The sequence below is a fragment of the Anomaloglossus baeobatrachus genome, chromosome 1, assembly GCF_048569485.1.
Source record: "Anomaloglossus baeobatrachus isolate aAnoBae1 chromosome 1, aAnoBae1.hap1, whole genome shotgun sequence".
In the NCBI taxonomy this organism is placed as follows: domain Eukaryota; kingdom Metazoa; phylum Chordata; class Amphibia; order Anura; family Aromobatidae; genus Anomaloglossus; species Anomaloglossus baeobatrachus.
The window spans coordinates 895683648-895808796 of NC_134353.1; the positions used below are offsets into that span (position 1 = coordinate 895683648).

Consider the following 125149-nt stretch of genomic DNA (forward strand, 5'->3'; position numbering starts at 1 on the left):
AACCGCATCTGCTGCTTCTTCCTCCCCCTGCGTCACTGTCAAAACTATTCTCACACAGGTCTCTGACCGCAGAACCTACCGTTTATCTGCTACAGTGGGGGTAAGTGGGAGCCCATCAGCTGTTACGGAAGTGTCCATGCCTGGTGTTTTTGACCCATGTGAGGCACCGAACACACCACATATTTCTCAATCCAGCATTAAATCTCAGCCTACACCTCCCTCACAGTGCACCAGTCGGTCATGCACACCTTACTTCACCTTCTCTCAGCACAGCGGCCAGCCCTTAGTCCCGTAGTTTTGGTCACATAAAAGATCATTTCCTCCTACACACTTTTCAAGGCCACCTTCACACGCACGTGCCTCTGGTACGTGTTAGGTCTGTTCCAGCACGTATCGGAGACACAGGCACACGTACTCCAATATAAATCAATGCATTGAGTTACACATTCGTTTTTCAATACGGTGCGTGTGTCCATGTGTGTGATACGTTTGTTGGTGCGTTAAAAACGGAAGCATGTCCGTTTTTCTCCGGCATCACGGGTGTGACACGGAACGCAAACGGACCACACGGAGGTGTTCGGTGTGACACGCGCCGGAGAAAACATACGTGTCTGAGGAAAAAAAAACCTTTACTCACCTTCTCCAGCCCTACTGTCTCTGCTGCTGCTGTTGTGCCGCCCCCGTGCTGCGCCTTACTAAGTTCGTGACGCCACCCACGGTATGTGGTAAGGTTGGACACCACCGCTGCAGTGACGGGGCACCCGGGGGAGATGTTATGCAGCAAGTTGTTAACTCCTCCGTGGGCAGGGATGATGGCCCCAGGACCCCTTGGGGGTTTTTGGTGCAGGGAGATGGGCGACCGCAGGGTGCTGGTGTACTCACTATTGAAGGAAACACACAAGTCTCTGGTAAACCAAGGTGATGGTGGTCGGTGCCCGCAGCCGGCTGCGTTCTGGTTCCCCCACTCGGCTGGTGGTCTCTGTCTTTCTCCTGCACCTTTTGTAGAACGGTGGACTACCTGTGCTTGCAACTTCAGGAGTCCGCTCCCAGCTGGATGTGGCCTAAGGAACCCTTGCCCGCAGACACTGGCCCATGGGATCTCTGAGCCCTGGCGGTGGCCTTTTATCCCCCTCGGTGGGCTGTTGTTTTCTATCGGGACTTTGGGTGGGACAGGACCTCTAGTCCTGGCCTCAATCGGTTAATTAACCAGTTCCAGTAGCTTCTGGACTTGGTTTCAGGGTCCGAGTACCCCCCCCCCCCCCGTGTGCTCCGGTTTCCAAGTCGGTTCCCCGGGTCGGTACCGGCGGGCTACAACCCTGTCCCGGTCCACCTCGGTTCCACCGAGCCGTCTTCCCTTCTTCTGCAGACGGAGACTGCCGTCTGCCTCCTAGCCAAAGGTACCAGGGCTCCTACCCTGATACTTGTCAGGTTGCTTCAGGCCTGACACACAGGCCTGACCTCCACTCTACTTGAACTCTCAAACTCAACTCTGTGAACTGAACTGTTGTTCTCCCCGCACCGGGCTGTCTAAACTCCTCGGTGGGCGTCTCCCAACTGCCTGGTTCTGCCCCCTGGTGTGTCCATCGAGCCCTAAGGGGGGGTGACTAGGTTTTGAAGGTCGGCTGATGTCACCTGTGAGAAAAAGGTATTGTGTGGAGGCCTATTTAGTGACTACCTGGCCTGGCCAGGGCGTCACACTCCCCCTTGGTTAAACACAGATCGTCCGCGGGCTGTCCAACCACCACCAGTTTATTTTGTTTAACCCCTTCACGACCACGGGCAGTAAAATTACGTCCTATTTTAACGTGACTTAACGACCAGGGACGTAATTTTACTGCCTAAAGTTCATTTGATTGCCGTGGCCATAGCAACGGCTTTCAAATGATGTCCCCTGCTGTTTCTTACAGCAGGGGACCTTTGCTTGACCCCAGGGGGGGTGGCATCGCCAACCCCCATCGACAATCGATGTGATTGGCTGTTCAAATCTGAACCGCCAACCACATCATTCACACTGATTTCGGCAAAAATAATGCCCGAATTAGTGCAATACTATGAGATCCTGCTATGAGATGCCGTAGCAGCTACAGCAGATCATAGGTGGATCTCAAACATGCCACCCCCAGCCCCTGCAGCACTGATTGGAGCGATCGTGCTATGACGCGCAATCGCTCCAATCAGTGTGCAGTGGGGCGGTCTGATCTGCAGGTGGCCGCCCTCCCCAGGCCTGTGCTGGTCTGGGGAGCCTCCCCCAACATGTCTGCAGTGTGGTGTGGCTGGTACTTGTGGTACCACGCCACCGCTGCCGCCGCTAATGTCACCGCTTCTGCGCCTGCTCCACGTGAGTATTCCACTCTTCTTGCAGCCCGTGCGCGCTCTCCTTATGGCCCCTGCGCGCTCCCGTTATGGCCCCTGCGCGCTCCCGTTATGGCCCCTGCCCGTGCCCCCCGCGGTCTGCCCCCCGCGGTCTGCCCCCCACGCCCCGATCTGCCCCCCGACATCCCGATCTGCTCCCCCTGCGATCTGCCTGCCTCCTCTGTCATCTCTATTCTGCTTCCTTCCTTCCTTCTTTGCTTCTCCGGTATCCCCCTCTGCTCTCCCGCCCCCCCTCTGCTCTCCCGCGCCCCCCTCTGCTCTCCCCCTCCCCTCTCCCCTTGACGTCCTCTTACCTGCCTTCACTGGGTCGTCCGATTTCTTCACTGGCCCGATCACATCTGCCTCCATCTCTGGGTTCTTCCTGGGTCTTCTGCTGATCTGTCCAACGTCCTGCCTGCGGCTCCTGTACAGCTGTCTATCTCACTTGCCCTCTGTTCCTCCTGCTACTCCTCTGGGTACTGTGAGTATAACTTTTTTTTTTTTTTTACCCTGTATCCTGTCCATTTTTACACCTCATCTGTCCGTGCGTCCCGCCGAGCACTGATCACGGATGCAGATAACGGATCTGCTTCCCTGCTCAATTTTTGGCATGACTTTTTTCCGTATCCCCGACGCTTTTTGTATCGCATCCATCCGTGCGTCCCGCCGAGTGCTGATCAGGGATGCACATAACGGATCTGCATCCCTGCTCAATTTTTGGCGTGACTTTTTTCCGTATCCACGACGCTTTTTGTATCGCATCTGCCCGTGCGTCCCACCGAGCGCTGATCAGGGATGCACATAACGGATCGGCATCCCTGCTCAATTTTTGGCGTGACTTTTTTCCATATCCCCGACGCTTTTTGTATCGCATCCATCCATGTGTCTCGCCAAGCGCTGATCAGGGATGCACATAACAAATCTGCATCCCTGCTCAATTTTTGGCGTGACTTTTTTCCATATCCCCAACGCTTTCTGTATCGCATCCGTCCGTGCGTCCCGCCGAGCGCTGATCAGGGATGCAGATAACGGATCTGCATCCCTGCTCAATTTTTGGCGTGAATTTTTTCCATATCCGCGACGCTTTTTGTATCGCATCTGTCCGTGCGTCCCGCCGAGCGCTGATCAGGGATGCACATAACGGATCGGCATCCCTGCTCAATTTTTGGCATGACTTTTTCTTTTTTTCCGTATCACCGACGCTTTTTGTATCCCATCCGAATATGCGTCCTGCAGCGGTCGATCAGTGCACCGCGGCTGTGCGTTTGAAAAGTCAAATGGCGTTCGTTCTCTTCTGAGCCCCACTATGCGCCCAAACAATTTATTTCTACCACATATGAGGTATCTGCGTACTCAGGAAAAATTGCACAATACGTTTTATGGTGCAGTTTTTCCTGATACCCTCGTAAAAAAAAAAAAGCTACCTGATTGATGCAAAAATTTTGTGGTAAAAAAAAAAATTCACGGTTCAATGTTATCAACTTCTGTGGAGCCCCTGGGGGTGCAAGGGGCTCACCAAACATCTAGATAATTTCCTTGAGGGGATGGGGTCACTTGTGAGGGAGCTCCACTGTTTAGGCACCATAGGGGGTCTCCAAACATGACATGGCGTCCGCTAATGATTCCAACCAATTTTGCTGTCAAATGGTGTGCTTTCTCTTCTGAGCCCTGCCATGCGCCCAAACAATTACTTTCCACCACATATGAGGTATCATCGTACTCAGGAGAAATTGCACAATACGTTTTATGGTACATTTTTTCCTGATACCCTTGTGAAAAAAAAAACTGTGTGGTTCAAGTAACAGTTTTGTGGTGAAAAAAAAAAATTGTATTCATGGCTCAACATTATCAACTTGTGTGGAGCCCTTTGGGGCTCGCTAAACATCTAGATAAATTCCTTGAGGCGTCTAGTTTCCAAAATGGGGTCACTTGTGGGGGAGCTCCATTGTTTAGGCACCTCAGGGGGTCTCCAAATGCAACATTACGTCAGCTAATGATTCCAACCAATTTTGCTGTCAAATGGTGCTCTTTCTCTTCTGAGCCCCGCCATGCGCACAAACAATTACTTTCCACCACATATGAGGTATCTGCGTACTCAGGAGAAAATGCACAATACATTTTATGGTGCATTTTTTACTGATACCCTTGTGAAAAAAAAGCTACCTAGTTGAAGCAACAGTTTTGTGGTAAAAAAAATGTTTTTTCTTTTCACGGCTCAATGTTATAAACTTCTGTGAAACCCCTCAGGGACATCAGATTGAATAATGACACACCGTTAGCTAGACATATTAATAATATGCACGGTGGGGATCCTTCTGCTGTTGGATTTCAAGGCATTGATCATGTCAGACCACCTCCCAGAGGGGGTGACTGGGATAAGAGATTATTACAACAAGAATCCAGATGGATATTTTGGCTAAAGACACTCTATCCCAACGGGTTGAATGAGGAACTCTCTTTTGCACCCTTTGTCTAGTGGTGGGTAGTTCTATCTTATGGCGCCGACCCCCACATGATAAGTAGGGCCAGTACTTAGTGGAAGTAAGTGGAGGTTTAGTGTTAGTTCTTTGTGGGTTTCACCTCTATCCCTCTGGCTCTCTAACCTGACCTGAAGAATATTGCCCCAAATGTTTGATTACTAATGGGGGGTGGTCTCCTGTGATCAATGTTTTTCCACAGTTACAGTTTTTTTCTGGTGCTTATTGGTAAGCTATGGTATTACACTTTCTAATCCAGGTTTGGAATATCAAATAATTTCTAAGCAGAAGTTTTTTTTCTGAGATACCTTTCGTAATGTGGCCTTTATGAGTAGAGAAATGGGTAGTGGAACCTCCATGTTTTTATCTGGATGACATGCTGTGGTATATAAAAAATGGAGTTTATAAGTCTCCATCTGCATGTTTTTGTTTGAATGGGTTATTTGGTGAGATTCTGGTGATACAGTTTGGCTTCACCTTCCCCCTTTCTTTTCTGATTATGAAAGATATTGGATCAACCGTTTTTCTTTGCGGATATAACTTCCAGATCATAATCAATAGGGTAGGTACACGTGTTGTTACCTTAACCTTTAATATAGTGTGGTATCAGTTCTGAAACGATTATGAAGTACTGCATAAATGACATAAATAATGACTTCTTCCTGACGTTTCTCTCTGGTGACGTGACGCATTGTCATATGAGTTTGCTATGGTGCTAATGATTCACTCGTCCTTTGAATATCACATGACCGAATAGGAGGAGAAAATCGCTATGAGAACTGAAGCGTATGATGATAGGGCACCTTGGGCCATGTGACCGGATGGGCGGTGTGTGAGGAAAGACGGTGTATATCACCATGACAACTAAATAAACAACATTGCGCGCCATTTCCGGTCATCTGATAGTCATGTGTCCGATTTGTTATGGTGACCGCATGGTATTCTGGTGCGGCACCCTGGGTCATGTGATTAAATGGGCGATGAGGAGAGAAGGCATACGTTACCATAGCGACAGCATAACATCGCTCGTCACATCCGGTCACCTGACTGTCATGTGTTTGAGAATAGGGAAATGACGTCACACGCTGGGACAGGGAGGGAGTATTTAAACTCCATTGTTAGCAACAGCTGACTGATAGGGCGAGAAGCACAGGCGTCCGTACCATGTGGTGAGTTCCCAGAGATTTGGATAAATGGATTAAGATAAATAACCGCTGAGTTTGCTGATAGGAATCTCTTGTGCATTTGTTTCAGCATGCTTGTAGAGGTGACAGGCTCTCTATAATTAGTACCTGTGTTGGAATCACCGCAATTTTATTGAACAAAGTTATAAAATGGTGAGTTGTCCTATACAGGGATGTTAAATTGTTGGATTGCTGACATGCTGATTTTTTCCATCTATGCATTTGTTACAGCATATTATATGAATGCAAGGTCCATGTCTTTATGGGACCTAAGATGCATTTAATACTCCCCTGAAGAGTTGATTGAAACGCGTCGGGAGATACTTCAGATCCATTGTTTTGGGGTTCTACTAATGAATGGACCCTATAAACTTCATTGAAAAGAAAAAGTTGGTGAGACAAATCCAATTTCTACTTGCGGTGTGTTAATTGGGCCATTATAGGAAGGGCCAAAATTATTTTAATTCATGTTGGTTGTTTGTTTGTCTTGTAATTGTGATTCTGACCACATTTTAGTGATTGAAGTAAAAGTTTAATTTTATGACTATTTTTTGCAGTGTTGATATGCTGTCTTGAAACATTGCTGATTGTAATTGATATATATATAACTATTTTTCCAGTGGCTATTCTTATACAGCTAATTTTGCAGTCAAAAATTCAAATGGTGCTCCTTGCCTTCCAAGCCCTGCCGTGTGCCCAAACATTTGATTTCCACCACATATGGGGTATCTGCGTACTCAGGAGAAAATGCACAATACATTTTATGGTGCATTTTTTCCTAAAACCCTTGTGAAAAAAAAGCTACCTACCGTAGTTGAAGTTTTGTGGTAAAAAAATTTTTTTTTCTTTTCACGGCTCAACGTTATAAACTTCTGTGAAGCCCCCAGGGGTTCAAAGTGCTCACCAAACATCTAGAAAAATTATTTGAGGGCTCTAGTTTCCAAAATGGGGTCACTTGTGGGGTAGCTCCATTGTTTAGGCACCTCAGAAGGTCTTCAAACCCAACATGGTGTCCGCTAATGAGTGCAGCTAATTTTGCAGTCAAAAATTAAAATGGCGCTCCTTCCATTTCAAACTCTGCCGTGCGCCCAAACAATTGATTTTTACCACATATGGGGTATCAGCGTACTCAGGAGAAAATGTACAATAAATTGTAGGGTGCACTTTCTCTTTTCTCCCTTGTAAAAATTAAAATTTTATGGCTAAAGTAACATTTTTGTGTTTAAAAAGTAAAATTTTCATTTTTTCCTTCCACATTGCTTTCTTTGCTGTGAAGCACCTAAATGGTTAATAAACTTCTTGGATGTGGTTTTGAGCAGAGTGAGGGGTGCAGATTTTAGAATGAGGTCACCTTTGGGTATTTTCTGTCACCTCGGCCTCTCAAAGTCACCTCAAATGTGATGTGGTCCCTCAAAAAGATTCTTTTGTAAATTTTGTTGGAAAAATGAGAAATTGCTGATGACCTTTGACCCCTTCTAACTTTCTAACGAAAAAAATTATGTTTCGAAAATTGAGCTGATGTAAAGTAGACATGTGGGAAATGTTATTTAGTAACTATTTTGTGTGACATATTTCTCAGATTTATAGGCATAAATTTTCAAAGTTTGAAAATTGCGAAATTTTCAAAAAATTTTTTTGCATAATTTCCTACATTTTCACAAATAAACGCAAAAAATATCGGCCTAAATTTACCACTGTCAGGAAGTACAATATGTCACAAAAAAACAATCTCAGAATCGCCAGGATCCGTTGAAGCGTTCCAGAGTTATAACCTGTCAAAGTGACACTGGCCAGAATTGCAAAAAATGGCCCGGTCATTAGGGTGTTTTAGTGGCCGGGGGTGAAGGGGTTAACTGAAAAAGATAAAAGATTTTGAAAAACATATACAAGTATAATAACATATTTACATAGTACGGATATTTTGGTTTTCTTCCCTTATTGGGAGGCATTTTACTTAATTGTTGCATATAAAACATTTTTAATAACCGGGACGGGACCGGGTCCTTTTCACCTTAGCCCACCGAAACAAACCTATCCCTGGTGCTACCTCTAAAACTAGGTCGGCACCCCTTTTCCCCAGTTCAGGAAATGGGTTCGGGTCCGGGTGGTGCCTTTACCCGGCAGTCTCTCTCAGAGGCCCCACTTCCAGGGGACCCCTGACCCGGAGGGCAGTCACCGGCTTCCGTGGTGACGGGACCTCGGCCTATTCTGCCGCAGGCCCTTCCTCCAACCAGCCTCTCCGGAGACTGCGGTATGATGAAAAGGGTGGTCCGTTAAAACATTTAACTTAACTGCCGGTACAGCTTCATCTGGCAACTGTCCCACAGACCACCACAGGGCAGCACGGGTCCCCAATGCCACCATCATTCACGGGTGACACTGTCCATAAAGACCCCGTCTTCTACTGCCTGCAGTGCGGGTACGATTGCTCCTCCAAACCGGACTCGTGCCGCCCCTGTGCCAGCAGCCTGCCGCTGCTCGGGTCCGGACCTTCCGGTGGGTGGCTGGGGGGTCTCCGGACCCGGGGGAACCCGTGGACACTCCGAATGAAAAGGGTAGGGGGTGGTGGATGTAGTACGTATATGTACGAGCTGAGCTGTACTAAGTTCGTGACGCCACCCACGGCATGTGGTGAGGTTGGACACCACCGCTGCAGTGATGGGGCACCCGGGGGAGACTGCCGTCTGCCTCCTAGCCAAAGGTACTAGGGCTCCTACCCTGATACTTGTCAGTTTGTTTCAGGCCTGACACACAGGCCTGACCTCCACTCTCCTTGAACTCTCAAACTCAACTCTGCGAACTGAACTGTTGTTTTCCCCGCCCCGGGCTGTCTAAACTCCTCGTTGGGCGTCTCCCAACCACCTGGTTCCGCCCCCTGGTGTGTCCATCGAGCCCTAAGGGGGGTGACTAGGTTTTGAAGGTCGGCTGATGTCACCTGTTAGGGAAAGGTGTTGTGTTTTGGCCTATTTAGTGACTACCTGGCCTGGCCAGGGCGTCACACTGTCACTTGCTGCCGACCGCCGCTCATTATGCTCATTGAATATTCACTTCACTGCGGCCGGAAGCAGCAGCAGCGGGGAGTCGGCAGGGCTGGAGATGGAAGATCAGAACCACGGACAGCGACGCCAGGGACAGGTGAGTAGAAAGTTCCTGTTCTGATAACACACGGAGAACACACGTAGCCCATAAACACGGGTCACGGAGGGCAAAACGCACCTCTGACACATCCGTGAAAAACATGCGTGGTTTTTCACGGACGTGTGAAGGGGGGCCAAAGCAAAGAGCTTGAACTTCACCATATCCAAACTGTTGGCCACGGAAATGCTGCCTTTCTGCCTGGTGGATACAGACGGTTTTCTTAACCCTATGGCCATTGCAGTCCCCCAGTACCAGATGCTCAGTTGCCATTACTTCTCTAATAAGCTGTGCCTGCGCTACACCATCATGTCGCAAACAACATTACCTTTTCCTTGAAAAACTGCCCAGTGTGCCTTTCACCACTGACACCTGGACGAGTAAGCATGGCAAGGGGCGTTACATCTCGCTGACTGGGTACGGGTTACTCTCTTGGCTGCAGGGGCAGGTGGGGAAGAGGCTGCTTCTCAAATCTTTAAATCACCAAGGCTTGCTGGACAAACTTCTGGATCTACCGCTTCCTCCTCTAGGACCTGCGACCTCAAGCTCTTCCTTAATGTAACACATGTTCCAAAAGTGCAGAGAGAATCCTCTCACCTCCGTACAGCTCAGCCAGGGCTCAGCGCAATTGTGACACCCCTGGAATATTCAGGTCGTCACAGGTTACTGTACACTCTTTATTCTTAGTGCAGGACTCCACCCCCCTTGGTTCTGGGTTCCGAACCTGCAGCACTGCCTCCATCAGCATCCAACATCCCAACTACACCTCAAACCACACCCTGTCAGACACACCAGTGGGCTGCTGAGCTGGAATCGGGCCGCCCACCTAGGGGTCAGGCAGGGAAGTGGGAGGGAGGAAGTGAGTCAGAGCAGAGTTTAAAGTCAGTACAGAAGTAGCCCTCGAGTAGTGAGGAACTGTGGGAGTTTGTGGCTCCCTGGGAGTGGAAGGTTGGGTTACAGATGGTGGTCTGTGCCCGGAGGAGTCGGAGGCCCGGTCGCAGGGTATTGGGACTGGGTGCCTGGACCTAGTCTTGGAGGATGGTCAGCAGCTCGAGTTCAATAACCAGTCCGGGACTGAAAGCACGGCAGGGTACTGGACCCTAGGTTGGGGAGTAGCTTCAGGTAACCCTGCAATTAACCTGTTGTGATGCCTGCCTGGTTCAACAGACTTAGGTGGGATGTAATGGACAGACTAGAGGGAAGCCACTCACCAAGCAGGACCCCCAGAACCCTGAAACCCTTTAACCCCTATACAGGGATTTGGAATTACACAGGGCCCTGGAGATCACTACCTGTGGAAGGCTGCAGTCCGATGAGAGTAGTCGTCAGGCAGGGTCACACCAGGAATAGCAGAACAGGGACAAAATCGGCAGACTAGGATGTAATCAGAAAACGTAGCAGAGGTCAAATCCGGATCGGGCAGCGAGGTACAAAAACAGCAGGCAGAAGGGTAGTCAGAAAACACGCAGAAGTCAGCACACATGAATCACAAAATAGAATAGGGCAGACCAGGAGCCAGGAAATCAGAACTATCTCTGGCAGAGGTCAGCAGACAGGAGGGGAACTAAGAAGGGTGTGGTGTCTTCCCATTGGCTGTAGCTGAACTCTGGTAACTTCAGCTGGGAGACACACGCCACCCACAGTCAGCCAGTGCTACTGCAGATCCCAAGATAACCCAACCCAGTGGATGATCGGAGCCTGCGCCCACCGGTGCCGCTGGCATCGACTCCTCTCCCGTCACCAGCACCATCCACGGTAGGAACACGGCGTCGCCTGGCGATCGGAGCAGAAGTCGCTGGAACAGACTCCGGTGGTCACGTAACACCTGTGGAGGATAGTGACTTTATGGACTGTCCCCAAGAAGCTCAGAGATCAGGGGCACTAGCGCAACGAGGGGGATAGGGCTTTCCAACCCAAGCAGCCCACAGAAATCCCACGTGTGAGCCTTTGAGAGCACAGCTCCTTTATCCCAAAAAGGAGGAAGCGCGGCCTGGACAGCTTTATGCCTACGGGCCACACGGACACTTAACAATTTGTGCACGGAGGCAGGCACCGGACCACCAGGTAGTACTGCAGGGGACGGATACCCGGACAGGCTCCCCCAAGAGGGCAGCGGCACCCAGAGACTTGGTTCACCTTGTTGTCAGTGTCTTCTTTGCGGCTGCACCATCACCAAAGTTGCCTGAGTGAGTACATGGACCTCCCCTGCTTCCAGCTGGCCCTGCGCACCCCCGCTCCACCATCACACAGCGTCCCGGGGTCTCCCCTACCCGTGGAGGGAACGTCATCTAGCTGCCTCACTCCATCTCCCCTGGGTACTCCCATCGGCAGCGGCGGTACTCCCTTACCGCGAACCACGGGTGGCATCACAAACTCTTATCCCCTGTAAATAGCCCCCTTTACATTTGAGTTGCCGCAAGCCCCCGGGTCCGGAGACCCTCAAACCACAGCAACCCCGGATCCGAGCGGTTCGACTGCTGCAGGGGCGGCACACAATCAGGCAGTGCTCAAATTAATATGCATTGGAGAAGCAAGTCATACAGCAGAAGAGTTGTGGACAGCTATCTAGGCCAAGTTTGATAAATGGCTGTCTCAACTGAACCTGTAGCCAGGGAAGAGCATGTGCGATAATGATAATGGTGCAATCCTGTTGGTGGCCCTATGCCTGGGCCAAATCACACATGTGCTTTGCATGGCTCATGTTTTCAACCTGGTTGTACAGAAATTTCTAGCCCACTATCCCGACCTGTATGCACAGCTGTAGAAGGCACGGTCGCTGTTTGCCCGACCCTGCCATTCACACCCAGCTGCTACTAGGCTTGCACTGCTACAAAAGTCTTTCGGTCTACTGGTTAACCGGTTGATATGCGATGTGCCGACATGGTGGAAATTCACTCTACACATGTTGCAGCAACTGTGGCAGCAGCAGCAAGCCCTCGTGCACTATATCATGAGGCATAGCCTGAGACTATGCAGTGCGGATGTGGGGCAAATCACGATTGCAGAGTGGGCACACTCTCCTGCAGAGTTTTGAAATGGGTACAAAGATAATTAGCGCTGATGATGCCATCATCAGCATCACTATTCCACTTTTATATGTTGGAGCACACTTTGAAAAGTCTGCGGGAGGAGGTGGGGGTCCCAGAGGAAGAGGAGGAAGCAGAAGAGGATGAGGAAGGGATACCATTTCCTGTAAGTGTCGCGGGCGGGGAGGAGGGTGTCAGCACACCGCGCTCACCCCTTCTGCTCGGGTCCGGCAGTTGCTCCTGGTGGCTCGAGCTGCGGGCCGGATCCCGGGGTGTCTCGAGCGACGCTCCTCGCCCGTGAGTGAAAGGGGGGTGTTTGTTGGGATTATAGTTCGTGACGCCACCCACGGTTGCGGTGATGGCACCACCGCTGCTCAGTGTGGGGGTCCCGGGGATGGTGATTGGAGCAGCCAGGTGTTGTGTTGCCCCTCCGTGGGTAGGGGTTGGTGATCCCGGGGCCCGGTGAAGAGATGTGAAGTGTAGGGCCTGGAGGGCGCAGGGACGCGGGGGCAGCGCTGTGCCTTGCGGCACTGTGGTACTCACTCAGCCTGAGACACGGACACAGTTTGTACGGTAAACCAACGGCTGGTAGGACGGTCCCACAGACGGCTGCACCTGCACTCCCGGTAGGTGACGGTGACGTCTCTCTTCCTTGCACCTGTTTGACTGATGGTAGCGGTGGATTCCCTCCGGTTACCCGCTCCCCGACTGCAATCTGGGCCGGAGGAGCTCTACACTTTGCCCGCAGGCGCTGGCCCTGGGGAAACTGGTGCCTTGGCGGTGGCGGTGTCTCCCCGGTAATGGTCGGGCTGTTGCCGTCAATCGGGACTTTGTTGCTGGGGGATCTGCGTCCCCTTCACTGACGGATTCGGCAAATTGGGCGACTCCTAGCCTTGCCGGGGTCCGAGAGGCCCCTGCCCTGGTGCTGACTGTCCTTCGGAACACTGCTCCAGACCACCGGGCACACAGCCAACGGGGTCCTTCCAGGAACTTCCAAACGGTCCCCCTCCGGACAGTCACCGCCGTCGCTGACCTTGCTGTTCTAGCCCTACACACAGCTGGGCTCTCAGGCTCTGCGCACTCTCTGCGCTCTCTCCACTTCTTGCTTTCCTCCTTTTCCACTTTCCTCTCCTTCACTTTCACTTCTGGTTGTTTCCTCTAGCCCCTGCCTGGGCTACTCCTCACTCCTTCCACTTCCTCCTCCCTGACAGTTCTGCTCTCTTGCCCTGCCCGGGCTAATCTCGATGTTTACTCAAGCCCTGCCTGGGCTAATCTGCCTGGTAACTTCCTGCCTCCAGAGTTGTGAGCTCCTTGGTGGGCGGAGCCAACCGCCTGGCCCACCCCCTGGTGTGCATCAACAGACTCTTGGAGGAAGGCAACAAGGGTTTCTGGTTAGCAGGTGTGCCTACCTGGAGTGTGGGGTGTAGTGGTGTTGTTATCTGTGTCCCCTGGCTTGCCCAGGGCGACACATTCCCCCTTAGCAAAATGCAGACCGTCCGCGGGCTGCCGTCCTACACCGGTTTTATTTTTCTGTAAAATGGGGATAACAGGGTTAAACAAACATGCATTTCAATAACTCTTCCCAAGACGGGAGGCACATTTTACTTTTAACGTTTCAACGGTGTACGGTCACGGTTTCCGCTCTCTCCCACCCAAGCAACCTGGCCCTGATGCTGCCCCTAAAACCCAGGCAGCACCCCTTGACCCACAGTCCAGCACAAGTCACCCGAGCGGGATCTGTCCTTCCCTCCAGAGGGTAGCCACCGGTCCCTTTGGTGGCTGGGCCCTGGCCTGCTCTGCTCAGGGCCCTCCCTCCAACCTGCCTCTCCGGAGGCGGCATTGCGGAAACGGTAACGGTACCCAACATATTTACAAGCCACTAACGTTTGTGGTTGCCCTGCAGAGTTCACGGGCTTGTCCATAGCTAGTTCCCATGCATTTTTAAACTTTAAACGGTCCCCACGGGGACAACGGTGCCGGCTCCAGCCGGTTGCAAATCACACGGTGAATCAGGTGAAAACTCGGTTCAATCAGTGTTTTTCCATTTTTCAAAACTTTCAACTTTTAACTTTTTCAAACAAACTCACAACACTCTTTTACATTTGCGGGCCCCTCTTACTCATAGAACGGTCTCCCTGTACCTAAGTGGGGGTCTACCTAGGTTGGAACGGGTGGACCTCCGGGGCCCGGTGTCAGTGGTGCTAGACAGTGGGGTAGAGGGAACAATCGGTTCCTCCTCCCTGCTAGAGTGTGGGGCAGGCGGAGGTGCAGGGGGGCTGGGTACAGGTTCATCCCTGGGCACTGGCACTGGTTCTGGCTCACGGTTAACCGCTTCCACTACTTTTTCATCCACGGGTTGTGGGAACAGTGTCACTGGAAGTATCACCGCGCCGTTCTGTGTAGGCCAGTTTGCTGGGAAGTCACCCATGACAGTGTGGATCACCTCTGCTGCCTTTTCCACCGGTGGAGGAATCGGTACTTCAGCCTCTGTTTTCAACGCTGGGGGGCATTTTTTTAGATGGTCCCGAGATACTGTGGCCAGGGTGCCCCCTTGGTCACGGCTGATCTGGTAGGTCTTCCCATTGTCCCACTCGGTGGGTTGTACAACATAAGGGACCTGCTCCCACTGATCATCCAGTTTGTGGGCTTTTCTCTTCCGTTTCAGCACCACATCTCCTGGCTGGAAAGGACCTGCAGGCGCCTTCTGGTTGAACCGGTGCTCTTGCTGTTCTCGACTTCGACTGAGGTTTTTCTCTACATACTCCTGGATTTGCCGGTACTGGGCCCTCCTCCGACTTTCCCACTCTGCCGTTGAAGGGAGTGCTTCCGGAGCCTCCAACCCCATCTCCAGATCCACCGGTAGGCGGCCAGGCCGGGCCCTCATCAGATACGCTGGGGTGCACTTCGTCGAGCTGGATGGGATATTATTGTACATGTCGACCAAGTCGGGTAACTTTTCCGGCCACATGTTCCGTTCTTCCAGCGGTAGCGTCTTGAGGAGCCCCAGGACCAAGTGATTCATTTTCTCGCACATGCCGTTGGTCTGGGCGTGGTACGGAGTGGTCCGGATCTTCTTGCAGCCGTACAACTGGCAGAATTCGTGAAACACTTCTGCTTCAAAAGCCGGGCCTTGGTCAGTCAGCACCTTCTCGGGGTACCCATGGGGTCGGCAGAAGTAGGCCTGGAACGCTCGGGCAGCGGTTCGACCAGTCAGGTCCTTAACGGGGACTACCACCATAAATCTTGAGTAGTGGTCTACCATGGTCAATGCGTAGGTGTACCCACTTCGGCTAGGGGTGAGTTTGACATGGTCCAGGGCGACCAGCTCCAGCGGCTGATGGGTGACTATGGGATGTAACGGTGCCCTCTGGCTAGTCTCGTCCTTTCTCCTCAGTGTACAAGGACCGCACTCTCGGCACCAGGCTTCCACTGATTCACGCATCCCACTCCAATAGAACCGCTCCCTCAACAGCATCTCCAGCTTCTTCCACCCGAAGTGGCCAGCACCATCATGGTATGCCCGCAGGACAGTAGCAACCTCGGCCTGAGGAACGATCAACTGGCATATTTTCTCATGGGTCTTTGGGTTGACCAGCTCACGGTACAGCCTCCCTTGGTGTAGGTAGAGCCGTTTCCGTTCTTTCCACAAGCGTTGGGCTTCGGCTGGAGCGGCAGGGTCTATTCCCATAGCACCCTGTTCTACCAGGGCCTTGACAAGGCGGACAGCCGGCGCTTGGTCCTGGGCGTCCTGCCACTCTTGACTGGGCCGCGGGTCCAGATCCACCCGTTGCTGACATACTTGCACTCTCTCAGTAGGCGGCTGGTGAAACGCAGGCAACTCAATCTCCTCGAGGTCGTCATCCTCACACCCCTCTTCCGACAAATGGGGCATCCGGGAGAGTGCATCTGCATTGATGTTGACACGACCAGCTCGGTACTTTATGGTGAAATCATAGTTGGCTAACCGGGCTACCCACCGCTGCTCCAGCGCGCCCAACTTGGCCGTGTTCAGGTGAGTTAGCGGATTGTTGTCCGTAAACGCGGTGAATTTTGCCGCCGCCAGGTAGTGGCGGAACCGCTCTGTGATAGCCCACACCAACGCCAATAGCTCGAGCTTGAAGGAGCTATAGTTCTCAGGGTTCCTTTCGGTCGGCCGGAGTTTTCGGCTGGCGTAGGCAATCACCTTCTCCTTTCCATCCTGGACCTTGGACAAGACCGCTCCCAGCCCCACGTTACTGGCGTCCGTGTGGAGGATAAACGGGCGCCCATAGTCAGGGTACGCCAAGACCTCTTCTCCGGTCAAGGCCGCCTTCAACTGGCCAAAGGACTCCTCCTGCTTGTCCTCCCACAACAGTGGGGCTCCAATGGGTCTACCGCCCTTGGTCTGTCCCACGAGGAGATCTTGCATGGGGGCAGCCATCTTCGTGTACCCCTTTATAAAGCGCCGATAGTACCCCACCAGACCCAGGAACTGCCTTACTTCCCTCACTGTGGTTGGTTTCGGCCAGCTCTGAATGGCAGTGATCTTCTCAGGGTCGGGGGCGACGCCATCCGCACTCACCACATGTCCCAGATACTGCACCCTGGGTTTCAGCAGATGGCACTTCGAGGGCTTCAACTTCATCCCGAACTTGGCAAGGGACGCGAACACCTCGGCCAGGTGTTCCAGATGGGCCTCATACGTCTGGGAATAAACAATCACATCATCCAAATACAGCAGGACGGTCTCGAAGTTTAAATGTCCCAGACAGCATTCCATCAACCGTTGGAAGGTCCCGGGGGCATTGCACAGCCCAAACGGCATGCTATTGAATTCGCAGAGCCCCATCGGGGTGGTGAAGGCGGTCTTCTCCCGGTCCTCGGGGGCCACGGCCACTTGCCAGTATCCGCTGGTGAGGTCAAGGGTCGAGAAGTAGTTTGCAGTTCTCAGTGCAGCCAAAGATTCTTCAATACGAGGCAATGGATATGCATCCTTATGGGTTATCTGGTTGATCTTCCGGTAGTCCACACACATCCGCATGGTACCATCCTTCTTCTTGACCAGTACCAACGGAGCGGCCCAGGGACTACAACTGTCCCGAATAACCCCTGCCTCCTTCATATTCTTCAACATATCTTTGGCACACTGGTAATGTGCAGGGGGAATAGGTCTATACCTCTCTTTGATAGGGGGATGTTCACCTGTGGGAATGTGGTGTTGGACCCCCCTGATCTGCCCAAAGTCTAGGGGGTGCTTACTGAAAACCTGCTCGTATTCCTGCACTACCCTGTGTACCCCTGCCCTGTGATGTGTAGGGGTATCATCAGTGCCCACATGTAGCTGTTGGTGCCACTCCTTGGTGTCCCCCTGGGTTGGGGAAGTGCTGGTGGTAGGGGGGAGTGTGGATGGACGGGCTTCCTGGATAGTGTGAGGGTCTAGGGTGAGCAGTTTGGCAATGGTGGCATACCGGGGAAGCCTAACCTCCTCTTCCCCACAGTTTAACACTCTCACAGGCACTCTCCCTTTCTTCACATCTACCACCCCTCGGGCGGCCACTACAGTGGGCCAGTGCTCAGAAGGCATGGGCTCCATCATTGCAGGGTAGTCACGCCCCTGAGGCCCTACTGCTGCCCTACACCAGATCATCATCTCACTTCTAGGGGGCACAGTCAATGGAGCAACATCCATCACTCGCACTCCACCAATCTCCCCTCCGGTTGAGCTTACATGCTGGCGGTACATCAGGGCGCGGATCTCACGTTGCACAGCCCTCTGCCGGCTCCCCGCCGCCGTGGCGGCTAGCTGCTGCAAAAGGTTCAGCACATCAGCCATGCAGTGTTCCATCACATTGGTCCCCAACACTATTTTCGGGTTATGATCACTAGGCTCATTCATGATCACAATCATACCCTGGTGTTGCAGTTCAGCTTGCCCCACTGTCATAGCCACCTCTTTATACCCCACCTGGGTCAATGGAAGTCCATTAGCGGCAATCAAATTTATACTATTGTCTGGAGGCGCTAGCTCGTCTGTGGCCCAATATCGCTGATACAATGTGTACGGTATGGTAGTTACCTGTGATCCAGTGTCCAAGAGAGCCATCACGGGTATGCCGTCCACAGCCACAGGGATGATAGGGCGGGCCCCGACGTATCGGTCTCGCCAGTCCGGGGGGCCACGGTGTTCTACTCCTGAGGATTGGCCCGGGGCCCCAGGGGTTGCTCGTTTAACGGGCACTGTCGGTAAACATGGCCCGGCTTACGGCACTTGTAGCAGATTGGAGGTCTGCTCCGCGGGTTGTTAGCGCTTCTCTGCTGCATCCAGGGAACATCTTCGGGACTGTCAGCAAGCTGTATCTGCGCTGGGGGCTGAGATCTGGTCAGAGGTTGTAGTGCAGCAAGGATTTTGGCAAGGTCTCCATCCAGGCGACGGACCTGGGCTGCCAGTTCTTCCACTGTGCTGCTCGAGGCTGCAGGTAGTAAGGAGGTTGGTTTGGCTGGGGCCGCCACAACAGGAGCTGTCTCGACGGGCCACGGGACAGGTTCCAGAACTTCAGCAGCTGGGGGCTGTAGTGCTTTGATAGCTCGCTCCTTTAACACAGCAAAGTCCACATCAGGGTGTTCCAGAGCCCACAGCCGGAGTTGTTTACGATCCTCAGGGGACCTCATCCCCTGCGCGAATTGCTCCACTAACATCTTGTTGCTATCCGCCTCATTAATAGAGTTCACCCGCTTTAGCGTGCGGAGGGCGGTCTGCAGACGTAGAGCATAGTCCCGAATGCTATCCCCAGCTCGCTGCCGGCACTGGTAAAACTGCATCCTCAGCTCAGCTTCAGTCCGGGTCTCGAAGGCAGTCTGTAGCTTCTCGAAGATGGTGGCTACAGAGAGCCGGTCCCCCTCGGCCCAGGTCTCCGCTTCCTGCTCCGCCGCACCGGTTAACTGGCCTAGCACTATCGCTGCACGTTGCTTATCAGTCAGGGGGTACAGCTCTAGCAACGGGTTAAGCTTTTTCCGGAAGGCCTGCAAGGCATCCGGTTTCCCGTCATACTGCGGTAGCCAGGCAGCTCCGGGTGCATAGGGCAAGGAAAACGGCATGACCTGAGCAAGCGCGGGGGCCGCGGCACCTCCCGCCAGTACGGCCGGGACCTGGGCAGGCCCATTCCCATCCGAGGGTGCCGCTGCGGCTGCGACCACCGCTCTTCCAGCGGCTCCGTCGGGCGCAGACATCTTGTTTCCGTCCCCCTTAGCTCTTTCCGGCCCCTCCTCTCTCGGGGCGGAGTTTTGGCCTTCGCGCCTCTACTGCTCGAGAAGACGCTCGAGCGGGAACTTTTCGCGCCAAAGATGGCGGCTTCTGAAATTTTTCTGCCGGATACCTCCGGCGGTAACAAGGCGCACCTCTACCAGACGGCAGAGCGGTAAGATCCTGTTCGTGACGCCAAGTTGTCGCGGGCGGGGAGGAGGGTGTCAGCACACCGCGCTCACCCCTTCTGCTCGGGTCCGGCAGTTGCTCCTGGTGGCTCGAGCTGCGGGCCGGATCCCGGGGTGTCTCGAGCGACGCTCCTCGCCCGTGAGTGAAAGGGGGGTGTTTGTTGGGATTATAGTTCGTGACGCCACCCACGGTTGCGGTGATGGCACCACCGCTGCTCAGTGTGGGGGTCCCGGGGATGGTGATTGGAGCAGCCAGGTGTTGTGTTGCCCCTCCGTGGGTAGGGGTTGGTGATCCCGGGGCCCGGTGAAGAGATGTGAAGTGTAGGGCCTGGAGGGCGCAGGGACGCGGGGGCAGCGCTGTGCCTTGCGGCACTGTGGTACTCACTCAGCCTGAGACACGGACACAGTTTGTACGGTAAACCAACGGCTGGTAGGACGGTCCCACAGACGGCTGCACCTGCACTCCCGGTAGGTGACGGTGACGTCTCTCTTCCTTGCACCTGTTTGACTGATGGTAGCGGTGGATTCCCTCCGGTTACCCGCTCCCCGACTGCAATCTGGGCCGGAGGAGCTCTACACTTTGCCCGCAGGCGCTGGCCCTGGGGAAACTGGTGCCTTGGCGGTGGCGGTGTCTCCCCGGTAATGGTCGGGCTGTTGCCGTCAATCGGGACTTTGTTGCTGGGGGATCTGCGTCCCCTTCACTGACGGATTCGGCAAATTGGGCGACTCCTAGCCTTGCCGGGGTCCGAGAGGCCCCTGCCCTGGTGCTGACTGTCCTTCGGAACACTGCTCCAGACCACCGGGCACACAGCCAACGGGGTCCTTCCAGGAACTTCCAAACGGTCCCCCTCCGGACAGTCACCGCCGTCGCTGACCTTGCTGTTCTAGCCCTACACACAGCTGGGCTCTCAGGCTCTGCGCACTCTCTGCGCTCTCTCCACTTCTTGCTTTCCTCCTTTTCCACTTTCCTCTCCTTCACTTTCACTTCTGGTTGTTTCCTCTAGCCCCTGCCTGGGCTACTCCTCACTCCTTCCACTTCCTCCTCCCTGACAGTTCTGCTCTCTTGCCCTGCCCGGGCTAATCTCGATGTTTACTCAAGCCCTGCCTGGGCTAATCTGCCTGGTAACTTCCTGCCTCCAGAGTTGTGAGCTCCTTGGTGGGCGGAGCCAACCGCCTGGCCCACCCCCTGGTGTGCATCAACAGACTCTTGGAGGAAGGCAACAAGGGTTTCTGGTTAGCAGGTGTGCCTACCTGGAGTGTGGGGTGTAGTGGTGTTGTTATCTGTGTCCCCTGGCTTGCCCAGGGCGACACATAAGGTTCAGACAGTAATTGCAGAGGCAAGTAACACAGGAGAGTGGAGTCCATCGATCAAGGGCTGCTCATGGTAACAAACAAACTGGTAGTGAAGGTACAGGAGCCGCAGAACAAATGGAGGAGAAAGAGGTGATGGGCACAGAAAACTCAGTAGATGAAGAAGATATTGATCCCATCTCTTTTGTCCGTGGTTGGTGGGTGGGGATGGAGGAGGCAAGCTTGAGCGTTACCCGCAACAGAACATGGATTTGGACCTCATGGAAGCGTTCAACACATGAGCGCCTTCTTGCTGCAACATGATGTCGATATTGTTAAGGGGGTGTTACACGCAGCGATATCGCTGGTGAAAGCACCCGCCCCCGTCATTTGTGCCTCATGGGCAAATGGCGCACAAAATCGTTCGGAGCCATCACACGGGACTTACCTGCCTCTTTTCTAAGGGGGCGGTTCGTGCGGCGTCACAGCGGCATCACTAAGCGGCCACCCAATAGAAGCGGAGGGGCGGAGAAGAGCGGGACGTCACATCCCGCCCACCTCCTTCCTTCCGCATTGCCGGCGGCCGCTGGTAAGCTGCAGTTCGTCGTTCCCGAGGTGTCACACGTAGCGATGTGTGCTGCCTCGGGAACGACGAACAACCTGCATCCTCAAGAATCAACGATTTTATGAAAATGAACGACGTGTCAATGATGGACGATTTGGTGATTATTTTCCATCGTTAACGGTCGTTCGTGCGTGTCACACGCAACAACGCCGCTAACGATCCGGATGTGCGTCACGGAATCCATGACCCCGGCGATACAGTATATCGTTAGATACGTCGTTGCATGTAACAGGGCCTTTAGTCCTAGAAATAGTGTGGACTACTGGGTGGCCACTCTGTTAGACCCACGGTACAAAAGTAAATTTAGCAAGATTCTTCCCTCCTGGAAAGGGACGGACACATGCTGGAGTTTCAAAACAAGCTAGTAGACAATGTTAGCAGTCGTTTTCCACAAGACGGCGGTGAGGAACACAGCATGCATCACAGTTCTAGAATTCCAACCATGGGAACGTTGCGTCATCAACGCATAAAAATTTGCACTTTCTGTGAGGTTTGGCACACATTTTTTAGACCATCACATGTACCGGCAGAACAGAATAGAAGTCTGACACATAGTGAACGACTGGAGAGGTTGGTGCAGGAGTATCTAGAGCTCAATATCGATGCCATAAGGGGTGGATTGGACCCTTTTGCATTTTCGTCTTCAAAAATAGAAAAGTGGCCTTAGCTTGCTAGTGATCCCTTGGACGTTTTGGCCTGCCCAGCAGCCAGCATTCTCTTAGAACATGTCTTCAGTACTGTTGGCAGTGTAGTGACGGATAAGCTCATTCGGCTGTGCCCTGAATGCGTAGACTGCCTAACTTTCATAAAGATGAACAAGTCATGGATATCCAATGACTTTGCCACCCCAATCCCAGACTGTGCAGACTAGGTGATGGTGTAGTGCCTGGGTTCTGAGAGCAAGAGACCTACACCTGTCTGTCATCTTGCTGTCTCTGGTGAAGGTAGAAATGCTGGTTCAGATCTTGTTACATGGTCAGTCCCACACATCCATTTTGCTGTGTTGGACAATTTATAGTCTTTACCAATTGTTGCCACTTTTCCTGTTGCCTGACTTTAATTTTTGGAAATGTCGTGAATCTAAGTAGTGTATACAAATTGTTTTTTGTCTGTAGTGCCAGGGTTCTGGGAGCAAGAGGCCTACGTCTGTCTGTCATCTTGCAGTCTCTGGTGAAAGTAGAAATGCTGGTTCAGGCTTTGTTACAGTGCCGGTCCCATGCATCCATGTTGCAGCATTGGACTATTTATAGTTTGTGCCAATTGTTGACACTTTTCCTTTTGCCCGTCCTTAATTTTTGGAAATGTGTTGACTCCAAGTAGGGTTCTTCTAATTGTCTTTTGCCTTTAGTGCCAGGGATGTGGGAGCAGGAGGCTGTTATTTTTCCACGTCTTGATTTTTAATATGGAAATGCCAGGCCACATCATGTATGTTGCATGGAACATACCTCCTTGATGTGCAAAGACACTATGGAGAAGAGGGGGGGGGCAACTGATGCCACTGTCTTGCTGTCTGCTTGAAATGTTTTTAAATCTTAAGACTCTATGATGGGTGTCCAAGCTGTGTCTTGTCTGTACTGGCAGAGGTGTGGGAGAAAGAGGCCTAATCCTGTCACTCATCCCTTTTTATTTGTAAAACTGAAATGCCAGGCCACATCCTATGTGTTGTATGGACGATACCTCACTGCTGTGCAAAGATATTATGGGGAAATGGGGAAGGGGGCAATTGATGCCACTGTCCTGCTGTCTGCCTGAAATGTTATTAATTATCAAGACTTCAAGATGAGTTTCCAAATTGTATCTTGTCTGTACTGGCAGGGGTGTGGGAGCACCAGCCATATACCTGTTTCTCATCCACCTTTTTATTTTTAAAATTGAAATGCAAGGACACGTCCTGTGTATTTCTTGGACCATACCTCATTGCTGTGAAAAACACTTTGGGGAAATAAGGGGTGGGGGGAACAATTGATGCCACTGTTGTGATGCCTGCATGAAGTGTTTTTAAATATCTAGACCCCCAAGATGGGTTTCTAAATTGTGTCTTATCTGTACTGGCAGGGGAGTGGGAGCACCAGCCCTATACCTGTCTCTTATCCATCTAAATATTTCTTGTTTGGAAGCTTTTCGAAAAAAGCTGTTTTGGAAGCTTTTCGACTGTCACGCTACAGGTTAGGCAAGCGCGTTCAGACTGACCGAAGTCTGATGCACAACAAATAAGCAACTAAAACAACAACACCACAAACAGGGGGGAACACCAGGGACACAATACAACGGAGGTCCCTGTTGCTAGGGAGAGGGGTGAGAGGGCACCTCCTGAACTCACCTCAAGCTGACTCCTGAGCTCCCTAGCGTCCCTATAGAGATTCTTTCAACCTGTCAGCGAGTAGGATACCTTGTACCCTCAACTGAAATTAAACTCCCCCTGCCTAGTGAGTAGGCTGACGAGTTCACTAGACCCGCCACTACAATACGGAGGAATACACAAAGGAAGGAAAACAAGCAGAGGAAATGCCACAACACAAAAGGATAAAGGTCTGCTTCTTGGAATTATCTGACACATCTCCTTCTACCAAGGGGGCCAGCATACAAATGAGTTTGTATCTTCAGCAGGGATTGCTGGGTAATACCTCTATTTAAACCTGAAGCACATGACTACAAAGATACTTCGGCCGAAGCACTCAGCTAAACACTGCTGGAGAAGCTGCCAGCAGTAAAACTGACATTAACCATTTAGGGACCAACGGAAACGAAACCACCTTTAAATGTGGATAACGAGCAGGAGATGAGAGGCTACAGTCCGGACCAGGATTTGATCATTTCTTGTATATGAGAGTCTTATTCTTCATTTATACTCAGAGCTGCTAGTAAACTATTGTGGACTTGCCTTTACTTCTGCAACGTGACCTTACAGACCAGCTCCTACTAAGTACCGTAAACCTGAGTCCTAAGAGAATCACAGGATCGAAGTTCTCACAAGACATATTTGTTGACGAGTCCATCTCATAAATTTCAATGAGGTTGTTTCTGTACCACGTGCAGATTTTTCTGCAAGTCTCAGATGAATGAAACAGTTGGAAGAATTTATGCCAAAATTGCCCCATGTGTGAACCTAATAAACAAGCAGCGGATCTCATGCGTGTAATGTTCTAAAGAACCACTTGGTTTACTATGAAAAAAATCTGCAGTCTCATGGAAGAAAGATGTATGTGCACAATAATAAAAATACTAATTAAAAATGGAATGTCACATATAATAAAAGTGGAGGTCACTCGTCCCGTATACAATGCAGTAATAATAACAAAATAAAGAAACTGGTGCCGCAGAGATATGGGGATTTGTACTAAATCTGCAACGCTGGTCATATACTAGGTATTTTCTTATTGCTTTAATCGTTTCTCACTGTGTTCCTCTCCATACTTGCCATGTACTTCTCGAATTCTGCCGAGTGACCTTCACATTTTAATAGTATGTGTGACATTCCATTTTTAATGAGTGTTTAAGTATTGTGGTAAAATAATAGAGTTGTTTATACGGCCACCATATATTTTTCTACTACGAGCCTCTTTCTCTGACGGATATATTTGTATCTGACCTTGCCTTAAAGGGGTTGTCCGGGACAATTTTATTTTTAACTGTGCTTAAAGGGTTGGCTCACTAATTATTTTTCCAAGCCACATTGATATAATATTGAGAAACAAGGCTTTTCTCAAATACCTTGTGTTGCCAATAGTGCCTGTGAGCGGCGCTATCATGGTCCGCTCATTCCCTTCTCGTGACCCCCGTGCTCTGTGACCTCTGGGATCCGATGATGTCAGGTGAACTTCAAGTTGACCTGACATCACCGTGGCCGGCCCCTGTCTTCCTGAGTGACTGGGTTGTGGGTGGATTTTCACTGTTTGTCACAGCCCAGCATCGCTCCTACTTGCGGCGCTTTGCAGTGAAGGAGAGCTTGCGAGATGCTGGGCTGTGATAAACAGTGAAACTCCACCCACAGCCCAGTCACTCAGGAAGACAGGAGCCAGCCACGGTCATGTCAGGTCAACTTGAAGTTTACGTGACATCACCGGATCCCAGAGGTCACGGAGCCCGGGGGTCTAGAGAAGGGGATGAGCAGACCGCAATAGTGCCACTCACAGGTGTACCGCCCCCGGGCGAGCAGCCGGGCTGCTGCCGCCGCTCGTATCCGGATCCGCGGTGGCTCGAGGGGTCTCCGGACCCGGGGGTCGCGTGGCCACTCGATTAAAATGAAAAGGGGGGGTTATGTACAGGCGGATTTTGGAAAGTTCATGACGCCACCCACAGTGCGTGGTAATGTGAGAGACCACAGCTGCCGTTGTGGAGTCGGGTGACGATGGTGTGGCAGCCTGATGTTTAACCCCTCCGTGGGTAGGGGGTTCGTGTCCCGGGGCCCGTTGGTGTAGGATGGAGTCATTTGGTGCCATTGAAGGATAGGTGCAGGGGTTTGCAAGGTACTCACTCAGTCTCAGAATAACCACACCAACAGCTTGTAAACCAAAGTTCTGAGCACTACTGTAGTCAACGGGTAGTACGCCTGGATCCGTGCCCCTGGTGTTGTTGTTGGTCTATGGCCCTATTCCCGGCACCTTAGTCTCAATTGGACCCATTGGTATGAAATTCTCCGGGTCCCACTCACCCGTATGGCTAACGGAGTGAGCTTGCTCTCAGGGTTCACGCGTAGGATTTCTTTGGACTGTAGTAGGAAGTCCTATCCCATCGGTGCGCTAGTACCCCGACTTTGGAGCGAGTTGGGGATGACACTTGAAGTATTCACCCCCGTCGGGTAAATTAGCGGAACGCGTGAAGCTACTTTCTGGCATGGGGTCCATGTACCCCGTCGTGCCCTGGACTCTGCCCGGTGATAGCTCAAGGCCGCTGGCTGCCCTCCTCGGCAGTCTGTGGCCCTTGACACTACCCCCTGCGACCGGGTTCCAGCTCCTACCAGACCCAGACCACTGTCTGCCACCTAGTATCCAGGAGCTCTCCTCTGTGGCCTCTCCGCACGAGAACAACTTCACCTCCTCACTCCTCGACTGCACTGACTCAACTGAACTGACACTGTCCTCACTTTCTCCTCACCAACCCCCATGTGGGCGGCCCTATTCCCTTCAGGCTCCCCAATGGTGTGTCTGGTAGGTTCACGTGGGAAGTGTTCCTAGGATTTTGATTGACAGACTGTTAACAACACCAAAGGACTGGGATCCATTAACCAAGGAGGGTGGATACTGTGCAGAAGGGCAGATCGCACAATACCCTGTGACGACCTGATAGACCAGGGCGTCACATAGGCACTATTGGCAACACAATTTATTTGAGAGCCTCATTTCTCAACATTATATTGATGTGGCTTGGAAAAATAAATAGTGAACCACCCCTTTAAGAACTAACAGGCAGGTTAACTCACTACTTGTACCCGATGCTGGCTCAGAGCTGTCACATGCTCCTGCCGGGGATTCAACTGTTAAACATCTACACAGCATCTCTTCCTCTTCTGTGCTGCGTTGTCATCTGAGCATGAATGCTGATGCCATACTGGTTGACAACCGACTCCCAACAATTAGGCAGCAGGGAGCCGGTTGTCAATCAGCATGACATCGGTAGTCACGACCCATCAATTGAGCGGACCAGAAAATAAAGAGCTACTCTGTAGATGTGATATCAGCGGAAGTAGCAGGATCGATCCATGACTGCTCTGTACCGGTAGACATCTTCACCAGGCCTTTTGGTTATTAGGCCCAAAAGTAGAAAAATAAAATAATACCAGACAACTCATTTACCCCTTAGTGAAAGGGATACATTTTTCAAATCTGACCAGTGTCACTTTATATGGCAATACCGCTAGAATGCTTTAACATATCCCAGTGATTTTGAGACAGTTTTTTTCATGACACATTATACTCTATGTTAATAGAAATTTTAGGTCTCAGCAGTGACGCCATTTAACATATGACGCCTTCGTTCTTTTGCCACAAAATAAGGAACTTGACTGCTGATTCCTACTTCACAACCCCCGAGCAGCAGGAACCAGATATCAGCTCCATTATTGCAGCCGCCTATGTTTTAGACCTATTAGTTTTTTCACGGATACTACACGTACCCATTATAACCTATGGTACTCTTCACATGTCCGAGTTTTCGCACGGACCGTGTGCCCAAGTAAAACACACAAAGACATGTCAGTTTTTTTCTGGCAGCACAAATGACAAAGGGCAATACAAGTCTATGAGTCCGTGAAAAACATGGTCCCCTGATGAAGCCAGTCATGGTGAAACATGTGGGAGAGGCTATTAGCTGAATGTTTTAGGTAGGCAGTGTAGGGTGAATTCGACATCTATATATGATTTAATAGGACAATGGTCAATTTATTAGTGAGCTTCGGTCCGCGGCCGAACGCTGCACCTTTTGAGTGATGATTTAATACTTCACCCTACATGCCAGTTTTAATCTGGTGATTTAATTTGGTTAGTAATAAGGGTTATATTTTATTGATCCTTAGTTAGCTTTCCTCTAGTTGCCTTTTGAGCAAATTGTGTTTTGGAAAACACGTACAGCACATGCATTACACTAGCATACAGTACTTGTTTAACTTTGCAAATTATAGAAGTTTTGTAAAATCTTTATTTCTTTAGCCATACTGTAAAAACACAGATGACACACTGATGGAAAACACAGATGACACACTGATGGAAAACATGGATGACACACTGATGGGAAACACGGATGACACACTGATGGAAAACATGGATGACACACTGATGGAAAACACGGATGACACACTGATGGGAAACACGGATGACACACTGATGGAAAACACGGATGACACACTGATGGGAAACACGGATGACACACTGATGGGAAACATGGATGACACACTGATGGAAAACACGGATGACACACTGATGGGAAACACGGATGACACACTGATGGAAAACACGGATGACACACTGATGGGAAACACGGATGACACACTGATGGAAAACATGGATGACACACTGATGGAAAACACGGATGACACACTGATGGGAAACACGGATGACACACTGATGGAACACATGGATGACACACTGATGGAAAACACGGATGACACACTGATGGAAAACACGGATGACACACTGATGGGAAACACGGATGACACACTGATGGAAAACACGGATGACACACTGATGGGAAACACGGATGACACACTGATGGGAAACACGGATGACACACTGATGGAAAACACAGATGACACACTGATGGAAAACATGGATGACACACTGATGGGAAATACGGATGACACACTGATGGAAAACACGGATGACACACTGATGGAAAACACGGATGACACACTGATGGAAAACACGGATGACACACTGATGGAAAACACGGATGACACACTGATGGAAAACACGGATGACACACTGATGGGAAACACGGATGACACACTGATGGAAAACACAGATGACACACTGATGGAAAACACGGATGACACACTGATGGGAAACACGGATGACACACTGATGGAAAACACTGATGAAACACTGATGGAAAACACGGATGACATACTGATGGAAAACATGGATAGAAAACATTGATGAGACCGGTACCATTTTTTCACATACGTGTTTTATACATACGTGTGCAGGGAGACTTATTCTGTATGTTCTCTATGAAAGGCAGCAGCATCTTTGAATAACCAGCTGGGGACAATGCAACCAGATTGACTAGTCCAAGAGGCTGGTCCCTGACAACTGCTCCCTGCTTTGCTCTCCTAGACTGACAAGTCTCGAGAGGTGGGCAATAATGAGGGCAATATAGCCTCGAACCCTGGGTGGTAGCCCATATTTCCTTCATTAGAATCCACCTATGTTTATATTACACTCAATAGTATGTATAGGATGTAATAAATTAGATTGATGATACATAGATGATTGACAGATAGATAGATAGATAGATAGATATGTGTCATATATAGGGTGGGGTGTAATATAATGTACAATAACACACCCTATACATGACACACACATCCATATATAATAAATTACACCCTATATTATGTATGGGGTGTAGAGATGAGCAGACCTGGACTGTAAAAGTCCGGATCCATGCGGTTTCAAAGGGTGCTGGGTATTTGATCCAGATTCACTTGAGAAATTAAAAAAATAAAGGAAAACTAAAGAAAATAAGAATGAAGTAAGCGCTTCATACTTACTGAGCCTCGGTCATGGCTGTACGCTGTTCTCGCAGCCTCTCCTTCATTTCCTGGGACACTCATCACTGCTCATCCATATGCATTGCGTTCCTCGTCCACTGGCCGTCCTAGCGTCTGATTGGTTGTACTCAGATGCGCCCCCAGCCTGTGTGACAGCGTCTGCCTACAACCAATCACAGGCGCTGTCTGAGGGTCAGTATAATGGTATAAAAGTAAATAAATAAATAAATAAAACAATTGGTGAGGGGTCCCCCCATATTATGATACCCAACACAGATAAAGCATATGGCTACATGCTGCAGCCCCAAGCCATGCACTTATCTAGGCTGTGTATCAAAATAAGAGGAACCGCATGCAACTTTTCTTTTTTTAACTATTTAAATAAATACTTTCAAAAACTGGCGTGCAGTCCCCCCCAATTTTGATACCCAGACATGATAAAGCCCAACAGCGGGGGGCTGGTATTCTCAGACTGGGGAGGCCTATGGTTATTAGGCTGCCCCCCAGACTAAAAATAGCAATCTGTAACTGCCCGAAATTGTCGCATCCACTAGATGCGACAAGCTCAGCGCTTTACCCAGTGCTTCACAATTACCCTGGTGTGGTAGCAATCGGGATAATGAGGGGTTAATAACAGCGCACAACTGTCATCAAGCCCAAAATTAGTGATGGGAAGGGGTCTATGAGACCACCCCATCACTAATCCTATAAGTAAAAGGAAATACACAAACACCGAGAAAAACCCTTTATTTACAATATAATACAAAACCACCCTCTTTCACCACTTTATTAAGATGAAAAAATATCCGATCTCTCCAGGCTCCGGGAAACACTGACAAGAAGGACACGGCTGGCAGCAGTGACATCACTCAGTTCATCGTAGGTCATACCCAGGTTCCCATGGTATGAGCTCTGGTGACCTGATGCACTCTGGCTTAGAGTGTGGGGATGTGCATTGCACCCCATCAACCCTTTAACACTGACAGTGCCGGCCGGGGGTCGGGAAGTGCAGCCCGCACCCCACTGCCGACGCTGTCTCTGTTAAAGTGCGGGGCCATGTCCTGCACCCTGCCAGTACTTTAACAGTAACAGTGCCAGCAGGGGGTGCAGGCGAGCTGCGATCAATGGGGATGTCACTCAGGTAAGGAGGACCATGGGAACCTTTCTGATGTGACCGCAACTTACCTGAGTGACCGCAACTTACCTCATTCTCAGCCTGCAGTTACAGCGTTCGGTCATGTTCCATGATGGCGCTCTGTGACTTCAGATTATGTCGGACCTTTTGGGGTTAATAAAATGGTGAAAGAGGGCGTTTTTTGTATTTTATTCCAAATACAGGACTTTTTCTGTTTGTGTTTCTTTCTTGGGGAGGTTTCTCATAGACCCCCTTCCCATCACAAATTTAGGGCTTAGCAGCAGCTGTGGGCTGTTATTAACCCCTGCTATTATTCCAATCGCTACCGCGTAAGGGCAACCTAATGGCCGTGACAATATCGGGCAGCTACAGGTTGCTTGATGGGCACTTTTTGCGTACCATATGGTCAAGCTGCTCCCTCAACAGCTCTATAGGGTTGAGATCTGGTGACTGGGCTGGCCACTTGATTACAGATAGAATAGCAGCTGCCTGCTTCTTCCCTAAATAGTTCATGCATAATTTGGAGGTGTGCTTTGGGTCATTGTCCTGTTGTAGGATGAAATTGGCTCTAATCAAGCGCTGTCCACAGGGTATGGCATGGCAATGCAAAATGGAGTCATAGCCTTCCTTATTCAAAATCCCTTTTACGTTGTACAAATCTCCCACTTTACCAGCACCAAAGCAACCCCAGACCATCACATTACCTCCACCATGCTTGACAGATGGTGTCAGGCACTCTTCCAGCATCTTATCAGTAGTTCTGCGTCTCACAAATGTTCTTCTGTGTGATCCAAACACCTCAAACTGCGATTTGTCTGTCCATAACACTTTTTTCCAATCTTCTTCTGTCCAATGTCTGTGTTCTTTTGCCCATATTAATCTTTTCCTTTTGTGCTGTTCCTACCTGTTTTCTTAAAAACCTTTAATGACATATCTACTGTTATTTAATTAATGTTATTCAATGTATATACTGTACGTTCATGCTTGTCCTTTGCTGCCATCTACTGGTCAGACCATTCTGTTCCCCTGGTTCTTTTTAGTCCAGCCTGTGGGAGTGTTTTCAGCCCTACATGTGACCTCACATCCTGACTCGAAGTTACTTTCACTTTCAGTCAGTGCATTCTGAGGAGCAGATCTATCTCTCCTTTGGGCTTCAGAAAAGGAAAGTTTTTGACCATAGTAGCAGCTCTAGGACAACCATCACAAGACTACCACAGTTACAGCCACTTGATCACTGTATTGCTGCACGTTTTTGTTCATGGAGGAAAAATAAACCACCGTTCCTTCACCTCAGCGTGTGTACATTTGAATCCATCCACCATGGAGCGCTCTGGTCATGTCTGCCTCGCATAGTGGAAATGAAGGTAAGACTCCTCAAACCTCTACCCAACTACCTGCCTTCAATCACCTCTAAGTGGGGACAGAACACCTTTTATTAGCCAGTCTCAGATATGGCTTTTTCTTTGCCACTCTGCCCTGAAGGTCAGCATCCCGGAGTCGCCTCTTTACTGTAGACGTTGACACTGGCGTTTTGCGGGTACTATTTAATGAAGCTGCCAGATGAGGACCTGTGAGGCGTAGATTTTTCAAACTAGAGACTCTAATGTAGTTGTCTTGTTGCTCAGTTGTGCAGCGCGACCTCACACTTCTCTTTCTACTCTGGTTAGAGCCTGTTTGTGCTCTCCGCTGAAGGGAGTAGTATACACCGTTGTAGGAAATCTTCAGTTTCTTGGCAATCTCTCACATGGAATGTCCTTCATTTCTAAGAACAAGAATAGACTGTCGAGTTTCACATGAAAGTTCTCTTTTTCTAGCCATTTTGAGAGTTTAATGGAACCAACAAATGTAATGCTCCAAATTATTTTAAGCACAAAATGCATGCATTTAAGTTAAAAACAAATTTTGCAAAAGGTTGACAATCACTTTGACCAATTTTGGACAGGTGCGTGCAGCCCTTCTTCTTGAAGCTCATCAGCAGCATCACTCCCCAACATTTCCAACACATCCAAGGAGGCAAATAAATAAAGATAACTCTTTGGTCATATAATCAGTGCTGTGGGATCCCAAGCATCTCATAACACCAAGTTCCTCATCCAACTGACCATGTCATGCCCTATACCAAATAATTTAACTTATGGATGAGGATCTTGGTAGTAGCCAAGATACCCACCAACCTCAACATCTTGTACACCGCAATGTCTCCCAAACAATATCCAAACTAGCACATTTTCTGCAAATCTCTAGAGAAACTCAACCCTTGACCAACCCTCCATAATGCACACAGAAGATAAAGGAAAGCCCTCTTATCTAGGCTGCAATGTGAAAAAAAATCTGTAAAGACAGATAAATATAAACACCAATAATAAAGAATCACCAAACGTTGAGGTATTGAAGAGACTTAGGGGTACTTTGCACACAGAGATAAATCTTTGGCAGATCTGTGGTTGCAGTGAAATCATGGACATATTGTTCCATTTGTACACAGCCACAAACCTGCCACTGATTGTCCACAATTTCACTGCAACCACAGATCTGCCGCAGATTTATCTCTGTGTGCAAAGTACCCCTTACACCATGAAAAAATAAAAGAACTGAGTTCATCTCTGTGCAGCCATTAGGGAAGAAAACAAAACCTAAAATAGAAACAAAATGAGCAAATGCTCTGCAGTAAAAAAGTAAGTACTGTAAATAGTAATAGTACACATAGATATCATGGGTTACTATAAAATAAGACACCGAGGCCTGCAATAAGACACTGAGGAGCCCAATGAGAAGCAGAGGAAACAAATGAGATGTGGAAGAGCTCAATGAGACATGGAAGAGCCCAGTGAGATGAGGAGGAGCACAGTGAGCCACAGAGGAGCCCAATGAGACGCGAAAGAGCACAATGAGATACAGAGGAGCCTAATGAAATGCAGAGAAGCACAATGAGCCATGGGGGGAGCACAATGAGCCACGGAGCAGCACAATGAGACATGGAAGAGCTCAATGAGATCTGCAGGAGCACAGTGAGCCACAGAAGAGGCCTAATATGACATTCAGGAGCCCAATGAGATGTGGAGAAGCACAATGAGCCATAGAGGAGCACAACGTGATGCAGAAAAGCCCAATGAGACACAGAGGAGCAAAATGAGATGCAGAGGAGCAAAATGAGACATTGAGGACCACAATGAGATGTGTAAAAGTGTGGCGCCCCTGACCTAGTCAGGCACCACTGAGTACTGCACCCATGCTGGGAGCAGTACAATACAGGTAATCCAGAAGGCTGACCGAGGTGTGACTACACAGGCGCATAGTAATCAGGTCTCACACATCTACCTTTGGGAGGACTCCTGAGAGATTCCAGGAGGGGGCGTGCCTCCATGTCCACTCAAGGGGTGTGGTAGAGAGCCTGGTTGCTAGGTGGCATAGGCAGGCACAGTGGGGAAGGAAGTAGAGAGGAGTGAGGAGTCAGTGAAGGAGTGTCAAGGGAGGAGAAAGTTAGGAAGTGGAGCTCAGAGAGAGCAGACGTGCAGGACCCACTAGTGCAGGGGTCGGGAACCTATGGCTCGCGAGCCAGATATGGCTCTTTTGATGGCCGTATCTGGCTCGCAGACAGGGCTCCTACCTGTCTATGGGCAGGATCAGGGCCGGCGCCAGCACCCGGCTACTCAGGGGGGCCTGGTGGCCGCGCTGTCACCGCCCCCCGCCGAGGATCGAGCTTTCAATTGCATCGGCATCGCAGGTGCCGATACAATTGAGAGCAATGATGAGGGAGTGAGCGGCGCGCTGCCTCTCATCATTCTCCCCGCTGTGACTGTCGGCATTCTTCTGACAGCTCTGCAGCAGAGCGCGGTGACGTCATCACTGCGCGCCTGCTGAGAGGTCAGCGAGCGACAGCAATGGACGATGCGCCGAGGAGACCGGATTAGCGGGCGAACGAGAAGTGAGCCGCCCCTCTACTGACACTGGGCTCCCCTGACTCACAGGCCGGCCACTACACAGCGGCACTAGTACACATAGGGGCCCGGCAGCCGCTCTGCAGAGCCGGCTGCCGGGCCCCTATGTGTAGTGCCGCTGTGTAGTGGCCGGCCTGTGAGTCAGGGGAGCCCAGTGTCAGTAGAGGGGCCCCTGACCTGGAGAGGCCACCAGCCATGTCTGAGCTGCAGGAGTGCTAGTCCTGACCTGCACAGCAGACGGAATCTCCATCCTGCAGGACCTGCGATGATGTCACGCCCATGTGACTGTGTGGGAGGAGACACAGGAGGCCGGGCAGAAAGCAAGATACTGAATCCTGAAGGAGATAATGGACACATGACTGGTAATAAGAAAAGAGGGGACATGAGGGTGAGGGGGGCTGCAGGGTGAGGGGCATATGAGGGCTGCAGACTGTGACAGAAGCATGTGAAGGGGTGCAGAGTGTTTGAGAGGGGTAAGTTGGGGTACAGGCAGGGTGAGATATGTGAGCAGGGTGTGTGAGATATGGGGGTGTATTGTGTGTGATATGGGGGGTGCAGGCTGTATGGGAAGCAGGGTATGTGACATATGGGGGTGTAGTGTGTGAGATCTGGGGGGTGCAGGCTGTATGGGAAGCAGTGTGTGTGTGTGTGTGTGGGATATGGGGGGTGCAGGCCGTATGGGGAGCAGTGTGTGTGTGTGTGTGTGTGTGATATGGGGGGTGCAGGCTGTATGGGAAGCAGGGTGTGAGAGATATGGGGGTGTAGGCTGTATGGGAAGCAGGGTGTGTGAGATATGGGGGTGTAGTGTGTGTGATATGGGGGTGCAGGCTGTATGGGGAGCAGGCTATGCGACATATGGGGGTGTAGTGTGTGGGATATGGGGGGTGCAGGCCGTATGGGGAGCAGTGTGTGTGTGTGTGTGTGAGATATGGGGGTGTAGGCTGTATGGGAAGCAGGGTGTGAGAGATATGGGGGTGTAGGCTGTATGGGAAGCAAGGTGTGTGAGATATGGGGGTGTAGTGTGTGTGATATGGGGGTGCAGGCTGTATGGGGAGCAGGCTATGCGACATATGGGGGTGTAGTGTGTGGGATATGGGGGGTGCAGGCTGTATGGGGAGCAGTGTGTGTGTGTGATATGGGGGGTGCAGGCTGTATGGGGAGCAGTGTGTGTGTATGATATGGGGGGGTGCAGGCTGTATGGGAAGCAGGGTATGTGACATATGGGGGTGTAGTGTGTGAGATCTGGGGGGTGCAGGCTGTATGGGAAGCAGTGTGTGTGTGTGGGATATGGGGGGTGCAGGCTGTATGGGGAGCAGTGTGTGTGTGTGATATGGGGGGTGCAGGCTGTATGGGGAGCAGTGTGTGTGTGTGATATGGGGGGGTGCAGGCTGTATGGGAAGCAGGGTATGTGACATATGGGGGTGTAGTGTGTGAGATCTGGGGGGTGCAGGCTGTATGGGAAGCAGTGTGTGTGTGTGGGATATGGGGGGTGCAGGCTGTATGGGGAGCAGTGTGTGTGTGTGATATGGGGGGTGCAGGCTGTATGGGGAGCAGTGTGGGTTATGGGGGGTGCAGGCTGTATGGGAAGCAGGGTATGTGACATATGGGGGTGTAGTGTGTGAGATCTGGGGGGTGCAGGCTGTATGGGAAGCAGTGTGTGTGTGTGGGTTATGGGGGGTGCAGGCTGTATGGGAAGCAGTGTGTGTGTGTGATATGGGGGGTGCAGGCTGTATGGGAAGCAGGGTCTCTGGGCCACTGACAGATACAATTGCTCCAGCGGTCACTTAGTACACAAAGGAGTGTTCCTCTCTGCTGCACTAAGCCACCGCTGGACCTAAACAATAATTCGCTGTAAAATAATAAAATAGATAATTGACATAACTGACAATGCGTTGTGTGACATGTCCAATATTCCAGCTTCTTTCTTCTGCGAATGCCTCAAAGCTGGCATTCTCTCAACATCAGGTGGGAAGAATGCCAGCTTCCAGTCATGCGCAGGAAAAAGAAGAAGCCAGACTGCTGGACTGATGTCATGCATCGCAAGTTCACAATGTAAGTTATTTATTTGATTTTTTTACTGCTAATTACCATTGTTTCAGTCCAGTTGTGGCTTTATACAGCAGGGAGGAGCATTCCTTGCTGTACTAAGTGAACATTGGAGCGATTGATCTGTCAATGGCCCTTTAAACATATTGTACGGCTCTCGCGGAATTATATTTCAAAATATGTGGCGTTTACGGCTCTCTTAGCCAAAAAGGTTCCTGACCCCTGCACTAGTGAGACAGTTTAGTGTGCAGCTCAGGGAGAGCAGAAGCAGACCCTGGAGCTGTTGCAGTCTAACAGCGCCCGCGCAGTGACTACCGACGGGGGAGATCGGTCACCTGGTAGTGCCACCCGAAATCCACCTAAGGCTAGAGAGAGCAACGGGGTGGCAGACTAAGGGGACTGCCAGGGAGGTACCAGGCCCGCAGGGTAACAGATCCCAGTGCAGATATAGATTCACCTTTCTTCTGCCAAACCTGCCTGAGGGGGCACTTTAGACCTCCAAGACAACACCACAGAGTCCGCAGCCACATAGTAAAGAGAGGGCCCAAGCTCACAGGAGGCAAGCAGCCGGAGTGACCTGGTTCAGGCTACAAGCAAACGGGCCGAAACGAGGGGAGAACAGGCAGCAGCAACTCCCTGGGTAACCCCCATAGGGACTTCAAGTCGGGGTCACCACAAACACAAAGGGCTAAGGAAGGCGATTTGGTAGTCACCCTCATCAGCCAGCCAGAAGGATACCTGGTTCCAGCCTGGTTCATCCCACCTACGCCCGGGTTACTCACCTGCCATCAACTGTGAGTACAAACCCTGAAAGACTGTTTGGACTGTGCCTGAGTTATTCTGCGACCTGTGGTCCCACACACCAACACAGGGCCCTGGGGCTTGTCTCACTCTCGGGAGGCCACTACAACTGACTGCACCCACCATCAGCCCCAGGGACCCCTTAAACTGCAGTGGCGGTCCCCACTGACCGCAATACCGAGAGTGGCGTCACGAAAATCCACAAAGAAGGTTCCCTACCTGTGACCAGACTGTTCCATCCACGTGGAGTCCCTAAAGGTAATGCACCAACACAACAGCACCTGCGGGGCTTCACAAAAGCATAGTGAGATATGGAGGAGCACAATTAAATACAGTAGACCACAATACCTATTAAGCAGAGTTAAATGTATGTGTTTCATGCAACAATTATTAGGCAAATAAACAGTTAAAGGGAGCCTGTTACCTTAGAGAACACTATTTACCTGCAGCTATAGGGGAAATCTGAAGGTAAATAGGGTTATAATGCAGTCCAACTACCTTATTTAAAGTTCGGCCTCTCTGAGAAAATTAATTCAGTCATAGAGGCAAGCTGATGTTGCAACAGTCACACTATACTGTAAGCATACCATGGCACTCTGACAGCTCGCTCCCCATCACAACTGTGCAAAGTTGGTTTTCAATCAATACTGCAGATTGTAAGTGTAGCGCCCCTGAACCCATCATGGCACTGCAAGGTACTGCATCCCGCCAAAGATGCAGGGCCTACCCCCTGGAACCTGGAAGACCAGTTTCGGCAACAGCAAAACACATTATAATCCCAGTTTTTCCCCCATCCCCACAGACTGCTGACAGACTAGAATTGGACCCAATGGATGGCCACCCAGGGGTGGAGATCCAGTTCACTAGACAACAACCAGGTGGGAGGGGACGAACAGACAGTTGGAGTAAGAGGAGACGGACGTAACTGCACTGTTACGAAGTGTGACAGTGACATGAGGGCCCAGGCGCGTGGTTGCCGGTGGAGTACAGCGAAGTACTCCCGGAACCATAGCGCCGACAGGGTACAGAGCCCTAGGTCAGGCAAACGCTCCAGGCAGACCTGATAAAATCTGCACAGTGAGGGGACCATCCAGGACCTCACTGACCTTAGAAGTCTGGGGGCATCAGCAGTAACGGGACCGGAACGGAACACCGACCCTACAGGGTACACATTGCCCTCCATACGGACCACAGACTGAGAAACAAACAGGGGGAGACCCCAAAACGCTCCAAGCCATGGGGACCCACTAACTTGAGAAAGGTGCAGGGGAAAAAAAGCCACCAGGTCACCAACTGTTACTGGGACTAAGGGAACCAGAAGTGAATACCAGCCTTCCTCCGGGTACCAGTTACCATCTACTGTGAGTAAAGAGAACCAATTAGGCTAGTTTCACACTTGTGTTGTGCGGCATCCGTCGCATTCCGTGGTGTGATGGATGTAACAGATGCATTGCATATAGTGGCACAACTGATGCGACAGATGCTGCAAAACAACGGAATCCATTGTAGCCTTTTTTTTAAACAATTATCCAACAGAGCATGCGCAGTAGTGTAAAAACGGGTGCGTCACAGGAGTCCGTCAAATGGCAGATTCCGACGGATTCCGCCACCATAGGCTTCCATTATAAAAATGACGGACACCGACGGAATGCAGCACATTGCGGTTTTTTTACGCTCAGGCAAGTGCACAAAAACGCTACATGCTGCGTTCTTTCCGCCCGGCGGATGCAACGCAGCGTCGACCGGCAGATGCAACGCAGGACCATCAGTCGCAATGTGTCGTCCATACAGGTCTATGGGAAGCAGCGGAATCCGTTAACGGATTCCGCTGTTTTCCAAAACGGCGGATTGCGACTGAAGGAAAAAAACGCAAGTGTGAAACTAGCCTTACACAGCAACCTCTCATGCGGCTTACCTTACTTTCCACGCCTAACTACATCACCTAGCCCCCTGGGGCCCCGGCCCTACTTGCGGAGGGCCCAACATCCAGGCTTCCATCACATCAGCCCCAGTGGAAAGACTGTGCAGCGACAGTTCCATCACCATAACCGCAACCCGCAAGTGGCGTCACAACCTAAACTTTATTAACACTCCCCTGTATATAACCCCTTTTAAAGCGACCCCCAGGGTCACGGAACTGGGCAACAGCCACCCAGTTACACATCCCAGTAATACACTGCCAGGGACCGTGTACCCCATAGCCCTGGGCGGCACATAAGCCCAAGATGGCAGGGTCCTCTCACCTTCTGTTCCAGTCTGTTTTTGTACACTATGTATGTAATGTGGATGAAATCCCTTTTTACATGTATAGCATATAGAAGAAAAAGAAGAAGAAAAAGTCTTCTGTTTAATATATGTGAAGAAAGCAGAACTAAAATGAGACAGAGAAATATCCACCTGCGCCTTCTTCCCTGTAACCGTCCCCTCTCATTTTTTTGTACAGTCCAGGTAACTAGGAGTGTTGTCCTCTCCTGATTACTGCTGCAACACTGACATCTAGTGGTGACAATGGCACAGTACAGTGACTGACAAAATCATTCAATCCACATTACAAATTCAAATTATTAGCAAAAAGGTATACACTTTCTGCTGTTTCCAATAAACCAGTGAAACAACAAAAATGTAAATAGCTCAGGAAGACTAACATAACAAGTGGTTTCTTCAATAACACAAAATGCTACTTTTACGGAGTATTCCAGTCTCAGAATTATCCAACCCTTCATGACAAGTTTCTTTTGTACATACTAAAGCACCTCTGGCTGTTATGACCTGCTGCAAATGGCCTCCAGATTGCTAATATTCTTGGGTCCTTTTTAATTTCATTGTTTTATTGCTTCTTTCTTTTGATATGCAACTATTAGTGTGCAAATTTCTGTTGGTATTTCAGGGCCGGATTATAGGCGGGGCAGGCGGGGCTCTAGCCCCGGGGCCCCCACCACAAGAGCTTCTGAGGGGGCCCCCACCATCTGTGTGGCCGTCATTTTATTAACGCCGCAGAGGTTCAGGACCGCACTGTACCTTTAAAGAATTTCCATCCCGGCCGTCACTGTGCTGGAGACACGCCCACTGCACGCTGTGTGGGCTGTGTCTGCAAGGATGCCGTCAGTGCGCGCCTGATGCTTCTTCCTGCCAAAGAGGAGCTTGTGGGAGGACCGTAGCAGAGGCCTCAGTGGAGCACGGTGAGTATGACGTCATCCATCATGGTGCCGGGCAGGAGGCTGTAGTGGGGAGGCAGCAGGACGGGATTCCATAGTGTTAGCGGCCGCTCTGCTCGGGATCAGTGTGAGTTATTGCAGGAGTGTGAACTGCTGCAGATCAGGTCGGGCTGTCAGTGCCGGGTCATCAGCCTCATCCCTCCCCTGTAATAACTCACACTGATCTCCAGCAGAGACATCACTACACAGATGATGGTTTTTCAGCTGGCACCTATACACACTTGTAGGATGTGCGGGGCAGTTTTTTTAAATATTTGCAGTGAGTTTCTTTCTGACTGAGCACTCCGCCCTATAAACCAGGCTGTGTTCATAATCCTATACCAGGAGTCCTAGCTGCCCAGACAAGGAGGTTAGTCCAGATAGTGGCATTTCAAGTTAGATTTTTAGTCTAGCTGTCCATACATGGATGTTTTTAACCTAGATAGTGGCATTTTAGTTAGGTACCCGGAATATTGAGATTTACCTTGCCGTTGGTTTCCGTGCTTACATGCATTGGCCAATTTATAAACTAAAAATCTCATTTTTTCATATAGTAGTAATCCAGTACCAGAGTTCCCTTATACATTGATGGCATTTAGTGTGCAGCTGTATCCATTTTGTATTCGTAGACCCCTAGATAGGCGTTCCCTAACCGCCTGGTCCCGCCCACTGGTGTGCCTGTCTTGCCCTAAAGGGGGGTGACTAGGGTTTCAGGTCAGCTGTGTGTTAGCTAGGTGAAGGAAGGTGTTATGCGGGGGCCTATTGTGTGACTACCTGGTTTTGCCAGGGCGTCACAGAGGTATTAGACATAGGGTTGATCAGGAGTCAGGGCTACGCTAGTATTCTAGACCTCTTCACCTTCAGAAGTACCAGAAGGGACAGATTGGGTCCCCCAGCCTGAGGACCAGTTTAGGAGCCCCTACTGCCAGTTACTATGGTACAATTGTGACAGTTTCTGAAGGATTAGAGTCCTGTGTGCAGGGATTCTAGCCTTACAGACTATGCTGGTGCTACCTAAAAAATCAATTCTATTATCTAATTATAGTGCCCTTATTCTGCATTTAGTGTAGGGTGAGTTTCTGGAGACAGGTTAGTGTATTAGAGGTATGTAGGCAGGGATCCTAGCCTTACAGTCCTTGCTGCTACAACCAAAAGTCCTTTTCAGACATCTTTTCTTTTTACTATTAATACCGCTGTTACCTGCATTCAGTGTAGGGATGGCTGCTGGAGGAGGGATAGGTTTGGATCAGAGGAATATAGTCAGGGTACATTGCTTTACAGTCCTTCTATTATATTGCTGATGCAACCTATCTGTGTTGGTCAGGGCATGGGCGATGTCATGGAAGAAATGCCCTATAAAAATTATGAGAAGGGGCCGCCTTTTGACATTATAAAAACACTGTTCCTGACCCAGTAGCTGACGACACCGAGCTTCCCGCAACAACGGCTCAGACCAGTGAGCCTCACCTCCAGGCCGCAAGCGAAACCGTGGCCCGTGGTCCAACTCCGTCATGTGTGGCTTGGGGAGGACTGCCATCCACCCTTGTCACCCACTGCCGTACCCCGGAGACAGTACCAGCACGGTGTCGAGCAGTAACTAAGAGGCGTGCCAGTCGATGATCACAAAATTGGCAGCCGAGGAGGAGCAGCGGCGGGCCCGCTGGGAGGCGATAGAGGTCCGAAACATGGCCGCAAAGCAGCTCCGGAAGGCCCATTCATCGGCCCAGGACTGCTGAGGAAGGAAATGGTTGGCTGGTTCGACCTGGAAAAAGGATGGGACTTTGTCTTGTTGCCGGGAATGTCCAAGGAGATCTTCGTCTCTTGGCGGGATGTTGAGGCCCACCTGGATAAGAGACGCCCGGGTTGTGACCTCTATGCAGGAGACGTTGTGATTTACAATCGGCACAAGGGAGAGCAGGGCTGGTACGCCCTGGATGTGGGGCTGTATCATCCGGGGGCGATGGTCTTGGAGCAGAACCCAGTCCCAGTCTCCCGCCAGGAGCCTATTCCAGCTTGTACTTTTCGAGTAGTGGAAAAATGTACCCAGACTTTGGGAGCAAGCTCTGGAATGCCTACTGATCCGGAGTATCCCTACCCATATTAAAAATGCATCTTTGTTAATCCAGTTTTTGTTTAATGGTCACCTGGATCACTGAACTATGGGTGGTCAAAACTTTGCTTGTAAATAATTTGCACCTGTGGTGCTCCCTATCAGAATTAATATGACCACAGGACACAAAACCTGTCGTGCGTGCGGAAGCAACGAAGAGTGGTCTGGAACGCTCTGAAGCACCCCCAGAGCCTACGTTGGGGGTTTGTGGCAGGTCCCCCATATTGATGCCTTTTCCTAAATGTTGCACTTAATTGAAACCATGCAAGGTGCAAAAGTGAATGTTTTATTGACTTTTATAGTACCAAGAATTTTACATGTTATAATGTAGAAAATGTAAGAGTTTGTAATGTTCAAGAAACCATGCCTCCTATAAAGGGAAGAAATGTTAATATTTTACAGCATCACAAAATTTTGCAGTCACAACCATTGTATTGTTTTCTTTCCAGTCCGCGGACGTGCTTGGATTCGCTGTGGAGGAGTGTGGCGCCCCTGAGGCTTCAGTCGCCACAGGATACTGCATCTCACTTAAGGTGCAGTACTCATCTCGGGTAAAGAAGAGGTTAATTGCTGGTGTTCACCACATTCACAAACCACACACAGTCATATGCTTTCCCACTGGGATTGGCCTAGGGTAGAAATGGGGGTGGCCATCACGAGGCATGGGACTTTCCCGGTCACTAGGACACCCACCTGGGGGGTTGGGCACCACTTGGGGAAACGGAAGGAGCACCTTCACACTTGAGCTGTTAACCCTGGGCTCAGCTTGGGGTAAGGAGCACAGTCAGGACCTCGGTCCAGGCATTTTCTTCTTCACACTTCTGGAGCACTGCAAGACCTGCGGCTTGGGGCAGGTAGCTCAGCCCGGGCTCTACACAGCTACAGGGGATTCCAGGGTCTGTTGAGAGTGCAGGAAACACCCGCAGCCCGTTCCACATTCCATCCACGAGATTGGAGGGACCCCGACAAGAAAGGAAACACAGTGGGAACACCGGCAGTGACATCCGAATTATCCGGGATCGGCTGGGGCCCATCACGGCAGAGACCGGCACTCCAAGGGTGATAACTGGACTGTGAGTAAAAGACCTTAAACCGCAACAACTGTGTCAGCCCATCATTGGCGATGCAGCCGCCCCGCGCTCCGCTGCCAACGGCCACCACTACCACTCCCATCATCCTCCCTGGGGCCTAGTTCTACCTGTGGTTAGCCGAACCATCCGAGCTGTGACACCATCCGCCCCAGAGGACAGCACCCGCAGCGGCGGCTATTCCCTGGCCGCACACCACAGGTGGCGTCACGAGACAGCAACTCCCAACATCCTCAACCCCTTCATCTCCCCACCATCATCCTTCTCCACTTTCCCTTTCGTGGACACCTCGGGGTCACGAAATCGAGCAGGGCCACCCGTGACAACCCCTGACCCTCATCGGCCCAATGACGAGTAATCCCCTGACCCCGTGGTGTGCTCCATTTGTCATCACGAACAGGATAACGTGCCCGCAAAAACGGGTACTGTGCGCCTTATAGAACTGTGTCAAAACATATTTATTGAAAAAGACAGTCGCCATTAACCATTCCGCGCGGGGAGAATAGAAGGGGCATGTCATCGTGGGCGGGACCCAAAAAGAGCGCAAAAGCATGGGTGAAGCCCAGAAAGAGCACAAAGGAGAGCCCCACTGCTGGAAAACCTGTGCCTACAAGGACATGTCCATGCAAAATTCCTAACCTCAGCTTTGCAGAGTTCAAAGATCGGGCCATCCGGGCATTGCGTGAACCGGATCACTGCAGTGCCTTGTTTCAGCAACTGGAGTTGGTGCCAGCTACATCGGTGACATTTGAAGCCAGGGAACAAACCTTGCGTAAGGACTCCATCAATGAACTGCGGCTTCAGATCCTGGAATTGATTAAAGGTATAGCTACTTGGACCAAAGTGGTGCAATCCAAGCAAGGGGCTCAGCAACCTGCAACCATTGAACTGACCTCCAGTGCTGATGACCTCACCTGTCGGCGACGCGGGGGAAACCCGCTGCTTCAGATTCCTGATCGTTACGACACTGATGGGCAGCAGATCAGCCGGCGCTGTGACAAGGCTGGACATTATGCTGGAGTATGTCCCTTGGGTTTCCAGAGCCAGGGGGTTGGGATCAGCCCTCTAGCACAACCAGCAGCCAAGAAAGAGTAAATGTTTCCATATGCAAAGAGTTGTTCTTTATATGTTGTAATTGATTACTCTGCTGATTTGATATGATCGAGTTGATAATACCTCCCATAAAGGGAAGATTGTTTACATGTTTTTTCTGCATAACAAAAACTGTGGTGTTCTAATTCTGTTTTATTGCAGACCAGGAGTGCTGCAATTTGCTGTGGGTGAATGTGGCGCCCCTGAGGCATCAGTCACCACAGGGTACTGCATCTCACTTAAGGTGCAGTACTCATCCTGGGTAAGGAAGAGGTTAATTGCTGGTGTTCACCACATTCACAAACCACACACAGTCAGGTGCATTCCCACTGGGAAACGGAAGGAGCACCTTCACACTTGAGCAGTTAACCCCGGCACAACTTGGGGTAAGGAGAACAGTCAGGACCTCAGTCCAGGCATTTTCTTCTTCATACTTCTGGAGCACTGCAAGACCCGCAGCTTGGAGCAGGTAGCTCAGCCTAGGCTCTACACAGCTACAGGGGATTCCAGGGTCTGCGGAGAGTGCAGGAAACACCCACAGACCATTCCGCATTCCATCCACGAGATTGGAGGGACCCCGACAAGAAAGGACACACAGAGGGAACACCGGCAGTGACCTCCGAATTATCTGGGGTCGGCTGGGGCCCATCATGGCAGAGACCAGCACTCCAAGGGTGACAACCGGAATGTGAGTATAAGACCTTGAACTCTTGAACTGCAACAACTGTGTCAGTCCGTCATTGCCAGCGCTGCTGCCCCACACTCTGGTGCCAACAGCCACTACTACCACTCCCATCATCCTCCCTGGGGCCTAGCTCTACCTGTGGGGAGCCGAACCATCCGAGCTGCGACACCATCCGCCCCAGAGGACAGCACCCACAGCAGCGGCTACTCTTTGGCCGCACACCACATGTGGCGTCACGAGACAACAACTCCCAACATCCTCAACCCCTTCATCCTCATCTCCCCACCAACATCCCATCCTCCATCTCTTCGTGGACACCTTGGGTCACGAAACCGGGCAGGGCCACCCGTGATATCCCCTGACCCTCACCGGACGAGTATTCCCAGGACCCCGTGGGGTGCTCCACATGTACCAACTTAATGACCTCTTTATTATGCGTTGAGCTTCTTTGGATTTATATTCAGGACAATGCTCCATCGCATGCTTTCAAGTACTCCATTGCTCAGCTGACAGTAAAAGGCCTTTAAGATGAAAGATCAGTGGCTTGGCCCCTTCCTCATCTGACCTTAACCCTATTGAGAAATTGTGGGCCCTTATTAAATGGAGGATTTACAATGAATGAAAAGTAATCTGTCTGAACAGTGTCTGGGAGGCTGTGGTTGGTACTGGCCAAAATGTTGGTAGTCAACGGATTAAGAAACTGACAGACTCCAAGAATGGACGATTTATGATCATTATTGGCAAAAAGGGTACATTTTGAGTTGTTTGGTTATTATTTTCACTTTAACCATTGAAAATAAACAATTGAGATGATAAAATGTATGTTTTTCTTGTACTTGCATAATAATTGTGCACACAAATACTAATACTTGCCCAATAATTATGCACACAGATATGAACCTGATAAAGACATAACCTCACTTTTATTAAATATTGAGGTTTCAGGTTTGGATTCACCTTTTGGATTGACCATCAGCATAGTAGTTGCTTAATAATAAAATGAATGAATAAAAATGCAAATTGCCTAATAATTGTGTACTCAATTTATACAGTGACTCTCATAGTAGTGGCAGGTCTAGGCTTTCAACACACCTGGGGCAAGAAATCAGTTTGGCAACAGTGGAAGATCAAGTGAGTGCAAGTATGCATACTACCGGGAACATTCCAACAAAACATCTCTTAACACTTAACTTGTCAGATGGCATATTACTTTATTTCCATAGCCATGTAATCTTACAAGTCATGGATTTTTACACATGTACAGGATCAGAAGCAACAACAGCACAAAAATACGTCACTAGAACCCCATCACTACAGAAACATCGCATCACAACCCTCATCAGTACATGAATACATAACCAGAACCACCATCAGTACATAACAGTCTGCCAAGAGAGCATTTGCCAGACAGGCTGTAATTTCAAACAGGGTGCACTTCAGAAATATCACCAGCAGAAAATGCAAGAACAGGGAAGGTTTAAATAGATACATCCGCTGGGTGATAGGGCAGACTGAACTACAGCATTGGAAACACTTGTTGGCAGAACAGCGACATGATAGTCAGAATTGCGTCTTCTCCATGCTGTTCCCATTCCATTTAAGCACTCTTTCAATCCATTTCAGCGATTTTCCTGTGACCCTCCTGTTGGGGGGGGTTTCCATAAAAATGCTCAAGTTTCCTTTGACTTCCATTATACTTGGTACTTGAATCAAGCCCCTCCAGGAGTTCCATGTGCTCAATTTGCGTACTGAGTCCTTGAGTATTTTAGTGTTCACTCATCACAAATGTACAGCTTGTACACTAGTGTAAATTTGGTGTCCTCTAAATAACTGAACACACAGCCATTAATCTTAAAACTATGGGCAACAAAAATGAGTACACCCCTAAGTGAAAATGGGCAAATTGTGTCCAAAGTGTCACTATTTTGTGTAGCAACCTGTCATGCCATTGAGGCCATCTGGACCATCGGGTGAGCGGTGGCAGTGTGACACCCTAGACTAGCCAGGTAGTCACAAACATACCAACACACACACCCCCACCCTAGGCAGATACACCAGCCAAACACAAAACCCTTGTTGCCTCCCTCCAGGGTCTGATGTCCACACCAGGTGGGGCGGAGCCAGGCGGTTGGCCCCACCCACCGAGGAGTTCACAGGCCTGGAGGCGGGAAAAGTGTCAGATCAGTTTAGGAGGTGGAAGTGAGAGGAGTGAACACTTGGGTGTCTGGGTCGGAGCCCAGACACTACCAGCTAGGTTGGCAGACGGTAGTGGCCGTCTGCAGGAGTTAGTGGAACTCCACTGAGCCGTAAGGACCGGGGTTGGGCGACGGCCCGCCAGTACCGGACCGGGGAACGGAGTGAAGCTAAGCACACAGGCAGGGCCATCGGACCTCGACCAGGCTTGGAGCCGCTGTCAATAGTCAAATCCGAATGTGACAGGAACCCCAGGGGTTTCCCAACTACCAAGTCCCGATTGAAGGCAACAGTCTACCCAGAGAGGATATACAGCCACCGCCACAAGCTAGAGATCCAAGGGCCAGCGCCTGCGGGCAAAACGGGCTCCTACGGCACCTATACGCCGGGGAGCGGACTACCGGTGGGCAACCACAGGAGTCAAGAACTTACTAAAAAGTGCAGAGAAAGACAGCCACCATCAGCCGTCCGGGGAGGGCACAATAACAACACTGCAGCCGGCTGCGGGACCCGTCCATCCAGCCGTTTGGTTTACCAGAGACTCTGTCATTGTCTGAGTGAGTGCATCAGAGCCATCCGGCACCACGCTGCCCCTGCACCCTGCACCCCAGCCATCCGGCCTCCCCGTTACTACCACCAGGCCCCGGGATCACCAACCCCTACCCACAGAAGTGACAACATCTCAGCTGCACCCTACCATCTCTCCCGGGATCCCCGTTATCAGCAGCGGTGGTGCCATCATCACCACATCCCGTGGGTGGCGTCACGAACAATCTCCCTAAACAAACTACCCCTTTTCACTCACGGGTGAGGAGCGCTGCTCGAGTCCCCGGGTCCGGTCCACCGCTCAAACTACCGAGCAGCAGCAGCAGAAGCCCCGGACCCGAGCATGGCGAGCGTGTCTGTGGCGCCCTGGACAAGCCAGGGGCCACAGAGAACAACACACACACACACCCCCACCCCCAGCAGTTTCTCAGCAGACATCCCCAGTGAAACCTGATTCCTTTCCTCGGGCTCAGACAGACACACCAGGTGGGCGGAGTCAGGAGATGGAGACGCCCACCGAGGAGTTTAGCTGGCCTGAGGCAGGAAACAGCCCAGACAAGTCTAGGAGAGGAAGAGAGAGGAGGTCTGCAGAGAGGCAGACGCAGACTGGGGCCTAGGTTGGAGCCTAGGGCCCCTGTGTAGAGAGTGAGGCAGACGGTAGTGGCCGTCTGCAGGGAGCCGGGCAGACAGTTGGTGTAACCGCAGATAGCCGGGGCTGGGCGGTGGCCCACCGGTACTGAATCGGGGAGCCAGCTGAAAACCGGAGCGCAGGAGGAGCGTACAGAGGGTGCAAGAAAGGACTTACATTACCAACCTGGGGTCAGGGGAAAAACACCACAGCCGCCTGTGGGACCCGTCCATCCAGCTGTTTGTTTCATCAGATATTTCAAAAGACTGACCTGCACATCCTACAAGTGTGTATAGGTGCCAGCTGAAAAAACCTAGCAAATACAAAATGGATACAGCCGCACACTAAATGCCATCATGATGGCATTTAGTGTGCGGCTGTATCCATTTTGTGTTTGTTTCATCAGAGACTCTGTGTACATCATTGGGCTGACTGAGTACCACCGTGCCGTGCGGCACAGCGCTGCCCCTTCGACCCTGCACCTCGCCAGGCTCTGTAGCCCGCCTGCCATCCATCCCTACCCCATCACCGGGACAACCAACCCCCTACCCACGGAGGGGAGAACTAACATCAAAGCTGCTCCCTGTCACTGCTCCCGGGATCACCGTCCAGAGCAGCGGTGGTGTCACCAAAATCACCACAACCGTGGGTGGCATCACGGACAATCTCCCTTACCTAATCCCCTTTTTACTGTGGAGCCTGGGATCACAGACCGGGTCACGCCACCGTGATACCCACAGAAGTGACCCCGTGGCCCGGATCTGAGTACCCCTGGTCCCCGGGCGACACATTTGGCGTCACGAACAGGATCCTACCGCTCTGCCGTTTAGTAGAGGTGCGCCTTGTTACCGCCGGAGGTGTCCGGCCGAAAATTTTGCAAAGCCGCCATCTTGGGCGCGAAAAATTTCCCGCTCGAGCGTCTTCCCTGAGCAGGAAAGGCGCAAAAGTGGAGCCCCGCTCCCTGAAGAAGGAAGTGCTAAAAAGAGACTAAGGGGGACGGGATGGCGTCCGGCCGCATGTGAACCGCGGCTGTGGAAGCAGGGACGCCAGGACTCTGCCAGTGTTTGGTTCCTGGAACACCGCTGCACGAGATGTCCCGTCCGTCCGGCACCGCTGAAACCTCAGTGCCCGTGCCCGCGGCCAACGCCCCGACCGACCCGTTACCTCTGTCACCGGTAGCGGAGCTCGCAGCGTCTGTGAGGGAGGGCCCAGGTCTTACCTTTGTCACCGCCCTGCCACCGGTCCCGGCTTCCATCCCAGCCGCACCGCCGATGACGACGGCCCTGGCAGTCTGCCCGGCCGCGACGGAGATGACGACGGCTCCGGCAGTCCGCCCGGCCGCAACGGCAGCGAAGCACCCATCCCGTTAACTATCTGGGCAGCCTGGTTCTGGACTGGGGTCAAGGGGTGCTTCCCATTTCTTAGGGGCAGCATCAGGGCCAGGTTGTTTGGGTGGGTGACTGAAGGACACGTTCCATTGTTATTATTAAAACTGTTTTAATGTTTGATGTGCCTCCCGTTGTGGGAAGTTTGCAAAGTAATGCTTGTGTTTAATGTTCTAATCTTTTACAGTTAAAAGAGAAAAATAAAACCGGTGATGGACGGGCAGCCCGCGGACGGTCTGCATTTAATGGGGAATGTGGCGCCCTGGACAAGCCAGGGGCCACAGAGAACAACACACACACACCCCCACCCCCAGCAGTTTCACAGCAGACATCCCCAGTGAAACCTGATTCCTTTCCTCGGGCTCAGACAGACACACCAGGTGGGCGGAGTCAGGAGATGGAGACGCCCACCGAGGAGTTTAGCTGGCCTGAGGCAGGAAACAGCCCAGACAAGTCTAGGAGAGGAAGAGAGAGGAGGTCTGCAGAGAGGCAGACGCAGACTGGGGCCTAGGTTGGAGCCTAGGGCCCCCGTGTAGAGAGTGAGGCAGACGGTAGTGGCCGTCTGTAGGGAGCCGGGCAGACAGTTGGTGGAACTGCAGGTAGCCGGGGCTGGGCGGTGGCCCACCGGTACTGAATCGGGGAGCCAGCTGAAAACCGGAGCGCAGGAGGAGCGTACAGAGGGTGCAAGAAAGGACTTACATTACCAACCTGGGGTCAGGGAAAAACACCGCAGCCGCCTGTGGGACACGTCCATCCAGCCGTTTGTTTCATCATAGACTCTGTGTGCATCATTGGGCTGAGTGAGTACCACCGTGCCGTGCGGCACAGCGCTGCCCCTTCGACCCTGCACCTCACCAGGCCCTGTAGCCCGCCTGCCATCCATCCCTACCCCATCACCGGGCCCCGGTTGTGGTGATTTTGGTGACACCACCGCTGCTCTGGACGGGGATCCCGGGAGCGGTGACAGGGAGCAGATTTGATGTTAGTTCTCCCCTCCGTGGGTAGGGGGTTGGTTGTCCCGGGGCCCGGTGAGGGGTAGGGATGGATGGCAGGCGGGTTACGGGGCCTGGTGAGGTGCAGGGTCGCGGGGGCAGAGCTGTACCGCACAGCACGGTGGTACTCACTCAGCCAATGATGTACACAAAGTCTCCGGTAAAACAAACGACTGGATGGACGGGTCCCACAGACGGCTGCGGTGTTTCTCCTCCCGGCAGGTTGATGGTGACTGCCTTTCCCTGCACCTGTGTAGTGTAAACGGTTCCAATGGGTTCCCACCAGTAACCCGCTCCCCAGCTTTGAAGGTTGCTGAAGGAGCCCCTTTTGCCCGCAGGCTCTGGCCCTGGGAACTGTAGCCTTGGCGGTGACTGTGTTTCCCTCTCTCGGTTGGACTGTTGCCTTCTGTCGGGACTTGGCTGCTGGGAAACCCCGGAGGTTCCCTTCGCTAACGGATTTGACAATTTCAACGGCGACTCCTAGCCTTGTCGGGGTCCGTAAGCCCTGTCGGTTGGTGCTGGCTTCTCTTTGCGTACCGGTCCGGTACCGCCGGGCCACCGCCCGTCCACGGTCCTTACGGTTGGCTCCAATAGGCCTCTCCTGCAGACGGTCACCACCATCTGCCAACCTTGCTGTATCGTCCGGGCCACACACCCAGACCAACTTCAGACTGCTCTTTTACCACTTTCCTCTCCACTTCCCTAACTGATCTGCCTCTTTTCCAGCCTCCAGGACTGTGAACTCCTCGGTGGGCGGGACCAACCGCCTGGCCCACCCCCTGGTGTGGACATCAGCCCCTGGAGGGAGGCAACAAGGGTTTTTGTTTGACTTTGGTGTGCCTGACCGGGAGTGTGGGGTGTGTTGGTGTAGTGCTTGTGACGTCCTGGCTTGTCCAGGACGCCACACACTGCACCATCCAAGGGAAACTGATCCAGTAGTTGAAAGAATCCAAAATGCTCTGCACCTTCCTGGCGAAGCGGATCCAGGTATTGAAAGAATCCAGAGGGTTTCAGAAAGATCATGGAGGTAAACACAGCAGAAGTGGAATCCGAGGCAAGCAGTGAAGCCAGGTATGACTGACCGGCTGCAGTAGATTCTGTGGAGAGAGAGAGGTAAGTATCTTGCAGAGCAGAGCACAGTCAGAGAACACAGAGCACTGCAGCTGAGGACCTGAACCCTAGTAAGGCTCCTAAGGAATGAGCACATTGCCCAAGCACCACCTATAGGGAAAAAGTTCCTTATAAACACAGAGCAATCTTGCAATCAGAATCAGAGCAACAAAGAACAGGTGTACTGTTCTTTTAAATTACAGCAGAGTGCGGCGCATGCTGCCTAAGCGCGTTCCCAGAGCACCTGCTGAGAAAACGCAGCATCCGGGAAGAGAAGGAGGCGGGTGAATACACAGCACTGCGAATAGGATGAGTAACACAGCGCATAGTAGCAGTGGAACCAGCAACGGGAGCTGAGCCAGAGGCAGGAACAGAGGTGCAGGGAAAATGTCTATCTCCCTGCCCAGGGGAGACCGACCCTGCGGACGAGGGTATGACACCACCATTATTTTCATGCACTGCCTTAACTCTCTTGGGCATGAAGTTCACTAGAGCTTCACAGGAATCGCTCTTGCACTCCAGGGCGATATCCTGGAGCTGGTGGATATTAGATTGCTTGCAGTAATCCACCTTATGATTAAGGATGCCCCACAAATAATTTATAGGGTTTAGGTCTGGAGGTGCCTTGCCAGTCCAGCACTTTTACCCTCAGTTTCTTTAGCTACTCTGTGGTCATCTTGGAGGTGTGTTTGGGGTCATTACCATGTTGGAATACTGCCCTGCGGCCAACTTTCCAAAGTGAGGGGGTCATGTTTTTCCTCAGTATGTCACAGTACATGTCCTCATTCATGTTCCCACAAAGAACAGTAGTCCTCCACAGCACTCATGCAGCACCAAACCATGACACTATCACCACCATGCTTGACTGCAGGCAAGAGACACTTATCTTTGTCCTCATCACCTGGTTGCTGCCACACACACTTGACACCATCTGAACCAAATAAGTTTATCTTAGTCTCATCAGCCCACAGGACATGATTCCAGTAATCCATGTCCTTAAGGCCGCTTTACACGCTGCGACATCGCTCAAGCGATCTCGTTGGGGTCACGGAATTTGTGACGCACATCCGGTCGCTTTAGCGATGCCGTTGCGTGTGACACCTTTGAGCGATTTTGTATCGTTGCAAAAACGTACAAAATCGCTCATCAGTGACATGGGGGTCCATTCTCGAATATCATTGCTGCAGCAGTAACGATGTTGTTCCTCGTTCCTGCGGCAGCACACATCCGTACGTGTGACACCGCAGGAACGAGGAACCCCTCCTTACCTGCCTCCCGCCCGCAATGCGGAAGGAAGGAGGTGGGCGGGATGTTTGTCCCGCTCATCTCCGCCCCTCCACTTCTATTGGGCAGCGGTTCAGTGACACTGCTGTGACGTCGCTGTGACGCTGAACGAACCGCCCCCTTAGAAAGGAGGCGGTTTGCCGGTCACAGCGACGTCGCAGGGCAGGTAAGTAGTGTAACGGGTCTGGGCGATGTTGTGTGCCACGGGCAGCGATTTGCCCATGTCGCACAACCGATGGGGGCGGGTACCCATGCTAGCGATATCGGTCACGATATTGCAGCTTGTAAAGCGGCCTTTAGTCTGCTTGTCTTCAGCAAACTGTTTCTAGATGTTCTTGTGCATCATCTTTAGAAAAGGCTTAAGGGGGCTTTACATTCTGCGATATCAGTAACGATATATCGTCGGGGTCACGTCGCTAGTGACGCACATCCGGCGCCGTTACCAACATCGCAGCGTGTAACACAAATGAGCGACTATCAACGAGCACAAAAACATGAAAATCGTTGCTCGTTGACATGTCGCTCATTTCCTTAATATCGTTGCTGCTGCAGGTACGATGTTGTTCGTCGGTCCTGCGGCAGCACACATCGCTATGTGTGACACTGCAGAAACGACGACCATCTCCTTACCTGCCCTGACACCTGGTAACACTCATGAGTCATGTTGTGGGCAGGGGCCACTGCTGCTTCTTATCGGGGGGCTGCTCGGATCCAGGTTCGCTGCTGCGGCTCGAGTGGTGACCGAACCCGGGCTCACATGGCCGCCCATCCTCACAACCGTCGGAAAGGGGATATTTACAAGGGAGGTGTTGTGTCTGTGACGCCACTCGTGGGTTGCGGTGAGGGATGGTGGCACCGCCGCTGCCTGGTGATGGGGCGCCCGGGGCTGATGGAGTAGGGCAGCAAGATGGGATCCCCTCCACGGGTAGGGGAGGTGTAGTCCCGGGGCCCGAGGATTGAACATGGGAGTAATGGCTGCTGGAGGTGGCACGCCGGGCTGGAGCAGGGGTCAATGGTGTACTCACAGTTCAGTAATTTCACACAAGTCCAATAGCAAACCAAGTTGCCAGTGGCCGGCTGCCTTAGGGGGGGCGCATTCGGGTACCGCACCCAGGTTAATCAACAAGTATCCCTTTCTCCTGCACTTTGTGTTTGGCTTTCCTTCTGGACGACTTTGCATGGAACGGAGAAGTCCACTCCTGGTTCTGTGTGTGTTGGGAGCTGTGGACCGCGAAAGCTGCCCCTTGGGATTTCAGTGGGTTCTGACGGACACCCTATCCCCCGCGTTGGGCTTCTGTTTCGCTCTATCTGGGCAGTTAATGGAACAAAGTCTGGAACCTTGTCCCCGGCTGGTTAATTGGAGAGGGGCTTGCAACCTTCCTCACCCTAGGGTCCAGGCACCCCGACTGTGCACGGCCTCCGGACCGGATTCCCGCTGTCGGCACCGGCAGGCTACAACCCTGCCTCGGTCCACTTTAGGTCTCCCGCGACTGGAACTCCGTCGCCTGTGGCCCTGTTCACTGTCTGACATCTAGCCGGGTAGTCCAAGGGCTACTACCCCGGACTACACTGCTGTCAGCTCTCCACACTTCAATTTGAACTTCACTTCTCTCTGACTCAGACTGTTCCGTTGTGTTCCCGCCCCTGACACCTCAGGACCCCTAGGTGGGCGTTCTCATCCGCCTGATCTCGCCCACTGGTGTGCCCTTATTATCATGAGGGGGTGGCTACGGTTTAATGGCTGTGTGTTATGCCTGAGTGTGGGTTTCTGGTGGTAACAAGGAGGATGTACAACTTTTGTGACTACCTGGTTTTGCCAGGGCGTCACAAGTCACATGACACTGGGGAGGGAAAATTGGGCACAATTTGTCCGTTTTCACTTAGGGGTTTAGTCACTTTTGTTGCCAGCGGTTTTGACATTAATGGCTGTGTGTTGAGTTAGAGGACACCAAATTTACCCTGTTATACAAGCTGCACACTGACACTGTACATTGTATCACAGGGTCAGATCTTCAGTGCTGTCCCATGAAAAGATATAATAAAGTATGTACAAACATATTTTTATTAAATAAGTGTGCCGCCCCCGTGGAAGCAGCTGGGCTGCTCGGATCCGGGTTCGCTGGTGGCTCGAGGGTCTCCGGGGGTTGTGCGGCCACTCCTCAAATATAAGGGGGGGATATTTACAGGGGAGTTGATAAGTAGTTCGTGATGCCACCCGTGGCGTACGGTAATTTGGGGAGTACCGCCGCTGCCGTTGGGAGTACCCAGGGTGATGAAGTGGGGCAGCAAGGTGTTGTAACCCTCCACGGGTAGGGGGATGCCCCGGGAATCGGTGAGGGGTGCCGTGGGGTGCAGGGGTCACTCTCGTACTCACTCAGTTCATAAGCAGAAACTGACAACCGGGTAAACCAAGTCTCTGGGTACCGCTGCCGCTGAGGGGAGCTCGTCCGGGTCCCGTCCCCAATGGTGCTGCCTGGTGATCCGTGACCTGCCTCCTGGCACTTAGTTTGACTTCAACTTAATGGCCCGGTAGCATGGAACTAGCCGGGCTCCGCTCCCTACTATGGCTAAGTATTGGAGCTTGCTCTTAGGGCTCACGCTTGGGATTTTCTGAATCGTTTTGGATTGGAACGTCCTATCGCCCTCGTTGCACTAATGCCCCGATTCTGGAGCAGGTGGGAACGGATCATAAAAGCTCCGTTCTCCTCAGGTGAATTGTCGGGTTGCATGAAGCTGCTCCCCAACCTAGGGTCCGTGTAACCCGTCCTGCCTTCGGTCCCGGACCAGTGATAGTGCCTCACCACTTTCCCCTGCGACCGGGGGTCCGACTCTTCTAGGCCCAGACCACCGTCTGCAACCTAGATAGTTACTTCAGGAATCACCACTCCCGACTTCCTCTGAGCTCCTCACAGCTCGAGGGCTACTTCCCAACCCTCCTTCAACTCACAGACTGGTGACCACACTCCTCACTTCCCCTCCCTTACCCCCCAAGTGGGCGACTCTATTCCACTCAAGCCGTCCACTGGTGTGTCTGGTGGGTGTGGTGCAGGGTGCATCTAGGATTTGATTTGCTGTTGAAGGCAACACCATTTAGTTAGGGACCCAGAACAATGAGGGAGGCGAATTGCTGCACGGGAGGGCAGCTTGTGCAGTACCCTGTGACGACCTGATAGTCCAGGGGCGTCACATAAGCATTTTAATAAATTGTGCATACTTTTTCTTTTAGAAGCATGGCTTCCCATTGCAAGTTTGTAAAAACTGGAAACCCTTTTAAATATATAGTCCTGTGACAGAGATTCAGCCCCAGGTGGGACATGTCTAGACTGAAATCGTGTGCATTAGGCCACAAGTTGCTTGTGTGAGGACATCGTAATGCTCATGCAGGTGGGGAACAAAATAGTTAACTTTTTTCTGCCAAGCCAAAAGGGCAGCTACCCCCCGAAAAGCATGAGTGATGTTTGTAGACATGAGTGTGATGTGTGAGGAAGCCGGGTCACCCGTGATTACTGTATCTGAGGACCACATATGCCCTGTGTCGCAGATCCTGAAACATCTGAGCTAAAAGTGGTGGCTTTATGAAAAACCCACCCAAAAGTGGGCATTCCGGGGTGGACCGGAGGCGTTACAGGGACGGTTGGAGGCCTTTCTAGGAGGGATTTTTTTTATTACTAATGGAGCTTATAGGAAAAGCTTTTCTGACAGGGAAACACTCTCAAACATTCCAGAAATGTGGGCAGCTGTATTATAAGAAGGCCCTCAAAGTCTTGTTGCTCGGGACAGGACGGTTGTTGGCAGCCATCGTCTCCGCTGACATTCCTCCGGGGCTCAGGGTTACATCCGTACATGTGACGACGATCATCACAGGCTCTTATTTCACCACTGACCTTTCATCAGCTTTTCAGTTCAGCTAATGTTCCTTTAAGACATTGTCTTGATTACAACCAGCTGATTGCAAGAACATAGAATTATTTTCTTTTTATTTATTTTTTTTTATTTTAACCACCTAATGCCTGGGGCAGTGTAATCCTGGCTGCAGATCTGCCACACCCAGCTCTGTGTTGCATCGAGCACAGCCCTCCTTCCATTGCAATCTTATAGCCTGTGCGGACATCATCCTCTCCTGGGTCACACGGAAAGGTAAGGACAGAGCTGGAGGCACAAGAAGGGACATGGATCTGCTGCCGGGGATGGTCACGCTTATCTCCTGCCCCAGAAAACAGGAATTTGTCTATAAATTGTGATTTATTACTTGGGATAGATCATAACAATGCAGATAACACCGTGATAACTCTCTGAGTACAGATAATGTAGTAGATGTCACCTGCAGTCCTATGTAACACTACAGATAACACAGTGATAACCGATAATGTAGTAGATGTCATCTGCAGTCCTATGTAACACCACAGATAACACACAGTGATAACTGATAATGTAGTAGATGTCACCTGCAGTCCTATGTAACACTACAGATAACACAGTGATAACCGATAATGTAGTAGATGTCATCTGCAGTCCTATGTAACACCACAGATAACAGTGATAACCGATAATGTAGTAGATGTCACCTGCAGTCCTATGTAACACCACAGATAACACAGTGATAACCAATAATGTAGTAGATGTCACCTGCAGTCCTATGTAACACCACAGATAACACCGTGATAACTGATAATGTAGTAGATGTCACCTGCAGTCCAATGTAACACCACAGATAAAACACAGTGATAACTGATAATGTAGTAGATGTCACCTGCAGTCCTATGTAACACCATAAATAACACAGTGATAACTCTGAGTATAGGTAATGTAGTAATGTCATCTGCAGTCCTATGTAACACCACAGATAGTGATACATCTCCAAGTACATATAATGTAGTAGATGTCACCTGCAGTCCTATGTAACACCACAGATAGTGATACATCTCCAAGTACATATAATGTAGTAGATGTCACCTGCAGTCCTATGTAACAAGTTCGATAACACAGTGATACCTCTCTAAATACAGATGTCATCTGTAAGGAATCCATTTATGAATTCCTACAAGCATTTTTTATGGGATTATTTTTCTACACTTTATAGAAGTTCCCACGATGAGTTTTCGGTGAGTTTCTGACGCTCCCTGTTGTTGCTGCACAGTTCCACTGAAGTATACGGGATTTATAGAAACCTCGTGCACACTGTGCTTTTTTGCAGCAGCAGAAACTGAGGCGCAGCGCTGTTTGACGAGTATCATTTTGTATACTGTATATTTCCCCTGTAAGGAACGCTGAGTTAAATGTGCAGATTTTTTCCCCCATAGAATTGCATTAGATGTGGAAAAATCCGCTGGTAAAAAAACCAAACCATGTATGTGATAAGTGTGCCTCTGTAACAGAAAACGCACAAGCAATGCATGTAATACGCACATGACAGTATCAATAAAGTTTTCTCAAAGCCAAATACCAGGAAGTATCAAAAACAAAACAACTTTATTTAAAACATGACATTCCAACAAGAGACAAAAACCAAAGTGATAAAAACACCTGTAAAAAAAAAAACCCCAAAACACTAATAACCTAATTTATAAAAAAAAATAGGCGCAGAAATACTCCAATATCAAAAACTCAGCAAAAATCCTACTGGTTTTTGTTTTTTTGTTTTTTTTTTCTATGCAAAGGATTGGTCTCATCTTCAGGAGTGCACCGCTCCTCTGCGTGCCGGGGGATCTGTGTGCTCCTGATGACTGACAGTTCGGACCCTGGTATGGTCACACCGCCAGCCTGAACCGTGTGGTCTCTGATCTTGTTAGCAGTGGCAGCTTTGTCTCTCTAGCATTAGAGGAGTGCAAGGAACTGACGCTGACCCTGCTGATTTTAGAGCAATACTTACATTTTACTAGAAAGAGCTTGTAAGCGCTGCACTCCTTGCTTAGGAAACTGGCCACCTATGATCAACTGTAAAGGTGGTCAGTAACAGAGGCAGCAGGCAGTATACTAATAAAATGAAAAAAACCTCCCTAGTCTCAAAAAATGTAATTATTTTTAAAAAGTAAATTATTATTCTAAGATCTAACTTTTAAATTTTACTTTGTTGGTGAGAGAACCCTTTAGTCAATCAAGTTACTTACAAGAAAAAAGTGTTTTGGGTGAAGAAACCCTAAATAAGACTATGGGCAACTTAATAGGATTGTGCACAGTTAATGAGAATTAGGCCCTGTGCGCACACTGCGGTTTTACCCGCATTTTTTTGCGTTTTTGCTGCAGAAATGTCTTGAGAAAATGGTTGTAATCGTTCCGCAGACATTCCCCAGTAAAACCTATGGAAAAAATAATAGCTGTACGCACGCTGCGTTTTTTTCCTCAAAAAAATTCTTTCTGCAGAATTTCTTGAGAAAAAGAATGTGCATGTCATTTCTTTTTTTTGCAGGTACCTGCGTTTTTTTGCCATAGATAGTGGTAAAAAACGCAGAGACCAACCTGCGGAAAAAAACGCATCAAAAACGCATGCGTTATTGGTGCGTTTTTTGAATGCAAGTGCGCTAATTTTTCAGACTCAAGAAATTTCTTGAGAAAAATCCTTTTTCTAGTGTGCTCAGAGCCTAAAGGCCACTTTAAACGCGATGTCGTTGGGGTCACTGAATTCATGACGCACATCCGTTCTCGTTAGCGACGTCGTTGCGTGTGACATGTACGAGCGACCGCTAACGATCAAAAATACTCACCTTATCGTTGATCGTTGACATGCTGTCCAGTTCCCAAATATCGTTGCTGTTGCAGGACGCAGGTTGCTTGTCGTTCCTGCGGCAGCACACAACGATTTGTGTGACACCGCAGGAACGAGGAACCTCACCGTACCTGCGGCCGGCAGCAATGAGGAAGGAAGGAGGTGGGTGGGATGTTCCGCCCGCTCATCTCCGCCCCCTCCCCCCGCTTCTATTGGGTGGCCGCTTAGTGATGTCGCTGTGACGCCGAACGAACCGCCCACTTAGAAAGGAGGCGGTTCGCCGGTCACAGCGACGTCGCTAGGCAGGTAAGTAGTGTGACAGGTCCGAGCGATATTGTGCGCCACGGGCAGTGATTTGCCCGTGATGCACAAACGACGGGGGCGGGTACGCACGCTAGCGAGATCGCTGCGTGTAAAGCCGCCTTAAGGCTATATGCGCATTAGAAAGTGCCTTTTTCTTAAGGAAAATCCGGACCCTCTTAAAGAATCCTGTACCCGCGGTAAAAAAAACGCACCAAAACCTCCGCGAAATCCACATGCGATTTTGCCGCGGATTTTCCGCAAGTTGGTCCCTGCTGATTTTTACCATTATATGGGCGGCACGGTGGCTCAGTGGTTAGCACTGCAGCCTTGCAGCGCTGGGGTCCTGGGTTCAAATCCCACCTAGGACACCATCTGCAAGGAGTTTGTATGTTCTCCCTGTGTTGTGTGGGTTTCCTCCGGGTACCCCGGTTTCCCTCCACATTCCAAAGACATACAGATAGGGACTCTAGATTGTGAGCCCCCATGGGGACAGTGTTGACAATGTATGTAAAGCGCTGTGGAATTAATAGCGCTATATAAATGAATAAAATTATTATTATTATTATTATTATCTATGGCAAAAACCGCAGGTAGCTGCGGAAAAGAAGTGACATGCTCATTAATTCTGCAGCGGAAAATCCGCGGGTAAATCCGCAGGTATAAAAAAAACGCAGTGTGCGCACAGCATTTTTTAAAACCCATTGGATTTGCTGGGGAATGACTGCAGCAATGTAAGACACATTTTCTGCAGCAATTCTGCGGCAAAATCCACGGTAAATCCGCAGCGTACGCACAGGGCCTAAAAGTGTTTTGTTTTCAGCAATTGATATGTCGTTTTTTTTCAGCAACAAAAAAAGCAAGGAAAAAAAAGAAGCAACATGTGCACAGCAAGTCAGGATTCTCATAGACTGCTGGGATGCATTTTCCTTGCTTTTATTGATTAAAAAAAGCAAGGAAAAAAGCAACGTGGGCACAAGGCCGAAGTGTTCATATGGCATCACCATGCAGCGTGGATATAGCACATAGGGCAGTATGTGGGCATTTCAGGGTTATCAGTCAGTGATATACAGCTGCAGACCCCTGGGTGGGTCTCTCTTGGTGTAAAAATGTTGAACTTTTTGAGTATGTAAAACAAAAAAGTCTGTAAAGCTGTGGAAATATCCCATCTTTTGCACTGGTCTCCCCCCCCCCCCCCCCCCCGTAAACGTGGGTGGACCCTAGTAGAGGGATGGAATGGCCAACTGTCAATCAACTAATTGGCGCTGATGACGCATCACATTTTCAGTAACGCAGCTCAAAGATGCGCCAAATTTATTAATAAGCGTGCGCCTCCGAATAGATCTGACGAGCGCTATTCCATTTGTCTTTCTAGTTCGATGCCTCATGAAAGTCTTCCTAGATTCGCCCCCCAAAAGTATATTAGAGAGTGGCAGGACTTTCTTTTTCTCTACAGTGGATCTGTCGCGGGCGGGGAGGAGGGTGTCAGCACACTACGCTCACCCCTTCTGCTCGGGTCCGGCGGCTGCTGCTCAGTGGTGGCTCGAGCGGTGGTCCGGATCCCGGGGGCTTCTCGAGCGGCACTCCTCGCCCGTGAGTGAAAGGGGTTTGTTGGGTGTGAGAAATGTTTATTGTCCGTGACGCCACCCACGATTGTGGTGATTTCACCACCGCTGCTCAGTACAGGGGTCCTGGGGATGGTGATGCGGAGCAGCCAGGTGTTGTGTTGCCCCTCCGTGGGTAGGGGTTGGTGATCCCGGGGCCCGGTGATGGTTTGGGAGGTGCAGGGCCTGGTGGGCGCAGGGACGCGGGGGCAGCGCTGTGCCTTGCGGCACTGTGGTACTCACTCAGCCTGAGACGTTGACACAGTTTTTGCGGTAAACCAAACGGCTGGTAAGACGGTCCCACGGACGGCTGCACTTGCTCTCCCGGTAGGTGACGGTGATGTCCCTCTTCCTTGCACCTTTGTGTACTTGTTGGTTGCGATGGGTCCCCACCGGTAACCCGCTCCCCGGCTTCAAGCTGGACCGGGGGAGCTCTACTCTTTGCCCGCAGGCGCTGGCCCTAAGAAACTGGTGCCTTGGCGGTGGCGGTGTCTCTCTTACACTGGCTGGGCTGTTGCCTTCAATCGGGACTTGGTTGTTGGGGGATCTACGTCCCCTTCACTGATGGATTCGGCAAATTATGGCGACTCCAAGCCTTGCCGGGGTCCGAGAGGCCCCTGCCCTGGTGCTGACTGTCCTTCGGAACACTGCTCCAGACCGCCGGGCACACAGCCTACGGCATCCTTCCAGGAACTTCCAAACGGTCCCCCTCCAGACAGTCACCGCCGTTGCTGACCTTGCTGACCTGTCCTGCACACAGCTGGACTACCTCAGGCTTTTTCTCCGTCACACTCTTGCTCTCCTCTTTTACCACTTCACTTCACTTCTACTTTCACTTCCTTAGCTCATCTTAGTTGTTTACTCCTTCATGTCCCTCACTGGACTCGACTGCACTCATGCCCTGCCTGGGCTAATCTCACACTCCTTCCACTTCCTCCTCCAAACTCTATCTGCCCGGTTTCTCCCGCCTTCAGAGCTGTGGCCTCCTCGGTGGGCGGAACCAACCGCCTGGCCCACTCCCTGGTGTGAATCATCAGCCTCTGGAGGAAGGCAACAAGGATTTTTGGTTAGCTTAGATGTTCCTACCTGGGATGTAAGGTGTGGTGGTGTGTGACCTGTGTCCCCTGGCTTGCCCAGGGCGACACAGATCAGCTTTATAAGCAGTTCACAAATGGTGGGAAAAAAACAGAAATGAAACCTGTTTTGGCTTCTTGTAGCATGGGGAGCTTGCTTTTCTGGATTTTTGTGCTTTTAGTATTCGAGGCTTTGCCCCCAACATTCTGCCTGCAGGAGATTTACAGTATATACACTCATCAACAGTGAGATTACAACAAGAAGGAAAAGACATGGAATTATCAAAATCACAGGATTAATAGACATGTTAATGACCTGCAAATGCTGAAAAATGGAAACTGCATTTACAAAACATCTCTACTTATTTAGTATCCAGTATGAAGGTCACAAACAGAAATCCCGGCACAGCCTTTGCTGCTATCAATGAGGTTATACAGATCATCTGAGGACTATTCTGCCACACTGAATGTGTGACGCCCTGGACACCCAGGGGTCACAGGTCACTACACTCACCACATACACCCCACCCCAGTGAGGTATCAGCAGTCATCCAAAAGACCTGATTGCCTCCCTCAGAGTCAGACAGGCACACCAGGTGGGCGGAGTCAGGCAGAAAGACACGCCCTATGAGGAGTCTGCTGGCCTGAGGCAGGAAAACACAAGGAGATGAAGTTAGGAGAGAGGAGAGAAAGGAGCTCAGTTCTGCTTGGGGCCTGGGTTGGAGCCTAGGACCCCAGATCAGTCAGGCAGGCAGACGGCAGTGGCCGCCTGCAGGAGACCAGGAATATGACCAGTGGAACCGTAAGGGACTGGGACAGGGTAGTGGCCCGCCGGAACCGAACCGGGGAGCTAACTGGATACCGGAGCACCAGGCAGGGTACTCAGACCCCGAACTAGGCTATAAGCCACCACCATAGTCAAATCAACTGATTGCGGTCTGGACCTCAGGGGTTCATTCCCACCTAAGTCCCGATTGAAGGCAACAGCCCAACCCGTCGGATAGTAGCCACCGCCAGAGATCCAGGGCCAGCGTCTGCGGGCAAACGGGCTCCTACGACACAAATACGCCGGGGAGCAGGCTACCCGTGCCCAGGCACGGTAGCCAAGATCACATACAGGTGCAGGAGAAAGGCGAATATTACCAACCTATCTGGAGAAACTGCAGCCGGCTGCGGGCCCTGTTCATCATTCCGTTTGGTTTACCAGTGACTCTGTGTGGTTTAATCATGAGTACACCAGTGCCATCAGGCACCGCACCGCGCTGCACCGCAATTACTGCCCTTGCACCCCAGCCCTCGCTTTCGGGCCCCGGACCAACATCCCCTACCTACGGAGGGGTCAACACCTAGCTGCGCCCCTACACCGCTCCCGGGACTCCCTGCACCTTTACCGCAGCGGTGGTGTCCACCATCACCACAACCCGTGGGTGGCGTCACAAACTTTACAACACCACCACCACCACAACCCCTGCGTGCACCGCCACTACACCCTTCCAGAGCGACGTGACCCCTGGGTCCGGAGGCGCTCGAGCCACCGACACACACAAGAGCCCGGACCCGAGCGGCTTGGCGGTTGCAGCCGAGGCCACGAGGTGGTACAAATGCACTTAAGCAAATCATCAAGATCCTCTGCTGGCAGCTCCTTTTGTAAAACCCAATCTGTGACATTTCTGATTCCATGTACTAAAGAGTCAGGTATGGCTGTAAATATACAGCTCCTGAGCCCGCTCCACGCACGTAGTATATGCACATCCACTGTACATGTATAATGGCTGCTGAAAACCGAATTCTGGGCAATGCAAGCTCTTTCTTCCGGCCATTTTTTTTTTTCTTTCTCAGGGGGAAATATATTTTACAAAAAAAGGGGGGCTCATGGCACCTGGGGGTGCCATGGGCCCATTTTTTCTTTTTTTGTGAAATATCTTTCCCCAACAAAATTACTCAACTGTCCAGAAAATAGTCAGTCAGACAGAGGATCATGTATTGTGACATATCCATCCATATCCTCCTTTATAAAAAAAAAACCAAAACAGAATACTCTGTATACTTCAGGACATTTTTAAGCCTAGGTGAAAACATCGGGTTTTCTTTCAAGTCCTCATCTGTGCAGGATCTGAATGTACCGTATATTACTACATTGGCCTCCTTCCTTTCCCAACACATTTGTAAATATTATACTGTGGATTATATTATAATGTGGACAATCCCTTTAAGTAAATAAAGTTACGCTGGCATGACGTTTGGGGCATATCTATACTTGCTCATAAGGAGTGTGGATTTACATTTTATGAATGTGAGAGGTTAAAAGTCACCAATTATTAACTCCATCTTTTTTATATAAAATTGGCTCAAATTCCTCCAAATACCTCAACTATAACCGGCATCAGATAAGCCAAGCTGTTGGGTTTGAAAATGAGGAATTGCTCTATTTATGGCCATTATGTGAATACTGCAATTTTAGCGGTTTTCCTCCTTTGAAGGCTCTAGCTCTAATAGTTTATAGTTTCTTTTAAAAATAAGATGCTGCAAAAAAATAATCAAAAACACGTCAAAGACGACACTTTATGAAAAGTACCACCGGAGTCTTCCTCTAGCTAAACTGAGTGAAAGCTTCTATGAGATGCGTGTGCTCTACCCTGTCGCTGTGCAGATGGAGTTTTTGAATGTCAGAAAAACTCCCAAGGCCTCCTTCACACATCCGTGTCTCCGGTACGTGTGATATCTGTTTTCACACGTACCGGAGACACACACGTAGACCCATTAAAATCAATGGGTCTGGGCACACGTACATGTTTTCACAAGGATCGTGTGTCCCTGTGCTCCACACGGCGACATGTCTGTTTCTTCTCCGGCAGCACGGATTTCACACAAACCAAACACTGATGTGATCTGTGTGACACATACTGAAGAAAACACAGGTCACATAAAAAATAAAGAATTTTTATACTTGCCTGTCTCCGCTGCTAATATCTCTGCCTCTATTTTTGCTTCCTGGCCCGCTCATTATGCTCATGAATATTCACTGCACTCACCGCGGATCTGGAAGCAACAGCAGAGGCGGAGGACAGGTAAGTATACCAGCTCATGCCATCTGTGTGCTATCCGGATGTCACACAGATAACAATGGGACAGCACAGGGTACACACACACGGACACAAGCACACCTTCACTTCGGACGTATGAAAGAGGCCTAAGAGGGTGGGCAATTCATTTTTCTGAAGGGCCAAATGAGAGACTGACTGTTGTTGAGGGCCAAACTAATACAGGAGGTAATTCTGCTTTTATATTAACAAATTCTTATTGTTTTATATTATTTGTATCATTTAATACTGAGCAGGAGTATGGTGACTTGTTCTACTGCTAAACACATGCTTTAGAAATCATACTGCTCCTGTTATTCAGCTCTTGTACTTCGATCAACAGCTCCCTTACACAGTATGATGTCCCCCCCACAGCACCCCCCACGCCAGTATGATGTCCCCCCACAGCACCCCCACGCAGTATGATGTCCCCCCCCCGTGCAGTATGATGTCCCCCCCCCGTGCAGTATGATGTCCCCCCCCCGTGCAGTATGATGTCCCCCCCCGTGCAGTATGATGTCCCCCCCCCCCGTGCAGTATGATGTCCCCCCCCCCCGTGCAGTATGATGTCCCCCCCCCCCCCCGTGCAGTATGACGTCCCCCCCCCGTGCAGTATGATGTCTCCCCCCCCCCCCCGTGCAGTATGATGTCTCCCCCCCGTGCAGTATGATGCCCCCCCCCGTGCAGTATGATGCCCCCCCCCGTGCAGTATGATGCCCCCCCCGTGCAGTATGATGTCCCCCCGTGCAGTATGATGTCCCCCCCGTGCAGTATGATGTCCCCCCGTGCAGTATGATGTCCCCCCGTGCGGTATGATGTCCCCCCGTGCAGTATGATGTCCCCCCGTGCAGTATGATGTCCCCCCCCGTGCAGTATGATGTCCCCCCCCCGTGCAGTATGATGTCCCCCCCCCGTGCAGTATGATGTCCCCCCCACCGTGCAGTATGATGTCCCTCCCCCGTGCAGTATGATGTCTCCCCCCCATGCAGTATGATGTCTCCCCCCCCCCATGCAGTATGATGTCTCCCCCCCCCCATGCAGTATGATGTCTCCCCCCATGCAGTATGATGTCTCCCCCCCCCATGCAGTATGATGTCTCCCCCCCATGCAGTATGATGTCTCCCCCCCATGCAGTATGATGTCTCCCCCCCATGCAGTATGATGTCTCCCCCCCCATGCAGTATGATGTCTCCCCCCCCATGCAGTATGATGTCTCCCCCCCCCATGCAGTATGATGTCTCCCCCCCCCATGCAGTATGATGTCCTCCCCCCCCCATGCAGTATGATGTCTCCCCCCCATGCAGTATGAGTCTCCCCCCCCATGCAGTATGATGTCTCCCCCCCCATGCAGTATGATGTCTCCCCCCCCATGCAGTATGATGTCTCCCCCCCCATGCAGTATGATGTCTCCCCCCCCATGCAGTATGATGTGCCCCCCCCATGCAGTATGATGTGCCCCCTCCATGCAGTATGATGTGCCCCCCCATGCAGTATGATGTGCCCCCCCATGCAGTATGATGTGCCCCCCCATGCAGTATGATGTGCCCCCCCATGCAGTATGATGTGCCCCCCATGCAGTATGATGTGTCCCCCCCATGCAGTATGATGTCTCCCCCCCCATGCAGTATGATGTCTCCCCCCCCCCCATGCAGTATGATGTCTCCCCCCCCCATGCAGTATGATGTCCCCCCCCCCATGCAGTATGATGTGTCCCCCCCCATGCAGTATGATGTGTCCCCCCCATGCAGTATGATGTGTCCCACCCCATGCAGTATGATGTGTCCCCACCCCATGCAGTATGATGTGTCCCCCCCCCATGCAGTATGATGTGTCCCCCCCCCCATGCAGTATGATGTGTCCCCCCCCCCATGCAGTATGATGTCCCCCCCCATGCAGTATGATGTCCCCCCCCCCCCATGCAGTATGATGCCCCCCCCCCCCATGCAGTATGATGTCCCCCCCCCATGCAGTATGATGTCCCCCCCCCATGCAGTATGATGTCCCCCACCACAGCACCCCCACGCAGTGTGATGTCGCCCTCCCCAACGCAGTGTGATGTCGCCCTCCCCCACGCAGTGTGATGTCGCCCTCCCCCACGCAGTGTGATGTCGCCCTCCCCCACGCAGTGTGATGTCGCCCTCCCCCACGCAGTGTGATGTCGCCCTCTCCCCACGCAGTGTGATGTCGCCCTCCCCCACGCAGTGTGATGTCGCCCTCCCCACGCAGTGTGATGTCGCCCTCCCCCACGCAGTGTGATGTCGCCCTCCCCCACGCAGTGTGATGTCGCCCTCCCCCACGCAGTGTGATGTCGCCCTCCCCCACGGCAGTGTGATGTCGCCCTCCCCCACGCAGTGTGATGTCGCCCTCCCCCACGCAGTGTGATGTCGCCCTCCCCCCACGCAGTGTGATGTCGCCCTCACCCCACGCAGTGTGATGTCGCCCCCGCCCCCCCACGCAGTGTGATGTCGCCCCCCCCCACGCAGTGTGATGTCGCCCCCCCCCACGCAGTGTGATGTCGCCCCCCCCCACGCAGTATGATGTCGCCCCCCCCACGCAGTATGATGTGTGTCCCCCCCACGCAGTATGATGTGTGTCCCCCCCACGCAGTATGATGTGTGTCCCCCCCACGCAGTATGATGTGTGTCCCCCCCATGCAGTATGATGTGTGTCCCCCCCCATGCAGTATGATGTGTGTCCCCCCCCCATGCAGTATGATGTGTGTCCCCCCCCATGCAGTATGATGTGTGTCCCCCCCCATGCAGTATGATGTGTGTCCCCCCCCATGCAGTATGATGTGTGTCCCCCCCATGCAGTATGATGTGTGTCCCCCCCATGCAGTATGATGTGTGTCCCCCCCATGCAGTATGATGTGTGTCCCCCCATGCAGTATGATGTGTCCCCCCCCCCATGCAGTATGATGTGTCCCCCCCCCATGCAGTATGATGTGTCCCCCCCCATGCAGTATGATGTGTCCCCCCCCATTCAGTATGATGTGTCCCCCCCCATTCAGTATGATGTGTCCCCCCCATGCAGTATGTGGCCCCCCCCCATGCAGTATGATGTGTCCCCCCCCCCATGCAGTATGATGTGTCCCCCCCCCCATGCAGTATGTGTCCCCCCCCCATGCAGTATGATGTGTCCCCCCCCATGCAGTATGATGTGTCCCCCCCCATGCAGTATGATGTGTCCCCCCCCCATGCAGTATGATGTGTCCCCCCCCATGCAGTATGATGTGTCCCCCCCCCATGCAGTATGATGTGTCCCCCCATGCAGTATGATGTGTCCCCCCCATGCAGTATGATGTGTCCCCCCCATGCAGTATGATGTGTCCCCCCCCATGCAGTATGATGTGTCCCCCCCCCATGCAGTATGATGTCCCCCCCCATGCAGTATGATGTGTCCCCCCCATGCAGTATGATGTGTTGATGTGTCCCCCCCACGCAGTGTGATGTGGGGCCCCCCCCCCACGCAGTGTGATGTCGCCCCCCCCACGCAGTGTGATGTCGCCCCCCCCCCACGCAGTGTGATGTCGCCCCCCCCCACGCAGTGTGATGTCGCCCCCCCACCCATGCAGTATGATGTGTCGCCCCACCATGCAGTATGATGTGTCGCCCCCCCCATGCAGTATGATGTGTCCCCCCCCATGCAGTATGATGTGTCCCCCCCCCATGCAGTATGATGTGTCCCCCCCCATGCAGTATGATGTGTCCCCCCCATGCAGTATGATGTGTCCCCCCCATGCAGTATGATGTGTCCCCCCCCCCATGCAGTATGATGTGTCCCCCCCCCATGCAGTATGATGTGTCCCCCCCATGCAGTATGATGTGTCCCCCCCATGCAGTATGATGTGTCCCCCCCATGCAGTATGATGTGTCCCCCCCATGCAGTATGATGTGTCCCCCCCCATGCAGTATGATGTGTCCCCCCCATGCAGTATGATGTGTCCCCCCCCATGCAGTATGATGTGTCCCCCCCCATGCAGTATGATGTGTCCCCCCCCCATGCAGTATGATGTGTCCCCCCCCATGCAGTATGATGTGTCCCCCCCATGCAGTATGATGTGTCCCCCCCATGCAGTATGATGTGTCCCCCCCCATGCAGTATGATGTGTCCCCCCCCATGCAGTATGATGTGTCCCCCCCCATGCAGTATGATGTGTCCCCCCCCATGCAGTATGATGTGTCCCCCCCCCATGCAGTATGATGTGTCCCCCCCATGCAGTATGATGTGTCCCCCCCCATGCAGTATGATGTGTCCCCCCCATGCAGTATGATGTGTCCCCCCCATGCAGTATGATGTGTCCCCCCCCATGCAGTATGATGTGTGCCCCCCCCATGCAGTATGATGTGTCCCCCCCCATGCAGTATGATGTGTCTCCCCCCATGCAGTATGATGTCCCCCCCATGCAGTATGATGTCCCACCCCATGCAGTATGATGTGGTCCCCCATCCAGTATGATGCCCCCCCCCCCACCACAGCACCCGCACGCAGTGTGATGTTGCCCTCCCCCACGCAGTGTGATGTTGCCCTCCCCCACGCAGTGTGATGTTGCCCTCCCCCACGCAGTGTGATGTTGCCCTCCCCCACGCAGTGTGATGTCGCCCTCCCCCACGCAGTGTGATGTCGCCCTCCCCCACGCAGTGTGATGTCGCCCTCCCCCACGCAGTGTGATGTCGCCCCTCCCCCACGCAGTGTGATGTCGCCCTCCCCTACGCAGTGTGATGTCGCCCTCCCCCACGCAGTGTGATGTCGCCCCTCCCCCACGCAGTGTGATGTCGCCCTCTCCCCCACGCAGTGTGATGTCGCCCTCCCCCACGCAGTGTGATGTGATGCCCCCCCCACGCAGTGTGATGTGATGCCCCCCCCACGCAGTGTGATGTGATGCCCCCCCACGCAGTGTGATGTGATGCCCCCCCACGCAGTGTGATGTCGTTCCCCCCCACGCAGTGTGATGTCGTCCCCCCCACGCAGTGTGATGTCGTCCCCCCCCACGCAGTGTGATGTCGTCCCCCCCACGCAGTGTGATGTCCCCCCCCCACGCAGTGTGATGTCCCCCCCCCCCCACGCAGTGTGATGTCGTCCCCCCCACGCAGTGTGATGTCGTCCACCCCCCACGCAGTGTGATGTCGTCCCCCCCCCACGCAGTGTGATGTCGTCCCCCCCCCACGCAGTGTGATGTCGTCCCCCCCCACGCAGTGTGATGTCGTCCCCCCCCCACGCAGTGTGATGTCGCCCCCCCACGCAGTGTGATGTCGCCCCCCCCACGCAGTGTGATGTCGCCCCCTCACGCAGTGTGATGTGTCCCCCCCCGACCATGCAGTATGATGTGTCCCCCCCCATGCAGTATGATGTGTCCCCCCCCATGCAGTATGATGTGTCCCCCCCCATGCAGTATGATGTGCCCCCCCCCATGCAGTATGATGTGTCCCCACCCCATGCAGTATGATGTCCCCCCCCATGCAGTATGATGTCCCCCCCCCATGCAGTATGATGTCCCCCCCCCACGCAGTGTGATGTCGCCCTCACCCCACGCAGTGTGATGTCGCCCTCCCCCCACGCAGTGTGATGTCGCCCTCCCCCACGCAGTGTGATGTCGCCCTCCCCCCACGCAGTGTGATGTCGCCCTCCCCCACGCAGTGTGATGTCGCCCTCACCCCACGCAGTGTGATGTCGCCCTCCCCCACGCAGTGTGATGTCGCCCTCCCCCACGCAGTGTGATGTCGCCCTCCCCCACGCAGTGTGATGTCGCCCTCACCCCACGCAGTGTGAGTGTCGCCCTCCTCCCACGCAGTGTGATGTCGCCCTCTCCCCCACGCAGTATGATGTGTCCCCCCCACCCCATGCAGTATGATGTGTCCCCCCCCATGCAGTATGATGTGTCCCCCCCATGCAGTATGATGTGTCCCCCCCATGCAGTATGTGTCCCCCCCCATGCAGTATGTGTCCCCCCCCATGCAGTATGTGTCCCCCCCCATGCAGTAATGATGTGTCCCCCCCATGCAGTATGATGTGTCCCCCCCATGCAGTATGATGTGTCCCCCCCATGCAGTATGATGTGTCCCCCCCCCATGCAGTATGATGTGTCCCCCCCCCCATGCAGTATGATGTGCCCCCCCCCATGCAGTATGATGTGCCCCCCCCCCCATGCAGTATGATGTGTCCCCCCCCCCACTGCAGTATGATGTGTCTCCCCCCCCATGCAGTATGATGTGTCCCCCCCCCATGCAGTATGATGTGTCCCCCCCCCAGGCAGTATGATGTGCCCCCCCCATGCAGTATGATGTGTCCCCCCCAATGCAGTATGATGTGTCCCCCCCCATGCAGTATGATGTGTCCCCCCCCATGCAGTATGATGTGTCCCCCCCCATGCAGTATGATGTGTCCCCCCCATGCAGTATGATGTGTCCCCCCCATGCAGTATGATGTCCCCCCCCATGCAGTATGATGTCCCCCCCCATGCAGTATGATGTGCTTGATGTGTCCCCCCCCCCATGCAGTATGATGTGTCCCCCCCCCATGCAGTATGATGTGTCCCCCCCCATGCAGTATGATGTGTCCCCCCCATGCAGTATGATGTGTCCCCCCCCATGCAGTATGATGTGTCCCCCCCATGCAGTATGATGTGTCCCCCCCATGCAGTATGATGTGTCCCCCCCATGCATTATGATGTGTCCCCCCCCATGCAGTATGATGTGTCCCCCCCCATGCAGTATGATGTGTCCCCCCCCCATGCAGTATGATGTGTCCCCCCCCCATGCAGTATGATGTGTCCCCCCCATGCAGTATGATGTGTCCCCCCCCCATGCAGTATGATTTGTGTCCCCCCCCCATGCAGTATGATGTGTCCCCCCCATGCAGTATGTGTCCCCCCCCCATGCAGTATGATGTCCCCCCCATGCAGTATGATGTGTTGATGTGTCCCCCCCCATGCAGTATGATGTGTCCCCCCCCATGCAGTATGATGTGTCCCGCCCATGCAGTATGATGTGTCCCCCCCATGCAGTATGATGTGTCCCCCCCCATGCAGTATGATGTGTCCCCCCCCCATGCAGTATGATGTGCCCCCCCCATGCAGTATGATGTGTCCCCCCCATGCAGTATGATGTGTCCCCCCCATGCAGTATGATGTGTCCCCCCCCATGCAGTATGATGTGTCCCCCCCATGCAGTATGTAATGTGTCCCCCCCCATGCAGTATGATGTGTGTCCCCCCCCCATGCAGTATGATGTGTCCCCCCCCATGCAGTATGATGTGTCCCCCCCCATGCAGTATGATGTGTCCCCCCCCCCATGCAGTATGATGTGTGTCCCCCCCCATGCAGTATGATGTGTCCCCCCCATGCAGTATGATGTGTGTCCCCCCCATGCAGTATGATGTGTGTCCCCCCCATGCAGTATGATGTGTGTCCCCCCCATGCAGTATGATGTGTCCCTCCCCATGCAGTATGATGTGTCCCTCCCCATGCAGTATGATGTGTCCCTCCCCATGCAGTATGATGTGTCCCCCCCCCATGCAGTATGATGTGTCCCCCCCCATGCAGTATGATGTGTCCCCCCCATGCAGTATGATGTGGTCCCCCATCCAGTATGATGGCCCCCCCCGCAGTATGCCCCCCCACCACAGCACCCCGCACGCAGTGTGATGTTGCCCTCCCCCACGCAGTGTGATGTCGCCCTCCCACCCACGCAGTGTGATGTCGCCCTCCCCCACGCAGTGTGATGTCGCCCTCCCCCACGCAGTGTGATGTGATGCCCCCCCCCACGCAGTGTGATGTCGCCCTCCCCACCACAGCACCCGCACGCAGTGTGATGTGATGCCCCCCCACGCAGTGTGATGTGATGCCCCCCCCACGCAGTGTGATGTGATGCCCCCCCACGCAGTGTGATGTGATGCCCCCCCCCCACGCAGTGTGATGTCGCCCCCCCACGCAGTGTGATGTCGCCCCCCCCCCCACGCAGTGTGATGTCGCCCCCACCACGCAGTGTGATGTCGCCCCCCCCACGCAGTGTGATGCCGCCCCCCCCACGCAGTGTGATGTCGCCCCCCACGCAGTGTGATGTCGCCCCCCCACGGAGTGTGATGTCGCCCCCCCCCACGCAGTGTGATGTCGCCCCCCCCCACGCAGTGTGATGTCGCCCCCCCCCACGCAGAGTGATGTCGCCCCCCCACGCAGAGTGATGTCGCCCCCCCACGCAGTGTGATGTCGCCCCCCCACGCAGTGTGATGTCGCCCCCCCCACGCAGTGTGATGTCGCCCCCCCCCACGCAGTGTGATGTCGCCCCCCCCCACGCAGTGTGATGTCTCCCCCCCCCACGCAGTGTGATGTCGCCCCCCACGCAGTGTGATGTCGCCCCCCCCCACGCAGTGTGATGTCGCCCCCCCCCACGCAGTGTGATGTCGCCCCCCCCCCCACGCAGTGTGATGTCGCCCCCCCCCACGCAGTGTGATGTCGCCCCCCCCCACGCAGTGTGATGTCGCCCCCCCCACGCAGTGTGATGTCGCCCCCCCCACGCAGTGTGATGTCGCCCCCCCCCACGCAGTGTGATGTCGCCCCCCCACGCAGTGTGATGTCGCCCCCCCACGCAGTGTGATGTCGCCCCCCCACGCAGTGTGATGTCGCCCCCCCCACGCAGTGTGATGTCGCCCCCCCACGCAGTGTGATGTCGCCCCCCCCACGCAGTGTGATGCCCCCCCCCCCCACGCAGTGTGATGTGATGCCCCCCCCCCACGCAGTGTGATGTGATGCCCCCCCCCACGCAGTGTGATGTCGCCCTCCCACCACAGCACCCACACGCAGTGTGGTGTTCCCCCCCCCCCCCCTCCCTCCCACAGCACCCGCACGCAGTGTGGTGCCCCCCCCCCCCCCACCACAGCACCCGCACGCAGTGTGATGTCTCTATATAATATATAGAAATAGATCACTCTGTGTGTAATGACTCTATATAATATATACGTTTCACTTTTTTATTTTGAATTACTGAAATAAATTACGTTTTTGATGATATTCTAATGTTTTGAGATGCACTTGTAACTTTCATACACACATCAGCCAGTAGATGGCAGCAAAGTACACAGCACATTTATCAGTCCTCAGTGTGTGCACATTATACACACAATGCATTACATACTCCTGACTCACAGGGCTCAAAGTAATTCTGGCACACTGAAACAAATCTACTACCACTCGACAGCTGTTTCCCTCAGCAGCAGTAGAACCGGTACTGTGTTACTACACTAATCTTAACTACAGATTAGGCAGCATAATCTTCCTATATACTGTATATGTCAGACTTTTGTGTTCTTTTATATCACCACCTATTGACTTCCTGACCACTAATACTTTGTGCTGACATTTTGCCCCATTTTTGGCTTAAAATTAAGACACATGTGTCGCCCTGGGCAAGCCAGGGGACACAGAACACAACCACCACACCCCACATCCCAGGTAGGAACACCACAGTCAAAACACAAACCCTTGTTGCCCTCTTCCAGCAGTCTGTTGATGCACACCAGGGGGTGGGCCAGGCGGTTGGCTCCGCCCACCAAGGAGCTCACAGATCTGGAGGCAGGAAGTTACCAGGCAGTCAGCTCAGGGAGGGACGAGCTTGAGTAGAGAGTTAAGCCCAGGCAGGGCAAGAGTGAAGTCCAGTGAAGGGCTAGAGTGAACAACCAGAAGTGAAAGTAGAAAGGAGAAAGTAGAAAGTGACAGAAAAGCCTGAAGGTCCGTGACTGTGTGTCCGGACGGAACCAGCAAGGTTGACAACGACGGTGGCTGTCCGGAGTGGGACGGTTCGGAGGTTCCTGGAAGGACCCCGTTGGCTGTGTGCCCGGTGGTCTGGAGCAGTGTTCCGAAGGACAGTCAGCACCAGGACAGGGGCCTTTCGGACCCCAGCAGGGCTAGGAGTCGTCAGATCTGCTAAATCCGTTAGTGAAGGGGACGTAGATCTCCCAGCAACAAAGTCCCGATTGACGGCAACAGCCCGACCATTACCGGGGAGACACCGCCACCGCCAAGGCACCAGTTTCCCCAGGGCCAGCGCCTGCGGGCAAAGTGTAGAGCTCCTCCGGCCCAGATTGCAGTCGGGGAGCGGGTAACCGGAGGGAATCCACCGCTAGCACCATCAGAACACAAGGTGCAGGGAAGAGTGACAACACCGTTAACTACCGGGAGTGCAGGTGCAACCGTCTGTGGGACCGTCCTACCAGCCGTTGGTTTACCGTACAAACTGTGTCCGTGTCTCAGGCTGAGTGAGTACCACAGTGCCGCAAGGCACAGCGCTGCCCCCGCGTCCCTGCGCCCTCCAGGCCCTACACTTTACATCTCTTCACCGGGCCCCGGGATCACCAACCCCTACCCACGGAGGGGCAACACAACACCTGGCTGCTCCCATCACCATCCCCGGGACCCCCCCACACGGAGCAGCGGTGGTGCAATCACCACAACCGTGGGTGGCGTCACGAACTATAACCCCAACAATCACCCCCCCTTTCACTCACGGGCGAGGAGTGTCGCTCGAGACACCCCGGGATCCGGCCCGCAGCTCGAGCCACCAGGAGCAACTGCCGGACCCGAGCAGAAGGGGTGAGCGCGGTGTGCTGACACCCTCCTCCCCGCCCGCGACACACACCTTTCTGCTTAACCACACCCCCTTGTCAGAAAAGGCACAAACAATCTAAAATACATAATAAATGTGATGTAATGCAAGTTTGCAGAATGTGAGGCAGAATACTGTCCTGTTTCTCTCAGTAAGTCTCCCCCCTTATGTTAAATGTGGATTTTGCTGAGGATTCGATGTGGATTTTCACCTCTTCATATCATAGTGTTGAATTTCACATTATCGATCCATTACATATCTGCAATGTAAAGCACAGAAATAATGTATTCATGTGAAATAAATCCATTGTCTCTTCTAGATCCGCTGGGACCATGTCAAGTGAGATTAAGACCTGTTGTGGCCTCCTGACTCCAGAAAACCTGCCCAGTAAGATGTGGACATCTACATGATTAATATTGGGGTATCGGGGTCCCGGCTGATGCTACATGTTGTTAGCGTGGCAGCTCATTTAAAGTTTCACAATGGATCAGACTTCTAAATATCCGGCCAAAGGGTTCACTAATATTCCAGTCTATAGAACAAGGGGCAGCAAATGCCGTATACCTTTGGGTTATTGGTTGGATTTTTCTGGATCATAAACTGTATTCATGTGATTGTTCATTAATAGAAAAAACATGGCTGACTTCTTCCAGAAAACAGCACCCCTCCCACGCACAGGGTGTTTCTGGTATTGCAGATCCACCTTTGTTCAAAACATGGCCGAATTCAATTAGTGGTACATCTACTGCCATAGTGGCCCTTGAGAAAACAACAATTCTATTGAAACTACACCACATAGTTTAGTAAGTGATAAATCACTGGAATTAGGATCTGTCCCTACGTCATGCTGCTTTAGGATTACATAGCAAAAATCTGCTGACAGATTCCATATAAAGGGTTGTTCTATGTAATGATACAAGTACACTGAGATGCCGAGAACATCTAGTCAGAATGTTACCAGACCTATGCAAATCTCACTCTTATGGTCACATTATCACCGGCACCAATTGGCAATTCTGGAGAGTTCTGAGACAAAGTGCGGGGGACTCACAGTGAGGATTCAGAAGTCTACAGTCATACAGACAATAGGATAAAGAGTTGCACACCAGTCACAATGTATAGGGGAATAATGAAAAGCAGAACTGCTATAGGAATACTAGACTGAAAAATACAATGGACTATGTGAAATAAGCGAAAAATATGAAAATGGTATCTGCATAACTGCTATGAAAAATAGGAATGAGAGATATTTAGCCATTGTATCGATGAATGCAAAGGAGCCCCAAAATAGAGATTACCTTGGCGTTTGGTTTTGGGGCTCCTTTGCATTGATCAATACAATGGCTAAATATCTCTCATTCCTATTTTTCATAGCAGTTATGCAGATACCATTTTCATATTTTTCGCTTATTTCACATAGTCCATTGTATTTTTCAGTCTAGTATTCCTATAGCAGTTCTGCTTTCTTTTTCGCTCCTAATTGGGAGACCCAGACAGTGGGTGTATAGCTACTGCCCTCTGGAGGCCGCACAAAGAACTACACTTAAAAGTGTAAGGCCCCTCCCCTTCTGGCTATACACCCTCCCGTAGGAGTACAGATTCCTCAGTTTTAGCTTTGTGCGCAAGGAGGTCAGACACGCACGCATAGCTCCATTGTTTTTAGTCAGCAGTAGCTGCTGACTATGTCGGATGGAAGAAAAGAGGACACATATAGTGTCCCCAGCATGCTCCCTTCTCACCCCACTGTATGTCGGAGGTGTTTGTAAGGTTGAGGTACCCATTGCGGGTACGGCGGCAGGAGCCCACATGCTGATTCCTTCCCCATCCCTTTTTACAGGGCTCTGGGTGAAGTGGGATTTACTGGTCTCCAGGCACTGAGACCGGGCTCCATCTACAGCCCCTGGACAAGATGCTGGATGGAGCGGAGTACATCAGGGACATGGCCCTGCATCCTCAAGGTACTCTGTGTCCCCGTGCAGGCGCTCACACCGCAGCATGCTGGGTGTTGTAGTGCGCCGGGGGACATCAGCGCTACGGCGCTTGTGCCATGGCCTCATTCAGCTTAGCTGAAGCAGGCACACTTCCAGGAATCGGTCGCGCCGGCCGCTGGGACTGCGGCGCGGCTGGCACTTGTGGTGCGCCGGGGACTTCAGCGCGGCCCGCGCTTTTACGGCGGCCGCGCTGATAACTCGAGTCCCCGGCTTTTGCGGCCTGCTTCCGTTCGTTCCCGCCCCCGGACCTGCCAGTCAGGAGAGGGGCGGGACGCTGGCCACATCTAGAAATCGGTCATGCCGGCCGCTGGGACTGCGGCGCGGCTGGCACTTGTGGTGCGCCGGGGACTTCAGCGCGGCCCGCGCTTTTACGGCGGCCGCGCTGATAACTCGAGTCCCCGGCTTTTGCGGCCTGCTCCCGTTCGTTCCCGCCCCCAGACCTGCCAGTCAGGAGAGGGGCGGGACGCTGGCCAGTGCATCAGCGCTGAGGGCTGGAGTTGTTTTTACATACTCCAGCCCTCACAATCGGCACAGAGGGGACACTGTTTCCCGCACTTTTGTTTGGGAACTCCCACGGACCGCCCCTCTCCACAGACGCCGGCAGCCATTCCTGCTGACACGCTGAGCTGCAGAGGGGAGCCGGGGAGACCCAGACAAGGATTTCTGCAGCCTCTTACCCGCTATTCAGCGGGCGGTAAGCAGCCCTCAGGGCTCACCCCTCTTGTGCCAGTAGTATTCTTAGTATTTTGTTGCTACAAATACTTGGTATTACATAGCGCTGGTCGCCCTTTGGCTATAGACTCTCTCACATTCAGAGAGCCGGCAGCATGTCGTCCGCAAAACGCAAGGGTGCCAAAGCACAGACATTATATGCTTCCTGCACCGCATGTGGGACTTTTCTACCGGCAGGCTCCACGGACCCCCATTGTGTGCAGTGCTCGGCCCCTGCGGCGCTTGCACAGCCGGGGCCTCTGCTGGACGTGACCCAGGGTGTACCACCTGTGAATGCTGTCCAGGTGACAGGCACTGAGTTTGCAGCTTTTGCTGACAGAATGTCTCTCACTATGTCACAAATTCTTGACACATTGCGAGCTAGGCCTGTGCTTCAGGCCACGGACACTGTGCAATCATTGCCCCCTGGTCCCCCTCAGCTCCAAGCTCCGGGGCGGGCATATACACCTCAGGGTGAAGACTCTGACTCGGACGATGGCCCCGGGCAGCCTAAGCGGGCTCGCTATGACGGGCCTTCACATTCATCTCAATGGTCAGGATCCCAGCGAGATGAATCTATGGGTGATGAGGCGGACGTAACTGATCAGGATTCTGATCCTGGAACCGCTCTCAATCTAGATACACCAGATGGTGACGCCATAGTTAATGATCTTATATTTAACATCAATAAGATGTTAAATATTTCCCCACCAGCTCCTCTTGTGGAGGAGTCAGCTTCGCAGCACGAGAGAATCCATTTCAGATACCCTAAGCGTACTTTAAGCACTTTTCTGGACCACGCTGACTTTAGAGACGCAATCCAGAAACCCCACGCTTATCCTGAAAGGCGTTTTCCTAAACGGCTTAAAGATACACGCTATCCTTTTCCCCCTGAGGTGGTCAAAGGTTGGACCCAGTGTCCAAAAGTGGATCCTCCAATTTCCAGGCTTGCAGCTAGATCCTTGGTTGCAGTTGAAGATGGAGCGGCACTTAAAGATGCCACTGACAGGCAGATGGAGCTCTGGCTGAAATCCATCTATGAAGCGATTGGAGCGTCATTAGCGCCTTCTTTTGCAGCCGTATGGGCACTCCAAGCTATCTCAGCCGGGCTTGCGCGAGTTGACTCCGTCACACGTGCATTTGCCCCGCAGGTAGCACCATTGACCTCGCAAATGGCGGCATTCGCGTCGTACGCGATTAATGCTGTTCTTGACGCTACAAGCCGCACGGCAGTGGCGTCAGCCAACTCCGTTGTTTTGCGTAGGGCCCTGTGGTTGAGACATTGGAAAGCAGATTCTCATTCCAAGAAGTGCTTAACCAATTTGCCTTTTTCTTGTGACCGATTGTTTGGAGAGCGTTTGGATGAAATCATCAAACACTCCAAGGGTAAGGACTCATCCTTACCGCAACGCAGACAAAACAGACCCCAACAGAGGAAGGGTCAGTCTGGTTATCGGTCCTTTCGAGGACCAGGCAGGTCCCAATTCGCATCGTCAAAAAAGACTCAAAAAGACCAGAGACGCTCAGATTCTTGGAGGTCTCAGTCACGCCCAAAAAGGGCAGCCGGAGGAACCGTTGCCAAAACGGCGTCCTCCTGACTTGAGGTCTCCGATTCCCACACCCGCGGTCGGTGGGAGGCTTTCCCACTTTGGCGACATCTGGCTGTCACACGTCAAAGACCGTTGGGTGAGGGATATTCTGTCTCACGGGTACAGGATAGAGTTCAGTTCTCGTCCGCCAACTCGTTTCTTCAGAACTTCTCCCCCACCAGACCGAGCCGATGCTCTGTTGCAGGCGGTGGCCGCTCTAAAAGCGGAAGGAGTGGTGACCTCCGTCCCTCTTCAGGAACAAGGTCACGGTTTTTACTCCAATCTGTTTGTGGTCCCAAAAAAGGACGGATCGTATCGGCCCGTCCTGGATCTAAAGTTGCTCAACAGACACGTAAAAGTCAGGAGGTTCCGGATGGAATCCCTACGCTCCGTCATAGCCTCAATGTCTCAAGGAGATTTTCTAGCATCAATAGATATCAAAGATGCGTATCTCCACGTGCCGATCGCACCAGAGCATCAGCGTTTCCTACGCTTCGTCATACACGACGAACACCTGCAGTTCGTAGCGTTACCTTTCGGTCTGGCAACAGCCCCCCGGGTCTTCACCAAGGTCATGGCAGCAGTAGTAGCTGTTCTGCACTCGCAGGGTCACTCGGTCATCCCGTATCTAGACGACCTGCTTATAAAGGCACCCTCTCAAGAGGCATGCCAACACAGTCTGAAAGTGGCACTAGACACTCTCCAGAGTTTCGGGTGGATTATCAACTTTCCAAAGTCTCATCTAACCCCGACCCAATCTCTGACTTATCTTGGCATGGAGTTTCATACTCTCTCAGCGATAGTGAAGCTTCCACTGGACAAGCAGTGCTCGCTGCGGACTGGAGTGCAATCTCTCCTTCAGAGCCAGTCGCACTCACTGAGGCGCCTCATGCATTTCCTAGGAAAGATGGTAGCAGCAATGGAGGCAGTCCCGTTCGCGCAGTTTCATCTGCGCCCTCTACAATGGGACATTCTACGCCAATGGGACGGGAACTCGACGTCCCTCGACAGGACTGTCTCCCTCTCTCAGACTGCCAAGGACTCTCTGCGTTGGTGGCTTCTCCCCACCTCATTGTCACAGGGAAAGTCGTTCCTTCCCCCGTCCTGGGCAGTGGTCACGACGGATGCGAGCCTATCAGGGTGGGGAGCGGTGTATCTCCACCACAGGGCTCAGGGGATGTGGACTCTGGAAGAGTCCACCCTGCAGATCAATGTTCTGGAAATCAGAGCAATCTATCTTGCCCTGCGAGCCTTCCAACAATGGCTGGAAGGCAAACAGATTCGGATTCAGTCGGACAATTCCACGGCGGTGGCGTACATCAACCACCAAGGGGGAACACGCAGTCGCCAAGCCTTTCAAGAAGTCCAACGGATTTTGACGTGGGTGGAAAGCAGAGCGTCCACCATATCCGCAGTTCACATCCCAGGCGTGGAAAACTGGGAAGCAGACTTTCTCAGTCGCCAGGGCATGGACGCAGGAGAATGGTCCCTTCACCCGGACGTGTTTCAGCAGATCTGTTGCCGCTGGGGGACGCCGGACGTCGATCTGATGGCGTCACGACACAACAACAAGGTCCCAGTTTTCATGGCACGGTCTCACGATCACCGAGCACTGGCGGCAGACGCCTTGGTTCAGGATTGGTCGCAATTCCGACTCCCCTATGTGTTCCCACCTCTAGCATTGTTACCCAGAGTTCTCCGGAAAATCAGGTCCGACTGCCATCGAGCCATACTCGTCGCTCCAGATTGGCCAAGAAGGTCGTGGTACCCGGATCTGTGGCATCTCACGGTAGGCCAACCGTGGACACTACCAGACCGTCCAGATTTGCTGTCTCAAGGGCCGTTTTTCCATCTGAATTCTGCGGCCCTGAACCTGACTGTGTGGCCATTGAGTCCTGGATCCTAGCGGCCTCAGGTTTATCTCATGAAGTTGTTGCCACAATGAGACAGGCTAGAAAACCATCCTCGGCTAAGATCTATCACAGAACGTGGAAGATATTCTTAGCGTGGTGCGTGGCTCAAGGGTTTTCTCCCTGGCCATTTGCATTGCCAACTTTTCTTTCCTTCCTGCAGTCTGGGTTGGAAAAAGGCTTGTCGCTTAGCTCTCTTAAGGGTCAAGTCTCCGCGCTATCCGTATTCTTTCAGAAGCGCTTGGCACAGCTTTCTAAAGTACGCACTTTTCTCCAAGGAGTTTGTCATATCGTTCCTCCTTACAGACGGCCATTGGAACCCTGGGATCTGAACAAGGTTCTCATTGCTCTCCAGAAGCCGCCTTTCGAGCCTTTGAAAGAGGTTCCCCTTTCTCGGCTTTCACAAAAGGTAGTTTTTCTTGTGGCGGTCACGTCTCTTCGAAGAGTGTCCGAGCTAGCGGCGTTATCTTGCAAATCTCCCTTCCTGGTGTTTCACCAAGACAAGGTAGTACTGCGTCCAATTCCAGAGTTTTCTCCCAAGGTGGTTTCTTCCTTTCATCTCAATCAGGATATCACTTTACCATCTTTGTGTCCGCATCCAGTTCACCAATTTGAAAAGGGTTTACATCTGTTGGACCTGGTGAGAGCACTCAGGATTTACATTTCTCGCACGGCGGCTCTACGCCGTTCTGATGCGCTCTTTGTCCTAGTCGCTGGTCAGCATAAGGGATCGCAAGCTTCCAAATCCACCCTGGCGCGGTGGATCAAGGAACCAATTCTTCACACATACCGTTCTGCTGGGCTTCCGATTCCATCTGGACTGAAGGCCCATTCTACCAGAGCCGTGGGTGCGTCCTGGGCATTGCGGCATCAGGCTACGGCTCAGCAAGTGTGCCAGGCGGCTACCTGGTCGAGTCTGCACACGTTTACCAAACACTATCAAGTGCATACCTACGCTTCGGCAGATGCCAGCCTAGGTAGACAGGTCCTTCAGGCGGCGGTGGCCCACCTGTAGGAAGAGGCTGTCTGACAGCCCGTTCATGTGGTATCTTTTTACCCACCCAGGGACTGCTTTTGGACGTCCCACTGTCTGGGTCTCCCAATTAGGAGCGAAAAAGAAGAAGGGAATTTTGTTTACTTACCGTAAATTCCTTTTCTTCTAGCTCCAATTGGGAGACCCAGCACCCGCCCTATTTGTTCTTAGGGTTTCGTTTTTCGGGTGCACATGTTGTTCATGTTGTTTCTTAAGTTCTCCGATCATGTTATCGGATTGAATTTGTTTTTGAAACTGTTATTGGCTTTCCTCCTTCTTGCTTTGGTACTAAAACTGAGGAATCTGTACTCCTACGGGAGGGTGTATAGCCAGAAGGGGAGGGGCCTTACACTTTTAAGTGTAGTTCTTTGTGCGGCCTCCAGAGGGCAGTAGCTATACACCCACTGTCTGGGTCTCCCAATTGGAGCTAGAAGAAAAGGAATTTACGGTAAGTAAACAAAATTCCCTTCTTTCATTATTCCCCTATACATTGTGACTGGTGTGCAACTCTTTATCCTATTGTTTAGTTGTATATTTTTGAGTCTTGCACCCTGTTCACACCATTGGTGTTCCAGACATACATTCTTTAGTTACAGTCATATAGAGACACTGCAGGCTTTTATCAGAAGACCAGATAACCCCCTTTAAGTGACATATGGGAGGGGAAAACATTCATGCTCCATGGGGTTGACAGCATTAAAAACTTTACGAATGGGACCTAGCTCTTTTTTTACTTACGCCCCTAATTTTTTTAAGAGCATTGTTATGGACAGACACCTCCTTAAACTGTTCATGTGGGGTACTTCCTTTAGTATTTCTGATATGCAATGATCAAGGGGTGCGTATTGTAATGAAAAGACTTTACAGAAAGTTTTTTTTGCCAGATCAAGCTTTATACAGATACTGAACTAGCAAGTGCTGGTGGAATATTTTTACTCTGAAGTATTATATGATTGCAGCTGTGGAGTACAATATCCACTTGTCACAGGTGTGTCACAGGTGTGTCACAGTCCTGTGGTGTCCAGCTATAGAAGGTCACAGTATTTGGCTACGCAAACTGCTCCCTGACCTTTTATTATTTCTCCTTGGTTTTCATCCCTCTCCCATTAGGACCCTGTGGAGTTCCTCAGCTTGTCATCTGCTTTTCATTAGTACTTCCCTTGATGTCTTTATATACCTATTACTCTGTGCTGCTGAAAGCTGTTATACCCTTAACAAGTCTTCAGTGCAAGCAGTAGATTTGTATACATCTGGAGAATTTTTTTTCGTTGTAAGGCTTAAGACACATGGCATGAAAATCGGAGCGAGTGGAATGCGATAAAACATCGCATTCCACTCGGACCAATATTAGCCTATGTGTCAGCGCACATAAGCGATTATTTTCTCAGCCCTAATCGGACCGAGAAAAGAATCGCAGCATACTGCTATTGTTATGCGATCCTTGTTTCTCTCGCACCCATTCAAGTCTATGGGTCGAGAGAAAAGTCGCACTGCACTCACGGTACACCGGTGTAATGCGAGTGCAGAGCGAGAATGGCAACAGAGGAGAGAGGGAGATAAATCCCTCCCTCCCCTCCGCAGCACCGGCCCGCCCCCTGCAGCTGTGGTCCGATCAGACCTCAGTCGCAGTGACACTCGCATGACACTTGGCTCCCGCTGTGCTGCCAGCATGAGCCGAGTGTCATGCGAGGATTGCATTAGTTCCCCGTGTGGCCCCGGCCTTACAGTTAATTTCCGTGAGTCATCTGGAGATAAGTTCACTTCCCCCTGTTTGTGCTACTTGTATATTCTTTAGAGCTTAAGGGGGTTGACTAAGTGCTCATCCCATCCATTCCTTATGTAAGTCCCAGTTCAAGGTCAGCCAAGGGCAGGTATACTGCTCAGTACATAAGTGCGGAACCTATCTAAGGTGGTCAGGAAAGCCAGAGGCCAGCAGTCACGTGTCACCATCTCCCCCCTTCTCTAAACACAGTCTCCCTTCCCTTTTCACCATTTGTTTGGTACTTTCCCATTCCTAGCCTAACACCACCTCTGCAACTGTATGGAAAATGTGTGTGGTTTGTGACTTCTATAGGAAGAATTCACATTCTCTACATTGTCCAGTTCCTCTGCAGGGGATCTCGGTTGACGTCCAGGTGAAAGGCTTTGTGGCTGATGTGTCTGCAACACTCAAGTACAAGAATGAGGAGGAGAAGGCGGTGGAGGCGGTCTTTGTGTTCCCCATGGATGAAGACTCTGCTGTCTACAGCTTTAAAGCCACAGTAGAGGGGAAGACCATAGTAGCCGACCTCCAAGAGAAGGAACAGGTAACTTAATATGGTCAATTAAAAAATGTTTGTAGGTTGGAGGTGTAACTTAACATTTTTTTTAAACCACAGTCTACTGCCTGCTGTTGTCAGTCTAGCTGCCCACCTGATCTGCCCAGTGGGTCTCTTTCCCCTCCATTAAAAGGAACAAGGATCAGACTATCACATGTGTGTCACAGCTTGATGTGATCTCATGGGGATCTAGGATCAGAAGGTCACAGCGTATTGTTGATTGCAAATCCACTTTAGTGCCCGCTCGTCGTTTACCCTGAATTGGAGCGTATTTTATTCCATCTGGTACTGAATGGGTTAAGGTGCATTTCTATCCTCAAGTGATCAACAGGTAGTTGTAATCTCAGCTGCAGCCACTTCCTTGTGCTATAAATATCCACACCTCACTCCTCCCTATGCCGGCTATAGTTCCACTGTATGTGGTCCATGTTGAAGGAGCTTGTCTTTGCAGAGCTGTGGTGTTGTTACTGCTGAAGAAACCTTGGAGTACTCATTGTTGCGTCTTTCCTCACTTGTTTGTCTTAACCACCTTGTGTCATCTCATTAGAGTGGCGCTGGCCATCAGTAGTCAGTTAGTCCAGGGCCAGTGAGGACCTAGTCGTGTGATTGGCGCAGGGTGGGTAGGACTTGTCTAGGCACATTAGGGAGTGCATGGATCAGCCTCAGGTGAGTGTTAGGAGGTGACATTGTTTCCCTCTCTCTAGCGTCCGGGCTCTTGGGTGTTTCGTTTCCTCGGTCTACCCTGAGTGTTGCGGCACCCGCTGGGAGTCCCCTTGCATCTGGTGGGACCCCGGTAGTCACTGCAAAACACAGAAAAATTAAGTTTTACCTTTCTAATTGAATGGGGACTCTGGGAGCATGGGTGTTGGGTGATCAGTCCAATTGTTTTGAATGAGCAGCTTTAGAACATCTTCAGGATGCTTTTGAAAAGTGCCATTTAATGACCTCTAAAAATTAAAATGTGTATATGTGATGGGTGTTCACTAAAAATGCTCCTATAACTTTCCTATCAGACAAATTTCAGGATTTATTAAATATTTATTTTTTTTCTCCCTAAGAATCAACATCACTTTTTTGCATAGAGATTGGAACGGCTCCTCCTACAGTGCCCCCGCAGGAAAAGGGAGGCATTACACTATCTTTATTCAATTCAGTGGGCTGTTGATACAGATGAGCTGGGTCCTCCAGGACAAGAAACGGGTAGATGGGTTAATTGATAGAAGTCCCAAAAGGACAACCTGTCGTCAGATGTGGCTGTACTAATTCTGCACACACTTGTTAAGGCCTTTGGATTGCAGTATTGTTTACACTCGGTGGGTCTATAACTTTCAGGCTCACAAAACCTACGATGAGGCCATCAACCAGGGTCTGCAGGCCTTTCTTCTGGAAGAAGATGAGAGTTCTGGTGACATCTTCAGCTGCAATGTGGGGAATCTACTGGCCGGTCAGAAGGCCGAAGTGACGCTAAGCTTTGTTCAAGAGCTACAAGTGGAAGCAGATGGCGCAGTACGTTTTGTGTTACCTGCAGTCCTCAACCCCCGATACACCCCGAAAGGTACAAACCGGTCTCACAAAGCCATGGCACCACCCTAGAAATCACACTGGGAATTACTTTTGTGGGGATTTTCTATTAATTTACTGTGGAATTTCTGTATACATGAATGTAGTATTTATGAATAATATTCCTGTTTGTATATTGAGTCACCTTGTGAATAGATTATATTATTTTGTGCTGAGTTTTAAACCTGTTTTATACTCCAGAGCTGTATTTACAATTCTGCTGGCTGTAATTGGAAAACTTCATGAAGCTTGTTAGACATCTGTAAACGGAATAGTTGCGCACTGTAGAAGTGGAGGAGGGAGTCAAGTTTTCAGATTACTGTATCGTATCTTGTGAAAAGGTCTCCATTAGTGATGGGTGAACCCAGACTGTAAATGTTCGGATCTGCGCAGGTATCTTTGTACCCGTGCACTGATCCCAGGCCCAGAGTTCTCAGAGACCTCTGGGTAACTATCAGGAACCGGCCACCTAGGTAATTAACAAAAAAAAAAAGTAAAATAAATAAATAATATCTAAAATAATTATATATATATATATATATATATATATATATATATATATATATATATATATATATATATATATATATATATATATATAATTTGAAAAAGAAAATAAGACTAAATGAGGCATGTTATACTTACCAGCCTCCGCACGGCTGTAACACTACTTCTGAGGCAGCTCATTAACCTCATGCATATGCACTGCTTCCCCCACCCACTGGCAGCCCTGGCGTCTGTGATTGGTTGTTATTAAAACCGCGCTCCCACCCTGCGTAACAGTGTGTGTGATTGCTCGTAATCACACACACTGTGTATGTATAGTTGTGTAAAACTAAATAAATTATAATAAAAATTTGCGTAGGGTCCCCCCATATTATGATACCTAGCACAGATAAAGCATAAGGCCTCAGGCTGCAGCCCCCAGCCATACGCTTATGTTTGCTGTGTATCAAAATAAGAGGGATCTCATGCAGCTTTTTTAAAAATTATTTAAATAAATAATTAAAAAAACTGTTTGCAGTACCTCCTAATTTCTATACCCAGCCATGAAAAAGCTGACTGCTGGGGGCTGGTATTCTCAGACTGGGGAGGCCTATGGTTATTGAGCACCCCCCAATCAAAAAATTGCAGCCACCCAAAATTGGCACATTCATTAAATGCGATAATCCCAGCACTTTAACTGGTTCATCCCGATTCCCCTGGTGTGGTGGCAATTTGGGTAATAAGGGATTAATGACAGCTCACAGCTGCCACTAAGCCCTACATTAGTAAGGGAAGGCGTCTCTGAACCCCCCCATTACTAATCTGTAAGTGAAAAGAAATAAATACAAACACTGAAAAAATCCTTTATTCTAAATAAAATACAAAAAACCCATGCTCGTTCACTTCTTTATTAAACCCCAAACACCCAGTGCTGACCTAATCCACACAAGGTTCCATGACTTTGCCGGCTCTGCTACATACTGAAGTCACAGCACGGGGCATGAACATGTCTGCACGCTGTGGGCTTCAGGCAGAAACTGACTAAGCAACAACGATGAACGGTGATGTCACTCAGTTTATCTGCGGTCATAGCTGGAGGTTCCCATGGTACCTCACCTGTGACCGCACGTAGCCTCATTAAACTCAGTGACCTCACCTCAGGTGAAGTCACTGAGTTCACAGACCTGCTCCTCCTGGCAGAAAACCCCATTTTATTTTATTTTTTTTTTTGCCAAGCGATGCAGATTTGATGCAGGAATATGGAATATAAATTTCAGCACCAAGTCTGCATCTCTTGGCAATAAAAAAATTTCAGTTTTCTGCCCGGAGAGGCAGGTCTGTGACCTCACCAAGTGAGATCACGAAGTTCAATGAGGTTATTTGTGGTCAGTTCACCTGCGGTCACAGGTGAGCTACCTTGGGAACCTCCAGCTGTTACCGCAAATTAACTGAGTGATGTCACTGCTCACCAGCATCCCCGGCGCTTCCTCAAATCTGTAGTCCTACCATCATTACATTGTGGTGAGATGAGTGCATGATATCATGGAGGGTTACTAATCAGAGGAGGCGACGGGAATGATGTAGGTAGAAGGCTCATAGGGGTCTGTGGTCCATGTTGATCCTGCATGTTTGAGGGGATTCTAGAGGGAAGCTGTCAGATGAACCGACGGCTGACAAGTGGGCTGCATTCACACATCTTAAGCGTTGCCATCCGAGAGATATGGGCAGATGGGATTTTTGTTTTTTTGTTTTTTTTTTAACTAAAGCAAGAGGATTGTCTGAACTTTTTTTATCCAATGACAAACAAGTAGGGAATGATAGGAAATTTCAGCTGTGAAGCTTGCAGGATAGTGAATGCGCCTTTTTTTTTTTTTTTTTAGAACTTTCACTGTTTTTTTTATTGATTTCATTTTTCTTTTAACTTTCTGTAGGTCAAAAACCAAGTGTGACTATGACTTTACCAGAGCTGCCTATCAGTCAGATCCCGTACTCACTGAGCCTGACGGCTAGATTTCAGTCTGCATACGGTATAGCCAAGATTGAGTCTAGCTGTGACATCACACCTCTGAAATATACCAACGATGACAAAACCGAGGCCGAGGTAAGTACATAATGAAGGATCAATATCCATGTACTGTGGATCTTTACCGCCATTGATTTTATATACTTGCCGTGAACATAACCCTCCCCTTCGTCCCTCCCTTTCCCACAGGTGTCGCTGGCTGAGGGACATAAGTTTGACCGAGACGTCCAGCTTCTGGCCTACTTCTCTGAGGTGACCAAGCCAAGTGTAACTTTGGAGAGTGGGATTCCTGATGCTGGAGCAGGTGAGTCAAGGAAGGAAAATTTAACAATGATCTCACTATTTTTCAAGGAGACTTTTGGAGACTAGTCCTGAGGAGCGACCCGGGGACTCTCTATGTGGAATTTCCAATCCCATTTTTAATCTTAAATCATGAAATTACCGATTTCTTTCTTTCTTGCATAAAGGCTCCATCATGGGTGATGCTGTGGTTATGCTGAATTTCTACCCTGGTTTTCCGGAGGCTCAGGAACAGTCCTTGTGTGGAGAGTTTATCTTTGTGGTGGACCGGTCTGGCAGTATGGAGTGTCCAATGAATTCAGAGCCAAATGCCCCAATGCGTATTCAAAGTGCTAAGGTCGGTGTACATAACAACAGATAATATACTTTAAATGTTATGGTCGCCTATCACATGAGAAAAAATATACTTAACACATTTTCTTAGTTACCTATGTTTTTTTAATAAAATTGCACAAAATTTTAGTCTGCAATCTTCATCCCTTCATTCATCTTCAGACCAACCTGGTTCAGATTTTAAATTCCTTTTCTTTTGGGAGTTTCTCTCTCGGTAATACAGGCTGCACTTTTCACTGCTTTTATGTCAGCACAGCTTCTATCCTGCAGTTATTTCACTTAATCTTCTTTCCTATTTTTTCTACCCTCCCTAATACTGTAGCTGCTTTCTTATTTCTGTCTGTACTGTAAAGACCAGTGTATAACCCTCATTACCTGCTGCTATCTCTAACACTGAGAGAAGGGAAGAGCAAGGAGTCATCTAAGCTCTGATGGGTTATTTGTAACTTTTTTTTTTTTGTAGATCATTCAACTTAATAAAGTACTTACAGACAGTCTGCAGCAGAAAAATGGTGGAAAACCTTTAATGTGACTCCTTGCTTCTATTGTGTCGCTAGAGGAGTGATCATTACACACTCGGTTATAGTGCAGGCAGATGGCTGCATAGAGCAATGCTGTGTACACGGATCATATGAAGGCTCCGGTTGGCACATAACAATGTGATGAGCGATGCACTGGCTCGGACAAAGCATAAGTCTTCTGGTGGAAGAAATCTGTGGTAGAAGCAAAAGGCTAGAGGACTGTCACGCTCAGACTGGCTAGTGTTCAACACATGGTGTGACAGAGGCACATGGACTAACGACTGTCCGGCGCACGGGGAAATACATGGATTTAAATGGGGATGGTATAGGAGAGGAGGACCCTGACAGTAGGGAGCAGGGTATAGGACACCTCCTGACACTAACCTGTGTCTGGTCCCTAAGCTCCCCTGACGTTCCTATACGAGTCCTTCCCCTCGTTGCAGTCACGTGCCTAGTCCTTTGCTATCCATCCACTCACCCTGTATGGTGACAAGGCCAATGAGTACACTAGGCGTCACCACTACAGTAACGACACACAGGGGAAGGAGAACAGACATAGAGACCTAGACAAAAGCATATACCAATGAACTTCATGGCTACAGGAAGATACCAAGACTGCAGACTACAAGGCTCTAAAGAGTAGCACCGCAAACGTTCTGGCAGCTCCTAGAGCACTTCTTCCCTCTAAGGTGGTCATAAACAGAATTAATTCTATTACCGGCATCAGGTGATGGATCATGTGACTATTTAAAGGAGATAAGCGTGGTCACATAACGGCTGCAACTGAGGAGAACTAACCAGGAACTGCTAGGAAGGAAAAAAACATTGACCCTCACTGCACCAATAGAAAGCAAATAACATTTAAAATCCTGAGTCTCACAAGGCAATGTGAGGCATTGGTCTTGGTCTTGAACGAGTCACAAGTCTCTTAATGAACGGAGACACTTGTGACAGGTATATAGATAAGTTTGTAACAAAAAAAATAAAATCTATTGCATATGATGAATTTAGAAAACCGAAAAAAAATGAACTGGAATAAAACTTTGTATACATGCAATGTGCAGGAGCATGTTCACACTGATCATTAAGCAGCAACACCCAAGAGAAAGGCAAAAATTAGCAAATACCCTAAAATCTAATATATAAAGCCGTGTGTGTGTTTGTGTGTGTGTGTGTGTCCACTAAAGGAATCCACACCGTCGCATTTACAATCACGAAATTTTGCACAGACACTCAATGTGACTCAGGGAACGTCATAGACTATGTTTGGGTGGGAAAATTTAACCCCGCGCTTTAGTTACTCTTCAAAAACCCTGCCTCCATTAAACTAAATAGAAGTGGGAGCTGCAGGCTATTAATAGCAACTGTCAGTGGTTGCTATAGGAACAAAAGAAACTGTTAGTATAAGAAGCTTATGTGTGAGGTAATAAGATGTCGGTGGTGAGACTGATAGAGAGAGACATAAAGAAAGACAGACAGAGACAGACTGGGAAAGAGACAGAGATACACAGACAGCCGGGGAAAGAGACAGACGCAGAGAGAGAGCGAGAGAGACAGATACAGAAACAGACAGACAGAGACATACACACAGATAGACAAGGAAAGAGACAGACAGCGACAACACAGACAGAGACTGGGAGAGAGACAGAGAGACAGGTACTATCCCGGGCAACGCCGGGTACTATAGCTAGTAAATTTATAAACAACAATTATTTTAGGTTATTTGCTCATTTTTGCTTTTCTCTTATGTATTTTTTTATCATGATAGTCTGCTACGCAGGGGAAACCCAAGACATGAGGGGGCCAATACAATTTCCAATCTGGTGGGATTGTGTATTATGAGGAGCTACTGCACTGCAGAGGGCCCATATATTGTTCTAACACAGGCGCCCTTTTTGGTCTGTGTCCCCCAGTGGTCCTATGATTGCAGTTAGGGCAATTTTCAGGCAGATAAATGATCAATTCTCAAGGTTAATACACTTGTAGCAAATTATCTGTTTTTTTGTTTTTTATCCTTTGACTATGTCTAGGAGACCCTGGTTCTGCTATTGAAGAGTTTGCCCCTTGGATGTTTCTTCAATATCTACGGTTTTGGGTCCAATTTTGAGTCTTTCTTCTCGTAAGTAAACCGTTTGATTCAATATCTTTTGATACATTTCCATTATCTGGTTTGCCAGTCCTATCAGATTCTCACATAGTTCCATACCAGGTAGGATCTCCACATCAGGTCTGAACCTCGCAGCAAGTGAGCCAGGCCAGATTTATGGTGGCTGGATTTCTCACTTTCTTTTGTGCCTGATGAAGAGCATTTTGGGTCACTGCATGGACTGACTTCCCAGATAGACCCCCTCCATCTGGTTTCATGATTTGATCGTGGTCAGCTTGTGACCAATCTCGATCTCAAACACCTAGAGTTCTAAGATCTGTTCTCCAAGTTGGGGAACTCTGAACTTCTGGTGGAGTCAGGACCAGCAGATTCAGACCCAATGCCGGGGTCCCAGAAGATATACGTAGCACAGGAGTAATTTTTTATTTTATTTTCTCGCTGTTGGGGGAAAAAGATATTGCAGCCACCACCTACACCACCTAAGTTAACCAGCCCTATAGTGTTTTATACATGTCCACCTAATAAGAAAGAGTAAGATATGAAAAAAAACCAAAACGTCATTGTCTCTTCTGATTTTTGATGTCTCTGCATGACACAGGTCATGACATTCATCCTTCCCCCCCTTCCCCCGCTGGGGCCTATAACTCAGAACAGACACCCAAAACGCAGGTAGTAGAATGTCCATAGGTAACCCTTGACTCTGCTCTCTCCTTCAAGCTACACATCCAAGCCCTTTCCACCTCCTGCCACCTCCAACTCAAAAATATTTCCCGGATTCATACATTCCGTAACCAAAAATCTGCAAAAGCACTAGTGCATGCCCTCATTATCTCTCGCCTGGACTACCGTAACCTCCTTATCTCTGGCCTCCCTTCTAACACTCTTAGGCTCTGTGCGCACTAGAAAAGTGATTTTTCTCAAGAAAATTTCTTGAGAAACTTCTGGGAGTTGAAGATTTCCGCACCTGCGGAAAAATCCGCGGGAAAAACGCATGCGGATTTTCCGCAGATTTACCGCGGATTTACCGCAGGTTGGTCCCAGCGGTTTTGTAATAAATAATCTAGATAATCGATAGACAGATAATGGATAGAGTGAAAGTTGGATAGATAGATGAGAAAGACCTATATAATGTCCCACCTCCCTGCATTTTGTAAGCTGGCACCCTTTAGTGACTTTCATGTGGCACTAAAGGGTGCTTAGCATTGTATTTAGCCATAAAATAAATAAATAATTAAAAAAAAAAAATCGACGTGAGGTCCCCCCATCTTTTGTAGCCAGCTAGGGTAAAGCAGACGGCTGCAGCCTGCAAACCACAGCTGGCAGCTTCACCTTGGCTGGTAATCCAAAATAGAGGGCACCCCACGCCGTTATTTTACATTAAATAAATAATTTAAAACAAAAAACGTGGGGTCCCCCCCAAATTGGATCACCAGCCAAGGTAAAGCGGACAGCTGTGGTCTGGTATTCTCAGACTAGGGAGGTCCACTGTTATTGGACACTCCCCAGCCTAAAAATAGCAGGCCGCAGCCGCCCCAGAAGTGGCGCATCCATTAGACGTGCCAATCCTGGCGCTTCGCCCCAACTCATCCCGTTGCCCTGGTGCGTTGGCAAACGAGGTAATATATGGGGTTGATGCCAGATGTGTAATGTCACCTGGCATCAAGCCCTGGGGTTGGTGAGGTCAGGCGTCTATCAGACACCCGACATTACCAACCCAGTCAATAAGAAATAAAAAATAGACAACAAAAAAAGTTTTATTTGAAAAAACACTCCCCAAAACATTCCCTCTTTAACCAATTTATTGAAAAGAACAATCAATTCCACGTCCGGCGTAATCCAATAAGGGGGGGGGCACGGCGATCCATACCATAGTCGCTGTCCCAGTCAATGAAGAACAGAATGTTCCCCATTGGCTGGGAGAGCAATGCAGTGACCTGAGCTAACATCAATAGCCCAGGTCACTGCATGGGATGCCGAGCGCTGCTGCCAGGAGGATAGATGAGATAATTACCTGCTGTGATCATCTCCTGTACTGCTGGCATCAGCGCTGTCACTGACTTCTATGCCCGCCGCGTTGTCAGAAGTATCGCAAGAGCCCGTGACGTCACCGCTAGTGACAGTCTCGGGCTGCCCGCGAGACGGGCATAGACAGCAGTGACAGCGGTGACGTCAGGAGGCAGGAGATCGTCACAGCAGGTAATGATCTCACCTCCTGACAGCAGCGATCGTCATCCCCGCGGCTGCCAGCACTGCAGTGTCAGTGTCTGCCTGCGCTTCCGCGTGACAAGCTGCTGACACTGCGGGCAGACACGGATACCCTGCAGTGCAGTGTCAGTGTCTGCCTGTGTCAGTGTCTGCCTGCGCTGCAGCGTGACAAGCTGCCGATACTGCGGGCAGACACTGACACACTGCAGTGCAGGCAGCCACGGGGCTGGAGCGGGACACAGACTGCACGGGCACCTGGAGGTCACACGGAAGCGCTTCTGTGCGGCGTCCAGGGAGTGTGACGTGTGTGTTTACTCTGCTCCGCTTCCTCTTCCTGGCATAATGAAATCGCTTCCTGCAAAACCGCAGGCAGCGATGAGCATTACCGCAGGTAAATCGCGGCTATACCGGGGGTATATAGCGCACATCATTTGCTACCTGTGGTATTCCCCCGGAATTTCGCGATTACATTACAGTGAATGGAGTGAAATTCCGGGGGTATTCCGCAGGTACCTGCGGAGAATAATGGACATGCTCATTTTCTCAAGAAAGTTTCTCGAGAAAATTTTCTCCCGGTACCTACCTGCACGCAACCTCAGATCCTCACAAGATCTTCTTCTCTGCTCCTCCCTTATCTCCTCTTCCCACAATCGCGTACAAGATTTCTCCCGTGCATCCCCCATACTATAGAACGCTCTACCCCAACACATCAGACTCTCGCCTAGCATGGACAACTTCACAAGGAACCTGAAGACCCACCTCTTCCGACAAACCTACTTCCTGTCGTAACCCTCAGTCTGCCATAGCGTCGTACAACCAGCTCTACCCTCATCTTCTGTATCCTTGCCCCTCGCGGGTAGGATCCTCTTCCCTCCTGTACCAGTCTGTCTCTTGAATTGTTCATGATTATTGTCCTCATCCATGTATGCCCCTTTTCACTTGTAAAGTGCCATGGAATAAATGGCGCTATAATAATATTGGTTGTAAAAGACACAGGTCCGATACGTTCAACCTTTCTCCACCAGTTCTAAACATACAATGTTATGTTTGAGAAAAGCATCTGATCTGTTTATAAAAGCTGTTATAGTATCTGCCATTACTACCTCTTGTGGTCGGCATTCCACAGTCTGACTGCTCTAACTGTAAAGAACCCTTTCCTATTTAGCTGCCGGAATCGCTTTTCTTCCACTCGCAGTGAGTGCCTCCTGGTCCTTAGTATTGTCTTTGGAAGGAATAAGTCATGTGCCCGTCCTTTATATTGACCACACAAGCCTTTGTAGGAATACATTTTGGGTATTACATACTGGATGTGGAATATGCTGTATTTCTTCATCGTTCCTTATGGGAGACCCAGACCATGGGGTGTATAGCTTCTGCCTCCGGAGGACACACAAAGTACTACACTAAAAAGTGTAGCTCCTCCCTCCGAGCATATACACCCCCTGGATGACAGAATCCAACCAGTTCAATGCTTTGTGTTCAGGAGGTCACACACACACATGCATCCTCTTTTGATTTTTGATTTTTAATTAAAGAATTGGAAGAAAAGCGGGTCCATCCTGGACTCCCGGCATGTCCCTTCTCACCCCACTGTGTCGGCGGTGCTGTTAAGGTTGATCTCAAGGCAGGAGCCTTCCATGCCGCGCTCCTTCACCATCCCCTCGGGCTCTGGCTTGAAGTGGGAGCCTTCACTGTTCTCACTGCTCTGCAGGAGACCGGTCTCCATCCGCAGCCCTTTCAGGCCCCTGCTGGACGGAGCGCTCATCCCTCAGGGACATGGCCCTGCGTCTCAAAAAGCTAAGTATATGAGACGTTGTTCAGGGGTTCCTTGTGTGGGGAGAGTGTGTTATTTGAGCATGGCGGCACCAGGGGTTCCTTTGCTGTGATTTCCGGCCGGTTCTCTGTTTTTTTCCTGAGAACCGCGCCGAGGGTGCCTGCTCATCGGCCGCATGGATAAATTTAGGCCCCGGCTTCGGCCGCGGCCTACTTTCGTTTCTCTTCCCCTGCATGTCAGTCATGCAGGGGGACAGTGCGGCGCCGCCCACCGGCCGTTCAGCAGAGGGGAGGACACTCCTCACTGGGGAGATGTTTCCCTCCCCTGTAGTTCTCCTTAGCCCTCCGGTTCCCGCTCTTGGATTAACCCCCGCCCCCCCTCCTCACTCCAGCGCCATTTTCTCAGCGTTTTCACACTGATCGGCGCTGGCTGCTGCAGCTCTGCAAGCTGTCTGGGGGTCCAAGCTGGGAATCCGAAGGGCACACAAAAACGGCCTGGTAAGCCACAACCTCTGGTTGTGGACTTTTATACACTCTCTGGGGGTCTTTCTGAGTGAATTCTTTACAAACAGAGCCTCCACCTCAGCAGCATGTCTGTCACTAGGAGCAAGGCTGCAAAGCTTTATTCTATATGCACTGCATGTAAGCTCATACTGCCCGAACCGAGCACATATCCACACTGTGATGCCTGCTCTAACGTGGTGGTGCCTCAGCCTGGAGTCTCCCCAGTGGTCCCTCCGGCTGCTCCAGCCCCGGTGGCTGAGCCCCCGGCTTGGGTAGCATCATTTTCTAAAGCTATCTCCCAGTCCTTTGCCGACTCCATGGGACAGCTGTCACGGACTCTGCTAACCATGCATCAGCCCCCTTCTCAGGGTGCCTCTGCTGCTCCGACTCGCTCTGCAGAGCTCACAGAGTATGTTTCATCTGATCCCAGACCCCGTCCTCCTAAACGGAGACGCAGGGACTCTTCTCCTTCCTCGTCCCACGGCTCTGATTCACGTGCTGAATCGCAAGGCGAGGAGGATGCCTTTACTGTGGGCTCAGACGCTACGTCTATGTACCCCATTGATCTATCTGAAGGTGATGCGGATGTTAGTGACTTGATTGCGTCCATTAACTCCGTACTGGACCTTAATCCACCAGTGTCAGACGAACAAGCTTCTTTGGTAGAAAAACACCAGTTTACCTCACCTAAGAGAGCAAGGAGTACGTTTTTTAACCACTCCAGTTTTCAGGCCACTGTGACCAAACCCAGGGCCTGCCCTGACAAACGCTTTCCTAAGCGTACCTCTGATGACCGTTTTCCTTTTCCACCTGAGGTGGTCAAGGAGTGGGCTCAGTCACCAAAGGTAGATCCTCCGGTGTCTAGAATCTCAGCCCGGACAGTTGTGTCTGTGGCGGATGGCACCTCTCTTAAGGACTCCACTGACCGCCAGGTTGACCTTCTGGCCAAATCTGTATATGAAGCGGCAGGGGCCTCTTTCTCCCCGTCCTTTGCAGCAGTGTGGGCTCTTCAGGCCATCTCTGCTTCTCTGGCGGAGATGCACTCCCTCACTAGGGACTCTATGCCCGAAGTGGTTGCCTTAACTTCCCAAGCGTCGGCTTTTTCATCCTATGCTATGTCTGCCATTTTGGAGGCGTCTCACCGCACAGCGGTAGCCTCCGCTAATTCCCTCGCGATCCGCAGGATCTTGTGGCTTCGTGAGTCGAAAGCAGACGCTGCTTCCAAGAAGTTTCTAGCTGGGCTCCCTTTTTCTGGGACCCGGCTGTTCGGTGAACAACTGGATGAAATCATTAAGGAAGCTACTGGCGGGAAGAGTACTTCCTTGCCACAAACTAAAACCAGGAAACCTGTCCAGGGCAGGAACCAGTCGAGATTTCGGTCCTTTCGGTCCTCTAACTGGTCCTCCTCTAAGCCCTCAGCCTCGTCCACTAACTCAGCTAAGGATCGAAAACCCAACTGGCGCACGAAGCCTCGTCCTCAGAAGAACGGAGGAGCCGCTGCCACCAAGGCAGCCTCCTCTTGACTATCGGGCCGCGCCAGCAACGTCCTTAGTCGGTGGCAGGCTCTCCCACTTTGGCGACGTGTGGTTTCAACACGTCTCCGACCAGTGGGTGCGGGATATCATCTCCCACGGCTACAGGATAGAATTTTCCTCCAGCCCGCCAAACAGATTTTTTCTGTCCACTCCCCCCCTGCTCCAAGGCCGCCGCCTTCTCACAGGCCGTGGCATCCTTGCAGGCCAACGGAGTGATTGTACCAGTTCCCGCTCGGGAACGGTTCAGAGGTTTCTACTCAAACCTCTTCCTAGTCCCCAAAAAGGACGGTTCCTTCCGGCCCATCCTGGATCTCAAGCTTCTCAACAAGCATGTTCAGGTGCGGCACTTTCGCATGGAATCTCTGCGATCAGTCATTGCCTCAATGACCCAGGGAGATTTTCTTGCATCCATCGACATCAAAGATGCCTATTTGCATGTGCCAATTGCAGTTTCACACCAGCGTTGGCTCCGTTTTGCAATCGGGGAGGAACACTTCCAATTCGTGACTCTCCCCTTCGGGCTAGCCACGGCACCTCGAGTATTCACCAAGGTCATGGCAGCAGTGGTTGCGGTTCTGCACCTCCAGGGGTTGGCAGTGATTCCTTACCTGGACGACCTTCTAGTCAAGGCTTCATCCAGTGCAGACTGTCAGCGGAGTGTCTCGCTCACTCTTGCCACGCTTGTCCAATTCGGGTGGCTTGTCAATCTGCCAAAGTCCACTCTGACCCCGACCCAGAAACTCACGTACCTAGGGATGCAATTCGAGACTCTGCCGGCACTTGTCAAGCTGCCCTTAGTCAAACAGCAGTCCCTTCATTGGGCGGTGCGCTCTCTGTTGCGGGCCCACCGTCATTCCATCAGGCACCTCATGCAGGTGCTGGGTCAGATGGTGGCGTCAATGGAAGCGGTTCCCTTTGCCCAGTTCCATCTGCGTCCTCTGCAGCTGGACATTCTCCGCCTGCTCCGTCTGTCCGTGGAAGTGCCGTGGCGTCTCCCGGACCGCCCAGACCTTCTCTCACAAGGTCCGTTTTTCCCCTCCCCCGCCGGGGATTAAAGCGCACTCGACCAGAGCTGTCAGTGCCTCTTGGGCTTTTAGGCACCAGGCTACGGTTCAGCAGGTCTGTCAGGCTGCCACTTGGTCCAGTCTGCATACCTTTTCGAAGCACTACCAAGTGCATGCTCATGCTTCGGCAGATGCGAGCTTGGGCAGACGCATCCTTCAGGCGGCTGTCGCCCATTTGTGAAGTTAGGTTTTGCCTACTTCTCAGCTTTCTGTTTATTCCCACCCATGGACTGCTTTGAGACGTCCCATGGTCTGGGTCTCCCATAAGGAACGATGAAGAAAAAGAGAATTTTGTTTACTTACCGTAAATTCTTTTTCTTATAGTTCCGACATGGGAGACCCAGCACCCTCCCTGTTGCCTGTTGGCAGTTCTTGTTCCGTGTGTTTTTTCACCGGCTGTTGTAGACAGAGGTTCCGGTTATTCCGGGTTTTACTCTATATCTACTTATGGGTGGATGTCCTCCTTCAGCTTTTGCACTAAACTGGTTGGATTCTGTCATCCAGGGGGTGTATATGCTCGGAGGGAGGAGCTACACTTTTTAGTGTAGTACTTTGTGTGTCCTCCGGAGGCAGAAGCTATACACCCCATGGTCTGGGTCTCCCATGTCGGAACTATAAGAAAAAGAATTTACGGTAAGTAAACAAAATTCTCTTTTTTCTTTCCATAGAGAAAGCGTGGAATACACTCAACAATCGCTGGATGATGCTGTGGAAAAGGTGAACCAAATGCAGGCAGACTTAGGAGGGACCGAAATCCTCGCGCCATTACAAAAAATCTACAAAACAGCAGGAAGACCAGATCACCCCAGACAGGTAATATTCACAAACCAACATGGCATCCGTGGTTCTTTATTTAAGGAAAGCAGGCATTAGAAGGACCAAGGAGTTCATAGAATTAATATACCTTGATAATAGGACCATAATCACTAGGCGGGCATCTAGGGTGAGACCCTGATAGAGCTCTAATACTCTTTTTCGCTTTTACTATTTGGTGTGGCTCAACACCTACTGCCATATCTGAAAGTCCACTGCTTCCTGCAGCCACCACTAGAGGGAGCTCACTGCACACTACAATGCATAGGATCACTGATGAGCTCCCTCTAGTGGTGGTTGCAGGAAGCGACCAGTTTGTTTTTTCTGATTCAGGTCTCCAAATGGCAGAGGTATTAGCTGGACCCTGAGCAGAGCGGCACGGCACAACCACTATAGGGAGCTCAGAGCAGACTACAATGCATAGGATCACTGATGAGCTCCCTCTAATGGTGGCTCCAGGAAGCAACCACATTAGTTTTCTGATTCAGGTCTCCAAATTTCTGAGGTATTAGCTGGACAGTAAGCAGAGCGGCGCTTCAGTCACCACTAGAGGGAGCTCACAGCAGACTACAATGCATGGGATCACTGATGAGCTCCCTCTAGTGGTGGCTGCAGAAAGCCAGCACTTTGTTTTTCTGATTCAACCAATGGCCTGTAGCGTCTGTTCTGTTTTGTCATCCAGCTGCTCTACAATCCTAAATGGCAAATCCCATTAGAGCTTGTTGTACAGTCACCCGCCCCCCCCCCCCCCCCCCGTAAAATTACAGAACCAGATATATCTGTTGTACGGCATTAGCCATCTCTGCCCGTTCCCTCCTTCTGCAGCTCTTTATCTTCACCGACGGAGAAGTTGGGAACACGAAAGAAGTGATAACCGAAGTCCAGCGAAATTCACACAGTCACAGGTAAGGAGACGTCCGCAGCCTGTATCATATAGACCAGAGATCCCCAACCTGTGGCTGCTCACCAACTGCAGAACCACAACTCCCAGCAATCCCCGCAGCCTTCACCTGGGGGTTGTAGTTTTGCACTCACTGGAGACGACGGCTGTAGACGTATTCTTCTCAAGGTGAATTCACCTCCGGTCTGGTTTTGAGGGGGAACCACATATTTTTGAATCAATTTTACTTTTGATCAGGTGCTTCACATTCGGCATTGGTGAAGGGGCCTCCACTGCCCTCATTAAAGGGGTTTCACGGGTGGCAAACGGAACATGTGACTTCATCACTGGGAAAGACCGACTGCAGCCCAAGGTACGTATATCTCTAACATGTGCACCTTTTAGAAGTAACTGAAATTAGGTCCCTATATATTCACTTCCTACTGCTTATACACAGGAGCCTATCTAAACAAGCAGTGCTGCACTGTAAAGCATGGGGAGGACCCCACATCTGTGATGGAATATAAGATACAAAACAACCTCTAACCCTTCAATTTTCAAATAATATAAATTATCTCCTTATGTATTCACTTCCTGCTGCTTATACATAGGAGCCTATCTAACACGCAGTGCTGCAGTGTAAAGTAAGGGGAGCACCCCATTTCCAGATAGAAAATCAGATACATTTAAATCTCTGACCTTTCCATCTTAGAATAATATAAATTAGCTTCCAATATATTTACTTCCTTCTGCTTATACACAGGTGCCAATCTAAACAAGCAGTGCTGCAGTGTAAAGCAAGGGGAGCACGCCACATCTGTGATGGAAAAATCAGATGCATCTCAATCTCTGACCTTTCCATCTTCTAATAATATAAATTAGCTCCCTATATACTCACTTCATGCTACTCATACACAGGAGCCAATCTAAAAAAAAAAAGCAGTACTGCAGTGTAAAGCAAGGGGAGTACCCCACATCTCTGATGGAAAAACAGACCCATTTCAATCTCTGATCTTTCCATCTTCTAATATATATTAGCTCCTTCTGTATTCACTTCCTTCTGCTTATACACTGGAAAATATCTAAACAAGAAGTGCTGCACTGTAAAGCATGGGGAGCACCTCATATATCTCGGATGGAAAATGGGATACATTTCAATCTCTGACCTTTCCATCTTCTAATAATATAAATTAGCTCCCTATATACTCACTTCATGCTACTCATACACAGGAGCCAATCTAAAAAAAAAAAAGCAGTACTGCAGTGTAAAGCAAGGGGAGTACCCCACATCTCTGATGGAAAAACAGACCCATTTCAATCTCTGATCTTTCCATCTTCTAATATATATTAGCTCCTTCTGTATTCACTTCCTACTGCTTATACACTGGAACATATCTAAACAAGAAGTGCTGCACTGTAAAGCATGGGGAGCACCTCATATCTCTGATGGAAAATAGGATACATTTCAATCTCTGACCTTTTCATCTTCTAATATAAATTAGCTTCCTATATATTCACTTCCTGCTGCTTATACACAGGAGCCTATCTCTGCAGTGTAAAGCATGGGGGAGCATCCTACATCTCTAATAGAAAATCAGATGCATTTCAATCTCTGACCTTTCCATATTCTAATATTACAAATTATTTCACTATATATTCACTTCCTGCTGCTTATACACAGGAGCCTATCTAATCAAGCAGTGCTGAAATGTAAAGCATAGAGGAGCAGCCTGATCCTTTGATGGGGCATCAGGTGGATTTAAAGCCTCATTCCCTTATCATAATGTTGCTTGATGGAAAGCAGCTGCAGTGTAAAGCATAGAACAGTAGCCTGAGCCTTTGAAAGCGCAGAAAGTGGATTTTATTTTTAAGATCCAGCTCTGTGTTCCTCATCTGCAGGTTCTCAAAGCCTTGAAGTGTGCCCTACAGGCCACCGTGAAAGATGTCTCCATAAAATGGACCCTTCCTCCCGATGTGGAAGTGACTTTAATTTCTCAGACCCCCACTGCTATTTTTCAAGGTCAGCGATCTATCATCTATGCCGTGCTCAAGGGGAAGGTAAGTGGGAAACTGATCAGAGCAGATGGGGAGTTTATATTGGGATGTACAGGAGGGGCTCTGACCCCAAAACTCTGGCTTGAACCATTTTTCTTTTATTTCTTGAAGCTGAAAGAGGAAGATGAAGGCGACGTTTCTCTCCAGTACAAGTATAAAGGCGAGACCTTCACTAATCAATTAAAATTCCCTCTAAAGTCCAACGCCAAAGAAAGGTGAGTGCCAGGATCAGTGATGCTGACCGCAGCTGTCCTGCCCCATATAGGCACCCAAGATCAAAGCCTGCCATTGTAATCCTGTCTGTAATGATAATGAGACTGCTGAAAAGTGATCTCTTCAGAACAGGGAGGATCATATTAACATGAGATTTAGCAGCCAAAGTGAAAATCTCTTTTTCTGTTTCCCTCCAGCATTCCCCTCCTCTCTTCATAGACTTCTATAGGCAGCAGGGCTAACTTGTTTCCCTGTCATCCTCCAGTAAAGACTACAGTCATGGCCAAATGTTTTGAGACTGACACCTATTTTGGTTTTCACATTGTTTACTGTTTTTGGGGGGGGGGGTTGTTGTTTTTTTTTTTTTTTTCTTTTTTACATCTTTGACAGATATGTCTATCTTTACGAAAGTAGAATTATCAGTTTTCTTCAGCGCTCTATTGGGAGACCCAGACGATTGGGGTATAGCTACTGCCCTCTGGAGGCCACACAAAGCACTACATTAAAAGTGCAAGGCCCCTCCCCCTCTGGCTATACCCCCCCCGTGGTATCACGGGTTCTCCAGTTTTAGCTTTGTGTGCGAAGGAGGTCAGACATTCCATGCATAGCTCCACAGATTTTAGTCAGCAGTAGCTGCTGACTATTTCGGATGGAAGAAAAGAGGACACATATAGTGTCCCCAGCATGCTCCCTTCTCACCCCTGGATGGTGTTGTAAGGTTGAGGTACCTATTGCTGGTACAGGGCTGGAGCCTGACATGCTGTTTTCCTTCCACATCCCCTGGTAGGGCGCTGTGGAAGTGGGATCCTGCCGGCCTCTCAGCTCTGACGCCGGGCTCCATCCACAGACCCATTAGAACCTGATGGAGACGGAGCAGGAGTACGATCAGGGACAGGCCCTGCATCATACAGGTACTCTGTGTCCCCGGCAGGCACAGACACACTCCGGGCTGGCTGGGTGTTGTAGTGCGCCGGGGACCGCAACGTTGGAGCTAGTGTCCCTACAGATTACTGGGGGATTGTTTGTGTATGGGAACGCAGCGCCGACCCCCTCTGGACCGGGCGGCGCTGCTGTGACTTGTGGTGCGCCGGGGATCCGCCGTCCGCGCTTTTACGGCGGCGGCGGTTATAAATTGAGTCCCCGGCTTTTTGGGCCTAGGACGCCGGCAGCTCCGATTCGTTCCCGCCCCCACCCTGTCATTCAGGGTAGGGGAGAGACGCTGTTCGCTAGCAGCGACGAGGGCTGGAGCCTGATTTACATGCTCCAGCCCTCACACTAGGCACAGAGGGAAGCAGGCTTCCCGCTCTTAGCCAGGAACGCCCAGGGCCCGCCCCCCTTCTCTCTCAGGACGCCGGCAGCCATTACATGCAGTCTGGCTGGAGGAAGGACGCAAGGCTCTGGGAGACCTGGACTAGGGGCTATCTGGCGACCACACACCCGCTTTTTAAGCGGGCGGTAAGCGATTTTTCTGTGCTGGTCCCTCTAGTGCCTCACGGTGTATTGGTGTACTGTGTAGGATATAGAGATATTGTATTTCTTGCACTGTAAGGTCGCTTCTGGCTGCATCTCCCAGATCACTCTGTGGAAGCAACAACATGCCATCCTCAAAACGCAAGGCTGCCAAGGCTAGGGCTGTGTATACTGCGTGTGCTGCATGTGGGGCTAATCTACCAGCAGGCTCCGATGACCCCCATTGTGTGCAATGCTCCGACCCGGTGCTGCTTCGCCAGCCGGAGTCAGGAGGGAGAGTGACCCAGGCTGAGACGCCTGTAAGTCCTGCCCCGGTGACAGGGACAGACTTTGCAGTTTTTGCTGATAATATGTCTGTCTCTATGGCAAAAATACTTGAAACCTTGCAATCTATGCATGGGGCTCAGTCTTTGGGCACGGCGAGGCCTCTGTCCTCAGGTCCCCCTCACTTGGAATTAATCCAGCCCACAGGGGAGTCCCCGGCTTCACAGGCCGAGGATTATGAGTCAGATGATAGCCCCAGCCACCCTAAGCGAGCTCGCTGGGAAAGACCCTCGACGTCATCACACTGCTCAGGGTCTCAGCGCAATCAGTCTCCCTGTGATGTGTCTGATGAGAGTGATCAGGAATCCATTCCTGGAACCCCTCTCAACCTGGATACCCCTGATGGGGATGCCATGGTAAACGACCTTATCTCAGCCATCAATAGGCTGTTGGATATTTCTCCCCCAGCCCCTTCAGCAGAAGAGGCGGCTGCGGAGCAGGAGAAGTTTCGTTTCCTTTATCCCAAGCGTAAATTGAGTGCTTTGTTGGATCACGCTGACTTCAGAGAATCAATCCAGAAGCACGACGCTCACCCAGAAAGGCGTTTCTCTAAACGATCTAAAGATACGCGTTTCCCTTTCCCCCCTGAGGTGGTCAAGCGCTGGACACAGTGTCCAAAGGTAGACCCCCCGATTTCCAAACTCGCAGCTAGGTCCATAGTTGCAGTGGAGGATGGCGCTTCACTTAAAGATGCCAATGACAGACAGATGGACCTTTGGTTAAAATCTGTCTATGAAGCTATCGGCGCGTCGTTTGCTCCGGCATTCGCAGCCGTATGGGCACTCCAGGCTATTTCAGCTGGCTTAGCAAAAGTGGATGCTATCATACATCCAGCAGTGCCGCAAGTGGCGCACCTTACCACGCAGATGTCGGCGTTTGCGTCTTACGCTATCAATGCGGTCCTAGAATCTACCAGTCGCACCTCAATGGCGTCCGCCAATTCGGTAGTTTTGCGCAGAGCCTTGTGGTTAAAGGACTGGAAAGCAGATGCTGGTTCCAAAAAATGTTTAACCAGTTTGCCTTTATCTAGAGATAGACTGTTTGGCGAGCCATTGGCTGATATCATTAAGCAGTCTAAGGGTAAAGACTCCTCTTTACCACAACCCAGAACAACCAAACCTCAGCAGAAAAAGTGGCAGCAGAGGTTTCAGTCCTTTCGAGGTTCGGGCAAGACACCATTTACCTCGTACAAAGGGACTCAGAGGACGCAAAGAAACTCAGATTCGTGGCGGGCTCACACGCGCCCCAAGAAAGCAAATGGAGGTACCGCTTCCAAAGCGGCTACCTCATGACTTCCAGCCCCCTCCCTCCGCATCGCCGGTCGGGGGCAGGCTCTCCCGCTTTTCCGGCATTTGGATGTCACAGGTCAAAGACCGGTGGGTGACGGACATTTTGTCTCGCGGGTACAGAATCGAGTTCAATTCTCGTCCTCCAGCTCGGTTCTTCAGAACCTCCCCACATCCAGACCGAGCAGATGCTCTGCTGCAGGCGGTGGGCTCCCTAAGAGCGGAAGGAGTGGTGATCCCAGTCCCTCCTCAGGAACAAGGGCAAGGGTTTTACTCCAATCTCTTTGTGGTTCCAAAAAAGGACGGCTCGTTCCGTCCTGTTCTGGACCTAAAACGGCTCAACAAACATGTGCACGCCAGGAAGTTCCGGATGGAAACCCTGCGTTCTGTCATTGCCTCAATGTCCAGAGGAGACTTCCTTGCCTCAATAGACATCAAAGATGCTTATCTCCACGTGCCAATTGCTACAGAACATCAACGTTTTCTACGTTTTGTGATAGGAGACGACCATTTTCAGTTCGTAGCTCTGCCATTTGGTCTGGCAACAGCCCCACGGGTCTTCACCAAGGTCATGGCGGCGGTGGTAGCAGTCTTGCACTCTCAGGGACACTCGGTGATCCCTTACCTAGACGATTTATTGGTCAAAGCTCCCTCTCAAGAGGCATGTCAGCACAGCCTGAATGCTACGCTGGAGACCCTACAGTCTTTCGGATGGATCATCAACTTTCCAAAGTCGATCCTATCACCGACTCAATCACTAACGTATCTTGGCATGGAGTTTCATATTCTAGCAGCGATAGTGAAGCTTCCGCTGAACAAGCAGCGGTCACTACAGACAGGGGTGCAATCTCTTCTGCAGGGCCAGTTGCATCCCTTGCGGCGCCTCATGCATTTCCTAGGGAAGATGGTGGCAGCCATGGAAGCAGTTCCCTTTGCGCAGTTTCATCTGCGCCCACTTCAATGGGACATTCTCCGCCAATGGGACGGGAAGTCAACGTCCCTGGACAGGAAAGTCTCGCTTTCCCAGACGGCCAAGGACTCCCTACAATGGTGGCTCCTTCCCACCTCATTGTCTCAGGGAAGATCCTTCCTGCCCCCATCCTGGGCAGTAGTCACGACAGATGCGAGTCTGTCAGGGTGGGGAGCAGTATTTCTCCACCACAGGGCTCAGGGGACGTGGACACCGCAGGAGTCCACCCTTCAGATCAATGTTCTGGAGATCAGAGCAGTGTATCTTGCTCTACTGGCCTTCCAACAGTGGCTGGAAGGAAAGCAGATCCGAATCCAATCGGACAACTCCACAGCGGTGGCATACATCAACCACCAAGGAGGGACGCGCAGTCGGCAAGCCTTCCAAGAAGTCCGGCGCATTCTAATGTGGGTGGAGGACAGAGCATCCACCATATCCGCGGTTCACATCCCAGGCGTAGAAAACTGGGAAGCAGACTTCCTCAGTCGCCAGGGCATGGACGCAGGGGAATGGTCCCTTCACCCGGACGTGTTTCAGGAAATCTGTCGCCGCTGGGGAGTGCCGGACGTCGACCTAATGGCATCCCGGCACAACAACAAGGTCCCGGCATTCATGGCGAGGTCGCGCGATCAAAGAGCTCTGGCGGCAGACGCCTTGGTTCAAGATTGGTCGCAGTTTCAGCTCCCATACGTGTTTCCGCCTCTGGCGCTCTTGCCCAGAGTGCTACGCAAGATCAGATCCGAGTGCAGCCGCATCATACTCGTCGCTCCAGACTGGCCGAGGAGGTCGTGGTATCCGGATCTGTGGCATCTCACGATCGGTCGACCGTGGTCACTGCCAGACCGACCAGACTTACTGTCCCAAGGGCCGTTTTTCCATCAGAATTCTGCGGCCCTGAACCTGACTGTGTGGCCATTGAGTCCTGGATCCTAGCATCTGCAGGATTATCTCAATGAGACAAGCTAGAAAGTCGAATTCGGCTAAGATCTACCACAGAACGTGGAAGATTTTCTTATCCTGGTGCTCTGCTCAGGGAGTGTCTCCCTGGCCATTTGCATTGCCCAAGTTTCTTTCCTTCCTGCAATCGGGGTTAGAAAAGGGCTTGTCGCTCAGCTCCCTTAAAGGGCAAGTTTCGGCACTATCCGTGTTTTTTCAGAAGCGTCTAGCACGTCTTTCTAAGGTGCGCACGTTCCTGCAGGGGGTCTGTCATATTGTGCCCCCGTACAAGCGGCCGTTAGATCCATGGGATCTGAACAGGGTACTAGTTGCTCTCCAGAAGCCGCCCTTCGAGCCTCTGAAGGAAGTTTCCTTTTCTCGGCTGTCACAGAAAGTGGCGTTTCTTGTTGCGATCACATCGCTTCGGCGAGTGTCTGAGCTGGGAGCTCTGTCATCCAAGGCTCCCTTCCTGGTGTTCCACCAGGACAAGGTAGTGCTGCGCCCTATTCCGGAGTTTCTCCCTAAAGTCGTATCCTCTTTTCATCTTAATCAGGATATATCCTTGCCTTCGTTTTGTCCTCATCCGGTTCACCGGTATGAAAAGGACTTACGTTTGCTAGATCTGGTGAGAGCACTCAGAATCTACATTTCCCGCACGGCGCCCATGCGCCGTGCCGATGCACTTTTTGTCCTTGTCGCTGGTCCGCGCAAGGGGTTGCAGGCTTCTAAAGCCACCCTGGCTCGATGGATCAAAGAACCAATTCTAGAGGCCTACCGTTCTGCGGGGCTTCCGGTTCCTTCAGGGCTAAAAGCCCACTCAACCAGAGCCGTGGGTGCGTCCTGGGCATTACGTCACCAGGCTTCGGCTCAACAGGTGTGCCAGGCAGCTACCTGGTCCAGTCTGCACACTTTCACCAAGCATTATCAGGTGCATACATATGCTTCGGCGGATGCCAGCTTAGGTAGAAGAGTCCTGCAGGCGGCAGTGACACCCCCGTAGGGGAGGGCTGTTTTGCAGCTCTAACATGAGGTATTTCTTTACCCACCCAGGGACAGCTTTTGGACGTCCCAATCGTCTGGGTCTCCCAATAGAGCGCTGAAGAAGAAGGGAATTTTGTTACTTACCGTAAATTCCTTTTCTTCTAGCTCTTATTGGGAGACCCAGCACCCGCCCTGTTGTCCTTCGGGATGGTTTTTTTGTTGTTTGCGGGTACACATGTTGTTCATGTTGAACGGTTTTTCAGTTCTCCGATGTTATTCGGAGTTAATTTGTTTAAACCAGTTATTGGCTTCCTCCTTCTTGCTTTGGCACTAAAACTGGAGAACCCGTGATACCACGGGGGGGGTATAGCCAGAGGGGGAGGGGCCTTGCACTTTTAATGTAGTGCTTTGTGTGGCCTCCAGAGGGCAGTAGCTATACCCCAATCGTCTGGGTCTCCCAATAAGAGCTAGAAGAAAAGGAATTTACGGTAAGTAACAAAATTCCCTTCTTTATTCTTAATTGATCACATCAAGTTTATGCAAAAACTCATTATTTAACGTGCTAAAGGGGTATTACCATCTCAAAGATCCTATCCCAATACAGTACAGACCAAATGTTTGGACACACCTTCTCATTCAGAGAGTTTTCCTTATTTTCATGGTTCTAAACATTGTAGCTGTACATTGAAGGCATCAAAACTATGAATTAGCACATGGGGAATGAAATACTTAAAGTGTGAAACAACTGAAAATATGTCTTATATTCTAGGTTCTTCAAAGTAGCCACCTTTTGCTTTGATTACTGCTTTGCACACTCTTGGCATTCTCTTGATGAGCTTCAAGAGGTAGTCACCAGAAATGGTTTTCCAACCGTCTTGAAGGAGTTCCCAGAGATGCTTAGCACTTGTTGGCCCTTTTGCCTTCACTCTGCGGTCCAGCTCACCCCAAACCATCTCGATTGGGTTCAGGTCTGGTGACTGTGGAGGCCAGGTCATCTGGCGTAGCACCCCATCACTCTCCTTCTTAGTCAAATAGCCCTTACACAGCCTGGAGGTGTGTTTGGGGTCATTGTCCTGTTGAAAAATAAATGCTGGTCCAACTAAACGCAAACCGGATGGAATAGCACGCTGCTGCAAGATGCTGTGGTAGCCATGCTGGTTCTGTATGCCTTCAATTTTGAATAAATCCCCAACAGTGTCACCAGCAAAGCACCCCCCACACCATCACACCTCCTCCTCCATGCTTCTCGGTGGGAACCAGGCATGTAGAGTCCATCCGTTCACCTTTTCTACAAAGACACGGTGGTTGGATCCAAAGATCTCAAATTTGGACTCCTCAGACCAAAGCACAGATTTCCACTGGTCTAATGTCCATTCCTTGTGTTCTTTAGCCCAAACAAGTCTCTTCTGCTTGTTGCCTGTCCTTAGCAGTGGTTTCCTAGCAGCTATTTTACCATGAAGGCCTGCTGCACAAAGTCTCCTCTTAATAGTTATTCTAGAGATGAGAAGGTGTGTCCAAACTTTTGGTCTGTGCTGTATGTAGTAGATGTAATAATAAGAATATAGCAAATGCCTTCCAATTAGAAATGTAGTATAGTTCTCCTGATTAGCTAAGCTCTTACCTCATGTGCAGGGCATTGCAGCTTAGATATCCATGGTTACGTCCACTTAAATAGTGGCAGTTAGTTAATTGCTCATGGTCATAACCATGAATAACTAAGTTGCAATACCCTGCACATGAGGTAAGAGACACAGCTAATCAGGAAAACTATACTACATTTCTAATTGGAGTAATTTGTTAATATTCCTATTACACCTACTATATATTAGGATAGGATCTCGGAGATGGGAATACCCCTTAAGTCTGCCAAGCAAACTATGATATGACTATTATATGACTATCAGCCCAACGATGCTTCAGACGATTGTTTGGCCGACAGCCATCTCAGCCAATACCCCCATACACGATCAAGTGCTCCTGTGTTATCTAGGGAAAAGCACTGGCTGATGTGACCAGTGGTTTATCTCTGGGAGAATAAGAGGATTGGTAGTCCGAAAGTGGACGTGGCAGATTGATATCTCACCCGATCATCAGTTGGCTGGCACCACCATACATATTAGATTCTGCGCCAAACTCGTCAATATTGGTGAGTTCGGTCAACTTTGGTCTGCGTATCAGGGGGTTTTATTTTTCAAGACTTTGGCATTTTCAATCTCCAAATCTCTCCTGGATGGTTGGGAGAAGTTCCTCTTGGAGGATGTTTAGATGTTTATGGCTGTGTTCATAGGCAGAATCGTGAGTGAGTCCCTTCCATGGATGAGAAGCCACCACACATGAGGGCTCAGGATGCTTCGCTGTTGGTAGACCTAGGACTCCGGACCTTTTCTTCTCAGGACAATCTATCAAGTGTCCCAAGTAGTGTCAAGGAGGCTTTTTCCACCATGATGGAGACCATGTTCCAAGGGAAAAGTGATATTAAGTGGTGCGGGTAAACATTGACATTTTGGGTCCATGTGCAGGAAACTCCACAGATCTCAATCCTATTGAAAACCTGTGGTCAATCCTCTAAGGTGGTAAGGCAAACAAAAAACAGAACTTGTGATCATCTCCAAGCACTCATTAGATAATAATGGGTCATCAGTCAGGAGTTGGCCCAGAGGACCACATCCAACCGTCAGGGCGAAGGGCAGAAGTCTGTTGAAATAAGGGACACTACAGGGAGAGAAGTGACTGAGAAATGGGGAAAGGAGCTTATTTCTCTAGTAAGATCTATTATCTAACCCTAACCCTCCTGATCTTCACTAATGATTTTATAAAGTAAAAATGACTTTTAGTAACTACACCTTTTCTCATCCAGTCGTTTTCCCTTGTACAGCTCTACAATCCACCGATTAGCAGCAAAGAATCTGATCTCCCAGTTGGAGAGTGACCTGGAGTCCGAGGAGGCGAAGAAGAGAATCCTGGAGACCAGTCTACAATCTGGAGTCATCTCCTCCCGCACGGCTTTTGTAGCCGTCAATAAGGACTCCAAGGCCCCCCTGGAGACTCGTCCTGTGCAAAGATTCAACCCTCCTGTTGGTAAAGTTCAAGAGCTCTGTTGTTTTACATCATCCGGCAGCATAGTGGTCAACGGAGGGCAAAATCGGTCACTTTGGTTTCTTGTTTCTTTCCAGCATTGGCTTGTGGCATGTTTGGTCCACCAGGTCTAGCCTACTGTGCACCGGTTCCTATGGCATTATGTAGCCTGGATGTTGTAATGGACGCTGGAGTGTTGGACACAGTCTCACTACTCGAAGTAGAGAAACAGAGTAAGTCTGACACCTGGCCTGATACGTGGAATAGCGCCACACTCGTCTATAGGTGCTATGTGGTATTGCAGCTTCCCATTTACTTCAAAGGGGCTGATCTGCAAAACTACCTGTAGTCTTTACACAAGACTGGCACTGTTCTTATGAAGATGACTTTCAATATTAGGATTTCTTTTTTTCTATTTCTTACATGTGAAGCAGATCATTTTATCAATAATAAAAATAATTACTAGTCTTATTTCACATTTTGCACCATAGAACACCACTACATGTCATTACGGTATTCTGAAACCGTCAGTGCCTGTTACTTGCCATAAATATGTAAATGCTTCTTTTTCTCCTGCGCCTCTCCATTCCTGAGATTTTCCCTATGTATAAATCCAGTCTTGAAAGTCAAACGGGCGTGGCCCTCAGGAAGATGCCCACAGAGATATGTGGATGGTCACGCCCACTTGGCCAACGAGACAAGATTTACATACAGGTAAGAGGGTGTCATGGGGAAAGTACCAGGACCTAAACTGGTCCTAAGACTTGAGACCCTACTCTGTCTCTCCTCTCAGAGGTAAGCTTGATGGTAGCCAGGTCCGAGCCCCCAACATGACCTTCTCTCCTGTCCGAGCCCTGATCTTACTCCCCCCCCCCCCCCCCCCCCCCCCCCCCCCCCACCCTGGGCCGGAAACCCAGGAACGAAACCCCACAGAAAAGATATAGAAAAGGGAGAATGACCCCTCATACACTCTGCACTCAAACACAAAGAGAGACAATATGTGTATAGGGAAATAAAGAAAAGGGTAGGAAATAACTGGACAACAGGGGAAGGTTTACACCACAAAGGAAAGCAACTGTTGTTCACCATTAACTGACAACCACTGAGACCGGGATCACTGATGCTATCTTCTGCGATCTCCTTCTACACTCCCCAGCCTTAAATAGGAAGGGACCAGCTGTGGAAGGTGATCAGTAACCTGGCTCTCAGAAGAGTTGCACACTGCTCCAAAAAGGATTAACTCCTACATGGCTGGGAGCAGTGAAACAACTTAGCCAACGGAAAATTAAGCACTTAAGAGAGACCAGGTTGCCTGTTGGACTCTACAATGTGAACAGAGTCTGACACCGTAATACGCGTGTGCGGATCCGGACAGCGCATGACAGAGGGGGGCTGTATTTCAGAAAGACACTCAGGAACAAAAGAAAAACAACAAGAGGTATAAAAAAAAACAAAAAACTACATATTTATGACAAATGAGAGACCCCTTCTAAATACAGAAATCCCGGAAGCACAGATCTGCCACAAGGGGGAGCAAAGAGCAGAGGGTTTTATACAGGTTTATTGGTCGTGATTTACGATGCAGTATTGGGGTAAACTGTGGCAAAAAAGGTCACGATATGGCGTAGAGCACGTATTTATGTAATAAAAACATGGAATCACATAACCAAGTATTATACACACATCATTTTTGTGTTTTCTTGTAAGTATCATTAAATCTATCGAGATACAACACTTAAATAACAGGTCACCATCTTATTGTTGATGACAGACGTTCCTGAGAAGTTGGAGACCCCTCCTCTCTTCAGGCTGATTTCTTTGCAGAATGCAGATGGATCCTGGAAACCGGGCGCTGATTTGGCATCAATCCTGGGAATATCGGAAGACTTCCAAGAAAGCTGCCCGGACAAGGTAACTATGGCAAGATGTGGTAAAAGTGTACAAACTGTGACTATGGGATCTACTGTAACCTTAATATACACCGTGACTATGCGATATGCCATAACTATAGTGCACATAAAGCTGTCGCTCATGTTGGACTGAGTGCGGACTCTGGAATTATCATGAGTGCAACTCATCCATTGGGGGGGAGGAATGAGCAATGAGCAGAAATGACGAACAGCATAGTCAGTACCTGGGGCAGCACAACAGAAATCTGAAAACTGTTATACTGTCCCCTACAGAAGATGGATCTGTCGGTGTGGGCCACGATCCTGGCCTTGATCTGGCTTCACAGTTCCTGCTTGGAGCAGAGGGATGAATGGGAGTTACTGGAGTCGAAGGCAATTGCCCTGGTGAAGGCTAAAGCCGGTAGGTACAAGCTGCTACGCACACGGGTGTGGACCCACTGCACCACTGGGCCGGGCTTACTCTGAAGGGGCATAACCAGGTTGTTCATTAGAGGCTTTGATGGTGAGGTTAGGCTTGCTGCTGCTTGTAGTCGACAGGTACCACTCCAGGGCAGTCCCTGGTAGTGTAGCAGGTGACCCCAGGGGTCAGGGATGCAAGTATAGATGCAGGAGGTGGGCTGAACAGGACCACAAGCTGGACTGGATTAAAGTACTGAAGAGAGAGGACGGATGGTACAGATAGACATGTTCTTGTACAGGAAAGACGGCTAGACAGGGATTAGGCAACAAGGCAGGAATAGGCACAGGTCTCCGGGACTATACACAGGTACCGGATACTGAACCCAGGTAGGCTGGAGGCATTTCCAAAATTTGCACACTACCCCTTTTAGAGGTAGGAGACCTAAGCGTGCTCCCAAGAGACCTGCGTGGCATGTGCACAGTCCCGGGGAGCAAGAAGCAGCGGTGAGATCAGAGGAAAACAACACCGCAGAGCGGCCAGGAAGGTGAGAGCGGTGGCGTCTCTGCCGGGGGAAGGACGGAGGCAGTGCAGAAGCCCCGCTGCTGGCATTACACAAGCATGTGACAGTGGCTAGAGAAATGGTAATGGCGCACCAGTCTGATTGTGTCATCGTGGGGCATTCTGTGGGAACCGCACTGTTTTTGCTGTGGATTTGACACTTTTATGCCCAGTTATATCCTGAATGCCTGCCACCACCAGTAGGAGGTGCGTACTGCTGAGATCTATGTCATGGTAATCCCGCACCTGACAGAGTATACTAAAATGCCCTATGTCAGGAAGGGGTTAAAAAGGGGTTTACAAATCGTACAATTGTTAATAAGTTGTATTATTATATCATTTATTGACCACAAGCCATCAGATTTGAGATGTTATATAGAGGGATTCCCGGGCCTATGTCTCCATGACAGGCCTTTCTTCAAAGATTATTTCCTTCCCCCAGATCTATGTCAAATCTGCTAATCACAACTAAGTGCCTCTTTAGCGCCTCCTCTGGCACCCCGCACACCCCTAATTACACCCCACCAGGATCTTTCCTGCGGCCTATTCCATAGAAGCCTGCCGTTACCATGGACAGCCTAATGGCAACCCACAAAGAAGGGATCTGAGTTTCATCATGGTTACACAGTTCTTGTGATACGGCCTCTAATTTATCCTCTAATCAAGAGTATAAAAAGATACAGCCCTAATATAGTAATGAGTAATAGGTATGTAATATAATAAATGATGAGGCTGTTTGGACTGGCCCCACGGTGAGCCGGTGAATCCCCAGGTAGGCCTCATCCCTCTATATGAACAGAAAACACTTGCATCACTGTGTGACGGGGCCCTGCTCCCATATCACACAATCAACAGAGCGAGAGATGAGTGAGCAATCCAAAGCATATTTATTCCATGCAATCCAGAATGTCCATCAAATAATCCACCACACAGAGGGTAAAATATTCCAGTAATGGCCTAAATGTCTCGGGGATAAGTCACAATCCTCCAGCAGTCCTTTTCCAGGGAAATTGGGGTTTCTCACAGTCTCTCTGGGGTGTCAACTTCCCCCTCAGAGGATCAATCTTCTTCTCTTGTCGTTCCTAGCCTGACTGACCAATTCTTCAGGTAAGCAGAGAGTTTAGGTGGATCCCAGGCCCCCTCCCCCAGACTTAGGAACAAACGGGAGGGATTAGACCTGCAAACAATACAATGTACACACAAGGAATACAGAATGGACAGTGAACCATGCCTAAAATACGAACCTACACAACATGATACACAGTACACCATATCCCACCATCACACTGTATATATACAAAGGCAGTTTATTACTGTATAGAAGCATGGGTAGATCTGTGAATGAGGGTCAGTAATATTTGCATGTAGTTGAACTGTGGACCCCCGTAGTCAATGTTACTGGTGGTCCTTTGCCACCTCAGTCCGACACTGATCCCGAGCTTTGCCAATTTGTTTTTATTCTTTTTATGTTTGATGTTCCAGGTTCCTCACTGAATGCATCTATCAAAGCTGCTAATGAGCTACTGAAATCTGCTGTAGATCCCAAAGTCTTTGCTTGAATATTGGCCATATCCCTCCGTCCTCCTGAACAATGGTCGTGTTACATGGAGCCTCAGCAGCGGTTTATGGTTTCTATATGGACCTTCTCCAGAATTCAACTCCCTTATGTTAATGTCGGGTGTCAGATCTCCGCTTTCTTCTAACTGGAACTTTTTGAAAGGAAATTTAAAGATTAAACGTAGTTTTTATTTGTTTTCCATAAATGAATAATACACGTGAAAATAAGAAATATATAAGTAGTCTCCAAATTCTCAATTCACGCATAAAATCTGCAGCCAGCGAAAACAGATTTTCCCATTATGGAGATGGGACATGACAGTTGGTGCTTGTAAAATTCTATGGAGAGGGAGAAGCTGGAGGCCGACACTGACATTCTGCTGAATATGAAAAGGTGGGAATCCAGCAACCGCAAGGCAGTCTTCTTATAATTAAAACATTTCTTTTATTCCACCCCCCCCTCAAAAAATGTTAAAACCATGTGAGTGACATGGAGTATTCGCTGTTCATGTGTTTCAAGCAAACACAGTGCTCTTAAAGGGAATAGTCACCAGCATTTTGCTCCCCCCCATCTGAGAGCAGCATAATGTAGAGACAGAGATCCTGATTCCAGTGATGTGTCCCTTACTGAGCTGTTTGCTGTCATTGTGATAAAATCAATGTTTTCTCTGCTGCAGATCTAGCAGTTAGGCCGGAGTCACACTTGCGAGTGCCTCGCGTATAACTCGCGTAAGTCTCTCATTGAATCACCCGGCACGGACACACACTCTTCTGACAGGAGTGGGTAGGTTGCATGCATCGCTATGCAGCTGAGACGCTCCTGTCAGGAGAGTGTACGGCCGTGCATGATGATTCAATGAGAGATTCACGCGAGTTACACGCGAGGCACTCGCAAGTGTATCTCCGGCCTTATACAGAGCTTATAAATATGCTGGACTACCTGCAGCACGCCAAGTAGTCCTGTAATGATTATCTACTGCTGATTAAACTGTGATTTAATGCAAATTATGCTAAGCAGCCCAGTAAGTGACACATTGCTGGAATCTGGATCTCTGCCCCTACGTTAAATTGCTTTCAGATTAGGTGACATAAACCTGGTGACAGATTCCTTGTAATCATGATTCAGAGTCATAACTAAGAACATTGTGTTATAAGAAGACTGTCTTGCGGTCACCTTTTTTATTCATTGTTGACCTGACAGCCGGTTCAGCGTGTCTGAGCACCACACCCAATATCTGCATCTGGTGAGCTGTATTTTTTTTCCTTTCTACAGATATTCTGCTGCAAGTTCTGCTGAAATGACCGTCTGCTTCTAACTCCTCTCCACTCCATAGAGTTTTACAAGCACCAACTGTCATCATTTCTATTCAGTACATTCTGTGACTGCCTCTATCTCCTCCCCTCTCCATAGAATTTCACAAGCACTATCATCTTCCTATCTAAGTAATCTATCTTCAGTGATTACAGATTTTAACCCTGAATTGGGAATGAAAGATCCGTCCAGGAGGAGAAAGAAGCAGATTTCTCTGATGCGATAAATTACAATGCTACTTTGTTTTCTGTGCACATTTAAATTTCTGAAATAAATAATGTAAATGATTGTTCCTCTTTATGGATTTCTCTGCCCGATTTAGTTGACCTATACCTGTACTTGCTCTAATAAAACATAACTGGCTGCTCCACATTTAATCTTACACATTTCACTTGTCATTTTAGTGCATCTTTTATCTTCTTTTCAAATACTTGTTGAGTAGGCGGCTAATTGTGATATTAAAGCTATATGCTCTGAGCCAATCACATCTTCCTGTTGATTCCCCCATACCCTCTTACGGACACTGTACAGTAAAGACCAAAAGTTTGGACACACCTCATCTCTAGAACAACTGGTAAGAGGAGACTTTGTGCAGCAGCCTTCATGGTAAAATAGCTGCTAGGAAATCACTGCTAAGGACAGGCAACAAGCAGAAGAGACTTGTTTGGGCTAAAGAACACAAGGAAGGGACATTAGACCAGTGGAAATCTGTGCTTTGATCTGATGAGTCCAAGTTTGAGATCTTTGGATCCAACCACCGTGTCTTTGTAGAAAAGGTGAACGGATGGACTCTACATGGCCAATTCCCACCGTGAAGCATGGAGGAGGAGGTGTGATGGTGTGGGGGTGCTTTGCTGATGACACTGTTGGGGATTTATTCAAAATTGAAGGCATACAGAACCAGCATGCCTGCCAGAGCATCTTGCAGCGGTGTGCTATTCCATCCGGTTTGCGTTTTAGTTGGACCATCATTTATTTTTCAACAGGACAATGACCCCAAACACACCTCCAGGCTGTGTAAGGGCTATTTGACTAAGAAGGAGAGTGATGGGGTGCTACGCCAGATGACCTGGTCTCCACAGTCACCAGACCTGAACCCAATCGAGATGGTTTGGGGTGAGCTGGACCGCAGAGTGAAGGCAAAAGGGCCAACAAGTGCTAAGCATCTCTGGGAACTCCTTCAAGACTTTTGGAAAACCATTTCCTGTGACTACCTCTTGAGGCTCATCAAGAGAATGCCAAGAGCGTGCAAAACAGTAATCAAAGCAAAAGGTGGCTACTTTGAAGAACCTAGAATAGAAGACATATTTTCAGTTGTCTCACACTTTTTTAAGTATTTCATTCCACATGTTTTCATTCATAGTTTTGATGCCTTCAATGTGAATCTACAGTTTTCAGAGTCCTGAAAATAAAGAAAACTCTTTGAATGAGAAGGTGTGTCCAAACTTTTGGTCTGTACTGTTTGTGTGTATGTATATGTGTGTGTGTATGTATATATGTATATATATATATATATATATATATATATATATATATATATAATGTATATGTAGATTTATTTTTTTTACTTATTTAAAGAAATAATTTAAAAAAAATACACAGGGAAAAAATCCATTATTTGAAATAAAATACAGAAAAATATTGCAAATTTTTGTACATTTTTCTAAAACTCCAGAATCACACGAATATGTAGAAGTTTCAGTCATTACTACATAAAGTGAAAGTGATCAGCTACGGAGAATGGGGCTGTCTGGAAGGGGTTAACAGCACACAGCCTGACGATCGTTCACTGCTGCACAACCTTTGGTCTTCATTGACACCTGCTGCTCAATAAGTGAATGAAAACAAGTATAATTACCTCACATAACAGAATACACGCGCAGCTCCATACCTGCGCCACTTCCTAGTCTTGGCGTATTATAGTAATTACGGTAGTCACATGGAGCTCTTGTTACGGTTTCGTTTCTCTTTCGGGAACTGTAGTGTAAAAATTACCTTAAATAGCAAAATACAAGCGCAACAGGTCTGCCTTTAATGCGCTTTAATGAGTGCCAGATGATACATACGGTACACATTCTCTGCGCTTCTGTCCTTGATTACTGCACATACCCGAATACACCCGCAATTCTCTACCTTGCCGCGCAAGCTGCATTCGGTATTCTGCATGTTTTATGGTAATTACGGTAGCGTTAGAATCTTCGGGTTCTTCTGTGCAGAGAAGTTCACAGCGAGAGGTGAGATGTCATTCCTGCCTGTTCTATCGGCCAGGTATCTGCTGGGACGTGTAGTCCTTCACAATATAGAAGTATAAAGGGAGATTGCTTTGAACCATTAGTTTTCTACATTATAAAATAAAACTGCTCTAATGATGTTTATTACTTTTTTTTTTTTTTACTTTTCAATGGATTTTACCATCTCAGGAACAGAACTTCTAGATTCAGATTTCGTCAGGAAGTTCAGAGACCGACGGGATTCGTAAGGTGTTGGGACAGTACCGGTAAGGTATTAAAAGGGAGTGTGCACGAGCTGCGGACGCGCTGAGGTTTGGCATTTTTATTTTTGTGGCTGCTCCGCCGCCGGCGACTTTTTTCCTGTAGTTTAAAGTGTAACCATCGTATTAATTTTTATTTCATAAATCAATAGTACACATGAAAATAAGCAACTCTGTAGTATATCTCATCAGACAAATCTGCTTCATTCTCGGCCAGAATTGATCAGTCATTATCAACAGTCTCAATTCTTAGGTTAAAGAAGTTGTCCAGTTACCAAAACTGATTTTTTTTTTTCCTGATAAATCTTGCTAACATGTGCCCCTCAACACATCTATTGTGTTTTTTTCAGCAATATTACCTTTTATCGTGCTCTAGCAGCACATCCTCATTGCTGGCTCCAGTTCTGATGGGGTTAATCTCTCTTCTGACTTCCTGGGTTCAGTTCCTACAACTCCCATAATTCTTTGTGGCTCTAGGGCTGTATCTAACGTATCTAACACACCCACTGTATCTAACACACCCACTCAGCTCTCCTCTCCACCCAAAGACTCCTCCCTGCCTCTTCCCTGTGGATGCACTGAGAGAAATCACAGCAGAGACAGCTGAAGCTCCCGGCTCTGCACAACCCGGGGAAGAAAGCGGCTATCTTCTGCTTGTTCCCATATAGTTCATAGTGTGTGTGTGTGTGTGTGTGTGTGTGTGTGTGTGTGTGTGTGTGTGTGTGTGTGTGTGTGTAGAGAAATTATAATTATTAGTCTGCGCAACATGTGAAAAAAATAATTGGGGAAAAAAAAATGAAGGGGTCATGAGATTGCTTTTTTCCCTCTTGCCTAGTCTGTGTGCCGTCCGTATCATCCGTGTGGCATGCATTTTGCAGGCTACTGTCACATCAGCGTTTTTTTGCCTAAACTGCAAACCTCATACGACCGGATCCTGTGGATTAAATGTGCAAAGCATGAAACTGTTATTTTACCGGATCCTTCTGCAGCGTGACACAGAATTTATCGTCCGGCACTGGAGTCAGCTGAATTCCTGATTTCACAGCCCGCACACGCTGCAATGGATGCAGGTTAACAGCAGTCACTGCCTGCTGCCGATCACATGTGACTGTGTGCGGGCTATGTGTATAGGAGTTCAGCTGAGTTCAGATCAGCTGACTCCAGTGTCGGCTGATTAGGCTGGGGCCACACGGGGATTACTGCGATCCCCTCGCATGACACTTGGCTCACGCTGGCAGTACAGCAGAGCCGAGTGTCATGCGTGTGTCCCTGTGACTGAGGTCTGACTGTGCGATCAGACCTCAGCTGCGGGGGGCAGTCCGGCACTCAGGAGGTGAGGGCCAGCACTGCGGAGGGGCGGTTGGGAGGGATTTCTCCCCTCTCTCCTCCGTTGCCGGCTATTGCGATTCTCGTTCTGCACTCGCAGTACACCGATGTACCGCGAGTGCAGTGCGATTTTTCTCTCACACCATACACTTGAATGGGTGCGAGAGAAAGTCTCGGATTACAGTTGCAGCATGCTGCGATTGTTTTCTTGGTCCGATTAGGGCTGAGAAAATAATTGCTCATGTGCGCTGACACACAGGCTAATATTGGTCCGAATGGAATGTGATGTTTTATCGCACTCCACTCGCACCGTTTTTCTCGCCGTGTGGCTTAGGCCTTACTTGTTCTGTGTCCCCCTGCAACCATCGCAGCGTGTGCGGGCTGGAGTTCAGCTGAGTTCAGATCAGCTGACTCCAGTGCTGGACTGAACTCAGGTGACCTAACAGCCCGCACACGCTGCGATGGATGCAAGGGAACACAAAACAAGTAATCGGCCGACACTGGAGTCATCTGATTACTTGTTCTGCTGGCTCTGTGGTCCGGAGTAGGGATGAAGGAGCAGAAAAATGCTCTGGTGCTCGATGGGCGAAGCCCATATTAATTTTTATTTTATTTTTTTTTAAATTCATTAAAAATAAAAAAACAAACAAACACATAACCCTAACCCTAGGGTTAGGGGTAAAAAAAAAAGTGGTGAGCTCCCGCTGCATTTTCCATTGCCAAGTGTAACCCAAGCAGTTACTGGCTGCTAACCCCCGCTGCTTGGTGTTACCTTCACTAGCAATGAAAAATCCAGGAAGGCCTTTTTTTTTATTTAGGTTTTTGCCTAAAAACTTTAAAAAAAAAAAAATGACGTGGGCTTCGCCATATTTTTTTTTTGTACGCTAGCCAGGTACAGCAGGCAGGTACGGGCTGCTCCCAACCCCCAGCTGCCTATTTGTACCCGGCTGGGAACCAAAAATATATAGGGAAGCCCCCCTTTTTTTTTTTTTTTAAATTATTTCATGAATTTCATGAAATAATTTACAAAAAAAAATGACGTGAGCTTCGCTCATTTTTTTGTGTCCAGCCAGATACAACTAGGCAGCTGGGGATTGGAATCCGCAACTGGGGATTGGAATCCGCAACGCAGGGTGGCCAAAGCTTTCTGGGCCCCCTGCTGCGAGTTGCAGTCCACAGCTGCCCCAGAAAATGGCGTTTTCATAGAAGTGCCATCTTCTGGTGCTGTATCCAACTCCTCCAGTAGCCCTGGTGCCAGGTGGCACACCGGGTAATAAGGGGTTAATACCAGCTATGTTTTACCAGCTGGTATAAACCCTGAGATTCTTAATGTCAGGCCAAGTTT

General features: G+C 50.4%; 1 protein-coding gene across 1 annotated transcript; it reads left to right on the forward strand.

The window, feature by feature from the left end:
• The first annotated feature begins 57591 nt into the window (after nt 1–57591).
• LOC142255286 (von Willebrand factor A domain-containing protein 5A-like) lies at nt 57592–120359 on the forward strand. Its single transcript, XM_075326823.1, has 18 exons — nt 57592–58066; nt 77604–77671; nt 86622–86824; nt 88169–88391; nt 90814–90983; nt 91095–91209; nt 91373–91542; nt 94090–94178; nt 101916–102060; nt 102886–102965; nt 103199–103313; nt 104840–104998; nt 105107–105210; nt 114051–114253; nt 114349–114483; nt 116022–116161; nt 116434–116560; nt 118601–120359. The coding sequence occupies exons 2-18, from the start codon at nt 77617–77619 to the stop codon at nt 118675–118677; spliced, it is 2310 nt and encodes a 769-aa protein (XP_075182938.1). The 5' UTR covers nt 57592–58066; nt 77604–77616; the 3' UTR covers nt 118678–120359.
• The last annotated feature ends 4790 nt before the right edge of the window (nt 120360–125149 follow it).

Coding starts and splice junctions, on each gene's coding strand:
- LOC142255286 (XM_075326823.1), top strand. CDS start 77,617: ATGTCAAGTGAGATTAAGACCTGTTGTGGCCTCCTGACTCCAGAAAAC. Junction 102,061..102,885: donor GACCAGATCACCCCAGACAG/GTAATATTCACA, acceptor CTCCTTCTGCAG/CTCTTTATCTTCACCGACGG. Junction 105,211..114,050: donor AAGTCCAACGCCAAAGAAAG/GTGAGTGCCAGG, acceptor TCCCTTGTACAG/CTCTACAATCCACCGATTAG.